Source organism: Meles meles, chromosome 16, assembly GCF_922984935.1.
Source record: "Meles meles chromosome 16, mMelMel3.1 paternal haplotype, whole genome shotgun sequence".
Taxonomy (NCBI): domain Eukaryota; kingdom Metazoa; phylum Chordata; class Mammalia; order Carnivora; family Mustelidae; genus Meles; species Meles meles.
Window position 1 is genome coordinate 55,595,507 of NC_060081.1, and position 121,314 is coordinate 55,716,820.

General features: G+C 50.9%; 3 protein-coding genes and 1 non-coding gene across 4 annotated transcripts; 3 read left to right on the forward strand and 1 right to left on the reverse strand.

Annotated features, from left to right (window-relative positions):
- Positions 1 to 5,789: 5,789 nt before the first annotated feature.
- SCRT2 (scratch family transcriptional repressor 2) lies at positions 5,790 to 20,067 on the forward strand. The gene is made up of 2 exons (XM_045981160.1): positions 5,790 to 6,380; positions 17,201 to 20,067. Exons 1-2 carry the CDS (start codon positions 6,248 to 6,250, stop codon positions 17,992 to 17,994), a joined length of 927 nt encoding a protein of 308 aa, XP_045837116.1. The 5' UTR covers positions 5,790 to 6,247; the 3' UTR covers positions 17,995 to 20,067.
- A 10,648-nt stretch (positions 20,068 to 30,715) lies between these two features.
- SRXN1 (sulfiredoxin 1) lies at positions 30,716 to 37,949 on the forward strand. Its single transcript, XM_045981161.1, has 2 exons — positions 30,716 to 31,048; positions 34,768 to 37,949. The coding sequence occupies exons 1-2, from the start codon at positions 30,833 to 30,835 to the stop codon at positions 34,969 to 34,971; spliced, it is 420 nt and encodes a 139-aa protein (XP_045837117.1). The 5' UTR covers positions 30,716 to 30,832; the 3' UTR covers positions 34,972 to 37,949.
- A 14,358-nt stretch (positions 37,950 to 52,307) lies between these two features.
- Positions 52,308 to 52,414, reverse strand: LOC123927324. Its single transcript, XR_006815410.1, has one exon. It is a non-coding gene; the product is annotated as a U6 spliceosomal RNA (small nuclear RNA).
- A 16,849-nt stretch (positions 52,415 to 69,263) lies between these two features.
- On the forward strand, positions 69,264 to 74,824 carry TCF15 (transcription factor 15). Its single transcript, XM_045981397.1, has 2 exons — positions 69,264 to 69,843; positions 74,403 to 74,824. Exons 1-2 carry the CDS (start codon positions 69,313 to 69,315, stop codon positions 74,475 to 74,477), a joined length of 606 nt encoding a protein of 201 aa, XP_045837353.1. The 5' UTR covers positions 69,264 to 69,312; the 3' UTR covers positions 74,478 to 74,824.
- The last annotated feature ends 46,490 nt before the right edge of the window (positions 74,825 to 121,314 follow it).

The window sequence follows — 121,314 nt, forward strand, 5'->3', positions numbered from 1 at the left end:
CCCTTCTGTAAGATGGGGACATCAGTAGGCCCCCATTTGGCCCTGGGTTGTGTTGGTTGAGGTGATGGTTAAATGAGGTAGTCCACACAAAGGGGTGGATTTGGCTCCCGGCACATAGTAAGTGCTCAGTAAATGTCAGCTAGCATTATTATCACGGGGTTCTCTGAAATGTGCTCCTTCCCACCACATGTCATGTCTGTCCTGGGCTAGATCCCAGGGTCAAGCAGAGGGGTGGGGGGAGTGATTGCAGAAAGGGGAACTAGCCAGGAGAGAGGAAAGAGTGCTCTAGGCAGCAGGAACAGGTCTGCAAAGGCCTTGAGGTGGGAGGCTTTGAGGGAAGAGGGTAGAAGCTTCAGGAGGGTCTGTGACCTGGCCACACAGCTGACCTCTCCAGCTGGCCCCTTCCTGGAGCCCGCTGAGGCTCTGAGCTCCTGTGCCAGTGAGGAATGAAGACTGAAGACTGCCAGGGCCTTGGCCATGGGAGAGGAGGCAGTGGGGCTAAGCGGTCGGAGGCCCGCCTCTGGAGCAGACCGCACTGGCTGCGAGACCTCAGACAAGTCACTTAAACCCTCTGGGCTCTGCTTCCTCCTCTGTAAAACGGGGCTAACCGTCATGTCTGCCTGAGAAGGTGGGTGTGAGGATTCACTCAGGTAATATTTGGAGAGTGTACAGATCAGTACCTGGCCCAGGGCCCAGAGCCGTAAGTGTTCATTAAATGAATAAAATAAAGAAAAACACGTGTGGCTGTGATAAGAGGCTGCCACTGGGCCCTCCTCTGGACTGCACGCACTGAGAGTGGGGAAACAGGGCATGGCCGTTCTGCCTAGCGTGGGGCTCCTCCGCAGAAGACATTTGCCCTGACCAGGCTGCCCTGGACCCGCATGGCTGCCTGAGGCTCTGGCTCCACCATCTTCCTTTCTCCCATCTCTCCCTTCACAGGGGCCAGACCTGAGCCCTGGCTGAAGGCAGCCCTCTCTTCTCCACAGGTCTTAGCTCCCATTGAAGTCTGTCCCTCCCCCTCCGCGTTCACACCTGCTTCCCAGAGAACCAAAGTGGCCCAAGAGAAAACCCCACACCCATCAAATTCCGGAGGACCCGCTGTGTGCCCTGAGGGCAAGACCACCTCTGTGAGTCTTGGGGTACAGAGCTTCACCCTTCTTTGGCCTCTGGCCCGGAGGAGGAGGGCCTGGATAGAGCACATTGGAGGAGCAGAGCCGCGTAAGGGACGCTTCCCAGAAAAAAGGGCCCCACCAGCGTGCAGTGAATGCATTTGTGGCCACTCTCCTCCTTGGAACTCATACAGAATTCCATTATCGGCTCTGGACAGCAGCTCAGGGACTGTCTTGTCTCATGCCCATTTGACAGATGAGAAAGCTGGAGCCCAGGAAGGGGGAGCAGAGGGAGTAGTGCCGGGGCTAGAATCGGGCTGCTGACTCGCAGAGCACTGCTCCTTCCCAACCACAGGCAGTGAACCCTGCCAATAGGAGGCCTCCTTCCCTCTACGGATGTGCAGAGGGAGCCACAGGTGGGGGGCCCTTTTGCCAGCTCCCTGGACCAACACAGCCCTGAGACCCACACCCAGACACCAGTAGCGACCCTCCCTCCTGACGGGCAGAGCAAGGCTGAAATGTGGAGGATACCAGCACGCAGACTAAGGAGGGCAGGAGGGCCGAGCCTGCAGTCCCCACTAGCAAGACCCATTATATCAAGCCCAGGACTCCTGGGGAGGCAGCCAGCAGGCCACATGGATCTCGGACCCTCCCCAGCTCCTCCACACAGCGACCTTGTGGTCTTGAACTGGTCACTTCAACCCCATGTGTAGAATGGGGCATAACAGAGTCTTCTCCCATGAGGCCATGGTGAGGCTTAGATGAGTGAAGATGTGTAAATTAAAATAGTCAACAATTATCAAGTCAAGTTACCGTGGAACTGCTCTGTGACAGGCACTGCTTGAAACATTTCACAGGTACATTATTATGTAATCATCACCCTTGTGAGACAGGACCTGTTAATACTCCCATTTTACAGATGAGCAAACAGAGGAACTGATAACCCCACCACTAGTGAGTGGCGAGAACTGAGAACAGCATGTCTCTGAATCCCTCTAGCTAAAGCCCCGCTTCTGTGGAGGGCAAGCCTTTAGAACAGTGCCAGGCACGCAGAGCTGCCCAGTGATGCTGCTGTTGGTAGAACAATAATTATTATTGTCGCAGGGGAAACTTGCCACCAGCAGCACTCTCTTCCCAAAAGTCAGAAGAATGACTATCCTGATGTGTTTTACAAAATCTGTAAGTTCTTCTCCTTAGAAAGAAGGGCGTACGTAGTTAGCAAGTGCTCAAAGTAAACATTTGTTGAACCGAAACATTTAATGGTCTTTTTAGAAAACATGAAAAGAAGGGGGGAGAAAACCCATAGGACTCCCATCCTTCTTTCACTTTTCTAGGCATGTTTATTTTTATTTTGGTTTTTAGTCGCAAACGGGCTATGAGAGACTTCTGGATTCTAAGTCCTTCACTTAACATGATTCCATGAGTCCTTCCCTCGTATGACAATTTTTACTGACTATAGAACAGTCCATCTCACACGTGTCTTCTTCACAGCCCCCCCTCCATTTTCTCCTGTTTGGGGCTTTTATTCTGGTCTCTGATGCTGCAACGAACATCCCTGAGATTAAAGTTCTTTACTTATTTGGTGTGATTTGGAGACATTTCTCATAGTGGATGTTCTGGAACCAGGAAGCCAGTGTTAGGGGAGATTTAGGGGACCAAAGTCCCTTCTTGGTGTCCCAGTGATGAAGCTGTGATAGCCGTTGTGTATTTCATCCATGTTTCAGGCCTCCCTACCCTGTAGGTATTCTTGAACCTCAATTTCTGGGTCGAAGGTTACTTCTTCTTCTTCTTCTTTTTTAAGATTTTATTTATTTATTTGACAGAGAGAGATCACAAGTAGGCAGAAAGGCAGGCAGAGAGACAGGAAGGAAAGCAAGCTCCCTGCCAAGCAGAGAGCCCGATGCGGGGGAGCTCGATCCAGGGCCCTGAGATCATGACCTGAGCCAAAGGCAGAGGCTTTAAGCCACTGAGCCATCCAGGCGCCCCAAAGGTTTCTTCTTATCTGCTAAGGTGCCTAAGCCACTTTCCAACCAGAGGACAGACACCTGGGATCTTATGCTCAACGTGGCACTGGTGGTCAACAGGACCTTGGAGAAGCCCTGATGACAGAGAGCCCAGTCCCAACTCTGTCCCTAAGCCACTGTGAACCCTCAGAGTCTTGGAAAACTCCCTGGGTTCAGTGTCACGGTCTCTTTGTAGGAAATGGGAACGGTAGGACAGACAGGCAGGCAGAGATGAGCTCATGGGCACCCAGGTGTTTGTTTTTGTTTTTTTTTTTTTTATTCATTTGAGAGAGAGCGAGACCACAAGCAGGGGGAGGGGCAGAGGGAGAGGGAGCCCAAGGCAGTCCTTGATCCCCAGGACCCTGTGATCATGACCTGGGGCCGAAGGCAGATGCTTAACTGACTGAGCCACCCAGATGCCCCTGACCCAAGTGTCTTATCCACCACACTGGACTCAGCACGTCTAGAAGCAATCTCAGCACAGATGTGACCTCTTCCAGGAGACCCTTGCTGGCCACCCTGGCTAGGCACCATCATTCTCCATCCCCTCACCCAGTAACTATGTTCCTCACAGCACTGAGCAACTATTTGAAAGGATATTGTTGATATCAGCGTTTCCTTCCCCAGTGTCCCGCCACAGTCCCTTGAATGTACCCTCCAAGAGAGCAGGGATGAGGACCGTCACCACTTACTCCACAGAACCCCACAGATATGTGGGATGCTCCAGGCACAACCGTAAACACAGAAGCCACATGTATTGAGCACTACTATAGGCCGCATTCCACTCCAAGCCTTTTATATATAGCAGTTCTGGTAATGCTGCCAAGCCCCTGAGCTGGCAGCAATTATCATCCCCATTTCATAAAGGGGGAAAGTGAGGCACAGAGCAGTTGAATAACTTGCCCGTGGTTCCACAGCCGGTAAGGAGGGGAGCAGGGGTGTCCCACTGCACATCGTAAAAGTATGCTGAGCCAAACACGGGACAGAGTCTCTGTCCCCACCAAGCTCAGGGGCTAAAGGGCAAGCTGGGCTAGTCCACCATATAGGAAGTCAGGATACTTCCTAGAGGAAGTGATCCCTCAGCTAAGACCTAGGGGTATGCTAGGATGAAGTGAGGAGAAGAACAATCTGGGGAGAGGAAACACTGGCCAAGAGATAAGCCAGTGGGCACCAAGCCTAAAGAACTAGAAGGGGCTCATGTGGCTGTAGTAGGGAACTCAGGGGTGTGCCGTGAGTCAAGGGGTAAAATCATCTCAACCCTCAAAGACTAAGGTTAAAAAAAAGTCCCGGGAGCAAACTGTATGAGGCAGTATAGCTGGGAAGATGGGCAATGCACACGCCACCCCCAAGATCATGCAGGGCCTTGGCAAGCTCAAGGGCCCAAATTTTATTCCAAGATTCTACATCATAGAAAGACTGTGCGAGCCCCTCACTCATTGGTGCCCAAAGGCCATACAAGGGTTTCTGGAAATTTCTGCTGACTCACTGTAGGACCTCAGACACCTCCATACCCTCTCCAGGTCTTAGTATCCCAACTGGTATTGAATGACCCAGTCCCAAAAGCACATCCCCACTCCATCAGCCTGGCATCCCCATAAACAAAATGCTAGTGACCAGTGAGATCCTGGCATTCCTAGAGTCCGATTCTGAGACTCTTGTGCACTGGCCATCCCATACTTGCTGAAGCCAGCCCACCACCATGGCACTTTGCCAAGAACTCTCTGGGCAGGGGGGTGGGTTCTCCTGCTCCTCATTCCTCCCAGATATAGGAGCTCCCCCAGGTTTTGGCCGGATGGTGGGGTGGGGGGATCTGCTCAGATCCTCCTGGAGACAAAGGAGCTGACCTGCAAAGAGTTCCAGCGGGAGCCCCGCTCCCCCTCCCTTCCCCCCTCTCCCTTCCCAGTCCACGTGTCTCTATTGTCTGCTCCCCGCTTCAGGGAAAGACACAGCCTCGGATGTGTCAAAACCACCACCCCCCGGCAGCAGGGAAATTAATTACTGGACGATTTTCACTTCCTCTTGCAGCGCCTGCCTGAGCTAGGCACCGGAACAGGACCGACTGAGCAGGGCCAGCATCCGCATGGGGGACTTGCTGCCCCCACTAGTTCTGGGAGAAGAAAGTTGAACCCCAAACCCAATAGGGCACTTCAGTGGGAGGTCAAGCTGGGGTGGGGGTGACGACTTCCTCTAGTTAAAGCTGAGTGTCTACACTGGCCACTTCTGAATTGGGGGAAAGGGAGAGGAGGACTGGAGGCAGGAGGGTTGCAGCTGGGGAGCTCACACTCTTTTCTTTGCATCCCCTTCCCTGTGTCCCCATGTGCCTGAACCCCACCTGCCCAGACCCCTCTCTGTCCTCTCCCCTCGGCTTCTCCCTCTATCTTACACTTTTCTTTCCCTTTCTTGGCATCCCTGAGGGGCTTTCTTTTTTTGTGTCTGGATCTCTCTCTTTCTCCCATGGGTGTGTGAGCGTGTGTTGCTACTTCTTTCCATATCTGTTTTCCTATGTTTCTCTCGTGTCTTTTTGTCCTTATCTTGGTCTCTATTTCTACCTCTTTCAGTGTGCGTGTCTCTCTCTCTCTTTCTCTGTATGCCTCTTTCTGTCTTTCTCTGTGTATCTCCTCTCTCCTCTCTCCCTCTCTCTCCTCCCCCCCCCCCCCCACTCCTCTTTCTCCGTCTCTCTATATCTCTGCGCCTTTCTCGCCCTCACTTTCTCCCCTCCTGCCTGCCCGCTGCTCCCTGCGCCTGGCCTGCCCCCACCGCTGCCGGTTCAGGGGAACGTGTGCGGAGCGATTGTCCTGGGGGACATTTGATGGATTAGAGCGCTGAACAGTTCCATTGCTAGGGGACCACCTGATCTCCTCCAGCCTGCGTCCCATATAAAGCCGGCAGCCGGAGTGCTGAGCACAGCTCCAGCGATCGCCCGTCTGCGCGCCGCCGCCGCCAAGCCCGAGCGGGAGCCCGAGCCAGAGCCGGGGCCGCCGCCACCGGTGCCGGCTCCGCGCTGCCGCCCGCCCGCCCGCTGGGAGCTGTCCAGTGCTGAAACCCCGCGCAGACAGCCAATCGCGCCCGCCTGGCCGCCTCCCCCCACCGGGGCCCCACGCAAGTGCCCCCGCCGAGCCCCCCGCCAGTCGCACCATGCCGCGCTCCTTCTTGGTAAAGAAGATCAAAGGGGACGGCTTCCAGTGCAGCGGGGTGCCGGCCCCCACCTACCACCCCTTGGAGACCGCCTACGTGCTGCCTGGCGCCCGGGGGCCGCCCGGGGACAACGGTGAGTAGGACCCGGCGGGGGGGTGGGGGGGAGAGGGAGGGGAGTTCGGGCCCTCCCCATCTCGGGCCACGAGGAGGGGTGCGCGCGGCAGGGAACCCCGGGAGGAGATTTCCCTGGCTGTGTGCGCCTCCCGGGCTTCCCGAGGGCCGGGCGGGCGGGGCAGGGGCTAGGTCCCTACAAAGGGAAAGGCGCAGGGTCCATCCATCCCACAGCCACGCGCCAGCCGAGACTTTGAAAGTTGTGGCCCTAGAACCGGGCTGGAGTGAGAGGTGGTGAGAGAATGGAAAGAGAGAGAGGCACCCACGAAGGGCTAATGCTGGGGGGCTAATGCACAAGGCAGTATGAGGGTCCCCTCTCCCTGGTGGAGGGAAGGAGGCTGGCTGCCTGAGTGTACTGCCCTAGTGGGGAAGATAAGAAAGCCAGGACTACCAGTCCCTGGGGAGATAGGGCTGGCTCCTTGGGTGTAGCTGGGGGCCCCCCTCCTTCCCTTCAAGCCTGCTCCCCCTGGCGATGCCAGACAAGTGTACCCAGGCCCCCTCTTTCAGCAACTCTTTTGTTACCCTCAGCCACATGCCTGCCAAAGGCTGGGCCTGTCCTTGGGGCTGCAAGAAAGAGGGGATTTCTAGGAGGTGTTCCCCCAAAGTGGCTCCTGATCCCCTGGGCTGCACTCCTTCCCCACTCCAGCTTCTCAACCCCCTCCAGAGCCAGCCCTGCTGTTCCTTGTAAGTCCCCCACCCCCAACACACTCCATCTCTTCTCAGAGCAAGTTCCTGCAGGGACAAGGGTTTGAGGGACAAGCGAGGTCATTCAGCCTCAGAAGGGGTGATCTCTGAAGGGTGTGGAGAAGAATCAGAGACTGCCTGTGTAGACCCCATCCCCCATCAAGGGGATCACAAAAGGGTTCTCCTCTCATGGCCCGTACCAGGCCGGTGTCTGGAGAAGAGGCATCCCTTTGGCAGTAAGAAATCTGACATCACATGTGGCATCAGCTTTGGGGTGTGTGGGGGGGGAGGAGGGGTGAGGGAGGAGAGGAGAGGAGAGGAGAGGGGAGGGGAGAAAAAGAAGAGAAGAAAGGGCTGGGGGGAGGTGAGGTGGTGAAGGCAGGGGCCCAGGAGGATGGGAGTTTTCACCTTAGGGATTTCCAAGCACTTCACCCACATTCCATCACTCTATCAAGCCAGGTAGCAAGAAAGCGCTGGGCAAAGGGCTCTGTGACCTCATCAAGGTCAAAGAAATTAGGGAGTGATCAGGGATACAGCTATAGTTCCTCAGCCTTGTGCCTCCCCCAGAGAACCAACCCTCTTTTTCCATTGCCTATATGTCCCCTTATTCTACTGTCCTCTTTTCTTGACCCCAGGGCCTCTTGGGGTCAAGGACAGAGGCCCAGGGATATGGCTGGGCTTGTATGAGTGCTGGCAGGACAGAGGGTAGACCTGGGACCATGCCAGGGCTGGGGAGTACGTGTGCTAGGATCTGGGTAGGAACTGAAATGCCTGCAAGATGAGGATGTGGATCCCTTGGGGGACTGACACAAAGCCCCGGGCTCCCACCCCCTGAAGCCCCAATGGTCCTGTCCCCAGGCCAGTTGAGGAAACCCAGAGAAGCTTAGAGAATTTCTCTTGCACAGCCCAAACTGCAAACTAAGCCTCAGGAGGGTGACAGGAGCGCCTTGTTTTGAATTCAGTCTCCAAAAGCTTTGAAAGGAACCCTTGAGTGAATGGTGGGGTCAAGGCAAAAGTTGGGGCAAAGCTATCAGCAAGGGTGTTCCTGTGGGGATCCACCGGGTTTGACACCCTAGAACCTCCCCTGTCTTTGGCCCTTTCCCCCAAAGGGCTCTAGACCAGCTCCCTAGCCTCCAGAGAATCCTGAGGCTGTCGTGATAGTCTGGCCTGGAACTCTGGGAGACCAGGTCTCTGACTCACTGTGTGACCTTAGGCAAGCGTCTTCCCTTCTCTGGTCCTGTCTCCCCAGCAGCGAAAGAGTTTGGATGTTGAACTAAGTATCCTTCCAACAAGCTCAGCTTTTGTGAAGGTCAACTGTGAGATGGGAGGCACTGGAGATGCCTGGATGAGGGTCTAATGGACTGCAGGGGGCCATTGTCAGGGTCTCTGTAGGATTCTGTTTGCCATCCAATGCCTGGCTGAGGGTGGCAGAGTTTCTGAGAACAGGTATTTCTTAGCTTCATTCTCTGCAGGATGCCCTACAGTGAGGACAGGCACCCTGGCCTAGCTGCTTTGGCAGTGCCTGCGGTAAAGGGCCTGTGCCAGAGACCGGGGGTGACCCTTCCAGCCTGGGAATGGCTGGGAAACACAGGGTCCGCCTCATCCTGTTTTCAAGGGCCTCTCCTATCCCTGGGGTGTGGCTAGACTGGACAGTGAAGGCTCCCTCATTCCATGGGTGGACAGGGTGCTGGGGGTCCTCAGAGAGCCTGCCGGCTAGTGGCCCGTTGTCTCCGCTCTGCCGGAAATAACCTTGCTGAGCGTTTGAGGGAAGTGTGAAAAATTGCTGAGCCGACGTTTTTCTCTCCTAGCGTGTGTAAGTGTGCTGGGTAAACAAGGAGAAAGAGAGGAGGGGGGGAGGTGAGGAGATGGAGGGAGGGAGGGAGGGAGGGGGAAGGGGGGAAGGGCCTGGGACTGGAGATAGTTCCAGTTATTAGAAAGATCCTCTTACAAGCCATTCCTGCAGCAACGGCCACAGGGTCAGGATGAAGCTTGTGGGAGGGGAAGCTGGGGAGGGGTGTGGGGAGGGGGCCTGTGAATGTGGAGGTCAGAAGAACCACAGGCTCCTAACTGATGGAAGATGCAGGGCCCCAAATGAAAGAGGTGTACTCCCCAGCTCAGGGAATGCCTGGGAGTGCTGAGGATTCCTGGAGGACTCCTCCTCCTACACACACACACACACACACACACACACACACACACACAGCCTTCTTTGCCTCCCTACTCCCTCCCTTTTCAGCCTCTGAGGGCTGGGCAAAGGGTGCAGCAGGTGCATTGGTGCTCCAGGCCGCCCCCACCAGCCCAAAGAACCCCAAAATAGGGAAGGGGAAGCCTCCTAAATGGAAAAAAAATCTCCAGGCCTTTCTGCATAGCTCCCCAAAGAAGGGAGACCAGATTTAATTCCACCATCCTGTCCAATACAATGCCTCATTTCTCCCCCTCCCTCTCCTCTTGCTCCTCCACTGTTTCCTGCCTCGGTGCCTGGGTGATGCTGAACACAGATTCAGTCTTGTGAGATGCCAACTCACATCCCCCAACCCTCTCACACCCTCGTCCTCCAACTCCGTCAAGGCCACCGCTTTGCAGGCGCTGGGCCCCCACCCTGGGGAGATGCTGGGCACTCTGAGCCATCCCAGAGCAGGCTACTGCTCATCTATCTGCACAGCAGTAGTCTCCACGGACGCAAGCCGAAGACAGCTTCACTCCCTCACACTCTCACACCCTAACTCGGAACTCCAGCCGGGCTCCCCATCCCCCTTTCTCTGTACCCCCAGCCGAGTTCTGCCTCCATACTTCTTCAGAGTGCATCTGACCCAGGCAGATGAGGGATCAATGCCAATCCAATAACACAGTTGTCTGCCCTCCACAGCTACATTAAGCCTCCCCAGCAGGCCGGGGAAGCACTCCTACTCCTGCCCATGGGCTTATCTAGTTGACCACATTATACCAGCGCCCACTTCCTCTCACTCCCTCTAATGGCGCCGGGGAGTCGCTCCAGGCCAGGCCTGGAAGCCTGGCTGAAAATCCCCAATGCTTCCACCCCACACCTCAGAAAATCCATCTTGAGAGCAGGGATGCAAAAGGGCTGCCCCAATCCCTTGGCAGAGGGAGCCCAGAGAAGGCTGGGGAGGTGCCCAAGGACACACAGCAGGCCCATCTGGCTCTTCTTTAACTACCACTTCCCCTGGCGTCTCAGTCTTGGTCTAGGTCCACGATACAGGTTAGAGACAGGTCAGAGGTCCAGGTTCAAAGTCCAGGTCCAATGTCCAGTCTAATGTCCAGGTCCAGATCTGAGATCCAAGCCTAACATTCATGTTCAACCTTAAGTTCAAGGTCTAGGTCCAAGGTCAATGTGCAAGGTTATAGGTCCTAATATTCAGAACAAATTCATGTCCAAGTTCAAGTTTCAATGTCTAAGATCAGGTCCAGGTCAATGCTCAGGTTCAGGGTCCAGGATTAAGCCCCAGGTCATATTTCTAGTCCAAGGTCATGTCCAGGTCCATTCTCGAGGCTTCCGAGGCTCAAGTCTTATACCCACCATTAGTTTTCTCTGTGGCCTTGGACGAGTCCTCCCCTACTCCAGCCTCAGTTTCCCTTTCATGAACTCAAGCAGTTGAAGTTGCTTTCAGCTCTGACCTTCTAGGGATCCAGAAATTTGACTTTCCTAAGATTTAGTCAGTGGGAGTGTGGAATAACAGGGCCCATGTGGGATATAGAATCTGGGACCCACAGCCTCCCCGAAAACCTGGGGTCACAAAGGGGACATGAAGGCCTGGAGCTGAGCACCCACTCTTCAAACAGTCTCAGTTTGTGGTTCCTGAGGGAGAGCAGAACACAAGTCCCTACGTCAGCACAGCAATTTATATATCTCAAAGACTCCCTGCACGCCCCAGTCTCCCCACACGCTGTGGGCAAAGGGCAATGGGCACGGGGGCTGGGGGGTAGAATTATCTCCAACCTACAAAGGCAAATGAGGCCAGAGAGGCCCATCATTCGCACGAGGTCACAAGGGCATAAATGGTGGACCCAGTCACATCTCCCTGTTGAGTGCTTCATCTACACGTTCTAGGGACACTCACAGCCTAGAGGTCCTCTGGGGGACACAGTGAGAGAGATGGGGCCCCCACAGTCCCTGACCTCCCTCCCAGCTGTCTCTAGCTGCCAGTCTTTGGTAGGAAGGGAGGTTGGAATAGGCCCTCTGATTGCACCCCTCTGGAGCAGAGAGGGTAGGGCAGAAAGTGGGAGGCTTGGAAAGCCTGCATGCATTGTGCAAGGGCCTGCTGAGATTCCCCCAAGGGAGCAGGAGGCTGCTCCACCAGCCGCTGCTAGGCAATTCAAGACCCTAAGCCACCTACTCCTATCTCCACAACCCCTTGAAAAATCTTTCCTATTGATTCCTGCAGAGCTGTGGACCTCCCTGTGGGCCACAGGAATTGGGTCACAGTCAGGAAAAAACAGAGTATGTGGGATTTCTGGAGGGGAGTAAGTGGGGAGGGACTCTGGAATCCTCTAGACACTCCCTGGGCCTGGGTCAGTGGGCATCAGTCCCACACCCTACAGCCGTGGTCACGTTGGGCCAGACCTCATTCTGTCCCCTGATCATCTGGACTCAGGGACCCCTCCCCAGTGGGCAGGTGTACCAGCTGCCAAGCCCTTGGAGGAGGTGGGTGTCATTTCTGGTCCAGTGCCCAGGGAACAGCTAACAAAGATGCTATAATAAGGGGAGGGGGAGGTACCAGCCCCTTTGCCCAGCTCTGTGAGCAGACAGGAGAAACTATTTTTATCCCGCTTTGCTGCTGACAGACCTGGCTTTCTGCTCAGCTGGCTGGAGCTGATTCTCGAGGCCCGAGGCCCTGGCACAGCAAGCAGCAGCTCTAAATATACCCGTGCAGCAGCCCCTCCAGCTCCCACCACCAAGCAGGGCTGGGCCCTCCTCAGGAAAGTGGGCCACCTGGAAAGCTGGCCCACCACCAGGCCCCTCTCTTTTTCTGCCCATCTCAAGGCAGGGAAGTGGGACGGGGGCTGGAAATTCCCGGCAGGAAGTTTGGAACCCTAGGAATCTGGGAGAGGCTAGGAAAAGGAGTCCAGGACTAAGAAGCAGGGGGCTGGTCTAGCTCTTACGAGAGCTTGTGACCAAAGAGCTTGCTTTGTGACCTGAGGTGGGTCAAGGCCCTTCTCTGGGCCTCGGCTTCCGCAGGGCACTGTAGGAAGTGACTATCAGGTTCCCTCCGTCAGGAGCTAGTGTGCACAAAGCACTGAGCAGGGCACCTTGTATACAATAAGTACTCAGTGTCAATCACTACTTGTACTACTTTTATCTGCAAAAATGTACAAGGGGCAGGAGCATTTTCCCAAGCAGCTCCTCCCCAGTCCAAGCCCCTCATCAACCCATCAGACACAGGCCAACTAGGTGATGTTATCTGAAGAAACCCACTGCCCCTTTCCCGCACCAACTGTAAACTTCCCACCACCAGCAGTCTCCATCCAGTTGGGGTGTTTTGGGAAAAAACACAGACTCTGGAGGGTTGTAAGCCTAATTTCTCTGCCAGTGACCTTGGGCAAACCTTCTCCCCTCTCTGGGCCCCCAGGCCTCTGGGCGTCACATCCTGCCTGGTACAGGGGGAGGCTGACGGGAAGCAGTGGTAGGCAGCAGTGGTGGTATTTACTCAAGATGCCCCCTGCCTTCACCCCAAGGGGCCAGTCCGATGAGACTGTGTCTGTGGAGCACCCAGCACCTTAAACTCCATGAAATTCCCTTCCCACCACCCCTTTGAGTGCAGGATTTTTAATTTTTTAATCGATTCTGGACCTTCCATCTAAAGTATTAAGACTTGTAGGCAGAGAACACCAAAAGTCATTCTCAGGTGACACGTGTGCGATATCGCTGTATCTCCAAAGTGTCCCTCCAAGTGGCAGGGGTGGCTCTGGTCCCTATCCCTCAAAGAGGGGATTTGAGCTCAGAGAGGCTGTGTGACTTGCTCAAGGTCACACAGCTAGGATATGGGTAAAAGAGCCAGGATGAGTGTGTCCCTGGTCTTCTCTCTGGGTTCCTGGCCATTCCTGCCTCTACTGGGACCCAAACAGGAGAGCCCTGTCTCACCCTGTCAGGTGGAGGACAGGCAGCTCAGCCATCTCTGGTCACCTGTGGAGCAGAGAAAAGCACCTAAAATCCATCTGTTCCATGCACAGTCAGAGCACAACTTAGAGTGTCCTGAGGGTTCTCCAGGGTTGAGGACCAGAGAGGTGAGGTGCTTTGCGCAGGGTCCCATACCAGCCTGAGACACCCGTGTGTGTCTCCTATTCCTGGTAGATTAGAAGGATATCACCAGAAATGCAGGGATGATAATGATGACAATAATAAAAGCAGCTTGAGAGGCTATTGTGTGCCAAGCATTGTACTAAGCACTTTATATGCATTAACTCATTTAATGCTATTATATGCTATTATATGCTCCCTTACACATACGTGGCACAAAAAGGTTAAATAACTTGCCAAGGTCACATAGACAGGGAGAAGTCTAGGCTGATCTGAGGATGAGGTGGAGCTGAGGGGGAGTTGGGGTGTGTGTGGAGGACAGGAAAATGGGCATCCCTGAGGATCTATTCAGCCACGGGGCAGAGTGAGCCTTTAAAGCATACCAGTCAGCCTTCTTCCTATACAGACCAAATCCAGAGAGGTTAAGTAACCTGGCCAAGGTCACAAAGCAAGTTAGAACCACCTAGTCCTAATGTGACCATGCAAACTCTCATAGAACCCCCAACTCCTCCCCCACCCCCACAACCCATCCTGAGCTCCACAGATGCGGGAAATCAGGTCTGGCTTGCAATGCCCGGCCTGAAGCCAGTTATGCATCCATCCCTAGGCAGAAGACCAGCCTTTGTTTGAGGAACCCCTATTTCTATGTAAAGAGCCCCCCAGCGACAGGAGTACGGTGCTGCAGTGCTGAACGCTGCCACCAGAGGGCACCACGGGCAGGAAGCCCAATTTCGGTGAGGACTTGCCTGGTTCACTGAACTCCTCCTACTACCCCACCAGAAGTCTCCTCACCCCGAACATGATGTAAAAATTACACATCCTGAGGAAACAGAGGCCCAGAGAAGAACATCAGGATGTGTCTTGGCAAGTGCCAAGAAAACTGCAACACAGAAACCCAGCTGGGAAGGTTATTATTATTACTAACAATAACAGCACACATGTATCAGGGGTTTGCAATGTGCCCAGCACTGAGGCGGGATCCTGGCTCTAAGTCACTTGCTGGGCATGTTACTTAATTACCTTGTGTCTAAATTTCCTGATCTGTAAGATGGTGCCAATTGGAGTCATAAAGATGGAATGCATTCGTGCATATGAAGCCCTCAAACAGCATCTGACATGTTAAGTGCTCTAGGATGTTCATCATTATTTCTTCATTTTTCTCTGTTTGTTTACTCATGGACTCCTTACTACAACTGTATGCATGCTTACATTATCCCCCATTTTAGAGCTGGGGCAAGAGAGACACAGAGAGGTCAAGCAGTTTGTCTAAGGGCACACAGCTGGGCACCGTAAAGTTGGAACTCCATTCAGGCAGCCTGGTACCAAGGTGGTGTTCTCAACTAGTATGCCATCCTTATTTCATAACAGAACATAAGAGGCGCTGGTCACAAGATCAGTTATCCCCTGCAGATGGATCCTGTACTATCTATCCCCTGAGGCACAGAGAGGGGCGTGACTTGCTCAAGGTCACCCAGAATCTCTGCGGGGAATCAAGCTGTCCAAGAACAGCCAGACAGAATGGCTTGTAACAGATCCTGCTGGGCTGGGGGGTAAGGCTGGCCTGGCAAATCTTTATCACCATTCATCACCCATTTCACAAATAACTTACGTTGTGCCCACAAGATGGGGCACCAGGGATAGGAGGTGAACCACCCAGCTGTAGCCCCTGCCTCGGGGGCCTCTGGGGGTGGAAAACAAGGGGAGCAGTGCAGTAGATCCCAATCCTGGCTCCATCCTTCCATTTCGTTACCTGTGATAGAAGTGGTTTTGTGACATTTGGTCAGGTGAGGGGAGTGAAGCGCTTAGCACAGGGCCCGGCACACAGTAAGTGCTCAGTAAATATTAGCTATTGTCATCATTATTCCCAGTAGTTACAGTGGAAATATAAGAGAGAGGAGATCTGGAAGTGTCTGAAGGTATTTAACTTAGTTGAAACAATACTCTCTGAATGTTTTGGGGCATGAGTGTGAAGCCTGATTCCTGGACTGGGAGGTGGGGGAACCTCCAGACCAAAGGCAGACAGTAGGAGAGGATTCGGTGCTCAGAGGCTGGGCAACCTTCCCTCCCCAATTAAAAAAAAAAAACTGCCAGCACCACTGCCTTCTCTGCAACCAGAGCCCCTCCCTACTGAGTCATCCACCCCCACAATCCCAAACCACTTCTGTGTGCAGCGGGTTCTGTGCCAACATCTGAAGGGAAAGAAGAAAAAAAATAAGGGGCCTAAACTTGTCTTCACGGCTGGGGGACAGTCTGCACAGACTTTACTCTATCACCATCCCAATCCCGGAGGAGAGGAAAAGATACAGAGGCTGAATGAGGCAGGATGTTTCAAGGAAGGAAGGTTCTGAATCCAGTCCCCAGCTTACAAAGTCCTCTTTCACCTGCTTTCTTGAGTTGGGGACGTTTAAGGTGAAATGTGGGGAGAGCACGTCTCAAGGTCAGAAAGAGAGGGTCAAATCTCCTACTTTGCCCAGCTTTCCCCAGCTTGAAACCTCAGAAAGGGGCCTAACCTTCACTGTCCTCCCGGAATCGAAAGACAATGGACACACAACCTTGGTGCCAGGTTGATAAGCTTGTGCATATCTGCCAGAAATTCTCCTGGAAGCCCAGACCTCAGGGTCCTCTTGGGAGGGTGCTAGGACCAGGCTAGGTTTTGAGGGGAGAGACAAATCAAGGTGGCCCCTGCAGTTGGGAAGCCTCTGTTGAATCCCCTGGGAGAGCCTCAGTCTGTCTACCCACCAGTCACAAAAACCCAAGTAGACAGGATTTCTGATCCAACTCCAGGGGGAGGTGAATTCTTACAGGGAGACTCCAGAATGCTTCTAGTGGAGCTGGGAGCAAAACAGGCTTGGGAGCAAGGACAAGGATGTCCCCTTCCTGGACCGCCTATAACATGCCCCACACTTGACCTCTTAAATCCTCTAGCATCCCTGGGAGGTGGGTCTACCAAGATTTTTAATTCATTTATGCAACATCTACTTATTACACACCTTTTTTAAGCAGCGCACATGCTGGGCACACAGAGTCAGCCCTTGGAGGCTCATAGTTGGGTGGGAGAGGCAGACAAATAATCTTCAGTGAAGTCACTTTTTCAAGCAAGCAAAAAGTGTAATTATAATAGCTAACATTTATATAGCAATTACTGTGTGCTCCCTCCCTCCCTCTCTTTCCCGATTTCCTTACACGGAAAATGGGGATGATAACAATACCAACTTTGCACGTCTATAAGGGTTGAATGAGTTAACACACAAAAACCAGAAGCAGAGCCTGGAGCACGCTTAACGCACACTTCTCTTCATCACTTAACTTCTTTTCATCATTTAACACAAAGACTCTGGGAGGCAGTGTCCAAATAAGCTCCATTTTGTAGATGAAAAAACAGATTCAGAGATGTTATGGCAAGCACCAAAACAGCAGAATGTTGTTAGAATAAAGACAGCATGGCCTTTGGCGTCAACCTGCTAAGGCCTGCATCTTGGCTCCATCACTTACTAGCTGCGAATTTACAGACTCTTTTTGTCTCTATCTGTAAAGTGGGTGTAATACCAGTAAGATTTTCACTGCGTGGTTGTGAGGACTTCAGAAAATAGTGAGCGCACAGCCAGTAGAACCGTGGGAGCACCGTGCTCCGAGAGGGTGGTGCAGGGGTTGTTTTCATCCTGGACCATGGAAAAGGAATCTGAACCCAGGCAGGGGGAAGGTGCACAGCGGGGACCACTGTCTTACCGGCAGGCAGCCAACGTCTCCCAAGCGCGAGCACGGGGACGCCATGCTGGAGGGCGCGCGAAGTGACCGGCCCTCGGCGGCGCCTCACGTTCTTCCCCGCTCCCTTCCCTCCCCTGCAGGTTACGCCCCGCACTGCCTGCCCCCCAGCAGCTACGATGCGGACCAGAAGCCGGGCCTGGAGCTGGCGCCGGCCGAGCCCGCCTACCCGCCGGCGGCGCCGGAGGAGTACAGCGACCCCGAGAGCCCGCAGTCCAGCCTGTCGGCGCGCTACTTCCGCGGGGAGGCGGCCGTGACCGACAGCTACTCCATGGACGCCTTCTTCATCTCCGACGGGCGCTCGCGGCGGCGGCGCGGCGGGGGCGGCGGCGGGGATGCGGGCGGCGCGGGGGACGCCGGGAGCGCCGGGGGACGCGCGGGGCGCGCGGGGGCGCCGGCGGGCGGCGGGCACCGGCACGCGTGCGCCGAGTGCGGCAAGACGTACGCCACGTCGTCGAACCTGAGCCGCCACAAGCAGACGCACCGCAGCCTGGACAGCCAGCTGGCGCGCAAGTGCCCGACGTGCGGCAAGGCCTACGTGTCCATGCCCGCGCTGGCCATGCACGTGCTCACGCACAACCTGCGCCACAAGTGCGGCGTGTGCGGCAAGGCCTTCTCGCGGCCCTGGCTGCTGCAGGGCCACATGCGCTCGCACACCGGCGAGAAGCCGTTCGGCTGCGCGCACTGCGGCAAGGCCTTCGCCGACCGCTCCAACCTGCGCGCGCACATGCAGACGCACTCGGCCTTCAAGCACTACCGCTGCCGCCAGTGCGACAAGAGCTTCGCGCTCAAGTCCTACCTCCACAAGCACTGCGAGGCCGCCTGCGTCAAGGGGGCCGAGCCGCCCCCGCCGCCCCCCGCCGGCGCTGCCAGCTGAGCCGCCTGCTGCCCTCGGGCCCCCACCTCCATCTCCGTCCTCTAAGCGCCCCAGCAGCGTTTCCCTGCCCACGCCCCTGGGGGGTGGGGGTGGGGGAGAACAACCCTCCCCCACCCCCACTCCCAGTCCGGAACCTTCCTCTCCTGCCCCCAGACCCACCACTCACCTCCCGCACTGGCTCCCTCCACCACATGACCACATTGTCCTTTCTGATCCCCAGACTCGGACCTTGACCCCCTGTACCGCCCTCAAGGCTCCCAACTCAGGCACCAGGTCCGCACCTCTCCCGGGGCCCCAGAGCCGGAATGTTCTCCCGCCCTCTCCCAGACCCCGCCCCTCTCTGCTATCAACTTTCAGACCCTTCCTCTCGATTCTCAGCTGAGTCTCTCCTACTATTCTTCTATCGGAACCCCAGTCTAAAGCTCAAACCTACCTTTGACTCTCATGTCTGTCCTGGTTTCCCCATCCACGCGGTACACAGGCCTTGCAGCTCCCAGGCCACATTTCAACCCCAGACCCTCCTTCGGCCTCTGCCGACTCTTGCTGTATGTGTGCCCATCTAGGGACTGAATCCTCACCCCTCTTTAAAGTCCCCAGTCTGTCCCTGATCCCCTCTGTAACCAGGCCTTAGGTCCAGTCATTCACAACCCCCTACACTTCGCTCACACGTATTTCCCACTCTCTTCAGTCCTGGGGCCTTCTCAACCACTTCCACCCCCTATTCTCTCCAGACCCCTTCATCCCTCCAGCAACTCTTACCCCTTTGAGTTCACCTGACCTGGGGCAGACTTGAGGGGCAGTTCAGGCCCTGCCCCCTAATGTAGTCCTCCTCTCACCCCAGGACAGCCCCTCCCTGGGCTTCCAGCCTCCAGCTGCCCTCTCCCCAGATTCTCTGAGCACTTTCCCCCACCCCCAGGACTACAGGTACCCCTCCTTATTTGTTGGGGGGGAGTCCGGGGCACCTCACAAATGCCCTTCCCCCTGTCTGGCTGGGCCTCTCCAGTTATTTATTTGTTTATTTATTATTTATCTATTTATTATTATATTTAATCTCTTGGCCTCACCCAGGGATGGTCTGGCTTCCCCAGCTGGACTGGGAGGTCAGGGAGCCAGGCAAGGAGAGGGACAGCAAAGGCCATAGAAGGCTGTCCCCCCACCACACACACACCCCATCTGGGGAGTGAGGGAGGAGCCTCACCCTCGTCAGAGCCTGAACTCTCTGGGGAAGGGGGCACGAGAATGGGAGGGATAGCCTGCTGACCCTACACTTGGGGGGTGAGCTGTATGAGGAGGTCCAGTCATGGGGCAGGTCCCCGCCCTCCTGAGCCTTCCACTCCCACTCCAGGGAGACCGGAGAGACGAACCTCCTCAATTCGTTTCCTATTTATTCCTCTTCTTGAGGGACCCCAGGTTCCAGGGACCGACTGAGCCCCGGACCCCACTGGGGCCTCCGGCCCACTCCGCTCCCGGGAGGAGCGCTCCCTCCCGGCCATGTCTATGCAACTCCCCCAGGCAGAGGGGCGGGGGCTGCCAGCCGCCCCATGTTGGCCGCCACTACCTCCCCCGCCGCGCTTTTGCATGCCCGGGCGAGGACCGAAGCACACACCTCCAGGCTCACAGGCCCTGGCCCTCTCTGCTTTAACTAAGCACACGCCTCTACCCCATCACTAGGCGCCCAGCTCTGGGGGCAGGAGTCCTGGACTCTCCTACCCTCCCTCTCTCCCCTCAGCCACAAAGGAGGGTGGAGACTGGAGGGGCCAGCTGGAGCAGGGGCACTTCTCTAGGGCTTCTCAAAGCTCCAGGCCGCCTGGGGAAGGGAGGCAGCAGGGATGTGGGGGAGGGAGATGGGTCGCAGAAGCAATTACAGAGGGTGTTGACCCTGTAAATAGGAACTTCCGACAGCAATAATTTTCCATGCATGCTAAGCCTTTTGGCCATATTTTGTATGAGCGCTTGGCGCTCCCCCTCCCTCCTCCTCCCCCATGTCGCATCCCAGACCCCTGTCCCTTCCTCACCTCCAGCAGTATTACTTGTAACGCAATTCAGGGATATTAAAGGGACTTTGGCCACTCAGCATTGCCTCTAGACCTTGTCATTGGGGAGCAGTGTGGGCAGGGGTGGCATCTGAGAGGCAGCTGGATTTTTTTCTTTTTTCCTTTTTACATTTTTAAAACATATTTATCCTGTTTGTTTGTTTTCTATTAATCTTGTTGACTGCAGCTAAATTTTTTTTCCACTCCATTTCCCTCCCCCTAGCCTGACTGCCCTGTAGCTGCCCCCCACCACACACACACCCACAGGGGGTGGGGAGGGTTGGGGGAGGGTGTCCTTTGACATCCACAGACATTCCTCAGTCCTAAATATTCCTCAAATACTGGAGTTGCAAACTCAAAGATTTCAAGAACAAAATTAATAGTATGAATAAAAGAGTTTCCTTTCATTAAGGACTTCATTAAGGACTGTTGGAAACTGGGACTAACAGGAGAGATTGTGTCTCACCTTAAAGAATTCAAGTTAACTCTACCTGCCAAACGAATATAACAGTGAGCTAGACTTGTCTCTTGACAGCCAGTTTACAACCCCTATTTCTTCCCCCACTTCATCCTCTGCTGCTTCGGCTGAGTCTCTGGCCAGCCCTTTTGGTCACACCTGAGCAAGTACATGCATGCCAAAAGGTCAGCTTTGGTCAGCAGGCAAAGTTGTCCCAAAACAGTAAACTGTCCCTACAGCCAGTGAACGGCTTGTCTTCAAAAGTCTCCACGAAGATGCTGAACAACCGATCCATCCTCCTTGCCAGCTGCCTTGGTGTTCTTTCAAAATACACATAGGTCCTTGCCTTACTAAAAATCTCACTGGGGACCGTCACAGCATGCTACTCAACTGCACCCCTCAGCATGGACCCATGGAGAGGTGAGGCCCATGTGCTCTGGGGACTGGATGCCAGGCGAGGGGCTGGAACTTCATCTCCCCCGGGGCCACCTTTTAGGATTCCTCCTTTTGTGGGTGGTACACTCAACTTTAAGACCCTCAGCCTGGTGCCTGTCTGCCTCTCCATTCGCACACCCCCAGACAAGTAGCTATAATCTGAGCAATGTGCTTTGCGACTGCAGCAATGAGAGTGGTTTGGGCCCCTGCCAGATCTCCAGTGGGGCGCTGAGGGGCCCAGGCACGTGTTGCCTTCCTTTGCCGGCCACACACTGTCGTCTATGGCTACACATTGCTTCTGACCCAAAGTTGCATCACTTACATCTGCTTCAGATCCAAGGGGCAGAGGCCACTCTAGACCCACATTTTATAAACATCTCATTCCCTATATTAAATCCCCTTAAAGCAGAAAGTGTTTGACACAGGGAACTGGCTGCTGAAATATTTGCTGAAAGGACTGAAGGGGACAGCCCTCCGCTAGACCCCTAGAACATCCCCACAGAACTGGCCCACCAGGGGAGCTGCCGCCTCTTCCAAAACCAGACACGGGCATCCAGCAGCTCATGGAACTACCAAGCTCAAGAACACAGCACTATCAACAGGACCCAAGGATCAGGAGACCCCCAACACTGCCATTCTTTTTTTTTTTTTTTTTGAGGTTTTATTTATTTAACACAGAGATAGAGAGTACCAGTAGGCAAAGCAGCAGGCAGAGGGAGAGAGAGAAGCAGGCTCCTTGCCGAGCAAGAAGCCGATGCAGGACTCGATCCCAGGACCCAGGGACCATGACCCGAACCGAAGGCAGCTGCTTAACCCACTGAGCCACCAGGCGCTCCCCCCCCCCCCCACACCACTGCTTTTCAAACTGTCTCCTGTCTCCCATTGTGCTGGCGGCTCAATGCTGGTACACGGTTACAGAAAACCTCGGGCCTCCATGACCACCGTGCCAGCAGCCAGAGACAAGACTCTAAGAAAATGGCACCTGCCCACTTCCGCCACCCACAGGAGAGCATCTAATTGGCCGAGCCGAGTTCACTGTCATTATCCTTGCTGCAGGGAAGTCTGAGAGATGTAGATTTTAACTCATACATACGATACAGAAGGCACCCTAGAGGGAGGTGGGGATGGCTGCTGGGTATCCACTATCTAGCTCCCATCCTTCCCTCCTTGACAGGCGGCCATGCAATTTGGGAACAGAACATCAGCTTAAGGGGTGGTCTGGATCGGTCGAAGAGTAATCCTGTCCCCCATGGGCTGATAACTGGGTAGGTCTCTGACTCAATTATGGCCAATGAAACTAGAGGAGAGGCTCAGTGGAATCTTTCAGGAAAGTTCAATTCTCCTTCTTCTTTAAAGAAAAGGAAGCCAAGTCTCTCTTCTCCCTGAACTTGAACAGGGAAGGATATCATCTTGTGACCAAGAAGGGAACCAGCTTTAGCCTGATGCCCACACCCTGGACAGCAAAGCAAAGGGACGGAAAAAGCCCACATCCCAGATGACATCCCAGAGTGCCGAAAAAACTGCCCTAAAGCCCACTCGGTATGCTGCCTCGAGACTTCATGGTGTGTGACCTGAGTGTCTTTATTGTTTAAGTCAGCTGGATCAGGCCTGCTACCCATGACCCTCAGCACCTCAACCGGCCACACATTCCAGGCTGCTTTTCAAGGTTCTCTCAGAGCCCTCCAAGGCTCAACTCTGGTTCTCCTCATACCTGTCTGGCTGCTCCACCTAGCGTCATGACGGACTCATGTTCCTACACCCAAGGAAGGAACCCCGTTCCTGTTCCTTCTTGTCTCCTTTGCATTCTGCAAGGTTCTCTCCTAGATTCTCCTCATCTCACTGTACTCTCGTGAAACCCATGGCTTCCATTTCCACCCACAGGCAGATTAGCAGATTTACATTTTCAGTTCTAACCTCCTCTCCAAGCCGCAAATTCATATCTGCCTGCAGGGCACCTCCTCTTCGATATCCCAAAGGCACAGACTAGCCAAGTCTGAGGCTGTGAAGTTCTTCCCCCACCTCCATGGATAGCACCAGCGCCCATCCAGTCTTGCAACCCAAAAACCCAGAAGTCATCTCTCCCACCTCTGTCTCCCCATCCTAGCATCCAGTCTGACACCATCTTCTGGTGGTGTTCCTCTCCATGTTCTCAGTCCCCATCCCAGTCCACAGCTCCCACCGTCTCTTCCCTGGACCAGCCTTCTCACGGGTCTCTCTGGATCCATTCCACCTCCCCCACCTCCTTCCTCTCTTCACAGCAGCAACAGGGTTCTTTTTAAAAATGCAGGATTTTTTTCTGATCATATCACTACCACCCACCACCCCCACTTCCCTGCTTAAAACACTTCCAACTCTTCCTCTGGAGGGAGAGAGGAAGTGGAACACACTTAGGGTGACTTTTAAAACCTTCTCTGGTGTGGCTCTTTCCATCATTCCAGCTGAATCTTCAACTATATGACCAGGTGCCTCTTTTCAGCAGTTTTACTCTCTCCTGCCACAGGGCCTTTGCATAAACTGTTCTCTCAACCAGTAATATATACTCCATCTGCATCACCGTCACTACCACCCTTACTAGTTAATGCCTTTTCCATCCTTCATCTCCCCTCAAGGGGTCACATGCTGTTTATCTGCAGCACTTACCATCAATGTACAATTTTCCATTAATCCATGTGATTATTTGGTCATTATCTGTCTCCTCCACTAGACTGTAAACTTCATGAGACTGAGAGTGAAGACTCTTTTTGCTCAACACTAAATCCCCTAGATCTAGCACAATGCCTAGCCAATAACAGATGAATGATAATTATTTTTTAATGAACTATACATATTTAAGTCATAATCAATAATGGTAGCTTATGCTTTTAAAAAAAAAAAATGTCTCTGTCCCTCATGGCCATAGCTGATTGGTTCAAATGTGGGCCTCTGGCTAGAATTTGGAAATTTCCTGTTTTCATCTCTCTGAGTCATAAGACCAGCTAGCTACTCATCATTATCCCTTCTCTCTTTCCTTGGTAAGAGCACTCCAATTTTAGCTGAGCACACTGCCACATGGAATGAAAACTACATATCCCAGCTGCCTTTGTGGCCAGGGGTGGCCATGGGACCAACTTCTGACCAAACACATGCCAGGAAAAGTGTTAAATGGGACTTCTGAGACAGCCCCCTAAAGGGGGGGGGGGGGTCATGTCCTCTTGCTTTTCCATGTTTCTACCTCCTTTCAGGCAGGCACTTCAGCCTCAATCTTTTCCAGAAGGTGACTTTGAGAGTAAAAGCCCGACTCTAAAAGGATGGAGTAGACAAATAGAAAGGGTCTGTGCCCCCAGCAACCATGAAGCCACAACCCCAACCCCAGATTTCCTGTTTCCAGACTCTTTTCCATGAAAGGTTACACTTTAGTGTGTTTTAAACCTCTCTTGTCAGGCTTCTCTTGCTAAAAGCCAAATATAATCCCCACTGACAGCCACGTTCCTGTCATGTGGAGGTAATCCCTCTGCCAAGTGAGGGACACAGTCTCTGAACCCACTTTTCCTGAGGCCCAGCTTCACCTTGCTATCAAGAGAGCCAAATGTCCCCATTTTCATTAAGCTAATTCACATTGGCTTTCCTCACTTGCAAACAAGAATCTTGGCTAATACATCGAGATGAGTCTAGAAATGCAAGCACGGAGAGACCTTCAAGATCTATTATTAATTCAAAATGTAATCAAATGGCTCATATTTATTGAGCCCTTACAGCATGTTGGGCACTGTTCTAAGGACTTTACCTACATCATCTGTTTTCATTCTTCCAACAACCCTATGAATTAGGTGCCCTTCTTTTGGCCATGTTGCAGGTTAGGAAACTGAGGCACAGACAGACAACTGGCCCCAGGTCATGCATCTAGCAAGAGATAGGTCATTTTAACCCAGGCAAGGGGCAGAACTCTTGGGGAATGACCTGTGAAACTGCCCCTTTGCCCTAGTTTTGCCCCCTTGCTTCCCTCCCAACCCCCCCCCCCCCCAGCCCTAGTAGCAGAGCTGGAGACTTGAGTGCAGGCCATTCCTCTGGGAGGTGATTCCAGGAACCAGGAGCAAGAAGAATAAGACAGAGCGGGTGTTAGTGAGCTTACCACTGCAACAACATGGCTGGGGACTGCTGGTCTTTAAAAAGGGTCTGGAAAGTTCCAAATGGTCTGGAACACCTCTCATGATTGTCTACCTGTGACAATGGAAAACTGGCTTTGCTTACCAGCTCTTGTCCCCATCAATGAACACCCTAACATCTCTGGAATGTGCTTGTGAAGGAGCAAAGCTCCCACAGGGAAGGAAAATGTGGATGATACAGGGAGCTGGAGCTGAGAAGCCAGCAGAGCTTGGACAGCACCTCCCACCACAACATCCGTGGATATCAAAGGTGGGCTGAGAGGACTGGACACTGACACCCAGGCTTTTACTCCCCACTTTCCTCATCAACAAACCTCACATCTGTCCAGACATCCACCCACCCCTGAGCGCCTCCAGGTGGCTCAAAGGAGGCTGACCTCAGGGGTGTGGCTGACTGATCCCCTCTGGGCCAACCCCCAGTCATCCCAGTGGGTGACAGGCTCCAGCACCCATGCTTAAACAGCTCAGACACGGCCTGTCCCTGAAGAACATAATTAACCCTGACTCAAGCGATCCCAATCCGACTGGAGAGAAAAGCTTTAATTCCATCATTGCTGGAAGGAAGTGGGGGGGGGGCGTCTCTCTTCTGGATGTGAACTGCTCTGGACTGAGTTTGTGTCCCCCTAAAATTCATATGTGGAAGCCTAATCCTCAGTGTGATGGCATGTGGAGGTGGGAGGCAGGCCCTCATGAATGTGATGATCGTCCCTACAGGCAGAGAGCCCAGAGAGTTCCTCGCCCTTCCCCCACAGGACAGCAGCAAGAAGACAGCAGTCTGTGAACCAGGAAGAGGTTCACCACTCCTTGATCTCGGACTTCCCGCCCCCAAGACTGTGGGAAATAAATGTTTATTGTGTAAGCAACCCCAGTCTATGGTATTTTGGTATAATGCCCAAGCTAAGACATAAGCAGTGAAGGAGGTTGCCGCGGTTGGCCCTGGCAGCCATCTTGTGACAAGGAGAAGCAGCTGAGGTGTGAAGCTTCCTCAAGACCCCACAGAGATGGGAGCTCTTCAGTAGGCACTAAAGCTACAGAAGACAGAGGCAAACTTTCTGCCTAAAATAAGAACAAGAAACTCAAGGGTTGGTAGAAGTGACAAAGAGAAGATGAAGAGGAAAACAGAGAGAACGGGACCAAGCAACATGGCAGGATCCTGGATGTAGAAATGGACAAGAGCATTTCAGGGGTGGGGGAATCTAAAATGTAATGTTCCTTTTTTAAAAAACAATATTTTATTTATTATTTATTCAACAGACAGAGATCACAAGTAGGCAGAGAGGCAGGCAGAGAAAGAGGAAGGGAAGCAGGCTCGCTGCAGAGCAGAGAGCCCGATGCAGGGCTCGATCCCAGGACCCCAGGATCATGACCTGAGCTGAAGGCAGAGGCTTTAACCCACTGAGCCACCCAGGCGCCCTGTAATATTCCTTTTATGGCACAGAAATCCTTTCCTCTCCCCAAACACTCAGAAAAGTCGTCCGTAGATCAAAATGCCTGCTGAATGAAATTCTTTGTCAAAAATGAAAGGGGAGGAGCAGAGAGCCCAGGGGCAGGATGGGGAGAGCAGGTAATCAGAGACTTTAGCTGCAGACAACAAACCTGGACTCTGGCCAGTGTGGATAGAAAAGGAATTTATTGATGTCCTGCCCCTAATTCCCTTGGACCACCTCTGAGGTCACACTGTAAGGAGGCAGCTTCATCTTCTGGGTCCTCAGATGATGCCTTAGTTTGAGCACAGAGCAGCCAGTCGAGGGGGAAGTGTAACAACATCAGGCCACCCTCCACCAATGAAGGACAGGACTCAGTGAATAAATACCCAGGCCCCTGTCCCTCGGGGGGACAATTCTGATGCACGATGCATAATGCTTCTTCAGAGAAGCCCTAGCAGGAGTGAGCCCCACTTGCCCACCAAGTTAACCTGCTCATCAGCGTACCCTTTATTGGCATTTCTCCCTTCCCCAGTACTTCCTGGCATCGCCTCCTACAGTGATGTGTGTTCCAAAGATGGCCACAACAACACCTCCCACCCACAAGCTCTTTTAGAACCTTGCTATTCCTTCCATCAAGAGACAGAGTCTCTGTCCCCTTCCCTTAAGCCGGGAAGGGGTGGGGGACACTTGTGACAGCTCCCTCAAATAGAACACTGCAGAAATGATGCTATATGACTTCTAAGACGAGACTGGAAAAGGCCATGAAGTTTTTGCCAGGTTCTCTTAGGACACTCACTCTTAGAAGCCAGCCACCTTGCTATGAGGAAGCCCCAGCCACATGGAGAGGCCACATGTGGGCGTCCCTACACCTACTGACCAGGCAGTACCATCCAACAGGTAACGGAAGTCACCTCCAGATGCTTCCAGCCCCGGCCATCAAGTCACTCCCCATTGTTGAGTCACCTGGATGGTGGCCCAGACATTGTGGAGAAGAGACAAGCCGTCCTCGCTGTGCCCTGTCTGAATTCTTGACCCACAGACTCTGGGGGGATAGTAAAGTGATTATTTTATGCTTCTACATTTTGGAGTGGTTGGTTCTGCAGCAGTAATAACTGGAACTTTCTCCAAATAAACTACCTGCACACAGTCCCTGTCTCTGCGTCTACTTTTGGGAGAATCCAAATGAAAACACAAGGATATTGCGTAGATGCCAGAACCTCTCCAACTTCCAGTTCCAGGCTTCCATTGGCCCCGGTGGAAGGTCCTTCACCTTACCTCTAAGGAGAGGCTTGTCTCCATCATTGGTGAAAGGACAGATGGGCCAGTGTAAAGGAACTGCTGATTAGGCAGGTCTGGCCAGATTCTCTCTCCTCCATCTACACCACCAGGGCATCTGCCCCCCAACACAGTTCTGAGAGTGGGGAAAGAAGGTTCCCCACAGGAAAACTAGGTTACAGTTAGCTTTGGGGGAGAGTTTTTTGTTTTGTTTTTGGTTTTGTTTTTTAAGATTTGTTTGAACGACAGCATGAATGTGCACAGGGGAGGGACAGAGGGAGAGAGAGAGAGAATCCCAAGCAGACTTCCCGCTGAGCGTGGAGAGCCTGCCTGCTCCCGGGGGCTGGATCTCATGATCCTGAGATCATGACCTGAGCCAAAATCAAGAGTCGGATGCTTAACTGACTGGGCCACCCAGGCACCCCCAGACCTTGCTAGTTCTGCTCAGCAATCAGGGGCCACGAACTTCAGGGGACAAAAAGTTAGTGCCAACTAACCTAAGTCAATTACGTTTATTCCACTCCCCTTGCCAAGGATCGTTTTGAGCATGGATAGGTGATATAATTCTTGCCAAAGAGATATGAGGAAAAGGCGCTTGGGCAGGGAGTGGAGGTGTAAGGAATTAATTGGTTAAGCTTTCTTCACTCTTAAAAAGAAGCACAAAGGGATGTCATAAGTTCTGCCTCTGAAAGCTGTTATACAGCAATGTGATGCTCCGTGCTACAGCAGCCATCTTGGGACTGCAAGAGGGCAAGCTCTAGGATTAAAAACCAGAACACAGGGGCGCCTGGGTGGCTCAGTGGGTTGAAGCCTCTGCCTTCAGCTCAGGTCATGGTCTCAGGGTCCTGGGATCGAGCCCCGCATCGGGCTCTCTGCTCTGCGGGGAGCCTGCTTCCTCCTCTCTCTCTGCCTGCCTCTCTGCCTAGTTGTGATTTCTGTCAAATAAATAAAATATTAAAAAAAAAAAAAAACAGAACACAGAGAATGAAAAACTAAGAACCTGTTGCCTACAATGGCAGATGGGACATTACACAAAGCACGGAGCACTTATACAAAACTTCACAATTCACACCCATACTGACTTTGGGTGACAGGCAGTATTGCTCATCAGAAAGGGTTATGAGTTCAGGTACAGAAAGTATCAGTAACTAGCCCATGTAGCAGCCTCCCCTCCCGACAGTGGGCACCATTTCTCCAGCTAAGAGGGGGACAGGCATTCCCATGCAGATGCCAACCAGGGTGAAGAGGAGGACGACCAAACCAAATAAACCTATATTTACCAGATATGCCTGTTTTCAACCAGGTGTGATGTTGTCCAACCTCCTTGCCTTTGTTCAAGCTGGGCTTGTGTCTGGAATGTCCTTCATGTCTACCTTCCATTCAACACTAACCAAGTGCCACGTACCTTTCTAAATCCTAACTGTGTTACTCTCATTTACTCCCCCTGGCAATCCAGAGAAGAAACTGAAGCAAGAGAAGGTGAGTTACCCCCCACCCCCACATGCACACACACAAACACACACACCCTCTCAAGTCACACGATTTAGTAGGTGGTGGAGTCAGGATTCAAATCCATGCCATTTAAGCGACTCCAAAGCCTACACCTGCTTCTTTCCTCTCCCTTTCCAGGACCAAGGCTCCAGGGAGCCTTTCCAGATGCTTTCAGTCAAATAAGGCCTCTCCTTCAGCACTCTGGGTGTTCATGGTAAAACCAGTCACTTGCCTTGGTTACTGCTCTTGGAAGCACGGATTTGTCCCCCACTCTGCCCTCCATCAGCCATTATCTCCAAATGTTCTACCATCTCCCCACACCTTCTTAACAGAAGAGAACACTGAGGCCCAGAGAGGTCAAGCAACTTGCCTGAGACCACACAGCTAGGAAGTGGCCAAATGGGATCCAAACCCTGGCAAATCTGTGCCAAAGTCCTAAAGTTGCCATCGATGCTGATAAACACCTGGAATTTAAACCAGGAGCTTCTGCCTACCTCCCCCTGGTCCCAGACGATGCTGGGTGCTGAACCTGAGCCTCAGAGGACTTTGAATGGGAGAGAGTGGCGCTGGCACTCAACATGTCTGGGCCCAAGGCACCACCACCCACCCCACCCCACCCACTCCGCAGCCTTAGTGTCCACATCTGTAAGCTGGGTTACAGGCTCAGATGGCTTTCATTTTTAGCTGCCCCGCCTTGGACAAGCAGTTCAGTAATTCTGTCCCTAACACCTACGTCTTAGTGGTGCCATGAGGATGCGATGTGTGCATGTTTAGGGCCGTGCCCACACATTGTCAGCAGCATTCCAGAAGGCTCCCTGTAACAGTTCCTTTGGGTGAAAAAAGGCAGCCAGCAGTGAGATACAGAATGTACTTTGAAGTGAGACACCCTGGATTTGAACCCTGCCTGGCTCAGCCACTTATTAGCTCCGTGACCTTGGGCGAATCACTTAAAGCTCACTGTGCCTCAGTCTTCCCATCTGTAAAAGGGGAATAATCACACTTATATTGCGGGGTTGTCTGAAGACTGAAATAAGTTAATATACATGCAAAGGCTTCCGAACAGCGCCTGACAACACCGAATCGTAGTTTTAAATCACCTCCTTGGCTCTTCCAGCTACTGCTCCGACGGACCGCCGGGGCAGCGGAGCGCGGCGGGTTTTGCCAACTCATCCTCTCTGGGCAGGTCCGGCCGCCCCTCCCCGCCCCCCCTCATCCCCGTCCCCGCCCCCGCCCCCGCTGGGGGCCTGAGTCACCAGGTCCTCCGCGTCAGCCGCGCCCCTTCCGTCCCACAACCTGCGGACTCACCCTGAGTCAGCCCGCCCGGGCGCTTCCACTGCGGGACGCTGCGCGGTGGAGGGGAGGCTGCGGGGCGCCCCCCGGCGGACAGCCCGAGTCCCGCGCGGGCCGCAGCGCGCAGGCCGCGGAGAGCGCGGGGTCGGACCACTCCCGGGTGGAGGAGACGCGCGCTCGCCCCGGCGGCCGCCCCCACCGCCTGCGCGGAGTGGTACGGCCCGGTCCGGGTTAAAGCTCGCGGGCGGCGCGGCGGCGGCGGCGGCGGCGGCCGGTGGCGGAGGAGCGATGGGGCTGCGCGCGGGAGGAGCACTGGGCAGGGCCGGGGCCGGGATCGGCCGGGGAGCGCCTGGGGGACCCGGGCCCAGCGGCGGCGCGCAGGGCGGCAGCATCCATTCGGGCTGCATCGCTGCGGTGCACAACGTGCCGCTGAGCGTGCTCATCCGGCCGCTGCCGTCCGTGCTGGACCCGGCCAAGGTGCAGAGCCTCGTGGACACGATCCGGGTGAGGCCCCGGGAGGCGGGCCGGAGGGAGGGCTTCGCAGGAGGGAGGTCACACTGGACGCGAGACCACACTGGTTCCAGGCGCTGCGCCGGAGTCCGGCGTTTGCTGTGTGACCTTGAGCAAGGGGCTGGGCCTCTCTGGACCTCTGTTTCCTCTCTTGGACTGGCAGGAGATTGGTGGAGATAATTTTAAAAACGATCGCTAACTCTGTTTATAAAGATAGCCCTTCCAGTGCCCAGGAGCTGTTTCAAGTGCCGAAGCTTCATGCCAGCCCTGTGAGGTAGATGCTACTACTGCCCCTCTTTCACAGACGAGGAAACTGAGGCACGGGAGGATTTTTTTTTTTTTTTTTTTCCCTTTAAGTAACTTGTCCAAGGTTAGGCAGCTTGAAAGTGGCACAGCGTGGCTCCAGCGCCCAGCTGCATGGCCACCACACTCTGGAGTTAAGCCCTGCTGTCATTTCTGGCAGTCACAGTCCGTGGCAGTGGGACTGGACATGTCATGCCTGCTGGGAGGCCCTTGCTGGAACTGGACCTGGGAGAGGACAGGGGTCAGCCTCATCATTGAGGGAGGGTGTTGAAGAATGAGGAAGTGATCCTGGCAGGAACTTTATGGGGGAAAAGAACGTGTGTCCGCTTAGGCCTGCGTGGGATCACGTCACCTTTCCCCATCAGACCCTTGGTGGCTCTGTGACACTCCCAAGTCCCCTCCGGACCCCTCTGCAACTCCCTAGAATGGTGTTCAGCCCTAGGATTTGTACCACTGTACCTTTTGCCAAGAACTGCTGCCCCAGAAAGCCATAGGGCCTGCTCGCTCTCTTGGTTCAGGCCTCTGCCCCCTCTCTGCCCTTGGTAACACTGTCCTGGCCTCTCAAGATTTCCCCTTGAACCCGAGCTGTTTCTCTGTAAAGCACTTCTGTCCACCTGACTTACATAATTGTGTTTTATTGCCTGTCTTCCCCACCTCGGGTCAACTGCACAAGAGCAGGGACTTTGGTCATATCCTGGCTGTTTCCTCAGCACTGACTAGTGTGATGTCTGGCTTTTCCTAGAGGATCCACCCTTGAGCCTTTGCACAGGCTTCCCCCTACCCACCCTGCCAGGAACTCTTCCTTCTCTTCTTTACCGTTTCTCACTCCTTCTAGGTCTTTCTGTCCCAGTGTCAGTGTCTTCCCTGACGCCCCCTACCGGATTAGTGGCCTGGGGTGGGGGTGGCGGGGTAGACACCTGCATGCTCACCAGCACAGCTCTGATCCCACTGGGTTTGAATGGCCTGTTTAGACACCTGTCTTCCATGCTTGAACCATATGCCGGGTGAGGGCAAGAACCAAGCCTGTCTTTGCTTAACGATATGTATTCATTTTCTATGGCAACTGTAACAAATTACCAGGAACCAGTGGCTTAAAACAATACAAGTGTATTAGTTCATAATTCTATAATTCAGAAGTCCAAAATGCATCTCATGGGGCTAAAATCAAGGTGTCAGCACGGCCGCATTCCTTCTGGAGGCTTTTGGGGAGAATCCCTTTCCTTGCCTTTCCCAGCTTCTAGTTCTTGGGCTCATGGCTTCTTTCCCCCGGTCTTCAAAGGCAGCGACATCAGACCTCCTCTTTTGCCTTTTCCACGCTCAGGGATGCCAGTGATTACATTCAGCCCATCTGGATAACCCAGAATAATCTCTCCGTCTCAGAACCTTAACTTCATTCCATCTGCAAAGTCCCCTTTACCTTCCCAGGCTCCAGGGATTAGGATGTGGACGTTTTGGGGGGCCATGACTCCACCCACCCACCACTGTCTCCCCGGTGCCCAACACAAGGCCTGTCCAGCACCGGCCTCTCGTTCATACCCTGTTGCCGGACAGGCTGTGCTCGGCGCCTCACAGGCATCAGCTCCGTGACTCTTCACCTGCAGCCCCATCAAGCATCCACACCTATATTATAGATGAGGAGTGGTGCTCAGAGAGCTGAGCCCATTTGCTCCAGGTGTCCGGCAGCTCAGCGGAGGAGCTGCATTTAGATGCAGGTGTTTTGGGGTCCAGAGTCCCCTCCTGTCCCTACTGGGTCTTACTGTTTACTCATCACTTTTGGAATAAATGGATAAATGAATCCATCAGATAAGCATAATAAAAGAGAACCCATGGGCGGAGGGGGCTCTTGGTGGCTCAGTGGGTTAAGCCTTTGCCTTCGGCTCAAGTCATGATCTCAGGGTCCTGGGATCCAGCCCTGCATCGGGCTCTTTGCTCAGCGGGGAGCCTGCTTCCCCCTCTCTGTCTTTGCCTGCCTCTCTGCCTATTCGTGATCTCTGTCTCTGTCAAATAAATACATAAAATCTTCAAAAAAAAAAAAAAAAAGCAAACCCATGGGCCAGTGGCGGAAGCCTTCTAGGCAGCTCTCGCTTAATGTGGTCTCCCCACTGTGCTCCATCCCCTACCCCGCCCTACCTCAGGCTTTACCCACCCTGCACCTGGCTGCTTAGGCCCCTAACGGGAAGTCAACCTAGATTCTCTTTCTCTTCTCACATTCAGCGCTTCTGCCAGTCTCCTCAGAGTTGCCACCATGTTCCGAACCTGTCTGCCTCTCCCCGTCCTGTCCACATCCTCATCCAGGACCAGCATCTTCTGCCGGATACCTGCGAAGGCCTCACCTTGGTTTCCCCTTTGTCTATCCCACCAAACTACTCTCTCATGACACCTTTCTAGAATGGTCATCAAATCATGTAAACTTTTCACTGTTTAAAAGACTCCAGGGCCAACCCACTGCTCTTAGAAACCAACCTGCACAACCTGGCTCCTGCTGATGCTTCTGACCTCTTATACTCCTCAACCTTGAGTTCAGTACGATCACACTGGCCGCCTTGCCCTGCCTCCAGCATGGTGAACTTGTTCTGGCCTCAGGTCTTTCGCATTTGCTGTTCCCTCTGCCTGGAATGTTGTTCCCTCCGGTAGTGCAGATCATACATTATTGAGCACTTTCCATGGCCAAGCGTTGTTCAGAGTGCTTTACATATGTTAGCTCACGTAACTCAACAGCTCTATGAGGTGGGTCTCTTGTCTTCATCCCTATTTGATAGACGGGGCAGCCGAGGCACAGAGATTCATTGTCAAAGATCACATACCGGTTAAGTAGCAGAGCTGAGATTTGAACCTGGGCAGTCAGGGTCTGACTGTAAACATTCCACCTGTCTCTCTTCCCAAGCCGACTCCTCTGTGTTCAGTCTCTGCTTCCTTGTCACCTCAGAGAGGCCTCACGGATGCCCGTCCCTGGCCCGTCAGCCTGTGTCACTGTCCTCATAGCATAGATCACTCCAACTCTCACTCTTTTTGTTCCATCTGCCCCACTGGACCGGAGTCCCGTGAAGGGCTGTGTCTGTCCCATTCTGCCTCTGCTTTATTCCCAGAGTCTAGAACAAGGCCAAACAAATAGTGTGTATATGGTATAATAATAAACTGATAAATGTTTAACAACCTGGTCTCTAGGGGGAAAAAAGCCCTGATTGGTAGCATCTGCTCATTTCCCTGATGTAAATCACCATGGCTGATTTTCAAGCTACCGAGTTGATGAAAACCAGCGCACAAAATTCCTGAATATTTAACAGTTGCCTCTCACAAGCCAGCGGGAGCCAGCAAATACCCTGTAGGAGCTCAGCGCAGGTTAACGGAGTCTGCGTCGCAAACTGCCAGGCCTTGTGCTGTGCTCACTGACACTGTGCCCTCTTCTCCAGGAGGATCCAGACAGCGTCCCCCCTATTGACGTCCTCTGGATCAAAGGGGCCCAGGGCGGTGACTACTTCTACTCCTTTGGGGGCTGCCACCGCTATGCAGCCTACCAGCAGCTGCAGCGAGAGACCATCCCTGCCAAGCTTGTCCAGTCCACCCTCTCGGACCTCAGGGTGTACCTGGGCGCATCCACCCCAGACTTACAATAGTGGCCTCCTAGGCACCTTCCAACACTCCCAAGAGCCCAGAAGACACACCCAGCCTCTGGGGGCACTGGACCATGCAGGAAGCGGTCAGGGGCGCCTTCTCTGTGCCTAGGGGGAGGTCTGACTCTGAGCACCTGTTCCACAAGCTGCAAGACCTTGGACTCGTCCTGAACCATGTGGGAGCCCCAGATCCCACTGCTGCGGAAACGGGGTCTTGTCTTTGCTCTTGAGGTATTCTTGAGAGAATGAAATGGGAAAGGAGATGGGTTTGGAGAGCCACCTGTTCCTGGCTCCAGATTCCCAAGGACAAGGCTCCTTCTGCATTTTCATCCATGTATTTCCCATTATGTGGAACATGTTCAGCTGCAAGTAAGGGAAAGCCTAGGTTACAGTGGCTTAAACAAAGAGAATTCTGGAGACAGGTGGTATTGGTTCAGCACCCCAGCGAAGGCAGGGCTTTTATCTCTGATTCCTTTTGGCCTTCCCCTCATTGCTTGTTACTTCATGGTCAGAGATGGATGCTGTGCCTCCAGGAATCGTGGCTGTGTTCAAGGAAGAAAGGTGTGGAGGTTGGGGGGAAGACGGGCCAAGCCAGCTGACGACTTCTATCATGAAGTCAGTCCTTTCTCAAAGAGCTGTTTCCTGTTCTGTCCCCCTGCGTATTTCTACTTAGGAGACCTTGGCCCAAACCAGTTATTGCCACCCCTGGCTGCAAAGAAAGCTAAGATGGTAGGGAACAGAATTGTTATAATTAGTAGACCATTCATAGCCCATCTCCGGGACTGGCACACCACTTCCTAAAATAATTGGAATCCCACTACCAAGAGAGAAATAAGGAATTGTGTACTGGTTAGTCTTTGCTGTGTAACAGACCATCTCAAGTCAACCAGACTTGACCGCTAAAAGCCGTCATTCATTTGCCTACAGTTCTGTGGGTTTGCAATTTGGGCTGGGCGCACTGGGACAGTTGTACTGGTCGCACCCAGTATCACTCTCAAGGCTGCGCGCACTCAGCTGTTACCTCAGTAGGGCTGGATGGTCTACGATGGCCCCACTCACTTGTCTGGCATTTGGCAGGCCAAAGGCTGAGTGACTTCGTCCTTGTCCGTGCCGTCTCTCCAGCAGGTTCGCTCAGGCTTATTGACATGGCTTTGGAGTATCACGAGAGCAAAAGTAGAAGCTTCAAGGTTTCTTGAGTCCTAGGCCCAGAATCGGTACAACATCCCTTGCAAAGTTCTTTTGAGCAGAGCAAATCATACAGCTGGCCTGGATTCAAGGGGTGGCAAAATCACCTCTTACTGGGAGAAACCACAAAGAATTGGTGGCATTTTTTCATCAATCACAAATGGTTGCATAGAGGCAAAATACCATTTCTCTCTTTTTGCTCCGGACCTTGATCTGACTGAGCTGAAGTCACTAAGACATTGTCCTGGCCCTTAAATCTAGGGGAGGAGGTGATGGGGCAGGTGGATCTCTCCCAGAGCTGGGCCTGCTCTACCAGGGGCATCTGTCATGGTCTGCGTGGTGGGATGGCGGTAGGCCAGATGAGACATTCCAAAGGGGTTTCTGGAAACGAGTCCTGGGTGAAAGGAAGAGTGACAGGGAGGGTGCAAAGTGAGGCAGGCCTTGCTCTCACTGTGCTGCTAAGGGAGCTCGGTCCCTGGATGTTTTCAAGCCTCAGTTTCCCCAGCTTAGTAACCAAGACAACAGTTTTCCCACCCGTTCTCTGTCCCAGGGAAAGATGACTGAGGTGACCAATTTAATGTAAATGAATGTAGTCCTAGTTATATCCAGGACATTGTTGGGAAAACTGGAGATCTGAATAAGGTCTGGATTTTACTTAGTAATAACATACAAATGTCAGTCTCTTCATTTTGACAAATGTACGTGTGGAAGGTAAAGTGATGGTGGAGTAGACTGCAGAATTTGCACTCTTTACTCTCTTCGCAACTTTTCTGTAGATCAAAAATCACTCCCAAATAAAAGATTATTTAATAAAAATGAGGGAGTGTAATTGCTTCAGACTGCCGGTTTAGGTTCTCAAACAGGTTTGCTAAAACACGGATGGCTGGGCTCTACCCCCAGAGTCTCTGATTTAGCAGGTCTGGAGTGGGGCTTGTGGATTTGCTCTTCTAAGGAGTTCCCGGAGCTGCTCCTGCTGCTGCAGTCCAGGGACCACAATGCAGACTGAGGCCATGATTTTCAAATATGGTGACACCCTTTCCACCCATATGGGGCTGAGTTACGGGATTAGCCCATGTTACAGGTTTAGCTTGTGCACCCACCGGTTAGTCATACGACATTGAACAAGCCCGTCCCTGGAGGTTTTTTCCAAGCTGTCAAATGGACTGTCCGTCCCTGAGATTTGTACCAAGGGTCAGGAAGCTGAGGGCAGGTTTTGTAAACTGCCGTCATGAGATGCCACTGGTTCATGTGAGTGATTACCTCCTCCTGACCCACGGGTCTAGGGTACCAGAATGGTCGCGCCTTCCTGAGAAAGCTTTTCCTTCTTACAGAGAAGACCCAAGCCGGCAGCACCAGGGACCTGCATCTAGATAGGGAGAGGGCGGTGCGAAACAGACTTGAAGTGGGAGGGATTGGTCATTCTTTTATTATATGTTTTTTAAAATTTAAATTAAATTCGCCAACAGAGAATACATCGTTAGTGTCTGTTGCAGATTTCGATGATTTCATCAGTTACACACACCACCGGGAGCTCATGTCATTGCCCTCGTTAATGCCCATCACCCAGTTACCCTATCCTCCCACCCACCTCCCTTCTAGCAACCCTGTTTGTTTCTTAGAGTTCAGAGTCTCTCATGGTTTGTCTCCTTCTCTGATTTCTTCCCGTCGAAGAGGAGCAGTGTTCTGAAACCTGCTGATGGCTCTCAGTGGAGGCTGGGAGCTGCATTTTTCTCTTGCGCCAGGAGGTGGCGCTGCTTTCTGGCCAGCCGGAGCGGGGCGGGGCCTCCGGCCGGCCTAGCAAGTCTTGGGGGAAGGGGGTGGAGGGAAGGGCCTGGCTGCGAGGGAGGTGCATCAGGTGCCCAGAGAAGCCAAAGGCTTGAGGAGACCTGGCTAGGAGTTTTTGGCTCTATTTACCCTGTCCCCTACTGCTCTGTGATCTTACATCATGGCCTCTCCTCTAGTCTACACCGTAGCGGGGAGGGGCGGGAGGGTGCTGCTAAGCCAGATGGTCTCAAGTTCAGCAAAGCTGGTACCTCTTGCAAGAAGCTTCTGGATACTTCAGGCTAAGCCACATGCCTCTTGTGGGCTTCCCAGTCTGTGTGTCCCCTACCCAGACAAACCACTACCCGCCCTCCCGTGCCCCAGGAACTCAGGTCCAGTGAAAGTGTGTAGGGACCCCTTAGGTCCCTTGCTGCCCTGGAACCCACCCCCAGTCACCACAGAAGACTTAAAATGGTTTTTAATTTCACAAGTTAGATGTGTGTGATTCACCTTTTAAACACTGAGATATTAAAATGCTAAATAATTAAAAATTAAAATAAGAGAGGCAAGCTGAAACACACTGAGTCCTAGTCCTGGTGGTCCCTTTGCCCTCCCCACACTTGGTTTGGGATAGTTGCCTTCATGACTTTGGCATATACCCTTTTGGCATATACCTTTGGCATATACATTTTTCTAACTTTGTAGTAGTGTAGTGTGTAAAGTACAATAAAGCATGCTTTTCTTTCTTTACATTATTTTGCTGATTGCCTTTCTCCCCCCAGCACTACGCCATTCACTCCATTATTTGCCACTGTTTGCCGTCCACCCCATTAACTGTCTTTGCTCTTCTCCCAGAGTCTCCCTCATTCTGGTCACTTCCTCAGAGGGGCCTCCCCTGACCATTCTGTCTAAACAGTCTCCTTCCCCCATCATTCTGTCACCTTCCTTGGCTTTATTTTCTTTGTGGAATTTATCACACTCTCTGAAATTATCTTGTGTCTGTTTCTGTCGGTCTCAACCAGCTAGAAAATATTCTCCAGGCAAACTTGAGCTGTCTTATCACTGTAGGCCCACCGCCCAAAACATAGTAAGTGTTCAATAAATATTGGTTGGATGACTAAATTCCATGGAGGTGGAACTTTTTAAGATTTTTTTTTTTTTTTTTTTTTTTATTTAACAGAGGGAGAGAGAGAGATCACAAGTAGGCAGAGAGGCAGGCAGAGAGAGAGGGTGAAGCAGGCTCCCTGCTGAGCAGAGAGCCTGATGCGGGGCTCAATCCCAGAACCCTGAGATCGTGATCTGAGCCGAAGGCAGAGGCTTAACCTGCTGAGCCACCCAGGCACCCCTCATTCTTTTAATTGATATGTGGCATCCCAGGGTCTGAATATCAACTTTTCCTACTCATTCTCCTATTAATGGAAGTTTGAGCTTTCCAGTTTTGCTGCTACAAACAACCTCCGATGTCACTCTCAAGTTCTTTCTCAGCTGTATCGCTGGGAAAGGGACTGCCTGCTGACCCATAGCTCAGATTCTGACTTCTAAGGTATAAGCAGATTGCTCTGCAGGGTGGCTGTTGCAGGGGTGTTTTCCTCCAGCGGAGCTTGGAGGAGCTGCTTTCCTTCCCTGCACTCCAGCCAGCGCTTCTTAACCTTTTTTGGGTCACAAACATGGTTGAGAATAAAAAAAAAAAAGCCACAAGCCCTTTCTCCAGGACACACATTTCTGGGGCTCCTTGGACTTGATGGTCTCATCCTGCAGCAGACCCTGTATGGAATGTTCGAAGCCTGATTATCTGATGGTAAGGACAGGAGCCCTGAAGCACACACAGATGGGGGTGTGAATGAATGAATAAGTGGGATGTAGCTTTGTGGGGTTAGAGAAAAGTGTTCAGATCTAATCTGCCTGCAGTCAGAAAAAACACTGGGGGGAGACAGGGAAGGATTCTAAGGGGCTAGGCAGCTCCACCTGTCAGCCCTGAGAAGCCAGGGAGCCTCAGTCTGGCATCCAAGGGTCAAAGTAGGGAAAAAGGCAGAGGCCCTGACTCCCCTGGGCCAGAAGAGGCTGCAAGGCCTTCATCCCTGCCTCCCGCACGCATGCGTGTTTACAGCCATAGTTGCTTGCTTGCCTGCTTGCCTGCTCTGCCCAAGCGGTCCCATCCCGACTCCAGCATTCCCATCGAGCAGGAAGGTAGGGAGAGCTCATCTCAGAAAGGCCATCATCAGAATCGTAACTTCCACGCTTGACAAGTTGGTCCCGACAGGTGGACGGGGGCAGACATTATCTTCCGTCTGGGAAAGATGGGTAAACTGAGGCCGAAGCGGCGCGGCGACCGCCCCCAGAGCGGTTAACCGCCGGCCCGCACACGCGGACCCCCGCCGGCCATCCGCCCGGCCCTCCCTCGCGGCCCCTTCCCCGGGCCTGACCCCCGGCGCTGCCTGACGGATGACCTCAGCTGCCGCCAATCCATTGGTTCCAGCTCCCGGGGGGGCGCGCAGAACAAAGCGCGCTTTGTGGCGGGGCCGTCCCCTCGCCCGGCGCGTCCGCCGCCGGGACCCCCTCCGGAACTCCGAGCGACGCCCCCCGGCCGACAGCCGTGTAATGTCTTCCAGGCCGCGCGGCTCCTGCTAGAGCCTGAGGGCCGCGCTCGCCTCCCCCACCCCCGGGGGGGCTCCCTGGGGCAGCCCAGGGGCCCCGCTTGGCCCCCCAGGCTGCGGGATTGCGGGGCGCCCCCAGGGGGAGGTCCTGCTGGCCGCCAACCTGTCCTTGCGGAGGGAGCCAGGGGGACAGGAAGACTCGGCGCCGGTGGCCCTGGCTGTGGCTGCGGGGCAGGTGCTGTTCCCTGATAGCTTTCTGCTCTAACCCCCGGAGCGACCCTATGGGGTGGAAAAGGCTTTTAATGGCGGTGGTGGTGTCCTTGTTGCAATTACTATTATTGTCATTGTTTCAGGGTTGTGAGCCGGGGAGTCGCTTTAGATTCCTACAGACCTGGGTTTGAACCTTGACTTCGCCATCTCCTGGCTGTGGGCGGATTCACCTCGCAGGACAACTGCTGTAGCAGCCAGCATTTCTTGAGCACTACTGTGTGCCAGACACCACGGAGAGCCTACAGGCTTTATTTAATTCATTTAATCCTCCAACGACCTTAGGAGGGAGGAGGTATTATCCTCCCCTTACAGAGGAGGGAACCATGCACCCCACCCCCCCCCCACCCCTACCTGCTCTCCTGGAGACAGATTCATTGCCCTGAGCCTCAGTCTTCTTGTCTGTACAATAGAACTTCAAGGGTGGTCTACTCTCATCACTTACCTCCTTTCAGGTGAGGACACAGGGGCTGGGAGCAGGGTGGCCCAGGACATCCAGCATGTTCTGCCTCTAAGGCCCTCTGTCTTTTGAGGATTTTCCATGGAAGGCACATCTGCTGTGACTGTGCCTCCCCACGGGCTTGGAGGGGAGGGAGAAGTAGGAGGAGGGTCTGCCTGTAGCAGGAAACCCTTCCCAAGGGCAAGTTTCACTGTCCAGTCCCGCGCTTAAGGGGTGATGGGTGATGGCAGAAAGAGAAGGAAACCATGCTCAGGGAAGAGACCAACAAGTCACACACAGAGCTAGGCAAGGGTGGGGCTCACTGCCCCTCCAACCTTCACACACCTCCCTGGACTTGCACCCTCAAACTGGTGTCAGAAACACACACCAGCCACTGGTCCAGGCGCTGGTCATCAGAGAATTAAAAAGATGGAAATGCCTGTTGTCTTGAGGTCCATCCAGGGGAGATGGGCAAGAAACACACATGAAACATGTAAAAAGTGTAAAATGCAGTATCTGGTAGTGATACATGCTATGAGAAAAGAGCAGGGGAAGAAGAAAGAATGAGATTGAAAATATTGACTTTGTTAAAGTGGTTGGCTTCTCTGAGTTCTCACCGGAACAGAGAGGAAAGAAGCCCTGCAGACATCAGAGGGAAGTGTGTTCTAAGCAGAAGGAACAACGTGTACAAGGGTCCTGAGGTAGGAACCTGCTTAGAGTGCGGTAGGGGGCAGCCTGGGTGGGACAAACAGAAGCTGGGGTTGGACAGGGGAAGAGGTGGGAGAAATGGGCACCATCAGCTTGGGAAGGGCGTCACAGGTGGTGAAGACTTTGATTTTTTCCCACTCAGTGATCTGGGAGCCATTTGAGACTTTGAGCAGAGGGGAGACCTGGGCTGACTCTGGCTGCTGAGTGAAGCAGAAATGGGAAGGGGATGGAGGGGGAGTCTACTGCTGTCACCAGGGCCAGATGGTGGCTGGTGAACTGGACCAGAGTGCAGAGAAGGGATCAGAATCCAGATGTAATGGGGAGATGGAGTCCCAGAATTTTCCAGTGGATGGAACTGGATCTGAGGGATGAGACAGAAAGAACCTGAATTTGAGAATTTGAGAGTCCACCAGCCCTTTCCAGAACCTTCCCTGCAGACCAGAATGTAGACAGAGTCTCCGAAGTGAATCCCATTCCCTCTGGTGCCCTGGTGGACTTGGCCAAGCACAGAACACACACTAGGTCCTCTGGTTCCCCAAGAGCACAGTGAGGAGCCGAGGTTAGAAAAACATCTGTCAAAACCCATCAAGAACCTCCTTCACAATATGGGCCACTTGGGAGAGGCGGGCTTCATCCCATCTTCAGGGACCATTGTTTTTGAATCATTAAATCTATTTGCTTTTGTTTTACGTTAAAAAAAATTATTTTAAGGAAACTTGAGACAGCCAGACTAAATGGAAAATCAGTAGCACGTGACATAAAGAGATGTGCCTATCAATACAAACAGTGTAAACACAAGAGCCTAACCGACTTCTCCAGATCCGGTTGAGGCTGCTTTCTCTTTGTAGCCAGTGTCTGAAAGACCCACGTCCACCGACCCAGGGCTCTCTTCTTGCAGGAGTCAGATGTGAAAGAGAATGAGAAAGGATTCATCCTCTTGCTTTCTGTATCCTCACCTTTTTGTTTGTTTGTTTAATTTAACAACCAGAAAGCCCTTATGATATTATTTTAATGCTTCCCAAACCTGACGCCAGTTAACACAAGATGTAATTATACTTATTACCCCACTTTGCAAATAAAGTGAAGCTCAGAGATACGAGGTCCCTTGCCCACAGTCACACAGCACAGAAGAGGCAGAGCCAAGATTCAAACCCTCCTCTCATTATGGAAGCCATTCACTGGACCACCCCGTGGTGCGTCTCTTGAAGGCATTTCTTTATTACTTGGGAATCACTGAACTACTGGAACTAGAAAACCCCTCAGTTAATTTTAATTCAGTAAAAATGTCTACAAAAATATAAGTATATCATACCATCCCTTGCTTAAAAGGGCTTGAGAACTGAATTTAAAAACAATCCCAGACTCCTCACTGTCAATGCCCTGACAACTGGCAGGTTGTCCTGTCCAAAGCCTGACTGCCTTTGTTCCCAGTTTCTCTTGCTGCAGCCTGGAATGACTTTCCACTGGTTTTTCTGGCTCCTTCACATCCTTCAGGACTGAGCTCAAATGTCAGCTCCTTAGAGAGTCTTTCCCTGTTTCCTCATCCTCTGATCATCTCCCAATATTCTCACCCTGTTCTTTTTTTCCTTTGCAGCTTGTAATTATTTTGGTTATTCGTCTGTGTACTTGTTCTTTTTCCTGCTGCCCCACCATGGTACAAGCTCTGTGCAAGCAGAATCTGGTGGTCTCAGCAGCTGGGCATCTGAAACAAAAAACTCAGAGTAGAGCAGACGGGTAGCATTTGCGCTGTCCCCAGATAGGGGAGTAGATGTGTCTGTGGAGTGCAAAGGGAGGGGACCACAGGAAAATGAACTTAATACGAGAAAAGGTCTTTCTCACAGTCCTAGTGTTCAGGCGATGGAAAGGACAATGTCAAAAGGCAGTGAGCGTCCCATCACAGGAGCTATGCGAGTTGAGATAGGCCAATATCTAATCATGACCACCTGAGATATGGGGATTATGTAGAATGGACTCATTACCATACATGGGGGTAGATTCATTCATTCATTCGTTCGTTCTGTCTCCTACCTATTTATTCATTGACTCCATGTTTCCCCAGCTTTACTGTGTGTTAAACAATCATCATGGTTTTGGGCACAGCCACAGAGGATCTGCACTCAATATCTTAAGTACATATATATTATGTACATAATATCTCCCGTCAGCCTTGGGAGGCTGTGTGTGTTCTTAAATCAACTTTATTGAGGCATAATGTACATACAGCAGAATGCGTTCATTTAAAACATACGGTGCAGTACATCTTGACGAATATACACACACCCGCGTAGCCACCACCTCTATCCAGACCCCACCCCCCCAACAATTTCCCTCGTGCCCCTTTGCCGTCAGGCCCCCTATTGCCACCCTGGTCCCAGACTGTCATTCTATCAGAAGGTGTCAAACATTTCAGAGTTTCTCGAAGACCAGTTAAGCACCACCGCTCCCCCCAGCAATACCCAAACAAAAATGAAAAATCAGAATTCCTTCCCACAAATAAAAAGGAACCGACCTAAATGAATAAAACAGAAATGAAATAATATTCTCAAATGCTAGCTGGTACCATTGCCTGCAGACTAGCTTCCTCCAAAGACACAGTGAGACAGAGAGATCCACAGGTGTTAGAAAGGTGCACTTAGCATCCCTGGAGATGCTCCTTGGCCTGTGGGAAGGCCTGGCAGATAGTGAAGAAAGAATGATTTTCTCAGCATGGAAGCATGTTTAAGACCATGCTGGGGTTCTCTCCTATCCCTTCTGTCCACTCCCACCCTCACCACAGTGATGCAGCTTCCACGTTTGGGACACATTGCAGCTCCTCATCTCCTCTTTTATCCCCGCACTCATTCATGTGTTTCGCCTAACAAGGGCTGAGTAGCGACTGTGGGCCAGCTGCTGCAGCTACAGAGAAAAAGCTATGTTCTGGTAACCATGTTAGCCTTGAAGGTGGCATAGTGCCCAGTGCATAGGAGATGCTGAGCAAATCTATTGAATGGGTTGCTGTGAGAGGAAAGACACAAATACCGTATTCTTTCTGCTACTCTAGGCTGTTGCTCTGACAAAATCTGCATGGAGCAATCAAGGAGGTCTTCCTTGGGGAGGTGGCCTTTGAACCCACACTTGACCACCTCCTTCCACTCATTCTGCTTCCACTCACTTGACAGGTGCAGAAATGGGGACATAGAGGTAAAATGACTTGCTCAAGGCCACACAGGAAAAGAGAAGGAAGTGATAGATGGGCAGAATCTAGGACTCGGGATCTCAGCCTACAATTTCCCCCAAGGGCTGTGCCAGGTCTCAGGCCAGCAGACAGGAGAGCAGGCCTGGGGAGGGGGCTTCTAGGCCCTGAGTCTGGAATCCATTTGCTCTGGCCCAGTAATGTTTTCCCAGGGAGAAGTGGGAGGCCCTGGCCCTGCCCCTCTCTGTACCCCCCCTCCCCACCATCTGCTCCCTGTTTATTTATTTATACTTAAGTCTCACCTCCCAACCCTGCCGGGGGCACCAAACATACCCGGCATCCCTGCAGAGAGGGGAATGAGGGAGAGAAAGGCACTGTCAGCCCCCATGGCCAGGGGAAACCCAGGTCTGAGCTCTTCCCAGCCCTACTGCCCCTACGGGGATCAGTCGGGGATGACGGGGTTCAAATCCCAGCTAGCGTGTGACTGCTCTGCACTTCCATCTCCTCATCTGTAAAATTGGGTTAATAAGAGTAATCACCTTGTGGGGTTGGTAGTGAGGATTCAGTAACGTGCGTGGACAGGGTCTGGCACAGACATACGCAACGAGTGTCTGTGTTGTATGTGTGACCTTGAGTAACAAACTATCCCTCCGGCCTATCCCTTGTCTCTGCAACGTGCAGCTAGTCATTCCCTCCGAGGAGCTCCAATGGCATGTCCCAGGACTTGTGAGGGCTAAAAACCCTGTCCCCTCCCCAGAACTCACACCCCTGGTGTTGGAATCATTGACGCCAGCCCCCTGCCTCCAGTCCATACTGCCCTCCAATAATCTCATTTGCAGGGAAGGCAAACCGACACCTTCTCTGGCCCAGCACACGGCCAGGGCAGCACTTCCAGCAATCTACCTTGGCTCCCTGAATGGCACCCTCCAGAAGGCTTAGCACCCTGCAGGGTGCTGACACATGGGCCATGGGCCATGGCTGTGAATTCCAGCAAACTGTCCCCAGCTGCTCCTTAAGGACCATCAGCTCAGGGTCTGTCTGCTGGGAAGTAGCTGCTGCCCCGGGCTGCTCCCCGGGCTCTGTTCCGGACCACCTCCCGCGTAACAGCCTCCTCCTCCACCCCGAGCTACCGTGGACCGTGTGCAGTCCTCCTTCTCTCTGCGCCCCATTCTGCTATCGGAGCCTTTAGACCCCAGCCTAGTCCCCATTCCCCTCGCTGAGTGTGCAGCCCTCGATCTGAGCCCCACCCTCCCTCTGCTCTGCTAGTTCCGTTCCGGGCCCCCAGCCTCCCTCTGAGACCCTGTCACCCTCACCAAGTCCCTGTCTGTTTCCCTGAACCTCGTTTCTCTCTCTGTCACATCTCCTCTGAAGGTCCTCTTCCCTCACTGAGCCCTACACCTCTACCCTCCCTCCCCTCTCTCCGAACCCCCGTGTGTCCACAGCCCCCGACCCCTTGCACACCACACAATCCTTGGGAACACCCACTTGAGATGCAAATGCCATCTAAAGGCTCTTCAGGGGTCCTGGGGCATCGAAGCCAACTCCCCATTCTGGGGACCACACTGCCCCAAAGAGGCCATGGTAGTGGTGCGGGGGAGATTCCTGCAAAAGAGAAAGGAGAACAAGCAGGCAGAGCTTAGGGGGCCACCCGGCTAGGGAGGGAGCCCCCATCATCCCAGGACCAGGGGCAGAGACCAGCCCATGGCTGTGACAGGGCTCTCCCAGAGTGGAACCCAGAAGCTCCAGGTACCCCATTCCAGAAACCCTATTGGGTCAAGAAGCCTGATCCCAAGTGCTGGGTTCCTTCTGGGGTGGGGAGAGTCAGGGAAGAAGGATAGGGCTTCATAGCTAAAGAGGGACTGAGCAATGCGAGGGTTAAGAGGCCACTGAAGGACCATGGGGAGATATACTGGCCCTGTCCCTCTGCCTGCTAGACCTCTGGGAAGCCTGTTTCCTCCTCATCGCCCCAGGGGAACTGCGGCTCAAGAAGAAATACCATTGGGGCGCCTGGGTGGCTCAGTGGTTAAGCCGCTGCCTTCGGCTCAGGTCATGATCTCAGGGTCCTGGGATCCAGCCCTGCATCAGGCTCTCTGCTCAGCAGGGAGCCTGCTTCCTTCCCCTCTCTCTGCCTGTCTCTCTGCCTACTTGTGATCTCTCTCTGTCAAATAAATAAAAAATCTTTAAAAAAAAAAAGAAGAAGAAGAAGAAGAAATACCATCTGCCTGACTCTCACAGGAGGGCCTGGGCTGCCATCGGACCAAGCAGGGTACATTTTATATCTTAACTTCTCTCTGCTACATCCCAGACCTCCTAGGCCAAGGGAAAGGAGAGGGCATGGGGGAGCCCCACCCCACATGAGGAGCGTGGGTGGCAGGGTGGGGGGAGCCGAAGTTCCAAGGAGGGTGGGAATGGTGGGGGAGGCAAAGAGGAGGCAGGTGTCTCTGGTATCCTCTATCCTCCCCTTCCTCAGTCCTCTATCCCCCACCCAAGTGGGCCCCTGACCCCCCCAACTCTGTTCTCATCTGGCCTCCATGTGCTCGGCCTGCACCTGAATACACACTCCCCAACGATCCGTCTTGGGCTGTCAGAGGATCAATGGGGCTCCCAAGGCCTGGCCCAGCAGGGAGCTGGAGGGAAGTCCCTGACAAGAGCTAAGAAGGGGACCCCGGAGGTTGGGGATGCAGTGGGGAGAAGCCCAGCTGGGAACAGAGATGTGAGCTTGGGTCTGGCATCTTGTTGGGGCAAGCCCCTGGAAGGCCTGATTCCCCAGTGGGGAGACTTGTCAACTCCCTTATCCAGGGGTCCTGGACCAGCTTCCAAGTCTGTTTTGCCTTCTAACTTTGGGGACCTGGCCCTTCACCACTCTGGGCTTCAGTTTCCTTATTTGTGAACATGAAGGGATCGCATCTCAGGTGGACATAAGGTTCTCAAATCACCAAGAGATCTCTCTTTATGAGCAAAAGAAAATGGCCTCCAAAATGTTATGTAAAATAAAGCAAGAGACAGAGAAATGTGTATATTCACCCACCTTCCATGTGCACAGAACTCTAAAAGAGGATACAGGATACATGTGTGTATCAGCCTCCCTGTGCATGGAACAATCTGGAAGAACACAAGAAATAGCAAGAATAGGGATGGCACAGGGAAAGGACTTGGGCGGCTAGGGAGAAAGTAGGAGGGAGACTTGCCTTACATTTCTTTATATTGTTGAATTATTGGCCCATATTCATGGATTCCTGGCAAAATAATAATTACATTTAATGCAAAATATATCATCCTGCTAGGAAGTATGTGGGTAGGAAGTATGAAGAGAAGCAGAATATTTTCAGAGTCTTATTGTATCTCCACCACAGATATTTATTAATTAGAAAGGGAGAACTAGAGGGGCGCCTGGGTGGCTCAGTCGGTTAAGCCTCTGCCTTCAGCTCAGGTCATGGTCTCAGGGTCCTGGGATCGAGCCCCACATCAGGCTCTCTGCTCAGCAGGGAGCCTGCTTCCCCCAACACCCTGCCTGCCTCTCTGCCTACTTGTGGTCTCTGTTGGTCAAATAAATAAATAATCTTCAAAAAGAGAGAGAGAACTAGAGCCTCTACAGTGGAGAAAACTGGCAGAGAGCACCTTACTAGGTGAACGGTGAACACCACTAGCAAGGTGAACACCACTAGCAAGGGGGTAAATTGACATCTTGTCCCCCACAACAGGACACACTGCAAAGTCCACAGCATCACTGCTGTGACATTATATCCCAAAGTGCCTGATCTGAATCTAATCATAAGGAAATAACAGAAAAACCCAACTAGGGGAACCAATTACAAAACAACTTGTCTGGGGCGCCTGGGTGGCTCAGTGGGTTAAAGCCTCTGCCTTCGGCTCAGGTCATGATCTCAGGGTCCTGCGATCCAGCCTTGCATCGGGCTCTCTGCTCAGCGGGGAGCCTGCTTCCTCCTCTCTCTCTGCCTGCCTCTTTGCCTACTTGTGATGTCTGTCTGTCAAATAAATAAATAAAATCTTAAAAAAAAAAAAAAAGACAACTGGTCTGTGCATATGAAAAAATGTCAAATTCATAAAAGTAAAACACACACACGCACACAAACAAAAACAAACTAAAAAAAAAAACAAAACAAACAAACAAACCTGAGGAACTACTTCAGATAAAAGGAAACTAAAACAAAACAAAACAAAACCTAAATGCAACATGTATCCTGGATTGGATACTGGATCAGAAAAAAAAGAAAAATGTTTTCTGTTTGTTTGCTATGAAGGATATTAGTAGAACAATTGGCAACATTTCACTAAGTCTATAATGTAGACAATAGTATTGCAACTTCGTATGTGTACTGTGGTTTTATTAAAGAGTGTTCTTGTGTTTAGAAAATATACATGGAATAATTTAGAAGAGGCATCCTGTCTGCAATTTACTCCTAGCCAGACAGAAATGTAAGCAGAATATAAATGTAGCAAGGGTAGTAAAATGTGAACATTTGAGGAATCTGGCTGAAGGTATACAGGAATTCTTTGGACGATGCTTGCAACCTTTCTGTAAGTCCAAAATTGTTTCAAAAGAAAAAGTTCAAGTATAGATAGAGGTCACTGGCCTAGCTAACATCTAGTAGGTATACGTGGTGTCCAGATGCTATCACAGATGTGAGGATGAAATTTGACTATGTGTGCCAAGCACTTACACACCACATCTGCCTACTAAATGGTAGTATTTTATATTAATATAATGGAATATTATATTATAATATTATAAGATATAATGTTAGTAATATAATGGAATATAATATTATAAGATATAATATGTTATTAATATAATGGAATATTATATTAGCGAAAAAGAACTACAGCTGCCCGCCTCAACAGACAGATCTTCAAAGCATATTGTGGAAGAAAAAGAAAGTAAAATAAGATATACATTATACAGACAAATGTATCTATTTTATATCATGAGCATTCTATACTTCTCAGAATGAAACACAGTTCTCTATATTGTGTAAGGATTTCTTTTTTTTTTTAAGATTTATTTATTTGACAGAGAGAAAGAGATCAAAAGTAGACAGAGAGGCAGGCAGAGAGAGAGGGGGAAGCAGTCTCCCCACTGAGCAGAGAGCCCGATGCAGGGCTCAATCCCAGGACCCTGAGATCATGACCTGAGCCCAAGGCAGGGGTTTAACTCACTGAGCCACCCAGGCACCGTGTGTAAGGATTTCTGTGTATGTAGTAAAGGTAGAACATTCAGGGGAATAATAATCAGGATAGTGGTTTCTCTGGGGTGGGGAGGGGGATTCCTATTAGGAAGGGCTGCAGGGCCCTTCTGTATTAGCTAGCTCTCCGGTGTAAGAACCCGGCAGCATGATGCTTTAGAACAGTGACATTTCTTAGTCGTATCTTAGACACACTGTCTCATAGTGTCTGAGGGTCCGGAATTTGGGAGTGGTTTAGCTGGGCAGTTCTGGTTCTTAGGTTGCGTTCATAGGTCAGCTGGGGCTGTCCTCATCTGAAGTCCTGACTGGGGCTGGAGAATCTGCTGCCTGAGGAGCTCACCTGCACAGCTGGCAGGTTGCTGCTAGCGGTTGGCTAGGGGCAGAGAGCAGGAGAGAGGAGAGGGACTCAGTTCCTTTCACGTGGGCTTCTCCATGGGATCTAAATTCCATCACATCTTGGTGACTGGATTGTAAAAGTGAGCACTGACAGACTGGGTGGTTGCCCTCTGAAGCTCTCCCAACCCGTCCTATCCCCCAACACCTGGCTCCTTTCCCCAGAAGCATCCACTTGGATTCGTTTCAGGAATATTCTTCCACAGAGATACCCCTTGTTTATAAATGTGTAAGCAGGGGCACCTGGGTGGCTCAGTTGGTTGAGTGTCTGACTGTTGGTTTCGGCTTGGATCATGATCTCAGGGTCATGAAATCAAGACCTGCATCAGGCTCCACGCTCAGCAAGGAGTCTCCGTGAGGTTCTCTCCCTCTCCCTCTGCCCCTCCCCCAACTCATGCTCTCTCTCTCTCTCTCTCTCTCAAATAAATAAATCAATCTTTAAAAAATAAAAACCAAACATATATGCAAATACACTTTTATTCCCCCCTAATGGAAGCCTATTACACACACCCTTTTATATCATTTCTGCCCCCATGCAAATATACTTTGCAGATTCTTACATAGTCATACATAGGAAACTTCGACATTTGTTTTCATGTCTTAATAAGAATACCATCATGTGGATAAGCTGTAATTTATTCAACAACCCCCCTTTTATGGACATTCATTTTGTTTACCTGTTAACACTTTTTAAGCTTCAAATGTACAGGGTTGAGTTTAAAAAAAAAAAAAAGGTCCTCAGTTCATGACAGATTATCATTATTGACCTCTACATGCCTCTCCTTTGTTTTTTCTCTCTCTTTTGTCCCATTTCCCCTTCTCATTTTCTGCTTCTCCATAGACCTATTCTAATGGGTCCCGTGTGTTCCTTGTTGTGTCAGTCTTCCTGAAAAACACAGTATGCTTGCATGGCTATTGTTGCTTTCTGGATATGCATTTTAATTCATTTTCACTCTGGTGCTCATTCCCTGCTTAATATCGGTCTGGGTTGTGGCTTGACTTATGGCTTCTAGATACTGACTAGGACTCCTTGGTTTGCAGTCACGTGTTTTCCTCTCTACTACCCCAGGAATGGGCACCTGGGTGGTCTTTAAGTCTCTGCTGCCACACTGTCACTACATTGGTGTGTCCCTGTCTGGGCTGCCATGAGATTCTCTCCTGGACAAAGAGTCAGGAATATAACTGATGGTTATCTTTTGCACTACAATCACTTATCCTCAATTTAAAAGCTTAAAACAACACTTTGTCTTATTCACGACTTTGTGGGTCAGGAATTCAGGAAGGGTTGGCTGGGTCACTTGTCTCTGAACCATGCGGGGTCAGCAGAGACAGCGGCGGGTGGAGGTTCTCTTCCAAGATGGCTGGCTTCTTCACTCACGTCAGCAGCCTTGATGGACCTGGTTTCTCTCTATATATATATCTCTATCTCTCTGCCTCCCTCTCATGCTGTCTCATCCTAGAGGACACCTCTCCATAGCTAGCTAGACTTCCTCCCAGCATGGCAGTCTCGGGGTGCCTGGATTTCCTTCATGGAAACTGGCTTCCCTCCAAGTGATCGTTCCAAGAAAGAGGAATCAGAAGCTGCTAGTCTTTTTTTTTTTTTTTTTTTTTTTTTTTTTAATATGGAACACTTCACAGATTTGCATGTCATCCTTGCACAAGGGCCATGCTAATCTTCTCTGGATCGTTCCTATTTTAGCATATGTGCTGCTGAAGTGAGCACAGAAACTGCTAGTCTTTTGAGATCTGGGCCTCAAAGCTGTCATAGCATCACTTCTGCCATAGTACTGGTCACAGAGCAGCCCAGAGGCAGAGAGTAGGTGCATAGAACTCACCTGTTGCTGGGAAGATGATCAGAGACTCAGTGGTCATCTTTTATACATTCTCATGTATATTTAATGTGACAGCTTGCTCTCCAGATGGCTGCTTCTGTCCCCACTTCCGCAGCACTACCTCTATGTCCCCACCCACACTTGGCTCCATCCAGCCTGTTCAGCTCCCTCTTTGCACAGCAAGAAGCATCCCTGTATCTGGGTCATCTCACACATGCGCAAATGTAACTAACTGTAGGATAGAGCCCCAGATGCAGATTTGCTAGGTGAACCGCTATGTGCACTTGCAGCTTTGACAGACACTGCCCGGCTTCAATCACCTCGCAGCTCCATCTCTCTGTGATGAATGGGGAGTCTGAGCACCCCTCCCCAACTCTACCTACCCCACAGCAGAACAAGTCACTGTTCCCGGGCTCCCAGCTTTTGCCCTGGACCCCAGAGTCCATTCTCTATGTGTCGCCGCCGGAGTGGTCCCCTCAACACCTGAGTCAGAGCCTGTCCCTCCTCTGCTCAGAAGCCTCCGATGATCTCCCGCATGACTCAGAGTAAAACATTCTTAAGATGGATCTGAAGCCCTGTGTGTCTGACACTGGGACCTCTCTCACCTATTCCTCCTGTCTTCCCCTTCTCTTTCCCACCTGGGGCTCCTGGCACGAGTTAGAACCTGCCATGCATGCTCCCACCTCAATGTCCCTCCACCTAAAAAGCTTTCTCCCTCTGTGTCCCCAGGGCTCATCCTCACTCCTTCTGTGCCTCCAAGCAAACCACCTGTCCCCACTCGGGGTCTTCTCCCTACTCTGTTCTGAACACTCCTTCCCCAACATGTGGTCGATCAAGCTGTATCTTCGTGTATTGTCCATCTCTTCTCCAGACCACAAGCTCGGGGCAGAGGGATTTTGTTGGATTTGCTCACGGCAAATCCTCCACACCAACTTTCATTTAGGCTCTACAAATATATCTTGAGTATTTGTGGAATTCCATCACTGTGCTAGTTTGCAAACCACCCCCCAGCCATGTCCAGACCTCAGTAACATAAATGAAACCAAACACACTGCCAGATTCCTATCCTTCAAGTTCACGGTTCTCCTGCTCAAGAGCTTTCAAGGACTTCCTATTTCCTCGCTTAGCACAACTCACACTGGAACTCAAGACCTTTTAATACAGAGCTAAGTTTTTCCCCAGCTTTCTGAAAAGAAGTTCATGCATGAGATTTCCCCAATGTTAAGTTTTTTCCCTTATCCATTAGTCTAACCTTATTGGCAGGGACTCCATACAACCAAAAACAACAACAACAACACACTAAGAGGAAAAAGGAGGTATCTCATAATGAGTTCACGTTCACTGGCTGGGGCTTCTACTGGTGTAATGAAACCAGTCCCAGCTCTGGGACAATAAACACGGCAACTGATAACTTGAACCAAGTTCCTTCATTGGTGGAATGAAGATAGTTACACTCTTCCATATGATAGGCAAGCTACTCGCTAAATGCTAGGCACAGGACCAGGCACTGGTTACATTTTATTTCACTCAACCCTCATGGCAACTGTAAGAGGCTGGAGCTATTATTATTCTCCTTTCTCAGAAAAGGAAACTGAGGCACAGAGCAATTAGCATGTCTTAGTTTCCATGGGGCACCTGGGTGGCTCAGTGGGTTAAAGCCTCTGCCTTTCACTCAGGTCATGATCCCAGGGTCCTGGGATCGAGCCCCGCATCGGGCTCTCTGCTTGGCGGGGAGCCTGCTTCCTCCTCTCTCTCTCTCTGCCTGCCTCTCTCGCTACTTGTGATCTCTATCTGTCAAATAAATAAATAAAATCTTTTAAAAAAAAAAAAAAGCATGTCTTAGTTTCCATAGCCTGGGAGTGGTGGGGCCTGGATTTGAACTCCCAACACAGCCACTCCGAGGCTGGCTTCAAGGCCAGCTAGTTACTCTTGTGGAATATTTTAGGGGAAAAGTGTGCTCATGGGTATGGATTGCTGAGGGCAATGAGAGGAGGTGACCTTGTCCGTTGTAAAGAGACTCTAGGACCAAATGTACACAAAAGACACAGGGCTGAAATTGTGCTGTGTGGAGTCCATGGTCATAGTTCCCTCTGGGCTGTAAACTGAGACTCCTGGGCTCCCAGATGACTTCTCAAGAAGATTTTATTGTCTACCATTATTAGAATAATTACCATTAATAAAAACAAACAAACAACTGTTGCATGTTTACTGTATGCTAAGAATTTCGTTTGCATTTTGAATGCAGCAATCCTAGGACATTAGTGACTTGCATTCACCCCATTTTGCAGGCAATGAGACTGAGCTAGGATTTGTTCCTTGTGTCTTTACCCACTAATGGGTCCATGGAACATTTCCATTTCCCAAGGACTTTCATTCATTATCTCATTCAACTTCATGGTCATGCCTTGAAATCCATCCTCCTAGCATTCCCATTTTGCTGACAAGAAAACTGAGGTGCAGTGTGCTGCTCACACACAGTTCTTTGCCACAAATCTGCCCTGCCTTACCTCCCCCAGCAGCATCCAGGATGTCGCTGATGGAAGGGGCCCGATTTATAGCACAGGAAGGAGCAAGTCAAGGCCTCTGGGGCAGTGGGCAGTGTTCTCAGGCAGTTGCCCAGAGATCCTGTTTACTGGCAGGGCCAAAGGCACACAAGACCCAGGAGGAAAGCCCGGGGAGACGCCCTATGTTTGTATCTTCAAAGCCTTGCCCCCTTGCTCTCCCATCCTCAGGGTTCCCCGGGAGGAGGGTGGGGGTTGGTGGTGAGCAAGCCGTCACTTCCATGGAATGTCCTCCAGCCCTGGTGCATTGGCTCAACCCAGCCTCTCTACTCCTGCTCTTTCCTGACCCCCATCTGCCTCCCCACCTGGACATCCCCACATCTGGGCTCCTGTAGCGCATTCATTCAGCAAAGCATCATTGAATGTTAGGTGTTATTTTAGGCACTTGGGGTTACATTTAAGAATAAACAGTGATCCCTGCCCTGCAGTGTTGATACTCTGCAGCAGGGAAGGGACAATAAATAATAAATACACTAAGTAAAGTATATAGGGTGTTAGACAGTTATAAGGGCCATGGCAAAATAAAAAATTAAGCAAAGCAAGTGGTTTGAGAGTGAGGAGGAGGGCTCATGGGGTTAAACAGGGCACTGAGAAGGTGACATCCAAGCAGGAACTGGAACAAGATGAGGCAGTGAACCAGGCAATACCAAGAGGAAGAGTGTTCCATCCATAGCAAATGCAAAGGTCCTGAGGCAGAGTGTCTGGTGTATGAAGAGTAGCAAGGAGACCAGTGTGGCTGGAGAGGAGTCAGTAAGGGGAGAGGGTGGGAGAGAGGACAGAGGGGTGATGGGGTGGCTGAGAGGGCGGGTCATATGTGGGTCATCATAAGGATCTGGCTTTTACTCAGAGTGAACTGGGAGCCAAAGGAGGGTTTGGTCCAGAAGAAGGACATTGTCTGATCTGTGCACTGCAAAACTTTTCTGACTGCTGGGTCAAAGGACACATTGTGGAGGAACCAGGAAATTGAGATGAGAGGAGACGGAGAGATCAAGGAGCCCTGTGAGGAGACCGCTGCAATAATCCTGGGAAGAAATGAAGATGACCTGCCCTGGGTGGTAGTAGTGTTCCAGTTAGTGTGGCTGTGTAACAAACTACCTCAAAACTCAGCAACTTAACGCAACAACCATTTTACGATGCTCATGACTTCAGACCAAGTGTGGTAGGGATGGCTGGTCTCTACTCAGGGCTCAGGGACAGGGTCTACTCAGGCTCAGAGTCCTGAGCCTCCGTTGTAGGACTCCAAGGTTGAATGTGAATAAATAGCCAAGAACGGGAATCATCTGGAGACTGCTGGACTAGGACCTCCCGGGACCTGTCGGGGTGGCCTGGGGTTCCTCACAGGATGGTGGTCTCAGAGTTCTTGGACTTATTTCAAAGGATCTCAGGGCTCCAAGAACAAGTATTTCAGGGAACAAGGTGAAGCTGCATCACCTGTTAGGACCCAGCCTCGGAAGTCACACAGAATCACTTCCGGCAACCTCCTGTGATGAACAGGGTCCCAAGTCCACCCAGACTCAAGTGGGAGGCACGTGGACCCTGCCTCTCAGTGGGGCCACGTTCCAAAACTTCTCCAAGCACCTTCAAGTGCTTCAAGATCTTCAAGGCAAATACAAAGTTTCCTTTGTTGGCTGATGCAGGAGGCACAGCGAAGAATTAGAAGTGGTTCTGGTCACCTGGGGCTCACAGCCCACTAAACAAAACAGTCACCTCCCAGGCATGTACAGCCAGAGAGGAGACCCAGTCAGGCTCGGCTGCTCAGGGCAGGCTTCTGGAGGAAATAATGTGTGAGCTGAGTCTTAAAGAGTGAGGGATCAACCAAGAGAAATGGGAGAGGGCACCTGCACCTGAGGACAAGGAGAACTGGGGTCACTCCCGTTGGGAGGTGGAAGGATGAACACTTGAGAGATGGGGTCTGGCACCAGCTGTCTGGGTTTGAAGCCTGCCCTGCCCCTTCGAGTGGGCGACATTGGGCTAGCCACCTCACCTCTCTGTGCCTCAGTTTACTGTAAAATCGGAGTGATGATAATGGCTCTGCCCTCAGGGGAGGAAGAGCATGCAAGGGAGCTGCTAGACAGAAAAAAGCCTCCAACTGTCAGTCAGCTCTGACTAGGAAATTACAGATGGTGGTCATCTCATTTCAGCCCCCTGGGCTCTCAGAGGAGGAAACGGGAAGAGACTTGGCCAGCCTCACCAAGTGTAGAAGGGGAAGACCTGAACTGTACCCTACTGACTGACCTGCCATGGCCAGACCCCTCCCTGCCTGGGCTCACTCCTTACCTCCCAAGTTCACTTGGGGGAGCAGGGATGTCCTTCTTCCCTGAAACCCTGTGAGGCCTCCAGAGGGGATCCCCTGACCCAGAGGTGGAGCCTTGAGGATGGAGTGGTCTCTGCCCCTGATAAGGGTCCCCCCCCCCGCCCCCCCCCCCCCCCCCCCCGTGCCTCCTGCCTGCATTCTCCATGTCGCCGTTCAGCAGGAATTCCTCAGTTCAGCATGGAGTTCCGGTAGATTTTATGGGCCAGCCACAGCAGACAAATGGAGAAGAAAAACATCCCTCTGGAGCTCTGCTCAGCTCTCAAATTCTGATTTCCGCTCAGCCGGAAGGAGGCTGGGCTGCTTTAACCCTCTGTGGGAGGGGAGCACGGGGTCTGATTCAAGATCCTCCTAGCTCCTTGCCCTGCCTTGCTACCACACAGGCTCCCTCCTTCCCCATGGCTCCTACTCTGCCCCCCGCCAACCCTGCCTGGGGCTCGGCCTCCCCTCTCCCTTTACAGAACTGCCTCAAAGGTCCCAGATCCCAGTTTAGGGTCATCAGCAAAGTGTTTCCACATATTTTGAACACACTCTATGCCAGGTGTCTTGTAAACAGGGGCTCTGGCGCAGTCTGGAGCAGTGTGGGAAAGGACATGCACATGGGACTCAGACAGAAATGGGATCCAGCTTCATCTGGTCTAGTTTGTAAGATGTGGGGCAAAGTCCCTTGACCTGGCTGGGGTTGTGTTTCCTCATCTGTAAAATGGGCTTAATAATGGGATCTGTCTCATAAGGACTGTGGTGAGGAGTTAATGAGAACAGGCGTGTCAAGTGTTCAGCATGGAGCCCTCCATAAATAACAGTTGATGTTATTGCTATCACTCCCTCCCTCCGCAAACCCAATGGGGTAGGCGTCATCACTCACATTTCACAAATGACAAAAGCAAGGCACTTGCGGTGCCCCCTTTATCTGCTCCATGCCTCTCACTTCCTCTGGTTATTAACCAGGATTGCAAGCCCTGAACACATTAAATAATACCGTCAACCCTTCTTATTCAAACACTCTGTATTAAGGAATCTGCCTACTCGCTGAAATGTATGTGTAATCCACAAACAAATACTCCCCAGTGCTTCCATTCTCTCCCTGAGTCTCTGGACACACGTTCCCAGCTGAGGTGGGTCAAGCTGTCATTCTGTCTTCTTGTGTCCACCCTCATACTGTAAACGGGGGGTCCATTTCTGTGGTCTATTTAGTGCCCCACTTTACACATCCATGGGCTTTTTGTTGGAGATTTTGCTATCTAAAATGTCCCCAGTAATAGTCCTGAAACGCTGTCTAGTGTTCGTAAGCTCCGGAAAGCTGCAACGTGCCTTAGGGAGAAAAGACACGTGTTAAACAAGCTTTGCTCGGGCATGAGTTACCTGTTGTCCAGGATTCAAGGTTAATGAATCAACAGTATATATTAAGTAAGGTGTCCTTCAACAGAAACACACATAAACCAGGGGAAGTATTGATCAATTGATGAAAATATGATGACCTGAGGCTCAAAGGATCCTCATCCTGTATTTCCCCCTTAGGAACTGTCATTCAGTTAACTGCTAATTCAGTCTTTGCAGTGACCTTACAGAATATAATTACGGCAGATAATCAAAAATCAACTGTACTTTCAGGCCTTGGGTATTTTCAGATGTGAAGATATTTGGAAGGCGCTGCGGTGAGCTACAGTTACAATTAGTATTGCTGTGGGACAATTTACCCTACAGCTTGGTGTCTTAAAACAACCATTTTCTTATGCTTACAGATTCTGTAATTCAGGATTCATCATAATGGGCACAGCAGGAAACGCCTGTCTCTGCTTCCTGAAGTACACTGCACTTCAACTGGGAAGACTCACCAGCTGGGGCTGGGGTCCTATGAAGGCATCTTTCCTCACGTCTGTCTCCCCTGGGCTGGGAGGACGGGAAGAAGAGTACAACCTGTCAGAGGCACCTTTGTGTAGCCCCTCCATGAGGCCTGGGCTTCCTCACGGCATGGTGGTCTCAGGGCATTTGAACCTGTTACATGGCAACTCTGAGCACCAAGCAAAAGCGGGTTCCAGTGCATCACGTTGTATGGCCCAGCTTGAGAAGTCCCAGGTCACTTTGAAAGTCACGTCTGCCAAGTTCAACAGGTCGAAGCAGTCACAGGCCTGCCCAGACTCAAGGAGAGAGGACGTAGACTCCAGCTCCTGATGGGAAGATTGGGGGTCATGTTTTTAAACCACTATAGCTATCAACACAGACTTCAGAAAATTAGAGACTCGGGTCCAATTCTTGAGTCTGCTGCTCCCCTAGCTGGGCCATCTTGGGGCAAGTTTCTTAATTCCTCGGAGCCCTTATGTCCCTTCCTATAACATGCTGCCAGTTACAGCCCCCCGCTTGTAGGATGGTGAGGATGAAATGAAACAAGGGGTCTGGAGCACTATGTTCAGTGCCTGGCACACAGTGCACTATAGATGGTAGTGTTACGGACATTATTCCTCATGAGATCTGGGTGTGTTGATTATGTATTTGGCTGCATGTAACCAAAACAACAACAACAACAAAAACAATATATAGGGGCTTCACCAAATAAAAGTGTTTTTTAAATTATTATTTTTCAAGAGGTTAGGGACTAGTATAGCTTCTCAAAGGAACCATCAAGGACTCAACCATTCTGCCATCCTTAGCATGTGACTCTTGTCCTCATGGCACCAAGTTAGCTGCTCTACCTCCAGGAATCACATCTCCATTCCAGGCAGGAAGAGAATGAAGGTAATGGGCCAGCCTTCTCAGGACACTCTATAATTTAATAAATTAATTTAATTTAATTTAATTAATTATAAATTAATTTCATGTAAGGAAAAAGACCTTTCCCTAGGAACTTTTATCTTTATCTCGTTGGCCAGAATGAGCCATGTGGCTGCCCCAGCTGCATGGAAGGCCAAGAAGGGGAATGTTTATAGCCAGACCCACTGCTTTCCTGGACAAATCAGGGTTCTGCTGAGGGATGGAGGGAGGGGTTGGATATCGTGTAAGCAGATAGCAGTGTCTGCATGTCAACCTAGGAGAGCATCCTGCAAATGCACCTGCTGCGCAAGCATCACCACTGACTACTGAGGATGGACCAAAACACATCTTAACCATGGGGTCGATGTAAGGTAGCCAAGACCCCCTCGGCTTGATCCAGGAAGGCTTTCCAGCCTGTTCTAGGTTTCTGATCTTGTTCTTCTCTGAAATCCTATTGTCTGGGCTGAGCTACCAAACCTGGAATGGGGGTAATATGGCTTTGGGTATTTGGGTATTTGGGTCGATATGATCGACCAGTGTCGCTCTCCAACTTGTCCCTCCCCTACTATCTCGCTTGCAGAGGGGAGGAGAATTGCCAAGGGCACAGTCAGCTACTGTATTTAGGATGCAACCCCTGCTCCTGACACCTGGCCTTAAGGATCTTCAATAGCCCTCCTTGAATTTTCAAAAGACTCCTTAAGCTGGTTTCTTTTAGCATTATCTTGCTCTTCCACATGTCTTGGTGCCTGTCACCTGGCACAGGTGTGAGGGCCAACCTCAGCCCGTAGGGACCTGGGAAAGCTAAATTATTCAGCACTTCCTTCAACCTCATGGTCTTTAAGCATCCGCCCAACATTTCTTTGGAGGGATAGAACTGAAGGAAGGCACCCATGATGCATCAGCTTCCCTTCGATTATTGAACAACTCATTCTGGCCCCAAACCTGCATCCCCTACTCAACAAAATCAGAGTACCTCAGCTAGCAGGCCCTTTCTCCCTAGAACAGAGTTTTGGGAGCATTTGGGCTTAAACTACCCTGAAATGCAGCTCTTCCCTCCTCATTCTCACCACAAGCAACTTATCAAAAACTTCCTGGCCACTCCTTAGCTGTGTGACCTTAGGCAAGTTCCTTAACCTCTCTGTTCCTTAGTCTGCCCCACCGTAAAATGAGAATATTCATAATACTTGGTGCATGGGACTGTTCTGAGGGTTAAATGAGAAAATGGGGCACCTGGGTGGCTCATTCGTTCAGTGTCTGACTCTTGATTTTGGCTCAGGTCGTGATCTCAGAGTTATGAGATCGAGATCTGTGTTAGGCTCTGCACTGGGTGTGGAGTCTGCTTGAGATTTTCTCTCTCCCTCTTCCTCTTCCCCCACTCCTTAAAAAAAAATGGAGAGAGAAAATGCACCCAAGTACTTAGAAGAGTGTGCCTGGCATATAGCAATCCAATAACAATAAAAATTATTATTATTATGTTTCAATTTTCACCAAACTTCCCTTTACAGAAGTGGCAGGAAACACATTTTTTTCTCCCCAATATGTTACATTTCCAATAACGTTTTAGTGTCCCTTAGAGAGTAGGGCTCCGGGACATGCCTGGAGGTCCCCCTCTTAACTCTGCTCTGCCTGGTAACCAGTGCCTCCTACTCACGCCCTCCCCCCCCCCCCCCCCCCCCCCCCCCCGCTCCTAGGAGACATGCTCTCAAGAAAGAGGAGGATACCCACTCACATTGCAGTGGATATCACTGATAACAGCCTGGAGAAGTGTCCGCCAAACTATATTCTCTATTAGGCATCTGGTTTGGGGTGGGGGTGGGGGGTTGGGTAGGTGGGTCTATGGTCAAATAAGCCTAGAAAATGAAGATTAGAATGCAGCCCGATAAGCTGATTTGCTGCAGGATTTCTCAGAGCCTTTAACATGTAAAAGTGCTACAACTCTCTAGACGGGGGATGCCAAATGCAGCTCCCCAGACTTTGAAATCACGGAACACTGGGCACCTTCCAGAACAATAGCTCCCAGGAATTCCCTCTTGAAAATGATGGCCTGGAGGGTCCTTGAGGGACTGAGTTCTGGTAGTGGAATTGAAGAAACCAGCCAGAAGAACTCCATGACTGAGGTCAATGGAACTTTCTCATTAGCCCAAACAGAACAACAGAACAAAACAAAACCTGGCATCTCTATCTAAGGGCAGTCTAAACGTTTAACATACTCATGCAACAGATATTTCTGGATGCTTGTTACATGCTGGGTACTGACCTGGGTCTTGGGGTCAATTGCTGTCACACCAAATTCTTCCTCCCTCACTTAGTGACCGTGTGACCTTGCGAAAACACTTATAAAGATGAACTAATGATAACAGTTAGCACTTACACACCACACATTGTGTGCCAGGATGGCTCCCCTTTCCTCACAGCCACCCTCTGCAGGCGGGCTCTAGGGGGATCCTTGTTTTACAGATGAGGAAACTGAGGCACAGAGAAACTCAATCAAATGTTCAGGGTCATACAGCTTTGGAAAGCAGCAGAGGTAAACCCAGGCAGTCAAGCTCCCCGTCTGCAGATTCAACCACGCGATGGCAGACATTCCTGGTTGTTTCCTGGTATCCAGTCCTCCCCTCTTCTCTCCTAATAGAAACCCAGTAGTCAGCGGGTGTCTGGCCACCCACAGTGAAGACTACATTTCCCAGCCTCCTTTTCAGTAGCGTAAGGGTCCCATAACAAGGTCTGGTCAAGGGGACAAAAGTAGAAGTGTGGTTATAACTCACAGACAAGTGTCTTTAAAGGGTGAAGCATGCCCTTCCTTCTTCTTCTTCTTTCTCCTTTTTGCCAACAGAACGGCCCCTGCAGCCATTTTGGTCTGAGACAACTTAGAGGGTAGAGGCCACATACGAAGGAACAAAAAGATAGACAGAGCCTATCTTTTTTATCTAAAGCAGGTGGATCCCTGACACCACCTGCTTTAGTTGTCTAAGGTGACACAACCAAAGACACTAAACTTAGGGGCTTATGACACCAATCATTATTCATTATCTTTATCTATCTCTGCCTTTCTTATTATCTTTGCTCTTCCTAACAGTTCCTTTGGGTCGGGAATTCAGGACCCAAGGAGGCTCACCCACAGGGCTGGCCGGCTGGTGCTGCCTGCAAGCTGGGGGACCTCTCCACAGGATAACCAGTATATCCTCATCACTGTCCCTGGAGTGGATGATTCAAGAGACCGAGGCAGAAGCTCAATGATTTTATCAGCTACTATCTCTTCCGCCAGATTCTTTTGGTCACACAAGCCAGAAGTGATTCAGTGAGGGAAGGGTCTGCACAAGGGGGTGAATACCGGGAGACAAGGGTCATGGTGGGCCCTCTTCGAGCCCAGATACCACAGTGCAGGATCTGCAAACGCTTTGAATGTGACAGAGAAATATATTTTCATCTCGCCTGACCAAACTTGAGATGGCAAGTAATAGATCGATGAGTTCTTGACCCAAATGAGGCCCTCAAAAAATACTTTCATGAGTCTTCTTCTCCAAGAAGATTAATGTGTGGGACTTCGTCCTTCTGCTGTGTCCTTTATCTATGCCCAAGATATATACATGTGGTATACAAGATAGAGAGAGATGGTACTCTACACCATCTAGGTACAAAGTAGGGGTGGGAGGTTGGGCACCAGCCTTTTCATGTCTTCATTCACTCAACAAGTATTCCTCATTGTCTGCAGTGTGCCAAGCTCTGGCCTAGGATACTAGGCTCCATCCCATGCCCTGGAGAATTCACAGTCTAGTGAAGGAGGCAAGCATAATGAGATGGAAAACAACCCATTTCTCTGTCATCATAGAGAAATGCAGATTAAAACAGGAAATCAGATCATTTCAAGTGCCAGGGATGACGTGGGGCCGAGGGTGCCTCAAGCCCGCTGGGCATGTGGACTGGAACAGCCATCCCAGAGCACAGTCAGACAGAGCTTATGCTAAGTGTATGCATTATCTCTGCCCCCAAAATCCTGTCCTTGGGTGTCTATTCCCAGAGAAACACACACAGGAGTCTGTGAGAGTCACACACCAGAGGTCCATCACAGCTGCGCTTAGAGAGGCGGAAGTCAGAGGCGGCCCTAGGATCCATCACTAAAGGCAATGGAAAAGGAGGCCTGGTAGGTGCATGTGCACCATACATACTAAGCAGCGGTTAGAAGGAGTACACTCGAGTTAGAGTCAGCACACAGAGCACAGTGTCAAGTAAACAAACCAACCTACCAAACACATCTATAGAAACTACCATTCGTGTTCGTTAATAACCCACTCACATGAATCAGCCCCACGTAATTTATGAGGATATGGGCATATTCAAAGACACACATCGCCGATATTTAGTGGACCCAAAGGAGCCAACACAATATTGAAGGAGAAGAACAACGCTGGAGACTGATTCTACCCAACTTCAAGACTTATGAGAAAACGACAGTAATCGACGCAGCACTGTAATGGTAGCATAATCGACAAAAGATCAATAGAACATAACAGAGAGCCCAGAAATAGACCCTCATAAGTATAGCCAACTGACCTTGGACAAGGATCAAAGGCAATATGATGGAGTAAAGATAGTCCCTTCAACAAATGTTGTTGGAACAACTGGGCTCTGGGCATCCATAAGCAAAAACATGAATCTAGACACAGACCTTTTCACTTTTCACAAAATTTAACTCAAAATGGATCACAGACCTAAATGTAAAACACAAGACTATAAAATACCTAGAAAACAGCATAGAGAAAACCTAGATGACTTTGCATGTGGAAGACTTTTTAGATCCAATCCCAAAGACAAGATCCATCAAAGAAAGAACTGGAAAGTTCTTTGAAGCTGGACTTCATTAAAATCAAAAGCTTCTTCTCTGTGGAATACATTGTTAAGAGAATGACAAGACATGCCCCAGACTGGAAGAAAATATTTGCAAAAGACACATCCAATTAAGGACCGCTATCCAACATATACAAAGAACTCTTAAAATTCAACAATAAGAAAACAAGTCATACAATCCAACAATCATGCTCCAAAGGAGTGGAAAACTTTTGTTTGCACAAAAACCTGCACACAATGCTTACAGCAGCCTTATTCATAATAGCCAAACTTTGGAAGCAGCCAAGATTTCTTCAGTAGGTGGATGACCAAATAAGTGTGATACATCCAGACAATGAAATATTATTCAATGCTTAAAAAATGCATCTTCAAGCCACAAAAAGACATGGAGGAAACTTAAATGCATATTTCTAAGAGAAAGAAGTCAATCTGACATGGTTATATACTGTACGATCCCAACTATATGACATTCTAGAAAAGGCAAAACTATAGAGACGATTAAAAGATCAGCAGTGGCAAGCTTGGGTTGTAGATGAACAGGCAGGGTATAGAGGATTTTTAGGACAATGAAAATGGTCAGTATGAGACCATAATGATGGTAAGATAATGATGTCATTATAAACATTTGTCCAAACCCACAGACTGTACAACAGCAGGAGTGAATCCCAAAGTCACTTATGGACTCTGGATGATAATGACAGATCAATGCAAGTTCATCAATTGTCACAGATGCACCACTCTGGCAAGTGTCACTGATAATGGGGAGGTTATTTGTGGCAGGGCAAAGGGAATAGGGGAAAGCTCTGTGCCTTCTCAATTCTGTTGTAAACCTATTACTGCTCTTAAAAAAAAAAAAATGAAGTCTTTAAAAAAATATATTAGAGTAGGTGTCCTGTGTGGGGAAGGAAAGGAGAGTGAGGAATCAGGGACAAAGGGAGAGAAGTCAGAATACAGTGTGATCAACATGCCAGATTGCACCAAGGCAGGAAAGCAGCAAAGCGGGCTTCACCATGAAGCTGCACCTAGGGGTGCCTGGGTGCCTCAGTTGGTTAAGAGGCTACCCCGGGTTGTGATCCTGGGGTCCTGGGATCCAGCCCCATATTGGGCTCCCTGATGATCGGGGAGACTGCTTCTCCCTCTCCCTCTGCCTACCTCTCTGCCTACTTGTACTTTCTATCTCTCTGTCAAATAAATAAATAAAATCTTTAAAAAAAAAAAAAAAAAGACTCTCCTCCCCTTACCAGACAGACTCCTTCTCAGAACTCCCACACCCCTGGGCTGCCAGAGAGGCCCTGTGGCTAGGGAAGAATGTGACTGACCTGAGATCCCTTCTGGCCCACAGTGCAACCTCAATCAAGAAAGTCACTCCCTGCTCTTAGGACCTCGGGGGTCTTCATTTGTAAACTGGGAATAATAATGATGCCTACCTTGGAAGGTTGTGATAGACAGGAAATGAGATGAGCAAAATACTGTGCCCTTGCCCCAGGACGCTTATGTTCTAGTGGAGGGAGACAGCTAATTATGTGGTATGTTCACTGCTGTATGCCCCAGACCCAGAACTGTGGCTGGCACATAGTAGGTGCTCAATTAATATTTGCAGATGAAGGAAGAGAAGCAGTAACAGGTGCTATGGAAAGAAGGAAAGCAGGATGAAGTGGAGAGGGGGAGCTGTGGGGGTGCTAGCAGGGATGAGGGGGTAGGGGCTGTGGTAGGGGAAGGCTTCCCTGAGGAGGTGAGATTTAAGGGAAGACCAGAAGAAAGTGAGGGACTAAGCTAGGGGGTATCCAGGTGGGTGCACAGCAGATGTAGGCTCCACAGGCAGTGAGGAAGCAGTGTGGCTGGAGCAGAGACAGAGGATAGAGGATGGAAGGAGTTGAGCCCCTCATGTGGGTGAGCTGAGAATGTGGCAAGGAGCCCCATGCCCACTCCCAGGGACGGGACTGGGAACAGAGTCAAAGCTGCTCAGCCTTTGTTGGCCACGGGTCTCTCCTCCACCTGCAGCCAGCCTCTAAGAGATTCAGCACAAACTCCTCTTATGTGTTGAGTTCTTGATAGGTGCCAGGCCACAACTTAACTGGCATTCACTCTTGGAACCATCACTAGCCCTAGGGAGGGGTGCTGTTATTATCCCCAGTTTTCAGAGCAGGAAACCGAGACTCCATGAGGCAGCTACCCCTGGGCTGGACCGGGGCTCTAGGAGGCAGGCTGATGGCTCCCATCACATTGTCCTGGAGTTCTTTGTTTACAGCTCGCTTTCGGCCAGCCGGACTCAGTCTCATTCATGGTTTTATTTTACTCCCAGGGTCCCCTGTGTCAAAGCCTGCCTGAGGAGCCAGTGAATGAATGAGCCTAACAAGTAAGCCCTCCCCGGCTTCCGGGCCCAGTTCATGCCCTGCTTGGCTTCTCCAACCTGGAGCTGGAATGGGGAAGGGGCCAGACAGAGGAATTTCAAGCTGCCTGAGGACTGAGAGCAGAAGAGAGGGGGAGAAGGGGGGAGAAAGCGAAAGTGAAGGGAGCCCGGAGCCCCTGTGAGGAGGCGCCGACAGGGAAGGAAATCTCCCGGTAATAACTCATCGGCTCAGGAAGCAGCAGCCTGGCCTGGGGCTGCGTGTGGGACTAGCCCTGTGGGGAGGGGGCCTGTGCAGGCTCCTTCTCCTCTTCCCCAAAACCCAGCCTGGCTCGGGTCACGGTCAAATGAGGAGGGGTGGGGGAGCCAGGTGTGGGAACAGAAATTCCCACAGACCCTGGGGCCTGAAGACATCAGGGGCTGCTCTCCCGACAGCCAAGGGAAACCCTCTACCTCCCTTCCCCCATTCTACCCTGGGTAGGAGAAGCCAGGAAAGGAGTGTGGCAGAACTGGGAGTCATCTTCAAAAAACCTGAGGCCCAGAAAGGAAAACAAGCCAAAAACACATCTAGAAACCTCTGCCTTCACTCCCTGTGCCCTCTCTACCACATAGAAGCATTCAGGTTGAAGAGAGTTATTTTCAAAGCCTAGGGATACAGGTTGGACCATTCCCCAGGATGGAGCTGGGAAGGGGGCACAGCGTGGGGACCCCAGCCACCATCAACAGCTCAGTAATTCTTCCCAGGGCCCCCAAGAAGAACATGTCACTCAACAATCTAAGGTTTCCCTAAGGAAGGAAGAAAGGAAGGAAGGCAACAAGGAAAGACAGTCACAACTTTCTTTCTCTCTCTGGTGGTATTCCGAGGAAAGAGAGAGGCATGGATTTGGAGCCAGGGTGGGATTGTGGAGATTACAGGAAAGCAATCTGTGTTTTATTGGTGGTGAGGGTTAGTAGGCCACGGGTGATGGTGAAGTCAAACAGACTGTGGCTAAAGCCTCCACTCACCTCTTGTAAGACTGAAGGCTAGAGCTCTCTGATATGTAAATCGGGGATACTCCCCCACAACTTCAACAAGGAGTAGTAAAGATCAGTATAGTCCTCAGCACGGTGGCTGGCACACAGTAAGGCCTCAACCAAAATGTCAATTCCATGAGGGGTCACCTTTCTATTCGCAGACCTAAAACCTAAAACCATTCCTGACTTCGCAGGGACCCAAGAAATATTTGTTGGATGAATAAATGAATGAATGTAGTACTGGTTTGCGTGTGCTGTTATTGCTTTGCGCCCCTCCCCCCGCTTTTTTTTTAAGTTTGCCGTTGAGGATGTGACACTGTGTAATCCTTATTTGCAAAGATTAGTGTTTCTCTAAGTGCTCTCCGCGGACACCATCCTAATGCAGATTCCTGGGTCCCTTTCCAAACCTGCTGAATCAGAACGGGAGGAACCCGGGAATCTGTCATGCCAACAGCCCCCTTCCTCAATTCTTAAACACAAGAAAGCTGCAGAACCACAGTAGCAGAACGTGGGGGCAGGAAAACCCCGAGCTGGTTTCTCTGCAACCCTCTTACCGAACGAGGAAACTGAAGCCTTGAGAGTCTCCCTGCGGGTCTAGACTGAAGATAAAGAGTCCAGACCTGGGCACACCCCACCCCAGCCACCCAGACGCCCCCCAATCCCCTCAGACACTTGCCCCGCTCTCCTGCGCTGCCTGGAGCCTTCAGGGCGGGCGGCTTAGCTCCCGGGCTGCTTTCAACCTGGGGAACGGAGACGGCGGGCGCTTCGCCATTGGCCGGGGCGCGAAGGGCGCCTCCCCATTGGCCAGGATGGCGGCCTCCGCCCCCGTCGGGGCGGCCTCGTGATTGGCCCCTCCCCGGCTATAAGGCGGCGGCCTGCGGAGCCGTGGGAGCGCGCGGGAGCGCACGGCGGGGCGCGGCAGACGCCGGGACGCGGCGCACGGAGAAACGCGGCCAGGCGCCCATGGCGTTCGCGCTGCTGCGCCCCGTCGGCGCGCACGTGCTGTACCCGGACGTGCGGCTGCTGAGCGAGGACGAGGAGAACCGCAGCGAGAGCGACGCGTCCGACCAGTCGTTCGGCTGCTGCGAGGGCCTGGAGGCGGCGCGGCGCGGCCCGGGCCCCGGGGGCGGGCGGCGGGCGGGCGGCGGCGGCGGCAGCGGCGCGGGTCCCGTGGTAGTGGTGCGACAGCGGCAGGCGGCCAACGCGCGGGAGCGGGACCGCACGCAGAGCGTGAACACGGCTTTCACGGCGCTGCGCACGCTCATCCCCACCGAGCCGGTGGACCGCAAGCTGTCCAAGATCGAGACGCTACGCCTGGCGTCCAGCTACATCGCGCACCTGGCCAACGTGCTGCTGCTGGGCGACGCGGCCGACGACGGGCAGCCGTGCTTCCGTGCGGCCGGCAGTGCCAAGAGCGCGGTCCCCGCCGCCCCCGACGGCGGCCGCCAGCCGCGCTCCATCTGCACCTTCTGCCTCAGCAACCAGCGCAAAGGGGTGAGTGCGCAGAGCCCCAGGACTGTAGCCGCGGGTCGGGGGTTGGCGGGGAACGGGGCCTCCTAGGGAAGCTGAAGAGGAGCGGAGACGCCAACGAAGAAAGGGGGAAGCGACAGGAAGTTTGTCGGGGGCTGCGTCGCTCCAAGCCCAGGGGTGATGTGGAACAGAACCACCCGCTCAAAGTCCCCCAAACAGAAGTGGTGCGGGAAAGCCCAGAAAACGGAGATGGCTCCTTGAAGGACACCCCTTTAACTGAAGGTGTGCTGGGGAAAGAGGGTGAGAAGTAGTTAGAAAGGCCATCATTTTATTAAGTGCTTCCCAGGTGCGAGGTGCGGTCCTCCTCCTCTTTGACCCTCAGAAGAACTCCCAGGCAGGTAGTTATTCTGCCCATTTTATCACTGATGAGGATCTGAGGCTGGGGGGGTGGGGTGTGATGGCATGCCCACATTTGCTCACCTGGGAAGCCACAACGCAGGTTCTGTTGCTTGCTGGTCCACGTTTGCCATGAACTACCCCCACCAGTAAAATAATTGTCCGCCATCCTAAGACTTGACCCAAAGGCAGGAGACTGAGAAGAGGAGACACATATCTCCAACTAAAAATCTGAGGTGGCCAGCTAATGAGCAGTAGGAGTGAAGAAGGGGGTCTCCACAAAAGGGATAGAGCATGGGAGCAAGGTCACCGTTGAGTCAGCTGGATGGAGCTGGAGCTGAGCTCCTGTGGTGTGTCCCCCCACATAAGGATGAGAACCAGCCTGGTAGGGGGCGGAGGGGGCTGAGTAGCTGCAGAGGTTGAAAGGGGGCTCTCCTGGTTGGAAGCTGGTTCTTCTCCTGCTTAGGCTCCAAGGAGCCTGCTTCATCCCCCACTTTTCCCTCTCTTGTCCTAGCCTTCTCCTACAGTAGGGAAGCTGGTCTGCATGATAGCTTTGGATTCCAGCAGCTAGCATTTACATCTGGAGATAGTGAGACTGGAGGAGCCCCTGACTGGCCCACAGCCTTTTGGAAAGTGAAAGGGCACGGAGGATTAGAGTCAGTCTCTGAGTCCCCCACTTTTTGGTTCTTACAGCTGTTCTGGGCCCCCTGCTTCACTCTGTCCCAGGGAAGCCCATGTGTCCTGGCCCCAGACCGTCTTCTTCTGACTCATCAGACTCCCAGCCTGGCCTCTCACCCCCATGGCTGCTTCAGATTCCCTGAGTCAGTCATCTCAGGCTCTGCCTGACTTGTATGTACCCTGCCAACTCCCAGCTGTGGGCCCCGGCTGGTGTTCCAGGTGGGGTGGGAAAGCCAGGTGGGCCTTCACGTATCCGGCCTGAGATGAGGAGGGCTGGCCCGGCCCTTGGTGATAACCCTCGAACTACCCTTCACCTGTTCCTTCAGTTCAGCCAACCTTATCTACCCAATAGCTGCCTTTTGTTGGCTCTGAGAACATTCCCAGAGAAGCAGGTCGTGGGGCCCCACCCACACAGTCATGAACTCCCAGGGCCAGGGCAAGGGAATAGGGATGAAGACAGGGAGGCCACAGTCTCCTGGTGGGAAGGCAGAGCACCAAGAGACTGTGGGTGCCCATAGGAAGCCCCCAGCCAGGGGCTGAATTCCTGACACATGCTTAGGAACAGAAGCAGGCAGATGAGTGGATAGGAAAAGGTGCAGGGGACCCCAAGAGTTGGCGTCAGAAAAACATGATATAGAGAAGGAAGGGGAGAGACGTTGAAGGTGGCAGAGCACAGAGGGGAGGCAGTCTTGATGGTCACTGATTTCCTGGGCTAAGCACTTGTCACCCATTCTGGTTAAAACCCTTTAGTGGCAGAAGTGCTCTAGTGGCCCTCACCTGCTTAGAGATGCTGTCCATGATGGAGTGAGGGTTTGAACTCAAGCCTGCCTGATTGGGAAGTGGGAAAGGTTATTGGCGGGGAGGGAGGGCAGGAGGCTGGCAAGCTATAACCGCAGGCCTGGGGGAGAAGGCACATCTGCCATGCACCCACACCCACAGCGGGGCAGGGTGGGGGGCCTTCTCTGCTGGATTCAGCCTATCCTGTGGATCACAGGGATTTACTCGGGTCTGGCTGTTTTTCTGTGATCTGTCTACAGGACCAAGAACCTAGCCAAATTTGGCTGCAGAAGCCATGCTCACCCCCCCCACACACACAGGCTCCTCTGGGAATAGGCAAGAGGGGCGATCCTGGCCAGCTCTGGCCCCTCAAAGGCTCAACTGAAAGAAAGCAGACTCTCGTGGAGCCACTGCAGGGTCCCCCTCCTGAGCTCAGGGGGCCAGAGAGCTCCAAGGCCCAGACTCTGCTGCTTAACTCTGAGCCACCCTCTCCCTCCCACATGGCTAGTCTGAGGACGGGGTCACCAGGGACCACCAGGCTCTCTGTAGGATCTTTCTGTCTAAGGAGGGGTCAAGTGTGGTCCTTTAGAAATAGCAAGCGGGAGACGGAGGAGGGTTCTTGTCTCTACCGTTTCCCCCTTTGTCACCCAGAGGTGGGGGTTGGTAGGATCATCTTGGAAAGCACCCCCCCCCCGGGCTGGCGTACACAGCTCAGGCACAGAGGGGGGCACAGAGGGTGGTGGGGAGGCAAGGAGGTATCCCCACTGGCTGATGCCGATAATGATACTTGTGAATATCTACTTGAACGCTTTATCTATGTGTCTGACGCGGTGCTAAGGGCTTTAGCTGAATGCGTACGATCCTCACCATGACTTTGCTACACACACGGGGAAACAGGTTCAGTGCGGTGAAGTCACCTGCCCGAGGTCCGGTGGGTAGTCCGTGGCAGAGCAGGGATCGAAGCCTGGATCCGTTTCACTCAAGCCCGACTCAGCTTCCCAGAGCCCTGGGCACTGACTTCTTCGGGGACGGAGAAGTGGGGTCCCAGTCAGGGTCTCTTCTAAGTGCTTTTGGCTGTCTGCAAGCCTTTCACAGCTGCGTCTGCGAAGGCCTGCACCCTGGGATGGCAGCAGAATCATTTTGTCCCCATTTTGTAGATGAGGACACTGAATCTCAGGGAGGTGACCAGTCCCAGCATTAGCATGAGACTGGGGTCTCCTGATGACGGCCAGACTTGGCCGAGAGGTGGCTCCCCCTGTCCCTGAGGTCATCGTGAAAGAGCTGGAGGCGGGTTTTTTAATCCCCCAACACTACCCCCCTCCTCCCTCACGCCTGTCCCCCCTTCTCAGCCACTCCTGCCAGATTTGTCTGAGAAGCCTAAGCCCTGGGCTCTGCTGGGACTGTGGCCTCAGCCCTCAAAATAGCCCTGCCTGTGAATGAACACGTTGTCCCTGGGCCCGGAGAGCCTCGAGGGAGGCTGGGCTCACATCTGGATGGATCTGCCCCAACCTGGGCCCAGGACGGAGGGGGCAGGGGGCAGAGCTCCCAGATGGTTGGCTATTTCTCTAGATGGCTGAGAAAGAGGCCTGTCCCCCCATCTCCTAGCCAGGCTCGGTGGGGTGAGCCTTGATGGTGGGATTTCAGACACCAGCAGGTCCTGGAGGCAGAACTGCTGGACAACACGAATTTCTAGCCCAGCTTTTTTTTAACCAACTGGCTGGGTGCCTCTGGGCCTGGCCTTAAGCGGCTGGAGTCCTCAACTGAGGGGTGCTCTAATGTCTGGGACCTCGCTGGCTTACAGCAAGGACGATAGCCCCACGTCAGACCTCAGACCACCAGATAGGGATGGTCCCTGGGGGCTGAGGGACAGATGGCTTCAGGGGTGCCACCATGAGCTCATCTCCCAGTGGGCAGCACGGATTCAAGGGGCAGTAGTTGGCACCCGCTCATGTCGGGGCTCAGGGCTGCAACCAGGACTACGGAGTGAGGACATTTTCCCTACTCCTCCCTCAGCTCCCAGGCTGAGGGGGGAACAAAAAGAGACTCTGTCTTCCCCTTCCAAGTTTCTCCCAGTGAAATGTCCCGGGAAGTGCTGGGTAATGGCAGGAATAAAGAAACCTTCCCGGGGAGACAGGACCAGACTACGTATTCCTGGCAGAGAGAACACCCTGAATGAAGGCAGGGAGGCTAGAAATCCGCAGTCTACTTTTGAAGGTTGATGCGTAAGCCACTGGGCATATAGTCAGGCAGTGAGGAGGACCACTGTGGGGTTCATTTGTTTTACCGTTTAAAATAATATTATTTTAAATTTATTGGGTTTAAAAAAAAGCAACAAGTTACATAAAATGAATTTACAAGAAACAAAAAGGGTAAAAAAGTACATAGCATTAAAAAGAAAGAACGAAAGAGAGAAAACCTCCTTCCCACCCATCATGCGTCGTCCGCGATGAAATCCCTGTCCTCTGAGGAAGCCTGTTAGCAATTTCCCATGTGACCTTCTCTCCAGACATCTCAGCACACAGGAACATTCACTCAGTTCTTGCCTTTGTCCTTAAATGCAGTTATCTCTCCATCAATCCGTATCAGTCACAAGACTCCCTTTGGCGTTCTACTGTGGAGAACTTCATTGTGCAGCTGTGATTTATTTATCAAGTCCCCTATTGCTGGACACAGAGGTTAGTTCCAGTGTTCACCGTGACCTGACCGAACTTTCTCTTTCTTTCCTCTTGCAGGGCGGCCGTCGTGACCTGGGGGGCAGCTGCTTGAAGGTGAGGGGTGTGGCCCCCCTCCGAGTGCCGCGGAGATGAGCCTAGACCCCTGTGGCATTTGTTCCAAGCAGGACCCTGGAGAAGAAGGCCAGAGGCCAGCCACTGGTTAAACGGGGGAGAAGACCCCAGGAGCCCAACCCACACCTCTTTCATGTTGGGACCAGGGGACAATGGTCTGGGCCCATGACCCTGTGGGCAGGCTCCCTGGAACATCTCCACTGCACCCCGGAGAGCTATAAGGACCCAGCCAGCCAGCCCCAGCCCTGGCCGGTCAGAGACAAGGCTGAACTTTTGGAAAACCAAAGACTGTTGGTGACAGAGGATGTGTGCATATCTGTGAATGAGTGTGGGTGTGTGTGTGTGTGCGTGTGTGTGTGTAAGAGAGAGAGAGAGAATTGGTGGGTTTAAAATAAAAAAGTATTTTTAAATAAAAGATGTTCCCAGCTGAAGAACGGTGATGGGGGGTTGGGTGAGGACTAGGGACATCAGAGGTCAGAGGTGGCCCCTCTCCTAGACTTGGCAGAGGCCCAGATGTCACAGGTGCTGCCCTCTGCCCTGAAGAGGGTGGGGCTGTGGGGTGGGGGTGGGGCGGGGGAGGCAGGAGGACCATCTCCAGAAGTCAAGATAACCAGACTTCACAGTCTTCTTGAACAGCCCTTAGCCGTCTGTGGCAGTTGGTCAAGAAATTTTAATTTTATTTATTTTTGAGTAAGGAATCTATTGATCCGCATGGTTCAGACTTCCAAGAGGTACAAGAGGAAATACAGGGAAGCTTCCCTTCCTTGTGGCCTCCAGCCGCCAGCTCTCCCTTCAGGCAGCCTTAGCCACCACATTTTGTGATCCGTCCCATTCCCTATGAATAGCCAGTCAAGGAGAGAAATATATGTATATGTTAACTTTCTGCCACTCTTCACACAAACAATAGTGTGTTGTCCGTGCTTTCTGCCCCTTGCACAGCTCTCCCTGACCTAGGTCGGCTGTCATCCCAAGTCAGCATACAAAGGTAAAGGGTGGCCTCGTCTGTTCAGTAACTGTGTGTTCCGCCTGATAAATGTTCTATACTGTAACCTCTCCCTTGTCCGTGTTTTTGCAGACAGGGCCGTGTAGGCACGCAGCTCCCCCACACGCAAGTGAATGCACTAATGGGATGTTCTTACCCCTGTTTTAGCTGAGATGATTTGGAGGAGCAGTGTGGCCCCCCCCCAAGGCATATGGCAGGATGATGAGGTAAGGTCTGTCCACCCCTAAAGCCTTCCCTGGTCCTGGAGACGCCCCACTGTAGTGCCAGCCCCCCAGGGCCCAGATGCTTCTGCAGCAGGCCTGCGAGGTGAGGGCTGGTATTTCCCCCATCTCTCAGATTCAGCCACGATGGTGATGGGGACAGCTGGGCGGTACAGCCAAGTGCCCTTGGCTCTCTGGCTGGAACAGTCCCTGCGAGGCCAGAATCAGAGAGGCTCAGGAGGCTGGAGGGAAGGAAAGGTGGCCAAGCCGGGCAGCCACCCTTGCCTCTGGGTACACTCATGCCTATTTGAAAAATGAATTTAACAAACACTTTTAATTAGTGTTTACTGACAGACGCCTGGCCAGAGTCCATGCTTGTATCCACTCTGCTCTGCGTTTGACCTTTTGACTGAGCCCGAGGTGGGGCTGCCCGTTTCGCAGACTAACAGATACTGAGCATGCTCTCCATGCCAGACCCCACAGCCGAGAGCCAGACCCACCCCTATCTGCCTCACAGACGAAAACTGAGGCCCTGGGAGAACAAGGGGGTCAGTCCAGGTTGGACTGGCCATGAAACCACATTTAACCTCTTTGGTGAGAAGTAGCGGAAGGAGGACCCCAAGGGGCTGAGGTCCAGCCCGGGAGATCTTTCCACGCACCCTCTACCCCATGTCCCGGGTGTTCCAGGGACATGGGGCTTGCCTATCCTGTCCCAGTGTAGTCATGCTTCCCCCTGGGGGAGCTAATTAGGAAAGCACATTGTACTCCCTGTGTCTGCCCAGGGCCAGGCAGCCCCTGGCAAAGCCATAGGAAAGGACTGTGACTTGTCAATGGCAGGAAACCCGGGAGCGGGGACAGAGCAGACACTTGGGTGCTGGGGGCTGGAGGCCCACTTCTGCCACCAGATTTGCTGGGTGACCCCAGAGAAATCGCACGACCTCCATCCCAGGCTTCCCCAGGCCAGTCTGTCACCAGCGAGAATAGCTAGGACAGAATGATAAGCATTTGTTTTGCCTTGTTAAATAGTTTTTAATAGACCATTTCTGCATGGGTTAAGTAATCCCATACCTCCCTCTGGCTCCTCCCCAAAGGCAGTGGTTGGAAGCCCTTTCCTGTGTGTCCTTCCAAAAGTGCTCTCTCCTGTTCTCTGGTTCTGAAAAATCAGCCATTGGTTTCTCTGCTTCTGTTTTCACTGTAAAACATTTCAACGCTGCAAGAACCCTAGAAATAGCACCCATCCCAAAGATCACCGCAGTTAGCGCTGTAATCCTGCAGAGTTTTTGTAAAACGGACACCGAAACAAGCATCTACAGCGTACTCGGTTACAGCTTTCCCCTGAAGTACAACTCATGTGCAAGAAAGTGCACCTGCCGGTAAGGGCACAGCTCAGTGAGTTTTCACAAGCTGCACACACTTGTGTACCCCACGTGGAGCTGTGAGAGCATCCAGGAGCCCCTCTTGCACTTCTGTTCACACCAGGTTCTTCCCATTGTATTTCCTGTGAAATGGATACACTTACAGAGCCCGCAGCTCAAGAGATACCAAAGAGAATAAAGCAGCCACACGTCTCCCTCCTGCCGAGCCAGAGTTCCTGTTCTGGGAGGCAATTACTGTTCATCAGGGTCTCGGGGATTCCTGCAGGAACAGGCTTTGCCTGTATAGGCAAGCCACACAGACATTGTTTTCCCACACGAGCGGCGGCCTTGCACACACACTGTTTTGCCCCAAAAAAGAAAGCCCTTCGGACTTGGTCACGGCTGCCCAGTTCGCCATCTCGTGCACTTTACTGCTTACAGCCACCCCTGAGCCTCGGTCCAGCCAGGCCACCTGAGACCCTGAAGGGGAGGCTTAGATTTCGGGTCGCACTCTCTACCCAAAACTTCTTAGACACTAGGAACACACGACGCGAAATTGGCCTCCGAGGCCCCCATTTCACAATGAGGGGACTGAGTCAATCCAGAAGCAGCAGCCTCCCTCGGGTCTCCCAGTGAGTCCCTGGCCCTCCTGGGTCCCTAGGAACCCGGGTAACCCCCATGGCACACAAGGCTCTCTTCCTGAATTCCACGACTGCAGGTGGAAGACCTCAGAGGTTGCCCGTGGCAATGAGGGACACCAAAGCCCAGAGAAGAACACCAATGGGCCACGGTTGCGCATTTTTTGGGATCTGAGCAGGACTGAGAAGGCAGCACCCCTTCCTCCAGGCAGGGCTCCTCCATTGCCTAAACTCCCCTCACTGATCCTCCATTTTATTGGTCCAACATTTTATGAGGCTCCTGTTAGATTAAAAAACACCACAAAACAAAATTCCAAAAATGTGTGGTAGATTTAGCAGGTTAACTCTTAAGCATCCACACACGGTCACGAATACAAGGCATTATTCTGAGAATATCAAATAGAGGATTTACAGGGGCACCTGGGTGAAGCGTCTGCCTTCGGCTCAAGTCATGGTCCCCAGATCTTAGGGTCGAGTCCAACACCAGGCTCCCTGCTCAGTGGGGAGTCTGCTTCTCCCTCTGCCTCTCCCCCTGCTCATACCCTCTCTTTCTCGCTCTCTCAAATAAGACCTTTTTAAAAAAATATAAATTGAAGATTTACAAAACTATCAATTTACAGGACATACAGGTTAAGTTGAATGTCTGCATCTCCTTCTGCCGTGTGTTTTACCTAATGTGGATGTGATATCCAGAGTTGAGACCCGGATAACAAAATGCGGGACATGACTCTGAACTGGGTCCGCGACCCCCTGGCACGGCAGGGGAGGGGGGATATGCTAGAGAAGGCAGATGACAAAGTCAGAATAAGAACAGTAGATTGGATAAAAGTACTGGAGCAACGTTCCATTTTCCGAATTTGCTAATAGTATGGTTATGTAAGAGGATATCCTTGTGCTTAAGAAATATGCCTCTGGGGCGCCTGGGTGGCTCAGTGGGTTAAGCCGCAGCCTTCGGCTCAGGTCATGATCTCAGGGTCCTGGGATCGAGTCCGCATCAGGCTCTCTGCTCAGCAGCGAGCCTGCTTCCCTCTCTCTCTCTGCCTGCCTCTCTGTCTACTTGTGATCTCTCTCTGTCAAATAAATAAATAAAATCTTTAAAAAAAAAAAAAAAAGAAATACGCTTCTGGGTATCACGGAGGGGTAGAGGAGCCCTACCCTGGAAAAACACATGTGGGCAAGAAAAGGATCCTACCAATGTGGCAAATGGCTCAAACTTGGGGAATCCAGGTAAAGGGCATATTGGAGTTCTCTTCACCTCTTTTTACTTTTCTGGATGTTTGGAAACGATTGCAGAATGAAAAGTTAGAAAAAACTCGAGATTTTGGCCCGTGAGGATGTGAGGCCTGCCAGATGGTCTTCTGGCCCCCTCTGACTCGCCCTCACTTCAGCTGGTCCAACTGAGGATAGAGAAAACCCTAGTGGACTCAGGCATCCCTGCCCATGACTCCAAGGTCCCCATGCCCTTTGGGAGGCTAGGGTGGTCCCAGTCCCCAAGCCTCCTGCCACCATGATTTATGTCCTTGTGAGCCTCAGCAGCTGTGTGCACGGGTCCCGCCCGGCAGCCTGCTGGGGGGGGGCCAGCATTTGCTTCTCAGCGTATCTAATCCAGAACAGACTTGCAGACCCCACGGGCCTGGGCTCAGGCTCCCAGGGGGCCAGGGTCAGAGGGCAGGCCAGCAGGGCCTGGAAACCAGGGAGGTGCTGAGGGTGAACTGGCTGGAAAGCAGGAGCCCTGGCCTGGGTTGGCTTGTTGGCTGCTGCTCCTCTGTGACCTGAGCTGGGTATCTTCCCCTCTCTGGGCGTTGGTTTTCCTCATCTCAGCAGTCTGCTCACGGTGGACCAGAGGGCTTCATAGACGGGGCAGACTGGCCTCATAGGAGGGAAGGCTGATAGAATTTAAAAGTTGTTGTTTCTTAATGCCCAGAGCCTCTAAGCTTGGAAAAATGCCTCACTTTTTGAAAACCTGTTATGTGTCAGTCCTTGGTCCATACACTTTCCATAAGTTAATCCATATAGCCTACTCGAAAAGTCTGTACCATTATTGCCCCATTTTTAAATAAATATTGTGTTCGTTTATTTGTCCAAGAGAGAGAGAAAGAGAGAGAGCAAGCACACAAGCAGGAGGAGAGGCAGGTAGCGGGAGATGCAGGCTCCCCACTGAGCAGGGAGTCTGAACCCGGACTCAATCTCAGTACACCAGGATCATGACCTGATCATGATCCCTAACAGGGAGGTTAAAGAATCTGCTCAAGGTCACAGGGAAGCTGGTAAGCGAGTACATTTGAACCAAGTGTCCTGGCTGAACCACACAGCATCATCAGGTGTGTGTCTGGTTCCAGAGGACTCCAAGTGAACCTGGGCTTCCGGCATTGCACAGCCCAGGTTGCACCCCTGCCTCAGTGTGGCCAGAGGAGTCCAGGGCCCAGCCTGCATGGAGGAAGTCGGAGTCTGGGGGCAGGCCCCAGAAGCCGCATCTTCCACGGGCTCCCTGGCCTTGCCAATGCTCCCAGACTTGGAGAGGCTCAAACACAGACTCCTGGAGGCTCTCAGTGGCATGTCCTCTGGAGCCCTTCAGGTCACCAATGGGGACACCGAGGCCCAGAGCAGGCAAGGCACATCCCCAATGTCACAGTGAGTCAGAGATGAGCCAGAACCAGATTCCATGTGTCGCAGTCACTGTTTTCATTGCCTGGTGACACATTCCAAAGCAGAGATATGCATGAGAGGAAGTGACCTTGTTGGGGCTCCCAGTCAGAGGCACCGCTCCAAGAGCCTTACACACGTGGCCTCATATAATCTAGGCCACAGCCTGCCTATCTAGGTTCTCTCATCTTCCCCATTTCACAGTCTAGAAAACCAAGTCCAAGGCCACCCAGCCAGGTGATGGCATAGCCGTGATGTGAATCCAGGGGGTCTGGCCCCAGCTCCCATGGCCTGAGCCACAGAGAGGAGGGAAAACTCATCAGGAGGCATAGGATAGAATTTATCACCATGGACCAGGGGCAGGTAGGTGGCTTGGACTGTCAGATAGTCAGTCACTCAATCAGTCAACAAACACATGTCAAGTTGCTCTACAGACCACACAAGGCTCTAGGGATGATCAGAGAATAAGACAGATGTGGTACCCAGGCTCGTAGAGGCCACAGTCTATCAAAAAAGCAGGCTCTGAGCAAGTAAAAATGTGACAGGTGCTTCTAGGGCATGGTGGGGGAGGAGGGTCTGGGAGAGAATACAGGAAACAGGGCTGATGCTCTGAGGCCAGAGAAGGCTTTGCTGAGTATGAAAAGCTCTGCAAAGTTGTCTAGCCCACCCTGCACCAGATGAACGATGGGGCATCTGCGGGTCCCAGGGCCCCCCTGAACATAACTGACAATCTGGACACATCTCCCCAAGCCTCAGGAGCAACTCTGTGAAGCAGCCAAACACGTCCCGAGCTACAGTGGGCAGAGGCCAGGGAACCCGTTTACTGCTCCCCACCCCAGCGAGCCAGGGGCTTTTAGCATCCTCATGGCTCCCCCGGGTCACACAGGGTCCAGAGCCCACCCTCTTCACCTCCTTTCTTTCCTGCACCCAGGGGCTAACAGCTGAGTTTTCAAGGCAAAAGACAACTCTCCCCAGGCCCCAAAGCCAGGCCAGAGCCCCTGCCTGCCACCCCCCTGGGCTGCACTGCATTGCGCAGCACCCCCAGTGTGAGACACAGGGCCAGCACGAAGGGGCTACTCAGCTGACACCTGCAGAAGGACCCAGGGGCATCCCGCTCTCTCAATCTGCACACCACACTGCAAGGTCTGTTATACCCATGTCACAGATGATGCTCATAAGGAAGTAGCAGACAGCCTCAGGTCACCCAGCTAGGGGTGCAGTCATGCCTTGAACCCAGATCTGTGGCTCATCCGGTCTGCAGAAAACCCACGCGGCCTGGAAGCTCAGAAGATACTGGCAACAAGCCTTTAACCAAAGAGGAGAGCAGGATGGGCCCAGAGCTTAGGGAGGAGGAAAGGCTCTAACCAGCTGGGAACTCCGTGGGAATGTCTCTTGCCCCCCAACCCCACCCCACCCTAGCTGGTCCCCCAGGCAGCAGCCAGGGCAGGGGGAGGATGGGGTCAGAGAGGCGGGCCTTGGATTCCCAAGGAGCACACCCCCTCCTGCCCCCTGTGGGATGGGTAAGGAGCCACTGAGCTAGGCCTGTCTTTGGCTCTCACTATTCACTGCGCTCCTGGAGACAGCACCCCCCAACCCTCCCCCTGCCTCTCCCTCCCCTTCAGCCCAGACCCACCGCCCCCCCAACCCCGGCTCTCAGAAAGCCCTGGAAAGGCTGCTTTCTTTGAGACAGGAAGGTGTCCTCAAGTCTCAGGAAGGAAAAACAGTCAAGCTGAACCCACCAAGACCGTCTCCAAGGGGCCGGGGCTGGCGCCTAGCCAGGACTGACATCACCTGGGAACCGCCGAGGCCCAGGCCCGCAGCTGCAACACGCCTCCTGGGGGGACGTGCTTTGGCTATTTAAAAAAAAAAAAATTAAAAAAAAAACAAAAAAAAAAAACGTTTCCAGTCTGGTGTTTTTAAATGTGCTTTTTATAGTGGGCCCTGGGGCGTGGGTGTTTTGGTGTTCCCCCCCCTCCCCTTTTTCCTCCCATCCTGATTTTCACACCACACAATGTAGCCTTTGACCAATTCCAGCTAATTCCTGGGGATGCTGGGCGGGACCTCCTTCCAGTCTCTAAACCCCTCAGATTATCTTTTATCTATCGAGATATGTTTAATTTTAACAATAATAAAAATATATTGCAATGTTTGCCTGTAGTACCCAATCCAAAAGGTGCCTAAGAGCATTGGGTGAAGAGTAAGTGCCTTCCCAAAACCATGTCACCCTTCCATCCCCTGAGGCAGCCCCTCTCTTATTTTATCCAACAAAATCTCCTTGAGTGCCTATTATGTACCAGGCACTCTTCGGAGCAATTATGTAATATTAACTCATTTCATCTTCATAAAACCCGTATGAGGTAAGGTTTCCATTGGCTATTTTCTTGCGAATGTTGCCAAAGATATTCTGTGCATAGAAAAGCAAACCCAGATCTATAATCTTGCCTCCTCCCTTTTAAAAAAGCACAAATAGAAGCTTATTATGCAACCTGGTCTACATGTCGCTTCATTAACTTAAAAATGTATCTTGGACCCGTTCCATACTGGAGCATAAAGAGATTCCTCTTTCGTCTTTATGGCTGCGTCATATTCCCTTCTATGGACGGTTGGGCTGCAATATAATTAATGTGGCCACTCGTGGTGAACATTAAGGATGCTTCCAATATTTTCCCGTATGAATAATGTTGTGATGAATAGCCAAAGTAATTTTTCTAAAAGCATAGCTTGGACCTCATCGGTCCAGTATTCAAAAACTATCTTTCTCCTTTGTAAGCACAAGGTCACCTTCAATGTAGGGATTATAAAGAACCCCTCTGGGACTGTGATGAAAGCAGTGATGAACGTGCACTCCTCCAAAAACCCTCATGGACAACCGAGCTTCGTGTGGGGTCCAGGGACTCCTAGACATCTCTCCCGGGTGTTGTGTGCTCATGGCTTGGGACTGGGTATTGTAGACTGCCAACTCTGCTGTTTCTGAGTTGTAGGGCCTTGGGAAAATTCGAGTTCCTCCCCCGCCCAACCCTGCACCATCTTCCCACTGCCCTTACAAACCAATTTTCTCTGGCGTGCCAGCTCCTGCCACCCACCCCGGCGGCTTCATTTCCCTCCCTCTCCCAGCTTGCTCTCTGGGCCCCAGGCACACCAGTGTCCTTTCAGTCCTTAGAACAGTCCAGGCTCATGGCCTTTGCTTCTGCTTCCCTCCGCCTAGAATGCTCTTCCCACTATATCCTCAGGGCTTACTAATTCCCTTTATTTGGATCTCTTCTCAAATGCCACCTCCTCCAGGAGGCCTGCCTTGACCACCCTAGCTACAATGGCACGCCTCCACCAGTCTTTTTTATTTTTATTGTGGTAAAATATACATAACATAAAAATTCACCATTCTCATCATGTTTAAATGTACAATTCAGTGGTACTAACTACAGTCACAACGTTGTGCATCATCATCAGAAACATTACAAACTTTTTCATCATTCTGAAGAACTCTTTACCAATCTTTATCCCCTTGACTTCTCTTAGTTTTTCTTCACAAGTTATTGCTACCCGACATTATGACATTTATTTACGTATGCCTCATGTTTATTGTCCACCTCCTTCAGCTAGAATAGAAGCTACAAGGAGGGCAGGCATTTGGCCTGTGTTGTCTGCTGGTCTCTCACCAGCCCTTCAGGAATGATAGGGACAGGGACACCTGGGCAGATCAGTCAGTTAAGCATCTGTCTTCGGCTCGGGAGGTGATCCCAGAGTCCTGGGATCAAAACCCACATTGGGCTCCTTGCTCAGTGGGGTGTCTGCTTCTCCTTCTGTCTGCTTCTCCCCCTGCTTGTGCGCGCTCTCTCTCTGACAAATAAATAAAATCTTTAAAAAAAAAAAAAAAAAGAGTGATAGGGACAGAGTAGGTGCTCAGGAAATGGTTATGGATAAATGAACTGATGAAGGGCACGCCTATAGAAAAAGAAAACGCAGGAAGACACTGACTTTCTGCACAGTTCGGGCCAGCCTCTCTTCCCCCCACTTGTCTACCCCCTCCTTCTTCCTCCAGCCACACTGTGCGGCTCACTGCAGTGTTCTCCTGCCAAACCTTTGCCCAAGCTGCTCCCCTCAATGGAAATAATGTTCTCCCTTCATGCATCAAAAGCCCCTTCATTTTTCAAAACCCTGTTCCAGTCTCACCTCCACAGGAAAGGATTCCCCAACAAAGCATTACCCCAATGGCTCTCCCTTTCCAATTCGCCCATAACAGTTTCTGTCTGGAATTGGCCAGGTCTTTTGTGGTTGTAGGTAACAGAACTCAGCCAGTCGAAGTGACTAATGGGGAAGGGAAAAGAAAAAAAAAAAGTTACATTATTGGGTTCCAGAACTGACTTCAGGGCCCTGATCTCGTGGCTGAATGCAGGTTATCCTAGGGTATCGTTAGAAAGCTTTCTCTCATTCCCTCAACCCTGCTTTCCTCAATGTCAGCTTTATTCTTTTTTTTTTTTTTTTTTGTCAGCTTTATTCTTGGGGTGTCTCTCCTCTCATGATGGTAAAGATGACTGCCAGGGATTCCGGATCACGACTTACCCTTTTAGAAATGTCTTTGGATTGGGCCCTGTCCCCATCAGTTCCAGCGAAAGGTCCTGGGGAAGGTCCCCACTGGCTTGGACCTTGGGTTACTTGGCCCACCTGGTGTCAATCCCTGTGGCCTGAGGGATGAAGCATTCTGACTGGCCAGGCCTGGTCACGTGCTCACCTCTGATGTGGATGCCACTTTGCTTGGCCTGAGTTGCAACGACCAAGAGTGGAGGAGGGGAAGTTTCCTAAAAGAAAATGGGGGAATGGCCATTCGGCAGGCAAGAGCCTCAGATGTCACGAGCAATGCCTGTGTTGGAGCATTTGCCCCACTGCCGCCAGGAACTTGAGTTATTTTTGTAGGATGTGTCTTCCCTCTGAATCTGTGAGTTCCCTTGAGGCAAAGTCCAGCCGCCAGTGCAGGGTCTAGTGCATGGACGGCTCTGGATGAACACATCCGTGCTTCCTTCCTCTCCTTCAGGACACAGAGGCTTTTTTGCACTCTATCTGTGACTTGGCCCTGCCCTACCATTCTGGCACACCCTGTCCCCACCACAGTTGAATCAGGAGGTCCAGTTCTTGGTCCATGTCATTGGTGTGACCTTGAGAAAGTCTGGATGGTTCCCTGCCCCCACCCCAATCCTGCCAAACCTCAGTGGTCCCTCCGGTTAAAGAGGGACTGGGAGAGGCATCTGACCTGAGACGCATATTCTCCTTTCCAGCCCATCATGTCCCTCTTTATCATTTTTTCCGAGTCTGGGTACCACCTGTGCTGCCAGTTACATAATATTTTTTTTTTCTTTAAATGGATCCTCTTTAAAGTACATAAATATATTCATTTCAAAAGGGAACTTAAGATCCCTCCATAAATGGAAAACCAGTATCTTGTGCCATAAATAGAAGGTAACCATAAAAATAAGTACAATGAAAACAAAACAATGTCATTAAATTCTTGCCAGATCCGGCTGCCTGCCGAAGGCTTGGAGGTGGAGGCTTGGTTTCTGTTAAAAAGGGAAGTAAGTGTTAAGATAGGTGTTAAAAACACACCAGCATTCAACACTGAGACTTTCTCCTTAATAACAAGTTGCAGGAAAACTGGAAAAGGAGAAAGGTTCTTGCTCTGGGCTTTTGTGGCTTTTGTGAGGTGTGACTCCAACGAGCCACCATTCAGATGGGACCTGTCACACCCAACCCACTCTCAGGAAGTAGTGGACCTGGCTGTCCCACCCCATGGAGGGGAATACAGCATGTATTTTCATTTGCATACATTTGCATGAAGAGCCTCTGAAAAGAAGAGAAATGAATAAACAGTTAAGAAACACAGTGGGAAGGACGTTCTTCACCCTTTTTATATTTTTGAAACTTACTAATATATTACTTCCTCAAATTTTGGATAATGAAAACAAATAGTTATTAGCACCTGTTCTGTAAGCACAACTTGATGCTAGGCATCGTGAATTCATTCATTCAGTCAGTCAGTCAGTCACTCATTCATTTATTTATTTACTTATTTATTGAGAGAGTGAGCAACAGCGCAAGCAGGTGGAGGGGCAGAAGGAGAGGGAGAGAGAGCATCCCAAGCAGACTCTGTGCTGAGTGGGAAGCCCTAGGTGGGGCTCAGTCCCATGACCCTGAGATCATGACCTGAGCCAAAATCGAGAGTCGGACGCTTAACCGACGAAGCCACCCAGGCGCCCCATTCACTCTTTTATAAAGAATCAGTTCCATGAGGATTAGCACAAACCACAGCTCGAGAGCCCTACGCTAGGCACTGCGGGTTTATTTGTTCATTCAGTCAGCTGATGTTCATCAGGACTGTGTGACTCTGTTCACTCATGTGACGATGGATCAGTGGTTAGTCCTGCCCTCAAAAAGACCACGATTTAGAGGGGAAGCAGGTGGCCTGACAGACAAGCAGTCTGCCAAGAGACCAGACAGTAAGCACAACTTGCGCAAGGGTGGGAGACAACAGATTGTCAGGGCGCCACTTCAGGACCTTGGGACGTTCTCCTGGGTGGGATGGGGGAAGGGAGGCAAAGGCAGGAGCAGGGAGAATGAGGCCAGAAGGGTAATGGGGGTCCCCTCATTAAGGTCCAGCCACCAGGAGCAGAGCTCCACCATTAGGCAGCAGGAAATGGGAGGAGAAGTTGTCTCTGAGGCTGAGATGAATCCCTGCCACCCTACGAAAATACTAGAACCCGTCCTCTCCATTTCCAGTGCCATCTTTGCCTTCTGCTTTCTTCTCTTGCCCAAATGACCACTATCACCTCCTTGCTAGCCTCATCCCTCCATCTTGTCCCAGCCTCTGTCAACATCACTGACCTCGTCTTCTACCATGCTCTCCCTCTGTCACTGCACTTCGGTCACTGGCCCCTTTACTGTTCCTCAGATACACCAATCTTTTCTACCTCAGGGCCTTTGTGCATCCTGTCCTCTCTGCTTAGAATGTCAGCTTCTTATACTTCAGGTTTCATCTTAAATATCATCTTCTCAGGAAGATGACCTCCTTATTTAAAGCAGGGATTGGCAAACAGTGGCCCACATTCCAAATGTGGCCCACCACCCATTGTTGTGAATAAAGTTTTATTGGAACACAACCATGCACATTCCCATACGCATGGTCTATGGTTGCTTTCCCACTACAGTGGCAGAGCCAAGAGCTCTCACAAAGACTGGACACCCTTCAAAGCCTAAAATATTTACTATTTTGTCCCTTACAGAAAAAGTTTGCTGACCCCTGATCCAAAGCACTCCTTCCCTCTTCCCACGTGCATCTCTGCTGTACCTCTCCACTTATCTACTTCACATTGCTTACAACAATTTGTAATTACCTCAGTTGTCATGTGTGTGTGTGCGCGTGCGTGTGCTCAGTTGTTTTCTCAAGAAAAGGAGCTTTACAAGAAGTTCCAGCTTTTAGAAGCATAAATCACCAAATAAAAAATACAAAACAGATTTTTTTGAGGGAAAACAAATTACCAAGAGTCCGTCTGTCCAAAGTAGACAAAAGAGCAATTTTCTTTCCTGATTATTATATCTGCAAACGTAATCACAACTTTTCAGACAGAGTTTTGCAGAAGTAAGAAATGAAGTTGTTTTGTTAAGGAGTCAGTAACTTACAGGAAAGGCTCAGCCTTTGGTTATTAAGGGAGTTAGAACTAGACAGAGGGGCCTGGTAGTTCTCAGCCTACAAAGTGCTTCTATAATCTGACTGTTAGAAAAAAATGGGAAAGACCCAGTTTGGCTTCCAGATGCTGTCTCTTCCCCACCCCACCCCACCCCCAGTCCTCTAGCCCACGGTTAGAACAGAAAGGAATAGTATAATCCCTGAGAGGTTCTGGTTGTGTATGGCTTACCTCTGTATTACCACAGGTCTGACTCACATCAGGGAAAATTATAAGAGTCTGAAATGGTAAAAAAAATTTTTTTTAATTAAAAAAAAAAGATTACCTGATGCCCTATGGAATATTATGCAGTGTCTTCACCTCATTTCAGATTAACTGATTCTACGGTGGTCCCTGCCTGTCACTATCTTTGAGAGGTCAAATAGCTCTGTAAGTCGTAACAAGATTGATAGTAACACAAATAATTCTTGTCCAAAGAGGTGCAAATAGATTTTACCTGCTCAAGGCACAACTGACCTGTATCCCTCCCAGCCCTCTTGGAAGAAAATAATTTTACATCTTCAACCAGTTAATTTCAGCCTCCTTCCTTTACGTGTGTGTGTATGCATGGGTGCGTGTCTTCTCTCTGGATTCTCCTTTGAACTGGTTCTTAACATTGGTTCCCTCATAAATTAATGATTTAAATCAAAACTTTGAAACATGTTCATACTATATTTGAATGAGAGGCATAATCTTATTCTCTTGTAAAAATGATCCTCTAACACATATAATCTCCCTTGTTAAATATTTGTATAATGAACTCTGGGATTATTAGTAAATGTGCTTTCATAGCATTCTGTACCTCCTGTAGCACTAATTTAATAATTATTTTTGTATTCCCTGTCTCACCATGAGCTCCATGAGGGCAAGGACCTTGTGTGACCTGCTCACCACTGTGTCTCTCAGAGACCAGCATGGTACCTCCCGACACATGGCGGCGGTTAGACATACTTGTGTACGTGTGTGGGTACGTGTATATATACACAGGTGTATAAGTGTTTTCGTTTATGTGTACACACACATAGGATGGGTTGTGTTCTGCCCGGTTAGGAACAGACTTGGACACCTCTCTGAAACTCCCAGTATACAATGGAATCCTTTCTGGAAGAAGGACTTGAATTTCTGGGGTGAGTTTAATAAACAAAGGAGGAAAGAAAGAAAGGGAGAGGGAGGGTGGGAGAAAGGACGGAAGGAAAGGAAGAAGGAAACCCACAATGGTTCTCTCTGACAGAATGGGCAGACAAGGGTACTGAAGCTGCCCCCCATCCCTCACCCGACCCCAGCTTCAGGCACCACCTGTCCTCACCAATGAGGTAACAGAGGCCAACATGCCAGGTAGACTGCTGAGCATTCTACTGAGGAAGAGCCGTGATTACTGAGTCATCCCTCCCTCCAGCCACACTGCCTCCTCCTTTCCAGACTCTTCTCTGCCCCTTCGCCCAATCCAGCCCCCTTGCAAGTCACCTTCCTGTGTTGCTCTGCGGCTGCTGGCTGCCTCTCAGGCGCCTGGCCTGACCTTTAGTCCTCCCCACCTTGATCATCACCAGGCAAAAACCCTCTAACCCACTTGTTCTGATGCCATCAAATCATCAAATCTCTATCCAGGATCTGAGAGGTCATCTTCCTTCAGTGTGTGCTAGAAGCTGCCAGAAACATCAGGGTGATTAAAATAGCCCCCCTAAGGGGCTAGTGGAAGAGATGATGTGGAGCCTTCATGCAGTGGAGGATACTGGTGCCCACACATCTTCCTCTCATCTGTGGCAGAGACCACCAGTTGCCCTCCCCCCATGTCCATTCTCCCCTTCTCCTATGGAAATAAAACCTCTGATTTTGGCTGGACGCTTAGTCACACAGAATAAAGACTACATTTCCCAGCCTTCCCCTTGCAGCTATTATAGCCATGTGACCAAATTCTAACCAATGGTATCCAAACAGAGTGATGCGTGCATCTTCAAAGTCATGGCTGCCCCTTGCCCTTTCCCTGAGTCCACTGGCCATGTGTAGATATGGCGGAGCCATCTGAGACCATGAGATCAGGGCAATACCCCAGGGATGGCAGAGCTAGAAGATAGAAGCAGCCTGGGACCCCATCTCCATTGAGTTAGTCCTGGATTATTTATACCCAGGCCTGAGAGAAATAAAATTCTATCTTCTTTTTGCTAGTACTCCTTTGGACTTGTGTTAGAACAGACAAACCTATATAATCTATATTCTAATTGTTCATCACCATTTTCTTTGCAATAAAATTCAAGCAAGAACAAATACTTGTTAAGTGCTGAGTATGTGCTAGGCACTCTTTGAAGGTCTGGGACTCCAGAGAGAATCTCGAATACGATGGAGCATACATTTTAGTAAATGTATAATTGTGTCTGAATCAGGTCTGATTCTTCTCTTCCTATGTTCCTCCTCCTTCACCACTCATCTCCCATGCTCAGTGACAAGCATAGCCATATACCATACCGAAAGAATGATGAAAAAGAAGTGGTGAAAAGAAGTGGAAAAGATGTGGAATTTGTAGCCACATGAACTATATGTAAGTCCTAGCTTAACCTCTCAGGACTTAATTCCCTCATCCGTAAAATGGGAATAAAACTAATAACTACATCTTATGGTTTCTGGGGAGAGGAGACAAAATGAGCTAATGAATGGAAAGCTTATAGTACAGTATTTAACACATAGCCTGTGCTCAATGAAATGTGACTGCTATAATAATAATAATAATAATAATAATAATAATAATAATAATAATATAATAATTATTATTATTATAATATAATAATAATTATTATTATTATTATTATTATTATTATCTGAGTAAAGGTAACAAGGAAATACTGGGGTCTCTTTTCTGATCCAACTTTACCTGAGAAGCTAACACCCCCTCCCCATCTCCCTGTCACCCTCCCAAGGCCATCATTTCCTTCCCTTTTGTCAAATTCCGATTTGTCAAATCGATTCCAGTTCTGGGGGTTTCTGTTGTCACCTCTCCTTGAATGGAGAGCTGAGGTCTAAGAAAATCCTCTTCTCCACCCAGTCTACAGCTAGATTCTGAGACTGCAACCTTCTTTCACTGTTCTGAGGTGGGCTTTCTTCACGTACTTGCCCTCCCATACTGGGGGAGTGGAAATAACTTGTCTAGAAAGCTAAACCTGGTTAGAAGTCTCTGCCCATTGCTAACTATCAGTATGGTTGTATATAGTTACTTCACTGCTTTAGGACTCAATTCTTTCCCCCACAAAAACTTACCAAACTTCTACTCATCCTTCAAGACCCAGTTCAACTGCCATCCCCACTGTGAGTCCTCCCTTCATCTCCTGTGTCCTTCCCATGGTACGATCATTCCACTGTCATTCTGCTATCACTATCAGTACTAGACACAGAGCCCCTTGAGGACAGATTTCAGCTTATGTAGTCTCTATCCCTAGTGCAGATTAGCTGGCAGGTGATACAGAAAATGAAACATAAATGGATGGATGATTGGATGAGAAGATACAGGCGGGTGATGAAGTGATTAGATGAATTACCCGTGGTTATATAGTTGTCAGATGCATGGATGATAATAGATGTGGCTAATAAATAGTAGATATTTAGTGAAAGAGTGAATGAAGGATAGATGGTGAATGAAAGAGGAATGGATGAAGAATAGTTTGATGAGTTCACGATTGGCTTGTGAGTGATAAGTAGATACGAAGGAATGGATGAGGAACATACGTTTGATGTACTCAATGCATGAGAGACGGTGGGTAGATAAATGATGAATGGAGTAATGGGTGGATGGTTGAGGTGAGGAATAAATAGATGAATAGATGCATAGATAATGGATGGATGAGGAACTGATGGATGCATGAGAGATGGTGGGTGGCTATTAGTGACTGGTGAATGGTGGACAGAAGAGTGATGGATATATGGTAAGTGGGCAGGCAGATGGAATAACAATGGCTTGCTGGCTGGTGGAATGGATATATGGATGATAAATAGATTGATGGGTATGGAATGGAGGATAGGTAGATGGATAGTGGGTTGGTGCTGAATTCATGATGATGGATAAAAAATAGATGGTGGGTGAAGGATGAATGGACGTTTGGCTAGATGGATGGTGAGTAGGTGATGAATGAATTGTTCGCATTTTAATGGATATATGAGAAATGGATAAATGATCATTGGATAGATTGATGGATGATGTACAAATAGTTCATGAATAGGTGTGTGTGTTACCACGGATACTCTTTGAGCTCCGATATTTTGTGAGTCCTTCTAGCCTTGATATTTCGTGCCTCCTCTCTCTTGGGAAAGAAATGAAACTGATATTTGATAAGCTTCCATGATCCGGGCATCTTCGTGGGTGCTTGACTTATGTCATCTCCAGCAATCGTTGTGACATTACCAGTGGTACCACATCCCCCTCTGCCAACCATTTCACACATCCCTGCACTGCTCATGGCTTTCCTCCTCCAACAGCCTCCCCACATCCTTGCCCTCAGGGACCTCTCTCTTGTACGATCTAGACCTCCTACCTCTGCCTTTACCTTTCATTTGGTTCCTACCATGATTCACAATCTTAATCATGACCATTTACTGAACACCCACCATGTGCTTGGCACTGGTCTTGCCGCTCTCATTTCCATGAGACCTCTAAAGGTAGGTACTGTTAATCTCATTTTAAATATGACACAGCCAAGACTCAGAGAAGTGCAGCGACTTGCCCAAAGTCACCAGCTAGTTGATGAAGATAATGGTGTAACTCTGCTCAGTTCGATACCGAAGCCTGTGTCTTAAACCTTAATGCTGCTGTATTTTCTCTTGGCTACTGTCGTGTGTGACTATCCATGTCTCTGTGTGTGTGTGTGTGTGTGTGTGTGTGTGTGTGTGTGTATGTCCATGTGTTTGTGTCTTCTCTCTCCACGGATTGGACCAGAGACTCTTCGTCACACATTTCCTGAAACTCCTTCAGTGTCAGACACAGAGAAGAACCACAGAACATCATTGCAGAAAGAGCAATGAATGTTGGACATTCTGAAGTTCAACTCCTTTATGTTCCCAGTGAGATCACCTGGGCTCAGAGAAGAGATGTGACAGCAAGAAGTAGTAGTAGTAATAATAATTATTATTATTATTATAACTATAATAAGAGGCAAATAAATAAAGTGAAAAAAATGTGAAGCGGGTATCACTCTCAATCCATACCTTCCATTCCACTGGGTGGTAGAAACTTAATCAATCCTGGGTATCTTTTTTCACTTTTTCTCCCCTCAGGTCACCTATTCCCCCACTTCTTCATGTGTGCAGAAAGGGCCCTGGTCCAGGGGGCCTACATAACCACTCAGACTTGTGGGTGTGTGACTTCCTGACGTTGACTCAGGATTGAGGCCCTGGGTCTTGCCCTCCAATCCCTCACGATTACCCCACGTCTCTGAGTTCTTTTACAGGGTCACGCACCGGCATCTCCCCTCACCCTGGCTTCCTCTATCTAACCCTCTGTATTAACTGGGGATGCTAATTCAGCTATTGTAACACAGTCCAAACTAACTGTGTCCTAAGACTGAAGTTGATTTCTCCATCAGCAGTCCAGGCTGACACGGAGTCCCATGGCATCAGAGACCCTGGCTCCTTCCACTTTGTTGCTCTGACCTTCTTCATATGTAGCTTCCATCCTGTGATCTAAGATGGGTGCTGCAGTTGCTACCATGGTATCAGATTCTAGTTGGCAGGAACAGAAGAAGAGGAGGGCCAAGAGAAAGTCCCTTTATTCTTTAAACACATGACACAGAAGTTGCACACAGCACTGGGCTTACAGACCCTGTCAGAGTCCAGTCATGTGGCCACACCTCCCTGCAAGGGAGAATGGGAAATGTAGTCTTCAGCTGTGTGGCCGTCTGGAGCTCCAGGAGAAAAAGTCAGATCACTGCGTGACAACGGACTATATCTGCCATACTTCCTTCCCCCTCCCAGATAGTCTTTATCTCATTTTCTAAACAGGAAAACAAATTTTGACTCATCTATTCTCCTCACCTTTTTAGTTATGACATAAATTGTATACCCTTGAATGACTCAGGGTTTTGACTAAATGTCCATGACTCTTGCAAATCAAAAACTTTGGCCTTTGAGACTCAGAAAATATTTCTTCCATTTCTGCCTCATAATCCCTTCTCTAAGATGACGGAGGTCACCAACAAAACCGTAGTTGTACACTAAGAAATGCAGGAGATGGTGTCAGTGTGACGAAATGTCTTTCAGCTATGGATACAACTCAGACCTCTTCCTCTCCTGCTCAGTGTTTTGGTAGCTTCTCCTGATCCTAGATTCTTAGTCTTAGCTTAAGTGGCATTTTCAGCCCACCCTGTTTGTCTCCTTTATAACGGACTTCACAATATGTAACCTACAAATCTATACACTTTATCTGGCTTCTGAATGATATGAGGGAAGGGACCATATATGTCCTTTCCTCTTTGTATCCCCAGTGCTTGGCACAATGCCCAACACAAATGCTCAGCAAATACATTCGATTAAGTGATGAGACTATGTATCAGGGTCTCATGAGGTGCAGAAAATGTTCACATTTTTTCCCCAGGTGACGTAACTCTACTTACAGTTAGTAGCCTAGGAAGAACCATGCTTCTTTGATCATAGATGTTAAATTATCAACGCAGGTGGAGTGTTTCCAGTGGACACCAATGGGGGAGGCATGCTGGTGGGCCAGATGGGCTACTACATCTTGAGAAATAACCCCCACACACATCTCGACTCCCAACCTATGTCAAGATGCCCCCACCCGTCCCGGACTTAAATCAACTCAGGAAAAAAAGGAGGAAGTGGGGAGGAAGCTTGACTCAATTGTGTTCAAATGTGAAATGACTGATTTTTGTCTAGATTTGATTGACATCTACGTTTTCTGGCATCAGGGAAAACATGTACTCAGGTGAAGCAAAATTCAGTTATAAAATGGGGTATTGGGGTGGCTGGCTGGCTCAGTCAGTAGAGCATCTGACTCTTGATCTCAGGGTCATGAGTTCGAACCTCATGTTGGGTGTAGAGATTACTTACTAAATAATTAATTAATTAATAATAAATAAATGGTTAGAAAATGGGGTGTTACATTACCAGTATAACATAGCTGATACGTGTGTTTTGGCCATACTAGTATGACATTTTTCTGGAATCACATGGCTTAACTAATGAGAACTTACATCACAGAGTTAATGCCATTCAATTTTAGAATCACAAAAGACTAGGATCATAAACTGTGTTCAGAAAGAGCATTAGATTGTCTTAGTTTGGTTTGCCCTGAAAGCAGAGCCTGAGGCAAGGATATCGGTGCCACTAGTCCAGGAAGCCCAGAGGGATCTGAGAGATTGAGACAGAGAAGGGAGGAAAGCCAATAGAAGGTAAGCTATTATGCTAGTTTCCAGTATGGGCAACTAGTGCCTGATCTTCTGAGCCACCAAGGAGAATCACCTCCAATGGATAGGAGGCTGAGATATTTACCCACCAAGGCCCATCCCCCAGGGACTGATGGTTGCCACTGGGAACATCAGACTCTTCCCAGGTCCTGGTTGAGAGAAGTGCCAAGTCTTCAGAGAAACCTAATGACGGGCCCTTGAAATGGGATGCTGTCATTGTGCTGGGGGCAGTGGGGCGGGGTGGGGGGCCCTGCTGCTATGGCTAAAATAAGTGGTAGGCTGAAGGGATGAGGTATGGGACACTGATAACAATGAATGATTCAATTGTACCCCGAACAAAAATTCCCTTCTAAAGATCTGGATTGGGAGTTTCTAAAGATCTGGATTGGGAGTCTACGAGCTGCATGAGTCTGGGGAATTCATTTCATCAGCACTTTTAAAAAATGAAGTTGGGATCTAAAGGCCTGTAGGAGACTCATGCCGTCTTCATTTTGCCAAATGCCCCACCACTCCCCATTGCTCACATGCCTTCAGATTTCACCTGCCTGGTTCCCAGAGGCATTTGGCTTGGAAAGCCCCGCATCAGTGACAAGATCCTTAAGATCTCTGATTCATATCTGCATCTCTAGGTCCCTGACCCATGATAGGGCCCTAATAAACTGTATAATAAACTGTAGCCTCTGCTTGCATTTTTCTCTGCCTGGGAGCTCATCCCTTTCAAGGTTGCCTGTTGTATTGTCTACTAGCATCCCTGCCCCCCTCCTGCCAGGCCCCCAGGCATTCCCAGTGGGGACTGGGGGTGCAACTCCCTGCTTGGGGTGAGCAGCAGGTTAATTTCCTCCTGGAGCTTCCCTCGGCAAACAATGAGACAATGGCCCGCCGGAGGTGGCCTGCGTAAGACAGCCGAGGAGGGGAAGTTGTAATCTGTGCGTGAAGCCAGAGGGCGGGCAAAGGGGCGAGAAAAGCAACCCGGCCAGACCGGGCCCTCCACCCAGCTGGCCCCTGGGACTGCCGCAGGCCCCAACCTGAAGGTCACCTGAGTCGCTCTTGAGGAAAACAGCCACAAACCACCAACACTGAGGAGAAAACACGGATGGGTGGGGTTCCCCCAACACCCCTTCCCTGTCTAGATGGTCCCAGCTCCTCTCTGCACCACCCCATCTGTCCACCTTCTGGGCTCCGCTGGCAGGGAGACATCCCCGGACAGACACCATCTGATTCTGGCTGTTTTCTTGCTGTGTGACCTCAGGGCATGTTACTTAACCTCTCTGTGCTTTTGAGTCTTTATCTATAAAAGGGGAATAACGCCACCTCCGTCTTCTGGTTGTCAGGAGGATTCCACCCCTCCATTCAGCCAGCAGGCATTTACGGGGCACTGTGCTGGATGCTGGGGATACAGCTGGAAAGGAGACCGTGTTCCTGCCTTCATGGAACACACAGTCTTAACATGGAGAGAGTCCATAACCAGGTGAGTGTACCAGGACATGACATTCCAACAGTGACGGGGGTTACTGGGAGAGAAGGCAGCACCATTAGGACTGTGGAACACTGGGGGCACCTGGGTGACTCAGTTGGTTGAGCATCTGACTCTTGGTTTTGGTTCAGGTCATGATCTCAGGGTCGTGGGATCGAGCCCCACATCAGGCTCCCTGCTCAGCAAGGATTCTCTCCGATTCTCTCTCCCTCTCTCTCTGCCCCTCCCCCCAAAGAAACAAATAAAATCTAAACACAAGAGAGAAAGAGATTGTGTAACACTGGACTCCAGCTGGTCTACGGGTCAGGATGGCCTTCCTCTAGGAAGAGGCAGTGACATGGAGCTGAACAGGGAGTGGACGTTTACTAGGCCAAGGGGAAGGTGTGCAGGGAGCCGTGCAAAGGTCCAGATGCCGGAACAAGTCGGCATTAAGAAGAGACAGGAGGCACGTGCACCTGGAACAAGAGTTTGTACTTTATCTAGAGAGCAAAGGGAAGCCACTGCAGGGGGAGGGACATGAGCCCATCGGATTACAGCTAATGCACGAAAGTGCTTGGCACTGTGCCTGGCAGGTGGGTTTCCCCCTCCTTAATGGTGGGGTCCTGTCCAAGCCCCTCATGAGTGACAAACCACTGCTTTCCCAAACCTCCTCATCACTGTCGGAGTTGGGACTTGCTGCACCCATCTCACAGATGAGGAAACGGAGGCTCGGGGCAGGGGAGAGAGGAAAGTAGGCAGAGCACACCAGATGGGTCTCCACCCCTTATAGAAAGGGGTAGTAGTTGGAAGGGCACCCAAGACTGAGAGAAACTCAGGGGGACCCCGGCCTCCTTTCCTCCCCATGCCTTTCAGGGTGGTTCCTTGCCTCCTCTCCTCTCACCCCAGAGGCTCCCCTAAATCCAGCTCTATACCCAGAAGAGAAGAAGAGCCACAGATGACACAGGGATATCCCCATCCCAGGTTATGACCCCACATGTCCCTAAGGAGCTGAGCAGCTTCCTTTAAATCTGCACCCACACCCGGGTTCGAGGCCAGCCTTTGGCTCCAAGGGAGTGGCTTCACTCCTTGGAGACCCAGGAAAGATCAGCACCTATCGTGGATTTTTGTGGTACTTCTTCTTAACCATGTAAAATGCTAAAATGCTTAACCATGTAAAATGCTAAGAGCTTTACTGAGGAGGAAACTGAGGCTTGAGGAGGAGAAGCACGTTGCCCATGCTGGCAGAGCCCAGAGGGGGCCGTGGCCGGGTTCCCAGCTGGTCGGCCTCAAAGCCCAGCCCCCACAGAGGCTTCTCCTGTAGGACCCCCAGGCCGGTCATTTCATGGACAACTGGCACTTGGTCCCTTCTGTTTACCCCCTGAGCCCCAGTGCTCGGCACAGCAAGTGCTCAGCAAACATTGGTCATACAACAAATGAAGGAAGGATCAAAGATCTCCAGTCCCCTGCCCCCAACCCTCCACCCTCATGGCATCCCCCAAAGACCTTCCTGGCTGGTGCCTGGCTTTCAGGTATGGGAAAGCCCACCCCCCGCCATCACCTCATTGGACTGTCCACCAGGCTTGGCAGGTCCTGACCACAGACCCCACTCTCAGGAGCAAGGAAATCGGAGCTCAGCGAAATCACAGAGCCTCAAGGGTCATAGTGCCCCATTCCCTGGGGGGCGTCTTATTACGCCCCACTCCTCCACTGTAGCAGCTCATCACTGCCGTGGGAGGCGCCTCCGCTCAGAGGGCACAGGGGGCACAGCCACGGCACTGCTGGGGCCCCAGCTCACCCCCTTATTCAGGAGACCCCAGCTACGCTGGCCACAGGGGTGTTGCTGTGCCGCCAGCCTCTCCCCTCCTCCCAGCGCTGGGACTCCAGCTCCGCATGTTCCAGGAAATCCAGGCCACATTTCCCTCCAGGAGCCACCGCCCAAAGGGACCCTCTGGGGAAAGACAGAGCATTTTTGAGGAAAAGGGGGGTGAGGGTGAGGGGTGTGGGAGAAAGAGTCACCAAAAAAAAAAAAAAAAAAATAGTGGCTGGGCCAGGAATGTGCCTGGGTGAATCGGAGCCAAGCCTCCTGTCCGTCCACAGCTGTGCTGACCAGGGCAGGGCGCAGGGCGCGGGTGGGGCCGGGTCACTCTCGGGACAGGACACCAGCTGCCAACCTGCTCCTGGCAGGCGGATGGGCTCTCTGCCACCAGCCTGTTTGGGGAGGAGCTGGGCAAGAGCCTGGGCCAGGATTCTGGACACTGGGCTCTGCCACCCCAGCCCATTCTCCAGCTGGGGCCTCAGTGTCCCCATCTGTGTAATGGCAAGGTTTCAAGAAATGCTGATTTCTGGTGCCTTCTCATTAAGAGACCGGTTGAATGAAGGGAGGAACAGTCACACTTTTTAGTTCTTCGTTTGGGGTCCAAGACTCAGGGACTCTGTGAAGTTGAATGGGAAAAGAATTCACAACTTTGTATTCACTAGCCTCTGTCTACGGTGCAACACTTCCTTCAAGTGTGATCGTGGACCACAAGCTATGGCAAAGTTAGCAGTGACCTCGTCACAACAGGGGGTGAAGGCACTTCAGTGGTTGCAGAGAGCTCCCAAATGGTTCGTGCTCATCTTGACCTGACACGGGCATCCACATACTTGATTTAAGGTGCTAATAAAGAAACCGATGGGGGCACCTGGATGGCTCAGTGGGCTAAGCCACTGCCTTTGGCTCAGGTCATGATCTCAGGGTCCTGGGATCGAGCCCCGCATCGGGCTCTCTGCTCAGCAGGGAGCCTGCTTCTCTCTCTCTCTCTCTCTGCCTGCCTCTCTGCTACTTGTGATCTCTCTGTGTCAAATAAATAAATAAAATCTTTAAAAAAAAAAAAGAAACCTATGTCTTACCACATCACAGACCATTGTGACTACTGTGGTGATTGCATCTCAGGATAACTGGGTTCCTTTGTGATCCTATGTATTTTATTTTGTGCACTTTAAAACACACACACACACACACACGCACGCACACACACACACAAAATGTGATTAGGACAGCTGGGCGGCTCAGCCAGTTAAACGTTTGCCTTCGGCTGAGGTTGCAATCCCGATGGAGCCCGGCATCATCAGGCTCCCTGCTCAGCGGAGAGCCTGCTTCTCCCTCTCCCACTCCCCCTGCTTGTGCTCTCCCTCTCTCTCTGTCAAATAAATAAATAAAGTCTTTAAAAAATAAAAATTGAGGGGCACCTGGGTGGCTCAGTGGGTTAAAGCCTCTGCCTTCAGCTCAGGTCATGATCCCAGGGTCCTGGGATCGAGCCCCACATCGGTCTCTCTACTCTGCGGGGAGCCTGCTTCCCCCTCTCTCTCTGCCTGCCTCTCTGCCTACTTGCGATCTCTGTCTGTCAAATAAATAAATAAAATCTTTAAAAAAAAAATAAAATTTAAATTTAAATTTAAATTAAAAAAAAATTTTTTAAGTGGTGATGAAAATGGGTCCATTGCCTCCCCAGATATCAAAGCAGTTCATGGTACAAAAAGCGAAAAACCCCTGCCTTATATGAGGCCATTTTTATTTTTAAATGGGGAAGTCCTCTGTATACTGACTTGGAACACTGTCAAAACACAACGCTAAGTGCAATACAAAAAGCAGGATACACCAGTGTCCATGTACGAACCAGACTGGGCATCTACCATGTGCATTTGCTCGATGGCCGTCAAATGCCTACAAGCGGCCCCACATCGGTCACAGTGGTCATCTCTGGCACTTGAGGGAGACCTGTCGCTCAACACTTCGAGTCCTTTTTTTTTATTATTTTTTTTTTCATATCCACGTATATTCAGAAAGAGTTTGGATTCTGGAAAGACGGCTGTGGCTCTGGTGGAAACACAGTTTTTGAAAGTTTGAAATATCTCATGGTTAAAAAAAGAAGATGAGGGGCGCCTGGGTGGCTCAGTGGGTTGAAGCCTCTGCCTTCGGCTCAGGTCATGATCCCATGGTTCTGGGATCCAGCCCCCGAATCGGGCGGGCTCTCTGCTCAGCGGGGAGCCTGCTTCCCCCTCTCTCTCTCTGCCTGCCTCTCTGCCTACTTGTGGTCTCTGTCAAATAAAGAAATAAAATCTTTGAAAAAAAAAAAGAAGAAGAAGAAGACAAAAGAGGGAGAGAGAGAGTCTGGTAGGCAGACTCTGGCAAACCCCTTTGCAGTCCCAGCTCTGTGGCCCTGGGGGCATCTGAGGGCAGCTGTCCACCCACACAGGCTCAAGGGGAACGGCCCAGCCCCCAGCTCAGACCTCAACACCCACGGCCCAGCATCTTCCTTCTGCATGAATCATGTGTTTGTGTACTGAAAGGCAGGGCTAACCCAGACAGGAAGTGCTTATAGTCATCAGCATGGAGGCAGCCCCTTAAAGCGGAAAAAACACAACCTTCGGAGGCTGGGGATGGGGGTTCAAGTCCCAGCCTAGCCACTCGGTTCACAGCGTGAGTTCTCAATGATCTCGGACAGAAAGAACCTGCCAGGTCTCACTCAGTAGGCCTGTAGATGCTTCTGGATCTCAAGTGGACTCTTCCAGCTCAGAAGCTCCTCTGCTTGGGGATCCCTTGGGAGCCATTACAGGTAGGAGTGAGGATGAATGGGGTGTGTTTTCCCTAATGTCGCTGGCCCTCCAGATACTCAGGCAGAACCAATACCCAGGCAGGACAAAAACAGAACACTAGGACTGTTGACTCTCAGGAGCAACCTGGAAGGTAGGTGTCTTTCCCCCCATTTTACAGATGAGGAAACAGAGGCTCAGAGAGGCGAAGAAGGCCACCTGAGGTCACACAGCTCTTCTGTGGTTTTTCACCCAGGGCACTTGGTGGGGCTACCTTACCCCCTAGGGACAGCCCTGTCCTGGCAACCCCGACCTCACACCCAGCCTGGAGGCCCGCTCAGGGGTGCGGCCTGTCTCAATGTGAACAGTACTATTTTTAGTGTCCACAGCAGGGGCTAGGGGCCAAAGTCAGGAGTGACAATGGGGGGAAGGAGGTGGGGCTGCTGGCGACCGCCCCCGCACCCAGCAGCCGCCCCATTTCCTCGAGGAACCAGGCCGTGCACAATACAAGGAAAGCCTAGTGGGGAGTGGCTGGGGGCTCCCGTGGAGGGGGGCTAACCTGGCCCATCAGGGCAGCTGGGGGCCTAGAGGAGGCCTCCAGACTGGGGGGAAATGGACTATTAGCTGAGCTGCTGGGCCCTGGGCAGAAACATTCATGCTTTACACTCGCACACGCATCCACTCACATGAACATGTGCACGCACGCGTTCACACACACACACACTCACACACACAGGTCTTTTGTTAACTCCTAAGCAGGGCAGACCCTCTTCTCCAGCCTTAGAGGCAGGGACTCAACAAGGTAAGATTCCCGCCACCCCCCCGAGGCCAAGCAGGAATTCCTTTGGGGGTCCAGGTGAGAAATGTTGTCATAAGGACCCCAGACACTCTGCCAGGGTCCTGGCCTGTTGGGGAGGTGGGTCGCTGGTGGAGAGGGTCCCAGCCTAAGACTGGGGTCCCAGTCGAGAGCTGCTATGTGAAAGGAGCCGGTGATACCCCCCTAGCCAAGCAGGGAGGGTTCTTTCCTTCCCTCTGTACAAAAGGGGTTCCCATTTTTCTGGTCAAGATGACCTGAACTTGATGTCTGAGGTTCTCACGTGTTGTCCCAGGGCTTAGGGTAGGAGACTGTTTCTCCCCCTCCCCATCCCTACACGGCCAGCCACCACCGAGCGAACTCCAGCGATGCCTCCTCCCCATGTCCCCCGCCAGCGATGCCCTCCTCAGCCTCGCCATTCTCCTGCCATCGTTATAGCTCTGACAACAAGGACAGTGACATTCTTGACTGCCATCACATCCCCTGGAAGCATAGTGCCTGACATGTAGTAAGTGCTCAGTAAATACCTTTGGAGTAAAATCCTTGCCTCCTGCTGGAGGCTACTCCTCCCCACACCATGAACAAAGTCGTTTTCTGGGAACTTCTCAATTGCCCAGCAAAGCAGACACTCTCATCCCACTGGAGGGAGAAGAAAGCAGATGAGGGAAGGACCCAAGATCTCTGGCTGAAGACCACACAGTGAGGAAGAGCCTGGGCAGCACCCCTGTCTAGACCGAGGGCCCTCAGCTGTGTCTTCATAAGCTCACATCTGCTCCCCGTGTCCTCCCCGGCCACCAGCTCTCAAGTCCAAAACTGGCGTCTCCACGCTGTAGCAGTCCAGCAGAAAGATGAAGATGATGGTGGGATTGCGGAGATGGTCTCTCCTTCACGTGGGGTGAATCTGGAGGGGAAAGCAGAGAGTTTCTGGACCTGCATGAGGGCAGGCTCTGCACAGAATGAAAAGCGACCCACTGGAGATGTTCGAGCACTGCTTGGTCGGACACAATGAAAAGCAATGGTCGGACAGCAATGAAAAGAAAGAGACTGTGAGCCGTGCAACAATATAGAGGAGCCCCAGAGACGTCAAGAGGAGGGAAAGAAGCCAGGCACAAAGAGTACATGCTGTCTGATTCCACTTATAAGAAATTCTAGAAGAGCCAAAACTAAGACAGAGTGACAGAAACCCGATTAGTGGTGGCCGAAGGCCAGGAGGTGGGATTGATGGGTGAGGGACCCAAGAGAGCTTTCTGGAGGTGATGGAAATGTTCTGCATCTTGATTAGGTGGTGGTTACCCAGGGTATATATACATTTGTCAAAACTCACAGAAAGATTCACTTAAAATGGATAACCTTGGGCACCTCTGATGTTATGTTAATTATATCCCGATACACTTCTTCTACAAAATTGGCACCATCCCACCAACCCCGAGAATTTATGATTGCTTATGAGTCAGACTGCATTTTTTCCTAGTCCTAGAGGGTGTCTCTTCCCAGAGGGTTCAAAGACCCAGCCCTGAGGTTGCCTATAGGCACCTGCCTCGCTGGTTTCCGGGAGCAGACGGTGCTGTGAAGTGAACGCAGGCTGCTGTGTGCTGAGCGTCTACTGTGGGCAGCGCTGAGCTCTCCACAGGGGAAAACTTACCTTCCCCTAAACACCCAGTGACAGTGACGGGGGTGCTCTTATCCCCACTTCACAGAACAGAGTATGACGAGGAGGGCGGTTCTTGCTTAAGTGAGCGTCGCTGGCAAGTGGGAGTCTGCCCCATGAGGGGGGGTGCTGGAGCCCCTGGACAGCCTTCCCAGGGTTCCCCTCTTTCCTGGCCTCCACGGTTCCCCACCCCTTCCTCGAAACAAAAGCCCAGCAGGGGCACGGGCACACCCTCCTTAGAAGGCAGTTTAGTGCTGTTATCCTGAGGAGCCCAAGGAGGTTTGAGTCCTTGGACGGAGTTTCCGGAGGCATTCCTCCCAATACCTGCAGCCAGCTTGGCTGGTTCCATTTCCTGGCTGTGTGACCTGGGGCAGGTGCCCCTACCCGCCTGTGTCTCCGCCTGCTTACCTGTAAAGTAAGGATTAAAAATACTGCTCACCCCATGGGGCACATGGGGCGTCAGAGCACAGGACTCTTGATCTTGGGGTCATGAGTTCAAGCCCCACATTGGATGTGAAGCCTACTAAAAAAATACTGGTTACCCTTAATGGATACGGGGTTTTCTTTCACTGATTAAAATGTTTGGAACCAGGGAAGGAGTGGCGGTTGTGCAACAACACACTTTAAACGGATAATGTCATGTTATGTGAATTTCACCTCAATAAAAAAGAAAAAGGAGGGGGAAGGAGATCATCTATGTAGATATAAACGGACACATGCATTAAGGAAAAAGCTATCTTCCTAAAAGGTAGAGTGAGGATTTAAAAAGCAGTAAATGTCAAGCGCTTAGAAGAGCGCCTGACCCATCGTAAGGAGGCAATATGTTTTGATTTCTGTTGCTCTTTAGTGCTCCTGGTTGTTGGCGAAGCTGCCATCCTCCATGACCAGCCAGCAGCATCAGCCTCCTCCTGGGACCCCACTCCAGCCCTTGCCGGCCCCCACCTCCTCATCTTCTCTGCAGTGGCAGCCAGAGTGGTGGGGAATCCTATTAAAGCCCAAGACACATCAGGCACTCCTCTGCTCCAAACTCTCCAACATTGCCCCGTGTCATGGGAGAAAGAGCTGAGGCCCTGTCTGCCCTGTCTCTAACACCTCCTTCCTGCTCTCATCACTCCTTTCACTCGCCAGTCTCCACCCACACTGGCCTCCTTGCCTTTTACTCTTCCCCCTATGCCAGGCGTGCTCCTGCTCCAGGGCCTTTGCACTGGCTGTTCTTTTTGCCTCCAGCGTTCTTCCCCCAGATTCACATAGATGCTGCTCCACCTCCTTCAGGTCTTTGCCCAAATGTCACCTCCTCAGAGAGGCCCTCCCTGACCATTCTCATAAAACTGCTCTGTCCAACCGCTCATCATATCCTCACTGACTGTACAGTCTGACGTGATATTGTACACTGACTTGTTTTCTGGGTTTTGTCCATCCCCCCATGAGATAGGAGCCTTTCTTTCTCTTCAGAGGGACTTTGTTTCCTACTGGGAGCCCAGGCTGGCACACAGTAAGCCCACCATAAATCTTTTTGAATGAATAAATGAATGAATGACTACATGCCAAGGACTGTGTTCATGGGGTCATTTAGCTGGGCCCAGTCTGTGTGAGTCAGAAAGGGCAGGGACCCTGGGCTCCCCCCGTGGCCCCAGTACCACCTGGCACAGGAATGATGGAGGCATCTGTTGAAGGGAGACCTCTCCGCGGTTCAGGATCATGCTACCTGAGGAGCCTGCAGTGGCAGGAGGGCCTGGGACAAGGGCCTGGCCTGCTCCCACCCCATCCCTAGCTCTCTCCCTTGGGACTCCAGATTTTGCTTCCTCCCCCTGCAGCTGTTCCAGACTCTTCCTCTCCTCTTCCTCTGGACTGAGTCTCCTCTGGCCTTCATATTCCCCTCAGCTGCTCGGGGGCGGGTGGTGGGGGGGGAGGAACTCCCTCCATCTTCTCCTTCCCCGCCCTCCTGGCCTGGGCCTGAAAGCCTCCCCTTCAGGCTCAGCACCCTACTCCCGCCCTCCCTTCCCCTCCAGGCACCTCCAGGGGACAGGTCCAGGAACAGGGATCAGGCAGAAGTGCTGGGTGCCTCGACAGGCCTCTCAGCCCCTGCCTTGCCATGGGACCCATCTCTCCACTCAGAGGCCAGCTAGGGAGCTAGGCCCTCTGTGCTCCAGTCTTCACAGTGCTGCTTGCGGGCTGTAGAGCCTTAGGCAAGTCACTAACCCCTCTGTGTGTCAGAATTGGTCTTAACTTGAGGATACAATGCAATGATGTGGAGCAGCTTTGTAAATTACAAAGCCCCAAAGCATCCTTAGGTGTGTATTTGTGCCAGGTTTCTGACCCAACGAACCCAGAACTCTGAATAAGAACCTCCCAGTGAGCCGTAATCTATCCCAGGGGTTCTCTACCATCATTATCTTTATCGTTACAGTCTTGATAGCATCCTCAGGTTTGAGAAAGGCCATCATCAAAGTCCATCTCCTTTGAGAGAAGGGTAAGGTACCAGAGAACATTCTAGAACAACACCCCTCCAGCTAAGCCCACTGTCCCCCAGGGCACCTCGCCGTAATGCAAAACAGAGAAGAGTTCATTATTATTCCAGTCTAAAGATTCAAAAGCTGGAACCCAGAGAGCTTCAGGTACCTGACCCCAAAGCCCTGGCTCCAGTTGCTGTACCTGGCTGACGGACCAGGGTCCCTGCCCAGCCCACCACACCTGTGCCCATCTGAGCACCCCAGCAACTCCTGCTCAGCATCTCTTCTCCCTCATTCTCCCCAGGCATTTGCCTACCCTTCCAGGGTCCTTCTGATTCCGTCCAGGCTGGGAACGGCCAGTGCCAGATCAACATTCCCTTCCCTCTTTATTCCAGAACAAGAGAGCTTCGGGAGGGGGAGAGGAGCCCGAGGCCTAGATTAGTTCATAAATATCATCAACTGCTACTGCACGGGTTGGACTCTTATTCCCATTTTCAAGTGAGACTCAGAGCAATTAAGTGAGCAACTCACACAAGGTCACATAGCTAGCGGGAATGCAAGCCAGAGATGAGACTCGGGTCTGTCTTGACTTCAGAGTGCTTTCAAAGAGCTCTGACGTTGGGTGACTTCATTTCCAGCCCTACTCCTCACTCTTCTCCTCTCTCAGATGAAAAGAGTACACTTCATGAGATTTGTTGAGTTGGGAGAATTATGTTGCATTGGTTTATAAAATGCCCAGAACAACAGTGGGCACTCAGGTGAGGCATCACTGAGGGACTAGGGGCTCTGAGGTCAGGCCGACCCAGGCCCAAGGGCCAACTTTGCCCTTTTTACTCATGGAGACAATTACTCTGTATCTCTCTGACCCTCACTAAACTCATCTGGAAAACAGGGGCGATCAGCCCCTCTCACAAAGATGGTGCTCGTCCCCAAAGCTTAATTTTTTAGAAGTTAAAGCCATGGCTCGCATCTGAATGAAAAAGTGGGCCTACGCCCAAATCATAGGTAATTCATTAGTATGAACTCATCAGCAGAACGGTGAGGCTGATTCAAAACATTTAACAGAGGCTGGAATGTCCATAGCCAATGAGAGACAACACGAAGGTAAATTGTGAAACTGGTTGGGGACGCCTGAGTGCCACAGTTCCTTAAGTGCCCAGCTCAGGTCATGATCTCGTGGTCCTGGTCTCAGAGTCATGAGATCGAGGCCCGAATCAGACTCCATGGTCAGCAAAGACTCTGCTTGAGATTCTCTCCCTCTTTTTCTGCCCCTCCTGCTTCTATTCTCTCTCTCTCTCAAATAAAGAAACAAATCTTAGAAAAAAGAAAAGATTGTGAAACTGACTAATGCCATACAGGACAAAACAACTATAACCTTTGGCATGGTCTTTTCTACCGGAGAAAAATGATTTGCATCCTACAAGGAGAACATACAATTTCCCCAAGTGTGGACCCTAAAAATTAGTGTATGACAGGTGAAACAAAGATCTCTCTTCCCCCAGAGAGTTAGCTTCCCATTAGGCAGGGCTGTTGGACAGTATTCCAGCATGTTGCTAAAAAGACAGGCGACCCTTCTCTGGAATCATTTCCGAGTTTGGCACACTTTTTTTTTTTAAACATGAGAACGCAGTGAGATACTGGAGGTAAGAGGAACTAATAAATTTTAGAGTGCTGAATGCCTCTTGGCTCATTTGTGTAGCATAGACGCAAATTATTTTTTATTTATCTTTATGTCCTTCCAGAACACTCTGATCAGCAAGGCTGGCACTGCGGTGAAGCCCTGCTGGACACACACAATCCAGAAGTGTCCTTTAGATGGAGCCCCCACTCACCTGCTGACCCTCTGGGACAGCCTGGACAAGTCTTTCTAGTTTCATTTACACAACAATGATTTCCTGGGGGCCTACTCACTGCCACACTGTCCTGGGCACTTGGGATGAAGCAGAAAACAAGACAGACCAGTCCCAGCCTTCGAGGGCCTAGGATCTAGACAGAAGACAGAAAATTAACCAAGGTAGAGGTTAATTATAAACCACCAGCTTCCTCCCCAGGAGAGGAAAGCCTCCCCAAAGAGAGGGGACATTCAAGCTCAGACATGAGGAATGAGAGCATACCAGCCAATGGAAAAGTTGCGGGAAAGGCATCCTAGGTACAGTGTGTGCAAAGGCCCTGGTGCTGGAATAGACTTTAGGGAACAGAGAGAAACAGTGTGGCCATTGTTCAGAGAGTGGCAGGAGATGATATGCGCAAAGTCAGCAGGACCTGAACCGTGGTGAGGGTGGTGGGGGTAGAGGGAGATCTGGCAGGAGACCCAGATTTCATATATAATATAATATATAAATTAATTTATAAATTAATATAAATATAATAGGAAGATATGGAATGTTTTGGTCAGACACCTCCATTGTCCCCACCTCTGAAAGGAAGGTCCCGCTTTCAATGCCTCAGGGCTCCAACCAGGGGTTTTCACAGTGTGGTCCAGGAACCAGCAGCATCAGCATCACCTGGAACTTGTCAAAAGTGCAGACTCTTGGGCCACATCCCAAACCTGCAGATCAGACACTCTGAGGGTGGGGCTCAGCAATCTGTGTTTTATCAAGCCCTCCAGGTGAGGCTGAGGACGCCCACGCTGGGAACCAGGGCTCTGGAATCAATAACCCGCAAGTTAGAAACGTGACCCTGAGTTGCCACCTGGTGGTATTTCTTGGGAACTACAGCCTGAACACCACTTCCACAACAAGCCCTTTTTGATGCTAGCAGGACACACTTTAGGGTCTTGGACAGGAGAGTGGCTTTAGAGTGTGCCTGTCCGCTTTTCTCACATGCAGGGACACACAACATAGGAGGGCTTCCCCAGTGATTAACTTCAGGTTTTCTTCCTGCTACACTTGGGATAAAACCAGATTTCTTACAGTCTGCTCTTTCCCTTTCTCTCCTTTGGTTCACACTCTCCCTGCCAGCCACACTGGCTTCCTTGCTGTTTCTCAGAACTTTGGCGTTTGCTGTTCCCTCTGCCTGTAATGCTCTCCCCCCCCCCCCCCCCCAGATTTGTATGGCTAGCTTCTTCACATCATTCAGATCTCTGTTCAAATGCCACCTCCTCTGGGAAGTTTTCCATGACTACACTCACCAAGGAGCTCTAGCCCTACTCCCTGACAATGACCCTGTCTTCTTTTCCTTCATCCCTGACATTAGTTCACATATTTGTTTGATTTTTGTCTATCTTTCTTATGGGACTGGGAATTCCAATGAGGCAAGAATGATAGTTTGTTCTGTTCGCTGCTGTATCCCCAGCACAAACAGTGGGTGTTCAACAGATATATACTGAATGAATATACTCTATAAGGCAGATATTATCACCCTCTTTCCCACCAATGGGGAAACTGAGGCTCAGCAATGCAATGGGACTCCCTCAAGTTCATACAACAAAGAAGTGGCTCAGATCTAGATTTGAAGTAGAAGTTTTGGAAGCTGAAGTGTGAACCGTGGCAGCTTGGGGTTCCTGAGGCTGGGAAGACTTTTCGACCAGACTGCCATGTCTCCATCACACAAGATCAGCAAGCAGGCTGTGAGGTCTGAAGGATGTTTTTCAAGGTAAAGAAACCGAGGGCAAGAATCCTGTGCTGAGATCCTAAGTGGGACGGCACCTCCAGGAGCGTGGGGCAGTTCCCAGCGAATAGGGTGTACTCAGGTATACAGCAGGAGTGGAGCACGGACACAGACATCTGCAATGGGTCCTAAGTCCTATGAGGTGTTCAGATCTCTCTTTGGTAATTAGCACAGGTGAAAATCCTGTTTTTAATTATCTGAGCCCGTCACCAAATTCTATTTTATGCAAACACGATGTGTGGGGGGGTTGTTATGTTTTTACTAATTTTTCATGGACTTAGTTTTTTTAGAGCAGTTTTAGGTTTGCAGAAAAATTGTATAGAAATTACAGAATAGCCTTATACTTCCTTTGCTCAACACCCACAGTTTCTCCCGTGATTAACACTTTGCATTAGTGCGATGCATTCATTACAACTGAACCAATATCAATGCATTATTTTTTAAGATTTTATTTATTTATTTTTGAGAGACAGAGAGTGAGTGTGAATGGGGGAGAGAGGGGGAAAGGGGGCAGAGAGAGATAGACAGAATCCCCAGCAGGCAACTCGCTGAGCATGGAGCCCAACATGGGCTCAATCGCATGACCCTGAGATCATGACCCCATCATGACCAAAACCAAGAGTCAGATGCTTGACCGACTGAGTCACACAGATGCCCCGGCACAGTGTGTATTTGCTTGGTTTAGGGTGTTTTTTTAGTTTTTTTTTTTTTAATTAACATATAATGTAGTATTTATTTCAGGGGTACAGGTCTGTGATTCACTAGTCTTTTTTTTTTTTAAAGATTTTATTTATTTATTTGACAGAGAGAGATCACAAGTAGACAGAGAGGCAGGCAGAGAGAGAGAGAGGGAAGCAGGCTCGCTGCTGAGCAGAGAGCCTGATGCGGACTCGATCCCAGGACCCTGAGATCATGACCTGAGCCGAAGGCAGCGGCTTAACCCACTGAGCCACCCAGGCGCCCTGTGATTCATTAGTCTTATGAAATTCACAGCACTCACCATCTCTCTGGTTTCATCTTGTTTCATTCCCCCCCTTCCCCTGTGATCCTCTGTCTTGCTTCTCAAATTCCTCAGATCAGTGAGATCATATGATACTTGTTCTCTGATTGACTTATTTCCCTGAGCATAATAGCCTCTAGTTCCATCCACGTCATTGCAAATAGCATGCTTGGTTTTAGTACACAGTGAATCTGCCAGGAAAGCGACCTCTGCCTAAGTTGGGAACAGGCCAGGTTGTGTTTAGTTCTGAACTTCACCTCGGACTGCGAAACATTCAGGACCATCAAGCAGTCGCTGTGTTTGAGTTGCCAGAGCTCCTGATTCAGTCCCAGATTCAAGGTGATTCCACCTTCAGCCATGTGATTTTTTAAAAATATATTGTGCCTGAATATTTACATATTAATTTACTCTAAATTATTTTCATTTCGTTTTCTTTTATAATACAATTAGGGTCTTCTTTGTTTAAAGTTATATGTCAGGGGGCGCCTGGGTGGCTCAGTGGGTTAAAGCCTCTGCCTTCGGCTCGGATCATGATCCAGGGTTCTGGGATCGAGCCCCGCGTCGGGCTCTCTGCTCTGTGGACAGCCTGCTTCCTCCTCTCTCTCTCTCTGCCTGCCTCTCTGCCTACTTGTGATCTCTCTCTGTCAAATAAATAAATAAAATCTTTAAAAAAAAAGTTATATGTCAGTAGGTTATGTCATTCATGAATGTCATCTGAGAAAAGAAAAGAAGCCTTGCAACTGTTAAGAGGACCACTGGCTCCCACAGGGGTCAGCCCAGGGTTCCTCGGTAGGACAGTAGCAGGGGCAGGAGCCTCAGCCCCTCAAAATTCACCATGCTGGCTAAGCAATTTACCCACTTACCTGAGAATCAACACCTCACACAGGCCCTCTGCCAGGTGTTACCCAATGTGTGGGGCAATCCCACTTTACGAAGGGAGAGACTGAGTTTCAGACAGAAAAAGTCTCCTGGATAGAGCTGGAAATTGAATCCAAACCTACGCTCCCCATCATCCAGCATCCAGCCCTGGATTTTCTGGGCCTCCTGGAAAGACCATGTTGGGTGAGCTGAGCATCAGCAGGCCTGAAGGCCCCAGGAAGGGGTGGAGAGCTACAAAGGGGAGAAGAGTGGTCAAGGGCACAGGTTCTGTCCTGGGTTCCAATCTGGGCTGTGTCACGTGTAAACCTGGGACAGACATTCCCCATCTCTGAAGCTTGGTGGTCTCATCTGTAAAATGGGTCACCAAAGCGTGGGAGGTACTGTCCCTTTCCATGTTACCAGTGTGGAAACTACGGCTCGTAGAGGGGAAGTGACTTACCCTATGCAGAATGGAGGGAGGAGTATGAAATGGTCCTTGAGTGTAAGGATGCACTCCTTTGCCCGGTAAGTTCCCCAAGACTCCTTCAAAGCCCAATTTGAGATTCACAGGTCAGTAGGCAAAGATTAGGGATCACTTGCCATTCCTCAATCCATCCATCCCCACATGACTCCCATAGGGCAAAAGTATCTGAAAGCCCCCAATGGGCCAGGAGGGCTGGGAGATGCTGTCCTCAAAAGCACTGCCCCAGTTTCCCTGTGCTGGACTTCAGCTCCGAAACAGATCCCAGATCAATCCATTCTTCTGCATCTCTCCTACTGCTGCCATGTAAGTCTAGGAATAATCACCTTCTGCCTCCCTCCTCCTCACTCCCCGCCCAGCAGCCGAGGAGATCTTTTATAAATGTAAAATCATATGAAGTTACTCCATTGCTTAAACCTTCCACGGCTCCCTTTGTTTCTAAGCCAAATGCTCTACACAGTGCCCGGGACCTCGCCTGCTTCACTCATCTCGTTTCCCAGAATGCTCCCTCCACTTTTCCACTTGCCTCATGTACGTTCAAGGCATACTGGCCTCCTCCACACACTGCCTTTAACACACTAGCCGTGTTCCTATCTTGGGACCTGTGCCCATATTCTCCTGCTTCTTGATCAACCCATACGCAGCCCTGTCCTTGCCTTCACCGGGCAAACCCTTCCTCCCTTTCTCCTTCCCTCCAACATGACAGTTTTCCTTCCCATGCCACACTCTGGCCTCACCCTCTCATCTCCCCTGGCAGGACTCCCAGCTTGCTGCAACAGATTTGTCTGATTATCTTCTCTCCACTCGATTGAGCTCCACCCGACCAGGGACACGGACTTGTTTCCTGCTGTGTGCTGAGAACCCAGAAGTCTCTGTCCCAGAAGAGGTGCTCAGGAAACCTGGTGAATGGCAGACTGCAGGCAGGAATGGCCACTCGTAGGAGAGGGAATGGCTTGTCTCCTCCACTAAGTGGACGAAGACATCCAAGCCTGAGGGGGAAAAGTGGAAGGCAGAGGGGATCCCAGGCACAATTCAATTCACTATTCAGCATGAGCCTACATGTGCCAGACACCAGGCTATGCACTGGGGACAGCATTCGTATGCTAGGCTAATACAGAGCTTTGCTCTGAGCCACACTGCTTAGTTGTGCAAGGTTAGGCAGTCACGAAACCTCTCTGAACCTTCATGTCCCCAACTACCAGGGGGGAGAGTTGGACAAATGACGTCATCACAAAAAACCCAAGCTGTGGGCATTAGGACTCAACACGCTGTAGGAACTCCAGCGGAACCAGCGGCTCGGTCCGGTTGCTATTGCTGCAGCACGAACCACTCCAGAATTTAGCAGCTTCACACAACTGTTTTTTCCCTCCCTGTCGTGAGGCAGGATTTTGGGAAAGGAACAGCTGAACACTTTCTGCTTCGTTGCAGGCAAATGCTGGCCAGGCCTGTGGTTATTTGAAGCTCCAGTGGCTTCACATTGGCCAGGGACACCAACACGTGGCCTCTCCACCATGGTGGTCCATGGTGGTCCGGGGCAGTTGGCCTGTTACGTTTGTTACCTGCATTCCTTCCAGTATTTCAATTTCAGTCAGCCAGCTGGATGACGATCGCCTCCTATCCTTCCAGCTCGTCCCTCTGGTAGCCCAACCCCTGAAATCCTTCCATCCTGGTGGGACCTCCGATCCATGGAGCCTACCACCTTTTCCCTCATGTCCTCACTTCCCTCCTCACCAGTTAAAGACATGGGCATCCTTATTCCCATGCACTGCACCCCGCTGAGTGCCCCTGCCCCGTCTGGTTAAATATCCCCCAGATGGATGCCAATGCTCTTTCCCTTTGTGGCTGTTTCCCTGCAGTGGAATGTAGCTGGAGAATGTAGCATGGAAGGCACCATGGGCACTGGGCTCCCCTTACTTGTATGATGGCCCCTGGCTGGCTCAGTGGAGCATGCAACACTTACTCTGGGGGTTGTGAGTTTGAGCCCCACATTGGGTGTAGAGATTACTTAAAAATAAAATCTTCGTGGGGTGCCTGGGTGGCTCAGTGGGTTAAGCCGCTGCCTTCGGCTTGGGTCATGATCTCAGGGTCCTGGGATCCAGCCCCGCATCAGGCTCTCTGCTTAGCAGAGAGCCTGCTTCCCCCTCTCTCTCTCTGCCTGCCTCTCTGCCTACTTGTGAGATCTCTCTCTCTGTCAAATAAATAAATAAAATCTTTTAAAAAAATAAAATCTTTGTTTTCTTTTTTAAGAGCTTTCCCTCCCTCCCTTCCTTTCTTCCTATCTTTCTGTCTTCCTGGACGTATGCATTTAAATTTTCTTCCGCTCCATCTAAATCCCACTCCATTGGTCTCCCACCATTCTACACAAACTCTTTCCTGTCCGAGTCACAGTGCCCTCTACTTTCCTAAATCAGCTCTGGGTTCTCATCTTCCTTGACTCCTCAACAGGATTTGAGACAGACCAACAATTCTCCCCGCCTTGAAATGTTTCCTGACTTGGCTTTCAGGATGTCTGTCCCTGGCTTCTCCCTCAATTTCCCTTCCCCTTAATGTCAGATGCCCCGAGGCTCAGTCCTCCATCCTCTTCTCTCTCTGTTCACTTCCTTGGAGATCTCACCCAGTCTTATGGCTTTCAAAGCTTTTTCTACAATGAGGACTCCTGTATTAGTCTACTTGGGCTGCCAGAACATGAGACCACAGACTGAGTGGCTTAACAACAGAAATATATTTTGGGGGTGCCTGGGTGGCTCAGTGGGTTAAGCCTCTGCCTTTGGCTCAGGTCATCATCTCAGGGTCCTAGAATGGAGCCCCACATCAGGCTCTCTGCTCAGCAGGGAGCCTGCTTCCCCCTCTCTGTCTCTGCCTGCCTCTCTGCCTACTTGTGATCTCTGTCTGTCAGATAAATAAATAAAATCTTAAAAAAAAAAAAAAAAGAAATTTATTTTTTATTACTCCCGGTTCTGGAAGCTCAAGGTGTCAGTAGGGTTGGTTTCTGGTGAGAACTCTCTTCCTGGCTCGCTGCCTTCTCCTCGTGTCCTCACGTGGCCTTTCCTCTGTGCACACTCAGAGACAGAGAGAGAGAGAGCGAGCTAGGGAGAGAGAAAGAGAAAGAGAGAGGGACAGAGAGAGAGAATGAGCTCTGAGGTCTCTTTCTCTCCTTACAAGGACACTAGTCCTGCTGGATGAGGGCCCCACCCTTCCGGCCTCAGTAAACCTTAATTACCTCCCTAAAGGCTTTATCACCAAATATAGTACATGGAGGGTTAGGGCTTCAACGTATGAATTTTGAGGAGACACAATTCAGTCCATAACAACTGTCAAAGTTACATCTCCAGCCTAGACTTCTCTCCTCAGATCCATGCATGTAACTTTGAACTAGGCTTCTCCACTTGGAGGGCTCACGGTGCCTCCAACTGAGTAAGTCTCCAGTGGAACTGCTGATCCCTCCCTCCTTGTGGCCTTGGCCTCTTACTTGATCTCCCTGCTTCAGTCCTCACTCTCGTTCCGTTTATTCTACACCCCCGCTGCCCGTGAGCTCCTGTAGAAATACAAAGCTGGGGCTGTCCTCCCTCTGGTCAAAACCCTTCGCTATACCCCACCTCCCTCAGAGCAGAAGCCAGAGTCCCCACCACGACACATAATGCTGGGCATGGTCCAGCCCCCCCAGGGGGGGGGGGTGGAGGGTCTCCCCGACGTCATCTTCCCTTTACTTGCTCAGTTCAGTTACCCTATCCACGGGCCGTCCCTTTGCCCACCAGACACAAGCCCCCTCCGCAGCCTTTGCCCACATGGTTGCATCTGCCTAGAACAATCTTCTCCCACATACCCTCGCGCCTCCCTGCCTCACCTCTTCCAGCTGCTTGCTCAAGGACCACCTTCCCGGTGAGCCTTCCATGGACCACTTATACGAAGCTGTACCACAGCACTCCTCTCTCCCTTCCCTGTCTTATTTTGTCCACAGAGCTCATGTACATCTGACGTGCCATCCCTCTCTCCATGGATGGTGAGGTCGTGAAAGCGGGGACCTCATTTTGTTCACAGTTACACCCCCGTCATAAAGACTCACATTGATTGCACCCTTGCTGGGTGCCAGCATATTTTTAAGGGTTTTACTGTATTCCGTCATTTAATCCTGACAAGAGCCCTATGAACTGGGTCTACCAGTCAGCCATTACTATAATACTGTTGCACAATAAACCACTCCCAAAGTCTGTGGTTTACAGCAGCAAATATTGATTTCTCCCTCCCTCATCTGCAGTCTTTTGGGGTTTGGCTGATCTCAGCTATGCTCTGTGGGGCTTGGATCCACGGCATGTTTGCTGTGTGTTTCTTCCACTCTTCGACACCAACCTGTTTGATGCTGGGGCTTTGGAGGGAGGCTCTAGGTTCCCTAAACAGACATAGAACATTCTCCTCCTAGCTGTTTAGCCTTCTGTCACACGAAAGGGATAGAGGTCATGAAAACATACACTCTGAAGTTTAATACAAACTCAACACCAAAACACAAAACTTTCTTCACCCAGACCTTCCTACAGAAACTTCGACTTGAACTCTGTTTCAAAAGACACAATGCACCAATGACAGTCCCATCTTTATGGTGGAGGAGGAAACTCCCAGGGGGATACTGAGAGCAGGAGACCTCTTTAAGCTTAGGATGGAATTTACACATTGTCACTTTCATCTACATTTCACACCAAAGCACATCCCCGAGGCCAAGCTTAAGATCAGTGGAGTAGGGAGTATATAGTCAGCCCTGGCTGGAGAAGAACAGGACAGTCACTGAGTAGTAACCTAATCTGCCACAAGATAGTTCATGCTACATCCTCTCTTGTTTCTTTCCTTCCTGCCCTCTTTCCTTCCTTCCTTTCTTCTTATTTTCTTTCTTCCTTTCTATCTTTCTTTTCTTTTTTCTTTCTTCCTTTCTCTCTTTCTTTCTTCCCTTCTGAAAGATTTTATTTATCTGTTTGAGAGACAGAAAGTGCACCAGCAGGTGGATGGGGGGGAGGGAGAGGGAGGGGGAGAAGCAAAGGAGGGCTTGATCCCAGGACCCCAAGATTGTGACCCAAGCTGGTCAGATGCTTAACTGACCGAGCCACCCAGGCACCCCTCTTTCTTTTTTTCTTAAGCGGACAAGTAAACTAGGGCTCAGAAAGATCAAATAAGTGGTCCAAGGTTATGCTACTAGTAGATGACAGAGCTGGAATCCAATCAAGTTAGAATCGAATTTACAAATGTCATGGACACCAGGCCAAGGATTTGGACTTTCCATGAAGGCAATGAAATGCCACTGAAAACTCTTGAGTGAGAAAGGAACATAGTGGTTAATAAACTTTCCTTCAGTGGCAGTGTGTGTGTGTGTGTGTGTGTGTGTGTGTGTGTGTGTGTGTGCAGGCTGCGTGGGAGAGGGAGAGGGGAGGGGCTGCCGGAGGTAGTTACAAAACTTCAGGCCAGAACTGATAAGGGAGGGGCCGGAGCAGTGTCAAAAAAAGGGGGTAGAAACAGTAAACGTAAAAACCAAATAAAAGAAGACAGAGGTGAGAGTCAAACGAAAGGACATTTTAAAAAATCTTTTTCCTTTATGGAGGGCTGAAATAAGGATTCATGTTTGTTACCAAAAAAAAAATTCAAACATAAAAATTTTGCACAACACAGACGGAAGTGTTTAAAGTCAAGTTGCCTCCTCTTCCTCTCTTCTGAGATAAGCTCCATTAATAGTCTGTGGTAGAAATAAACCGAGTTGCAATTAAAAAAAAATAGTCTGTGGTAAATCCTTCCTGAACTTTGTCTAAAACTCTATAACTCATATACATCTTACCCACTTTTAAATGTGTTTTTAAAATGTGTTCTGACCAAACTTTTGTTTCATCTCTTGCTTTTCATCACATAACAGTGTGACAGAGCCAGCTTTCGACAACAGGATGGTATATTGTCATTCTTTTTAACAGCTTTGCCACTGACTAGCTGTGTGACCCTGTGCAGGTTGCTTCACCTCTCTGAATCTTGGGTGGGCTTCATCTCTGAATGGGGATAAAAAGGTCGTTGCCACCCAGGGCTGTCATGAGGATTAAAAGAGCTCATACACATAAGGCCTCTTGCGTAGAGTCTGACGAATACTAAGTGCTCCCAAAATATTAGCTCTGGTAGTTCACAGCTCCACGTTTAGCTGCATGATAACTTATCTAACTAGGTCCAGACGTACGATCACTTTGTGTGGTGTGTTCGCAAAGTCAGCCACAACAATTCGGGCCATTCTGGTACACACGACTCTTTGCAGGATGACTTTGCTGTTTTTCTCTTCAAGAGATGAATGCTCTTTATACCCTCCTTGAACCTCAGCTGGCCATGGGACAGGCTTTGCTCAATAAAATGCAGTGAGAGGGATGTTCCAGCACCTTTGAGCCTAGGCCCTGAGAGGCCTTGCTGCTTTTGTTCCTTGCCTTTTGGAGGCCATCATGTGAGGAAGCCTGAGCTAGCTGCTGAAGAAGCCACGTGAGGGAGAACCCAGGCACTTAAGCCAACAGACCCGGGCAGCTGGCAGACACGTAAATGAGGCCAGCCAGCTTGCATCGTGCTCACTGACCACAGATGTGGGAATAAGATCGTGCACAGCAGAGGAAAATTGTCCTAGCTGAGACATGTCCAAACCACCAACCCACACCAGCAGAAGCAAATAAATAATTGTTGGTTTAAGCCACTCTGTACTTGGGGTGCTTTGTTAAGCAGCAGTAGAAAGCTGATACATTTAGGTTTGGTGCAGAGACGATGACCCAGGTTGGAATGCAAGGTCTGTCACTGCATGTCACCTGGGTCATGTCTCATAATCTCTCTTAGTCTCAGTTTCCTCATCTGTGCAGTAGGCTACTTTTAGTTCCTACCTCATCAGGCTGATATCAGGGTTAAAAGAGATGGTGAACATTCACTGTCAGGCCCAGGGCAAGTTCTTCAATGGGATCAGCTCTTCAATGGGATCACTGCTACTGTTGTTTGAAGGAAGTCTCAACTGAGAGTTGTCATGTGGGGTGTCAGGAAGAATAAGTAATAAAGAAAACTGAGCTGGTCTTTTGGAGCCTCCATCACTGGGTGAACATTGGAGAATGGGAGCTTCTTGGGACAAGACATCTATACCAGGCAGCCAGGGAGATGGCAGGGGTTGGGGCTAATTTCTGTCTTCTTTAGTGGGAAGGATTATATGTGTGTGTCTGTGTAAACTCTCTGAATGAGGTCATGGATGGACGCTAGAACTGGATGGAAGAATGAAGAACTGACACTGTAGGAAGGGCTGAGACCATAGGAAGGTGGGAGAGCTAAGCCTTGGCAATATCCCCACTCTTCTCACATGAAATCCCAGGCTCCTTACCATGGCCTGAATTCCCTGTCCACTTCTCCCATCGGATTCCCTACCCTCTCTCCCTCACTCACGGTGGTTCAGCCACCCCGGTCTCTTTCCTCAAACTTACCCAACTCTTCCCTGTCTCGGGACCTTTGTACTCACTGCTCCCTTCTCAGAGGGAACTTCCAAACCACTCAAGCTAAAGTGCTCCCCCTTTTACCTTTTCCATAGCTACTTATTGTTTTCCTTCATAGCATTCGTTGCTACCAGAAACTATGTGGTTTATTTCTTTGCTTACCCACATATTATTTGATTCTCACTTTAGAAAGTGAGTCCACACGGAATTGGTGTCTGTCTTGCTCATACCCCAACCCCAGCACTTAGCACTCTGTCTGGCTCATAGCAAGTAACTAATAGCTGTGAACTGAATAAATATGAACAAAGGATCCATGACAGCTGGCTCGACAGACAGACAGACAAACAGACAAGATCCATGAGACAAGTGGAAGGCCAGTCATTTCCTTAAAAAGGTGTTCATGAAAACTTTGCTGCAGACCTGTCTGGCAGATAAGCCCAGAAAAGGTCACAGTCACCTCCTGGCAGTCATTGCTGCATGTCTGCAAGTGGCCCATCCCCATCCTATAGGGGAGGTGATTGTCTCTCCTCTGGGAGCAGAGGTGCCAGTGAGCTGACAAACTGTGAAAGGAGGGCTGGAGAGGGTGGGAGGGCCCATTCCTGGGCCAGGCAGCTATTCTGAGGCAGCGCAAGGATAATACCAAAATAACCCAGCCTCCTCACCCTTGTTCCAGCCCTCACACCTCTGCCCCACTAGAGGTGAGGCTAATACTTGAATTCCTCTCAGTAACACACCAGTTTTTAACACACCAGAGGACAGTGATCATCAGACCCAGCCCTGTCTACTGGGGGCTCACAGTCTGATGGAGGAGGCAGGTTAGGGACCAGTCAGGCTTCTGAATGATGGTGCAAACGTCTGGGGAAGCTCAAGGCAGGGAAAAAACCCAGATGAAAGGATCCCCGAATTAATCCAATGGCCATACGGAAGTTAGCTAGTTCAGGGGATAGCAGTAACAGAAGTTAACCGCCAGCGACAAAGGGAGGGAGGCAACACAGATACGCTCCGGGAATAGCTGGCAGTTTTAGTGGGTAGAAGCATCAGAAATATGACAGGGGAAGGGCACAATAGGATGCTAGAAAGGGGAGTGAGTGGGCTGTCCAATTTATCTAGGAATTTGGATGTGAAGAGAATTTAGGTTATCTTTGGTGCACAAAGGAGAGCCTTGGAAGATTTTTATCCATGAGGACACCATGATCAGGTTTGCAAGATATAAAGTGCCCCGTGGCTGCTTTGGGGAGGTCATCTGGGCGGCGGGGAGGGGGAGGAAGGGCAAACCGAAGGGAAGAAAACACTTTATTTTTAATGGGCAGTTCTAAATAGGACTCTTGTAGGAGGCAGGAATTGGGTCTCAAGTCTCTATAGGGCTTGGATCATCACTCCCTCGACTCCAACGTCGCACCACTCCGAAGGTTCAACTGTTTTCCTTCGTTTGTCATGAACTCAAAGTTTGAACAGAGCAAATGTGCTGCTGGAACCCTAACCCTAGTCGAGGGGTCCGAGCAAGAGACTCCAACTCCCAAAATGCTTCGCTGTACAGCCCTGCGGGTCGCGCATGCTTCAAGAAA

Coding starts and splice junctions, on each gene's coding strand:
- SCRT2 (XM_045981160.1), top strand. CDS start 6,248: ATGCCGCGCTCCTTCTTGGTAAAGAAGATCAAAGGGGACGGCTTCCAG. Junction 6,381..17,200: donor GGGGCCGCCCGGGGACAACG/GTGAGTAGGACC, acceptor CCTCCCCTGCAG/GTTACGCCCCGCACTGCCTG.
- SRXN1 (XM_045981161.1), top strand. CDS start 30,833: ATGGGGCTGCGCGCGGGAGGAGCACTGGGCAGGGCCGGGGCCGGGATC. Junction 31,049..34,767: donor GCCTCGTGGACACGATCCGG/GTGAGGCCCCGG, acceptor CCTCTTCTCCAG/GAGGATCCAGACAGCGTCCC.
- TCF15 (XM_045981397.1), top strand. CDS start 69,313: ATGGCGTTCGCGCTGCTGCGCCCCGTCGGCGCGCACGTGCTGTACCCG. Junction 69,844..74,402: donor TCAGCAACCAGCGCAAAGGG/GTGAGTGCGCAG, acceptor TTCCTCTTGCAG/GGCGGCCGTCGTGACCTGGG.